Raw genomic sequence first — 127,348 nt, forward strand, 5'->3', positions numbered from 1 at the left:
GGGGAGGGAACTTTCTTTCTCAGGGCCTCCAGAGAGAGCCACACCTGATTTCCAACTCCTGGCCCCCTGAACTCTGAAGAGAATGTCCTTCTGTTTAGGGAAGGCAGCCATCCTGCCGTCCTGTGTGACAACCGCCCTAGAAAAGGCCGACCGGCTCCCACAGCGTGCCCACCAGCCATTTGGCTGCGTTCCTAGGAAGCTTTGAACTTTGCTCTGTCTTTGCCCGGGCTATTGCGTGTCTAAGCACATCTCTTTTAGGAAATAACTGGGACAACACAAGGATATATATGCGAGGGTGTCCCTGCGCAGTTTTGTCCAAAGTGGTGAAAAATTAGGAAAGAGCTAGATAGCCGTGAACGGAGCCCGGTCAAATAAATGACCGTCCTCCCTAGCTCCCAGGCAGCTACACGTGGTCCCATGTTCAACATCCAAAGAGGTCATGTAGTCATAGATGGGGGGAAATGTTTCGAAACAGTCTATCTGCACAAAACAGATTCAGTGTAGGAAAAGATCGCTATATTGGACTTCATTAAAATTAAGAAGTGCTGGTCATCAAAATACAACATTAAGAGGCTTATTTCCAAGGCTGGGTGTCCCACGGACGGCTAGGAGACCTTGGACGAACTGGTTCCACCTTCCTTGCCCGAGTTTCTCATGTGTAGAATGAGGAGACTGTCTTCATGAGGTTCGTTCCAGGGAACTCTTAGTGTGGAACCAGCCCCTCCAAAACGTCGCGGTATAAAACAACAAGATTTGTCACTGGCTCACATGTGTGCAATTAGAACACAGCTTGCAGGCGGCGTCTCAGCTCTGCTCAACAGGGGGCGAGAGGATCTGCTTCCAAGATGGTGGGCTCACATGGCTGGCATGTTGGCGCACTTGGGGAGGATCTTTGAATCAGCTTCCCCAGAGGCTGCAAATCCAGTAACTGAAGGGCCCCCAGCCCGGAAGCTGATCCGATGAGAGCCGTGGATTTGTCGCAAGAAGCCAGAGATCTTCTGTTGGCAATTAATTCAAATGATGCCAAAACCCAGAACAGATTCTTCCATGGGCTGGATGCCATCCTTGGCCAGCAGTTTGCAACCTTTGTTCCATCAAGATTCTGTCTAGATTCTAGAGGATCCCGTATTTTATAGGTGAGGAAACAGGCCCAGAGAAGGGAGTGATTTGCCCAGGGTCACATGGCAAGAGCCAGATTTTGAAAATCTCTTGTCTAAAGGAAGCAGTATTCTAGGGGGATCGACCCACAGTTCTCCCCACCCCGGATTCACTCCCTGCCCTTCACTGCAAGGCAACCTGGGCCAACAAGGAAGAGGAAAAAACAGATGCCTGATTCCTGGCCCAGGCGGTCATGGGGAGAGCTGAGTTTCAGAAGCAAATAGCCCCAGGTTCAAACTCCAACCCAAACCCCCATCAGCTGTGTGGCAGGTGATCTCTGACAAAGTTCTTCCCTCTCTGAGCCACACCGCGCCCCCCCCCCCCATTTAAGATGGGGTATGCCCGGGTAAGGGATGACTTGCTCTCAAGCTTGGGTGGCCCCTTGGTCCACCCACTCCACTGGCTGCGTGGGTTTGGGGCTCCCCAGGCCAGGACTGTCCTTGAATACTCCTCACAGGCTTACCACACAGAGGACCGACCACACCAGCTCCTGTGTCATCATCCTTCCCGTTCCCTACGTGAAGATTGTGCCAAAACCGGCTGCTTGGCTTCTAGAACAGGCCTGGTGACCCTGGAGCTGACCTCCTGTTGCCGCAACCCCCTCTACTCTGCCCCTCCCCCCGCCCTGCCATCGAAGCACTGGAGCAGGTGCCTAGATTCCACCAGTAACGCTTCTGGCCGGGAAGTCGCCCCAGTCCCTGCTGCTTCTCCCACTGCTCCAGAACCCCATAAGCTCTCTCTCCATCTCCACATTGCAGATGCCCCAGGAGAGGAATACATGAGCTCCCAACAGATCATTTCAGGGCCTCTCCAGACACTCAGCTAGGGGTGGGGGGAGGCAGGTGATCTGGCAGCTTTGGACTCCCCCAGACCCTTTCCAGGGCCCTGCAGTCCAGCTAGCCCCTCCAAGGCAGGAATGAACTGGGGGACCTAATGTGGGCGGTGATGCCTCCCAGGCACTGCTGTGCAGCCCCCCAGCGCGCCCTAGACCTGTGTCCCTCCTTCCCTGTCCCAGGGCCACACTCTCCTCCTTGGGCCTGGCCCCTGCTGAACTACAGGTGCCCAACCCCATTGCCTCTCAGGCCTTCCCTGCCCCCTCCCACAGTGCCCCAAACTTACCCTCCCCCATGCCAGTCCAGAAGCCTCCCGCCACCTTCCTGAGCTGCTGGGCCTCAGGCCCCATAGGTCCTGCCTCCTGAATGTTCTTTTCATCCCCTGACCATTGGCCCGAACCTCCTGACATGTCACTGGCCACCGCAACTGTCCCCGGATGGGTCCTTGACCTTTAGCCTTGCTCACCTCTGCCTAAGCTCCTGCTGCCCCATAGCCAGAGGGAGCTTTTTCTTTCTTTCTTTCTTTTTTTTTTTTTCAATCTTTAAGTAAGCTCTACGCCCAACATAGGGCTTGAACTCACGACCATGAGGTCAAGAATTGCATGCTCTACCAGCTGAGCCAGCCAGGCGCCCCCAGAGGGAGATTTCTAGAACTGTTTGGCCTTGACTCTCCAAACTTAAGCCCCTCCCCCAGGGCTGTCAAATACTTTCAGAAGGACAACGCCTCCCCGGCCTGCAGGCCCCAACTTCACCGGCCTCACTTCTTGCATTGGATAACATCTGCCGCACGTGTTTTAATTCCCTACCTCTGAGTCTGAAAATTATTGTTTCCCTGAAAACAATTAAAATTAAAATTGAACTGGGTGTCATGCTTTTTTTTTTTTACGATTTATTTAGTTATTTATTTGACAGGCAGAGAGGCAGGCAGAGAGAGAGGAAGGGAAGCAGGCTCCCTGCTGAGCAGAGAGCCTGATTCAGGGCTCAATCCCAGGACCCCAGGATCATGACCTGAGCCGAAGGCAGAGACAACCCACTGAGCCACCCAGGTGCCCCAGGTGTCATGTATCTTAATTGGCAGACTTTGAGTCAGTTCAAACATCCCAGACATCATGAGGGTTTAGTATTATTTTTAGTGTGTGTTTTAAGTGCTTTATTTGGGACATTCTTATACTCAAATCATTATTCATGGTTTAGCTGAAATTCACATTTAATCAGGCATCCTGTATTTTTATTTGCTAAATCTGGCAACCTAGGTCCTGCACAGGTCACAGGGACCAGGGTACTGTCGGGGGTCAGAGAGCCCCAACCTGGACCCTGAAATTCTGCCCCGCAGTCAACCTGAAAGCCTCATTTCCAAACTCCTACCCTGGTCTGTGGAAGGCGCTGAAAACTGCTGCCCACTTCTCTCCTCATTGTGGGCCTCAGTTTCCTCTTCTATAAAATGAAACTAAAGGTTTCTCCACCCTGTCTCTCAGCCCCTCCCCAGGATCAAACACCTGAGTGGGGTAGGGAATCCTCAGGGACAGCGGACAGTGTGTGCCCAGAAGGCAAACCGGGCTGTGAGGAGTTTCTGTTCTTCGGCTCCTTGGATCTTAAAGAATGATTAGGACAAAGGTCTTTTTTTTTTCCCTTTCTTTCCGAGGCAACTAGGAAACCAGTTAAACCGCCATGATGATCCTTGATTCAGGCAAGGAGCTTCGGCAGATGAGAAAACCAAGGTGGAGAATGAGGACCTTGAGATCGCACGGAAGTTGCGGGATTGTCGGCGGACCCCGCAGCGCACACCAAGCGAACAGTCTGTCCCCTGCCCTCTGACCCAAAGGAGACTAAGAGATCTGCCGAGTAAACGCCACCGTGAACCTGGGATTAGAGCCTGAGCCAGAAAAAATAATAGCTGGAAAGGACATTATAGGGGCAGCTGGGGCAGTTGGACTGGGGACTGGGGATGACGAGGTCACAGTGTCGGGTCCGTGTTCAGTTTCCTGAATTGGATCATGTCACCGTGGTCTGTAAAAGAATGGCGTTGTTCTCAGGAGAAATGCGGTCAAGTGTTCAGAGGTGGAAGGTCACCGATCAGTGACTATAACTCTCCAAGGTGCGGCAAAAGAAACAGCTGGGAGGGGCGCCTGGGTGGCTCAGTGGGTTAAAGCCGCTGCCTTCAGCTCAGGTTCATGATCTCAGGGGCCTGGGATCGAGCCCTGTATCAGGCGCTCTGCTCATCAGGGATCTTGCTTCCTCCTCTCTCTCTGCCTACTTGTGATCTCTCTGTCAAATAAATAAATAAAATCTTAAAAAAAAAAAAAAAAAGAAAACAGCTGGGAAGGAAGGAGGGAGAAAGAGAGGGACAGAGAGGTCAAATGATGACAGTTGGTGACTCTGCTAGTTCATCCCACTGTTCTTTTTTTTGGTAAAGATTTTATTTATTTATTTATTTGTGTGTGTGTGTGTGTGTGTGTGTGTGTGTTTATTTAGAGAGCATGAGCAGGGGCTGGGCCAGAGGGAGGAGAGAGAGAAAACCTCAGGCAGACTCCCTGAAGAGCAGAGAGCCTGACGCAGGGCTCGATCTCATGACCCCATCAGAACCTGAGCCGAAATCAAGAGTAAGCCACCCAGGCGTTCCCTCGTGGTACTATTCTTGCAATTTCTCTGAACACTGGGTATTTTTCCAAGTCTGAGGGCCCCCGAAAAAACAAATCAGAAGTAGAAGTGGTTTTGAAGGCACTGTGCCCTCCCCGACACCCGCAGCCCAAGGTTTCTCAGAGGAGGACCCTGAAAGGGGAAGGCCTGAGCCTGTCACACCGTGAATGGCAGTTAAACCTACCATCTCGGTTTGAGTCTCAAGGGCAGGAGGGGGCCACCTAGTCAATGTCAACCCTGCTCTTTTCTGTGTGCCCCACATTCTCCCCAACACTATGGTCCCCCTTTAGACCTGCAGAGGTGAGCAGCTCCCACAGAGTCTATCCCTCTCTCTCCAAAGGAACAGAGCCACAGCTCCCTCAAACCGCATTGTCTACCACCCCTGAACGGACATCCCATCTCCCAAGATGCACGCAGGATCAGACAGGAGGGAGACGAGGGGAGCCCAGAGAAAAGGGGACAAGAGTCATAATGGTGGTCCCCTGGAAAGCAACAGGCTCTCAGCCATTGTAAGCAGATCTAAAGGAAGGAACTCTTGGGAGTCGAGGCCCAGATTAATAACTGGGCAAGACAGGTGCACCCGGACAGGTGCACCCAGTCCCTTTTCTGGGCTGGGGCAGCCGGAGGACAGGATTGCTAGGCCTGGGGCCCAAGCCAGCTGGATGGTGTGGCTGCAAGAGGTCTCTGGGGATATTGGAGTTGGCACTACCTAGGGCTCAAACAAGTGTCCAGATCATATGGGTGTCCCAAGCAGACAAAATCTGCCCCTAGTTTTGGCTACAGCTTCAATTTTTGTCCACTCATGTACCAGGTCTGGCCTCTCCAAACTCATGTGTAGCCACGGACTGTGGTCTCACTGGCAAGCTGGAGCCAACACCCATGTGAGGCTGGGCCTGGCAGGTGAGTCGCTTTCCAGAGACACTTACAGATGTAACTAGGAGTGGAATCTCTTTTTGTGCTTTACATACTGACGTGTGTTATTGAGTTGAGGTGTAAACACAGACAGGATTTATTACAGTGAAAGCAAAACGCTTCAACGATTTGTGTTGATTATGAACACTGTTAATTTTATATACAGAAAAAATGAAGAGGTTCCGAGAGATAAATAAAGAGAAGTGGAGAGTTAATAAAATCTTACGAAAGGCGGTAATAACATGACGACTTCAGGAGGAAGGCTATTTCCTTCTTGAGTCTACAAAGACATCTAATAATTTAAATAATACTACAAGACAGAAAAATAGATTGTCTTAATTCTGATTTTGTGGGACTGTTTGCTGGACTAGCATTTATAGCCTTAGTCTAAATGGTACTTAAGTTTTGTTTGTGTATTGAATGCCATTTAAGGGATGGATCTTTCGAGGAAAATCCCTGTGTGGGAATTCTTCCTAGCTTGTGAGGATGGCTGACCGAAAGGAGAAAGCCAAGTCAGTCACCTCCAGATTTCACAAGGAGAGCGACCTCCAACATCACATGTCCACATCTGTGATAATCATCGTCATTAAGGGATACGAAGAAAACCAGAAGTGACTGGGGAAAACAAGGAGGTCCGGGGTCATCTGCTCCCGGGCCTCAGTGGAAGGCGTCTGTGGACAAGGGCGCTTATCCTAAGAAGGACCTACCCGTGGGAAGTTACTGGCTGCACACTCTGAAGGCAAGCTTTCTGATTTGATTACTTCCTTCATAATATTAAAATTGTGTTCAGTAAGGGGGCACCGGCCTGGCTCAGTCAGGGGAGTATGCAACTTTTGATCTCAGGGTCCTGAGTTTGAGCACCATGCTGGGCATAGATTACTAAAAAAAAAAAAGAAGAAGAAGAAGAAGAAAATTGAGATCAATAAGACTGAAATTATACCTGACTGATCTGCTGTGACATTCACCCTTAGATCTGTTTCTCTGTCCCTCCCTCCATGCTGTCCCGTTGCCTTTCAAAACCAGCCTTTCCCTCCCCCACATGCCTAAGTCCTCCCCGCATTTCCCCCCATCGCTGTGCCCTCCACCCAGGTCCCCACACTGCCTCATCCTGGCTTTACATAATCTCATTGTGCCCCCTGGTCCAGCTCCGGGCACAGTGAGCCTCTGGTGTTTGCGACCCGGTGTCTGTCCACCTTGCTTCTACCTCCAGGTTCTGTCCAGCTCCTTCTGCCTGGACAGCATCACATTGCAGGGACATGGGGCCGGCAGCCTGAGCAGTCAGACTAACAGAAGCTCACATCCCACAGAAGCTCACTTCTGAGTCCAAGGCCGTTCCAGGAGGCCAAGGCCAGAGAGCCTCCCTGGAGCCAGCATGGGCTGTTCAGCTCACTCTTCCAACAAGTATTTACTGAGCAACCACTATACCCCTGGGGACTCCTGATTTTGGCTCAGTCGTGATGGCAGGATTCTGGGATTGAGCCCCATCAGGCTGTGCGCTCAGCGTGGGGCGGGGCAGGCCAGAGGATCCCGCTTGAGAATTCTCTCCCTCTCCCTTTCTAATAAATAAATCTTAAAATAATAATAATAATAAGTCTTGCCCTCAGGGAGCCCACAGTCCCCTGGGATGCAGTGGGCCTGGGGACAGGCCACCAAGGAGGGAACACAGTGGGATGACTTCAGCGGCAGGAAGAGCTATTTGGCCTGCGGCCAAACAGTGAGCCGGGGCGGCCCTGAGGCAGCTGGGGACAGTGTCCCGTTGAGAGGGAACAGCGGGTTCAAAGGCCGGGAGGGGGACGCAGCTAAGCAGTGTCAGGACCGGGAAGGCCCGTGAGGCCCAGCGCCGCGCTAGGTGCCCCCGTCCGACTTTAGGCCAGGCGTGGCCTGGCCGCTTCCGGATTTTCTGTTCCGGATCCCGTCGAGGAGGGGCGCCACCTTCCCTCTTTCTGGTGACAAAAGGGACCCAGAGAAGGCCGACGTGCGACCCCAGCCCGCCCCGCGGGCCGGAGCCCTGCTGCACGCTCGCAAGAAGACCCCAACGCCGCCGCCGGCCGCCGGCCACCTGCAGCGCGCGGGCGACTCCCCCGTCGCCCCTTCCCTGCGGCGGCGTGCGGGGCGGGGCCGCCTGGGTCCGCGCGGCCCCGCCCCTCCGCCGAGGTGACGCGACCGGGGGGCGGGGCCTGGGCGCGGCGGCCCGACTGTCTCGGCAGCGGCGGAGGAGCACCGTGCGGCGCCACGATGGGGGCCCAGCTGAGCACGGTAGGCGGGGAGGGGCGCGGGGCCCCGCGGGGACGGGGGCGCGGGGGGCCGCGGGGACGGGGGGCACGGGGACCCCACCCGGCCCACCCCGCCCCGCGCGTGTCCCGCGGGAGCCGCGACTCACGCCCCGGCCCTCCGTCCCCGGGACCCAGCTCTCCTGACCGGGGTGGGGGGCGTGCGGGCGGCGGGCTCCGGGGGCGGGCACCCGGCTGACGGACACTGGGCGCCCCGCCCGCTCGCCCGCATCCCACCCCCCCTCCATCCCTCCTGGTCCCGCCCGGTCCCGCCCTGTGGAGGGAGGAGCGGGCTGCGCCCGAGCCCTGCGAGTGCGGGTGGGAGAGGGTGTGGCAGGGAAAGTTGGAGTGTGACCGAGTGTGCCGGTGAGCGAGTGTGAGTGTGAATGGGAATGAGTTTGAGAGCGCACGTGTGTGGCTGAGTGTGAATAAATGACACGACGGGGTGACGTGTGGGTGTGCACGAGAGTGCGTGGCAGTGTGAACGCACACGCGTTTGTGCGTGCAAACAGGCGGCTGGTTGAATATATGAAGTGACTGGGTGTGAAGTGTGAGTGTGCACGAGAGTGAGCGTGAATGGGCATGCGTTCGAGAGTGCAGATGTGTGGCTGAGCGTGAATCCATGGGCCGGGCGTGGTGGCCAGTGTGCGTGTGGAGGTGTGCGGCCGAGCAGCCTGTGTGGCCGAGTGAGCAGGCGGGAGTGAATGTGTGTGAGAGCGTCTGAGAGCACGTGGGCGTGGGAGTGCCGTTGGTGTGCACTCTCTCCCGGTGGCAGGGTCTGTGGCTTCTTGGGGCCTCAGTGACTCCGCGGCACCCTAGTCTGGCTGGAAGGGGCCCTGCGGGCTTGCCCGGCTGGGCTCGCCTCCGGCTCTCCGGGGAAGGCTAGAAGCTGACTTGTGAGCGGCATTTCACAGATGAAGAAATGCAGCTCACACTTGGTCACCTGCTGATGCCTGGCAGGGCCTGGATTTGTGGGCTCCAAAGTCCACCATCCTGCTGTCCCTTTTGGACTGGCGCAGGGCCTCCCCACCCCCCCACGCCTCTGCTCTTGGATTTCTCAAAACCCCCACAGTGGGGCTGGGGCCGTGTGCTCCTTGAGAAGGCTGTAGCCAGAGGGCAGCTGCCCAGATCCCTGCACACACTGTGGTCTCCGGTGCTGGCTGGACACGGGGAGCAGGCCACAGGGCTGGCACTAAGGACGAGGCCCAGGGCCGCTTGCCTCCACCGCCGTCCCCACCCCAGGCGCCCAGGGTTTGGAGGGTGCCTGCCTCCTCCCTCTGGCTCTGTGAGGCTCCTCCTCACGAGGCCAAAAGGCCTGTTGGCCTGGGTACTTGCTCATGAAGTTGTGGCCCAGCCCAGGACTCTGGGGGACATTCAGACCGTGCAGCAGCCTTGCCCAGTGCGAACCCATGGGCATTACTCAGCTGCAGAGGAACGTGCTCCTCGACCCCTGACCCCCACCCCGGCTGTTTACCTGCTATGCTTCTCACCTTCTGGCTGCTGGTGGTAGGATTTGTCACTGCGTCCCCAGCGTGTGGCTGCTCCATCCATTTTTGCTGAAGAGCCAAGGCTCCCTGGCAACCGCCTTGTGAGGGGCAGAGCCCTGTCTGGGGATCAGGAGACTCAGTAACTCCTCGGGCTCCTCTGCCCAAGGAGCCCGCTGAGCACTCAGCTGTGCTGGGGACAGGGAGCCACCATCCCGGATGGCAGGCCAGTCCCCCTACATGCCCCGCCCCCCCCCCCCCGTGGCTGGGCAGGAATGGCCCCTTCCTTGTTTGCCCTGCTGGGATTCCCGCTTAGCCCGAAATACCCACAGCAGACCCTAGCTAGGCCTCCTGGGCTCAGGCTCTACAGGGTCTGCAGGGGCTGGCTCCAGCTCTGCCCAGCAGACTGCTCTGGGGCGCCTTATCTGGGACATGCAGGCTCTGCAGGGGGCCTCCTCCCTTGTTTCAGGGCACCCCCCCCATCAGGGGTTGGCTCCAGAGTCTGTCAGCCACCTGGGGGGAACCCTGGGGGACTGGCCAGCCATCTAGGACTGTGGCTCCCTTGTCCCCAGCTCAGCCATTGAGTGCTCAGGGGGCCCTGACAGGCTGCCAGGCTGCCATCACAGGTAGAGTCCCCGGCTTTCCACTGCTCCCCGGCCCTCCCCCAGCTCTCTGCCTAGTCTGTGGCCTTCATCCCTGGCCCCAGGAGAGCAGGGCTGTGTCTTCTCTGCTGAGAGCCCCCTTGCTGTCCCCGTGCCCCTCCTCCCGAGTTCCCTTCCCCCACAGTTGCGAGCCAGGAGCCCCCCCTGCAGAACTTCCTCCACTCCCTCCCACTTCCTTCCACTTCCTGAGAAGGGGGCCAGGAGGGAGGTGGACACCCAGATCCCTGCAGGACAGCTGGTGGGCGACAAGGCAGGTAAGCCTCTAAGCCTCGGCACAGGGAGCTGGCGCCTGGGGAGGGCTCACCCTGCTCCCTCAGACCTAACCCGGGTAGAGTGGATGGCACGTCTGGTCCCAGTAGGGAATTCCAGGGGCTGAGCAGCAGGGTGGGCTGCCCTGGGGAGGGTGGCGGAGTGGGGGGCTGCCCAGCCCCTCAGCAGTGGTGGGTGTGCTGGGCGCTCCCTGGAGACATCCTGGGACTTTGGCTGCTCCTTCCCCCCTCCCCCTCCTGTGTCTGCAGAGGTGAGGAGAGGCAGGTGGAGGATTCCCTGAGGGGCAGAGCATTGCCTGGAGGGGCATCAGGTCAAGGTCTGGGAGGCAGGCACCTGTCTCCCAGACCCCCCCGCCCCCCAGGGGCTGCGGTGACCTGGTTGTACGTGTGGGTACATGTGTGTGTCTGTGTATGAGTCGCTCGGCTGAGCGGGAGCTGGGGTGGGGCCTTGGGCTCAGCCATCTGCCTTCTGTTTCCTCTGGCCACTGCGTGCAGGGGTGGGAGTGCCCTGGGCTGGGTGTGGGGGTGCCGTGCAGAGCTCATTTCACTCCCAAGTTGCGGGAACAGAGCATCCCTACCCCTTGTGAATCTGGCAAAGCCTTCCATTTTGGGGAGCTGAAGTCTTTACCTTTCCACTGTACCCTTTCCCCTGCCTGTGTCTGTCTTCCCGCTGGCTTGAGTTCCTCAGGGGCAGGGTCCCGTGGCTTGTGTCCCCCGAATCCGGCACGATCCTGGTGTGAGGTGTGCTTCCTGGGGTTTATGGCCTGAAGGACTGACAGCCCACAGCTGCCTCCCCGGATAGGAAGGTGTAGGCTCGCAAACCCACCTCTGCTCTCTCGGGGCCACACGGGGCCCGCGGGCACAGAGACTGTTGTACAGTGACTCAGGGCGTGGACTTGAGTCAGATGCTGGGTTCAGATGCTGGCCCTCGGGCCGGGTCTGTCGTCCGGGCCTCTGCTTCCTTGCCTGGTTGGGATGGTAATAGCTCCGGTCTCTGGGCTTACAGGGTTATGAGAGATAATTAGGTGCTCTGTGTAGCCCCGTCCCGGGGAGTAGGGACTAGAAGGAAGGCGGATGACATCTGTCTACTGCCCGTGGGAGCAGCTCCTTCCGGGCCCAGGGACTGATCCTTCCGGACCTCTGGAAGGCGGCTGTGCCCAGCAGGGCGGGAGCAAGGGTCCTAGCCACCTTGGCCTGTGCTCTGTGAAGGGCTGTGGGTTTTTCAAAGGGACGGGGTAAGCGGGTGCCCCGAGCTTGCCCGGGAGGGACCTGGCCTCTTGCCCTGGTTCCTGAAACTTCCAGACAAAATAAAGGGAGTCAGAGAACAGCCTGGGGTGGGGGTGGGGCCTGGATTTTTTTCCACAAATATTTACCAAGTGTCTGGGGTGGGGGGGGGTGTGCCGTGGTGAGGAGACACCCAGATGTCTACCTCCTGGGGTTCCTGCTCTGGGGTCTGCTGTGGCACGTCAGCTGTGACCACACACGGGCCGTTTGAGCGCAGGCTGGCATCCGCGGTCCCCGAGGCTGGTACCTGGCCTCTGGAAGGGCTCTGCGGGGGCTGCAGCCTGTGTTCAGGACTTGCCTTCGGAGCTGTGAATCTTTGTCACAGCCAGTGTTTGTGGGCTTGGGGCAGGTGAGTGATAAGTGACAGAGAATTGGGGACCCAAGCCCAGACTCCACCCGGGCCTCGAGGCCTCCGTTTCCTCATTTGTCACATGAACGCGGTGGGCCCGACTCTCAGGGACTGCTGTGGGTCAGTGAGGAAATGCAAGGGGAGCCCTTTTGTCAATTGCAGAGCGAGCTGCAGGCCCAGGGGGTCTTATGTTATCAAACTTGGCCAAGGTCTGGGGAGAATAAACCTCCAGGGAGCCCCAGACCCAGCTCCAGCTGGCCCTTACGGTCATTTCAGGCCATCTGCAGGGCTCCTTCCTAGGGTGATTTCCTGCAAACGTAAGTTCACTCCACTCTCTCCCTAAACAGTGCTCCCAAAAGATAGGGCTTCTCTGATTGACTGGGAGGGGCTTGCGAATTCTCCCCACCCCCACCGAGTTTGCAGAGGGGAGCAGGGGCTGTGGAAGTCCACTGAGGGCCAGCTTAGCTAGGGAGGGCCAGTCAAGGAAGATTTGATCTTTGACCTGGGCTCGGAAGGATCAGTAGGAGTTTCCTGTCTGGATGAGGGAAGAAGAAGGGTGATTGGGGCAGAAGGAAGACTGTGCAAAGGCCCGAGGCAAGAAGGGCTTTTGGCCAGAGCTGTAGCCATACAGTAGGAATGTAGGCGGGGGAGCCATCGCGGGTGTTTGAGGAGGGACTGGAGGCCCCATCGTTGGCTTGGCAGTTGGGGCCTCATTGTGGGAGGCAGGATGTGGGACAGTGGTGGGTGGGATTCGGGCCTCGGGCTCTGTGGCCAGGGCACCGAGAGGGCACCTTCCAGGGAGGTGGCCTGGGAAGAGCTAGACGGGCCTGGTGCTGAGTCCTGGCTTCTCCCCTGACTTGCTGTAGGACCGACCACAGGCAAGTCGCTTGAGGAACAGGGACAGTAATATCCCTTGTGAGTGTGGTTCTGAGAATTGGCTTTGGTGCAGTTGGGGCGAGATACGGCCCTTCTCTGGGTCTGTTTCCTTATCTGTGACCTGGTGATGAACGAGGTGCCTGCGGCCTGAGGCCGAAAGGAGGAGTACCGCAGGTTGCTCCTGGGTCGTTCACTGGGCAGTCCCAGCTTGGGATGGGTTGCCCCACCAGCCCTGGCCCTGCCCCACCAGCCCTGCCCCACCAGCCCTGCCCCACCAGCCCTGCGGGAGGCCTTTTCCGTCATTCCCCGCCCAGTCCCCACTACCTCCCACCCTCCAATCCCCCCCCCCGCCCCCCCCAGATAGGACGTCCTCCTGTACTTGAGGAGGGCGGGGCCTAGAAAGGCTGAGGTTCTCCCCCTGAGGTCCTGAGCTGGGGTTTCAGACCTCGGCCTCCTGACCCCCCAGTCCAGGGCTGCCAGCCAGGCCCCTTCATGAGTCCCAGGATGGGCGAAACACTGTGTGCTGTCTGGGATATGGTGGGGGCTGGGTAACTGGGCAGTGGCCAGAGACCCCCGGACGGGTGGCCCCAGCCCCTGCTGTGATGGGCGGGGTTGGAGAAGGGAGCCCTGGCTGGCTCTAGAGAGCCTTTTCTTCAGACCCATTAGTCACAGACCAGGGGCTCTGTGGGGTGGGGCCTAGGCTGTACCCAGCCTGGAGGCCCTGCCTGGGAGAGAGGCCCATTGTTCTAAGCCCAAACAAAGGGCCTGAAACCTTAGCAGCCACAAGGTAACTTGAAGCTGCTGGGCCGGTTTGGGGAACAGGGGCCATGGTGCTTCGGCCCTTCCTTCACCCGGGTATTCCATCTCCCCGCTGGCAGAGGCCCACTGAGGGCGGCAGGACAAAGTTCCTGTGTGTGCATCCACATTCCTCTGTGACCTGGACACCCCCATCTCAGCTCATATCCCGGCTCCCCCAGAAGGTGAACAGAGCAGTCAGTCAGTCTTCTACAGATGAGAACACTGAGTCTCGGAGAGGCCTCAGGTACTCAGCCAGAGCACCCTCCCTGGGTCGATAGAAAGTGGAGAATCCTGGATAGAAAGTGGAGAATCCTGGCAAGGCGTCTAGGAAGCCAGGGAGCAGTGGGGTGGGCCTTGAGAGGCGAGGGTCCTTCCTCTCTCACCAGCCACTTCCAGGTCTACGCTCTGCAGAATAGGCTACCTCAAAAAGCTGTGTAATTGAAGATCTTGGCTCTGAGCTTCCTGGCAGTCAAGGCAAAAAGGGGAACTTGTATGGTGATGATAAGGAGAACACATGATCATTTGCTGAGAGAACTAAAGTTAGGGAGGTGTGTCCATGATGGCTAGAGAACAAAAATGTGAGCCAGCTTTCTGGAGAAGCAGTGTGGACTTTTGGATCTCAGCCTCACTGTTGGTACCACCAGTGTGGGCTCCTCCCCACCCCACACCCACTTTTTATTTTGAAATAATTTCAAACTTACAGTAAAGTTGCGATAATGTGTGAAGAATTCCTGTATACTTTTTGCTCAGACGGACCTTGTCCCTAATGTAGTTAGCGTTTGCTGTATTTGCGTTATTGTGGGTGTGTGTATATTTCATTATTATTTAACTATTTAAGAGTAAGGTATAGGTACAAAGCCCCTTTGCCCCTAAATACTTGAGTGTGTATCTCCTAAGGACAAAGGCCATTCTGTTGCCTTATTACAGGACAGTGGTCGATTCAGGAAAGTGACATTGATGCAGTGTTCTTCTACCTTTTTTTTTTTCAGATTTCAGATTTTATTTATTTATTTGACAGAAGAGAGAGAGAACACGAGCACAAGCAGGGGGAGTGGCAGGCAGAGGGAGAGGGAGAAGCAGGCTCCCCACCTAGACCCCATCATAGGACTGGATCCCAGGACTCTGGGATCATGACCTGAGCTGAAGGCAGATGCTTAACCGACTGAACCACTTAGGCACCCCTGCAATGCCCTTATCTAATCCATGGGCCTTAATTCAGATTTCACCAGTTGTCTCAATATTGCCCTTTGTTAGGGGCGCCTGGGTGGTTCCGTGGTCGAGCATCCTGATTCTTGATTTCAGCTCAGGTCATGGTCACGGAATGGGTCATGTCGGGCTCTGTGCTCTACGGGGAGCCTGCTTGAGATTCTCTCCCTCCCTCTCAGCCTCTCCCCTGCTTGTGCGCGCGTGCTCTCTCTGTCTCTCTTTGCTTCAGATAATAAATAAATCTTAGAAAAATATTGCCCTTTATAGCTGTTTTATTTCTGGCCCAAGATTATAATCCAAAGCCACGCATCACGTTCCAGTGCTCTGTCTCTTTGGCCTCTCTCTCGGCTTCCTAGAACTGTAAGAGTCACCGAAAACTGGCATAAGACAGCAGACATGATTCTCTCACACTTCCGGAGGCCAGAAGTCTGACATCAGTGTGCCGGCAGGGCCCCTCTCTGCAGGTCTAGGGGAGGGTCCTTCTTGGCTCCCTACTTCCGGTGGTTGTCAACAACGTTTAGCTTCCTTGGCTGTTGGCCACCTCCCTCCAGTCTTTGTCTCTGTCTTCAGGCTCACTCTGAGTCTTCTTTCTCTTATATGGACACTTGTCATGGGGCTGGGGACCCACCGGGATAATCCCAGATACTTAGCCCCACATCCTTAGCTGGGTTGCATCAACAAAGGTCCATTATTGGTCAGGTCGCGTTCCCAGGATCCGGGTGGGTATGTCTTTGGGGGCCTCTGTTTAACCCACAAGAGCTTCCTTTAATGAGGACCAGTTCTCTGACCTTCCTTTGTTTTTTTTGTGCCATTTTTGAGTTATCCTGGGGAATGGCCCTTACTGTTTCCCTCTTGGTTAGAGGCAGATGAAATGATCCTATTTCACAGTTGGAGAAACAGCTCTGAGAGGCCAAGTGATTTGCCCTGGGACAAAACCAGCTAGAGAGGATGGGTGACCAGTTGTTAGCTTCTGTAAGGCTCTTCTCCCCAAGTAAACCGAAGGGCAGTGAGCTATCTGGCCAGGGAATTTGGGTTTTGTGTTTTTTAACCGGCGCTAGGTGGCACAGTCAGTTGAGTGTCCGACTCTTGGTTTTGGCTTCGGTCGTGATCTCGGGTTGTGGGATCGAGCCCCGTGTCAGGCTCTGTGCTCAGCATAGAGTCTGCTTGGACCTTACTCTCCCTCAACCTCTACTGCTCCACCGTGTGCTCAAGTCTCTCCCCATCATAAATAAATAAATCTTAAAAGTAAGTCTACTTAAAAGATAGATAAAAATCTAAGCCATCTTTTAGGGTGTTTGTGAGGTTGAGTTGTGAGGGGTGGGGGGCTGGCAAGGGGGAGCCTCTCAAGGTCACGTAGGAGAGGGAGCATGGGCCAGATGTTTAAGAGTGTAACTGGGGAAGCCAGTGGACTCAGGTTCACATTGCAGCTCCCCACCCGCCTGCTGTGTGACTCTGGGCAAGTTGGTTCACCTCTCTGAGCTGCTTGCTCATCTGTAAAGTGGTGCTGAACGACCATGTAGGGCTCATCACGGTTCTGGGCAGTAGACTCTCTGAGTTTCAGGGGTCCTTGCAAATCATCTGGTCCAATTCATTTCAGAGAGGGCAAGGGAATTAGCCAGGATCACACAGCCAACAAGGAGCAGAGCTCTCCATGCCCAGTTCAGTGCCTCAGCTGTCCCTCAAACCTGAAGGCAGAACTTCCGGGCTCAGGACGAGGGAGCAGAGAAGTTGACTAAAGGAAGGGAAAGAGGGAGGGAGCACAGATACTCAGTGCCCAAGATTAAGCACAATTACTTGAGAACTTTACTCTGAGCTTCCTGGCAGCCAACGTGAAAAGGGACACATGGTCTGTTATGTAGCTTTCTTTGTCCTGGTTCCTCTGGGAAATGGAGCTTTGCCAGTGACTTAGAAATATAGCGATAGGTTTCATGTGCCTGGGTTTTGTAACTTCTCCCAGCCGGCACCGAAGTGGATGCCGGGGTTCCCTGGATGAGGGTGGTGGGGAGAGGGTGCTCCTGGCAGAAGGGACAGCATGAGCAGAGGCCTGGAGGTGTGAACCAACTGTTGTGTTTGCGGGAAGGGCAGGTGGCAGGCCAGCTGACCTCGTGGCTCTCTCCCTGTCATTTCAGTTGGGCCACGTGGTCCTGTCCCCAGTCTGGTTCCTCTACAACCTGCTCATGAAGCTGTTCCAGCGCTCAGCCCCGGCCATCACCCTTGAGAGCCCGGACATCAAGTACCCGCTGCGGCTCATCGACAAGGAGGTGAGGGCCTGACACCCCGGGCTTGCAGCATCCGGGCCCACGGAGGCTCCTTGCCCTCCCTCTGGCCCCGCAGAGCTTCTTGGCGCCTGCCCTGTGCTCAGGGAACAAGTTCCTCTCCCCCCGAAATAGATCCTGTTGTCTGCCCATCTTTCAGATGGGGAAATTGAAGTGATGTCCCCTTCTAGGGCTACTACCAGTAAGCAGGCGGAGGGACTCGAACTCAGGTCTCTGACCACAGAGCCTGCTCTGCAAACCACACTCTTTCCCACAGAAGTCCAGAGCAAGCGGACCCCTCAGGACTTTGGGATCTAAGCGCCCATTTAACAGATGGGAAAACAGAGGGCAAGAGAGGAGCGGGGGGCATTGGAGGTCACACTGTGAGTTAGGGGTAGAATGAGGACTCAGGCCTGCCCCTGCCTTGGTCCCAGGTGCTTCTCATCCCAGTGCTCCTTTCCTTAAAGCAAACGACTACCCCCTGCCTCCAGGGTTGCCTTCTCTGAGCCCTGCTTGTGGGACCCTGGTACCTTCTGCCTCTGTGCAGATTCGTGATCTTGTGGTCATCTGCCCCCTCTGGAAGGCTCACTCTTGCCCTCCTGTGTGACCCTTTCCCTTTTCAGAGATCTGATCATGATTTAAAACCATCGTCTCCTGCCTTTGCTCCGCCTGCCTACAGCAGCTGCTTTTCTCTCGCCTCTCCCTCACCAGGGCCCCTCCCTGCTGCTATTTCTGGCCACCGCAGCTGCCTCCAAAGGGTGTGACAGGGAGAACTGAGTCATGGAGCGGAGAAAGTCACCTGCCAGGCCCTGGGCCCTGCCCCGTCTCCACCCTGAGCTCCACACCAGTCTGAGGCCCCATGAGGCTCAGAACCGGGAGGTCACAGACAAGTCAAAAGCCAAAGAGAGGAAAAAGAAAAAAAAAAATCACCACTTCCCAGAAACTTGTATGATGCTTTATCTTTTCAATATGTTTTATATATATTTTAACCATTTTAATTCCAGAAGGAACGTGTGGCTTATATGTGCCCACTATAAACATTCTTTGTTGAGTATTAACATCCCCTCCATGCCGCCTCCATACGGAGGGTCCCCTTCGCTGGCCGTGCGAGCCTTTTCCTGGGCATCCCGTTCATACACGTGTGATGTGTGCAGTTTTAGGCGTGTGTATACTTACTGTCACTTTTTTAAGAATCTAATTTTTTTCACCCAGCCGTACAACACGGACACCTTACCACGTCTCATCCAAATTATTTTTGACCACTGTCTAGCATTTCCCCATAGGGCAGTCACACAGTCGACCCGCCAGTCCCTTTTGATTGTCCGAAGCGTTAAATCTGCTCCTTCCCCCACTAGAGCCTAGTGGTGGCTTTTGGGGGTCAGCGGCCGGGTCCGCCTTTTTTTTTTTTTTTTTTTTAAAGATTTTATTTATTTATTTGACAGAGAGAAATCACAAGTAGACGGAGAGGCAGGCAGAGAGAGAGAGAGGGAAGCAGGCTCCCTGCTGAGCAGAGAGCCCGATGCGGGACTCGATCCCAGGACCCTGAGATCATGACCTGAGCCGAAGGCAGCGGCTTAACCCACTGAGCCACCCAGGTGCCCCCGGGTCCGCTTTTTGATATGTTCGCTAAGCTCCCCCAGTGGTGCAGGGAGGCCCCCTCCCCCCACTGCTTGCCCTTCCTGAACCTGCTGACCGTCAAGGTCTCCCTGGAGCTCTGGGGGGTGGACGGGTTGGCTCACCCTGGCCAGCAGCCCCATGCTGAGCCCTGCACAGACGTTAGCCTCATGACTTTGCTGGGCCCCGCCTCTGTCATCCAGCCCAGGAATTATCAGTGTTTTTCCCTGTTCCTCTTCTTCCCAAAGTTGCCTGGCGTGTGGGCTTCTGACCTTGAGCCCAGGACCAGTTGATAATCCTGGACTCTGTTCCCAGGAGGCCTGGGGACTCAGTTTGCATGGAGCGCAAGGTTCACGGGGGAGGCCGCCTGGGGCTTGGGCTGGGGGTGCAGAGACCGCTGGGGCTGTCCTAGGGGGTGGCCGGGCTCTGGCTTTCTGCGATCCGGGCCTCCTGCCCCTGCTTGTCGGCTTCAGGGCCGCTCAGAATGGCGCTCTGCTCCTTTGGAGAGTCTGCTGTCCTCCCTCCAAGTGATGACCTGTCCATCAGTGGACCTTGCCACGTCGCCTAGCCTCGTGTGGGCGCAGACCCGTGCTGGATAGTGGCCGGGTGCAGGAGAGACCCCGCAGCGGCCTCAGGGGGCTGGGGCTCTGGGCTTATTCCCAGCTCTGACCACAGCTTACTGTGGGAGACTTGCCTCCCCGGCCTTGGTTTAAGTCTGCTTAATGGGGAGTGGGGGGCTTTGGTTCTGGTTCCTTCCTTGGCCGAGCCTGGCTCTTAACCAGCCTCTGCCCCACTCTGGGGAGAAATGGCCATCGCCTGCCCACCCTGCGCAGGGTGGAGGCCTGGCTTAGCTGTGGCCGTGACCTCGTGGGCAGTGGGGCTGGTGCACTTCTGCCCTGTGCAGCCCGCTGCCGTCATGGCCGTCCCACTTCTCAGGGGACTTTTAGCATCATCTGGAGCTCCTCTCTTGTGTCCCCGGCCCTAGCACACGGGCCTTGTCTCAGCCCTGCCCTTAGTTTGCCAGCCCAGGGCCCGAGGTCTTCCTGCTTCCCCAGGACCCTCCCCAAGCTGATGGCAGGGTTGGATCCTCCCTCTTGCCCTCAGAATTTTCTGGGCCATCTGCAGCCTCCCGTTGGGATCCTGAGTTCATTCCATACCCTAATCCCCTTGCTGGGGTCCTGGGTGGGTCCCTGCCCTTCTCTGGGCCAGTGAGAGCAGAGGCACACGTGGTGCGTGTTTGACTCCTTGCCTGTGCACACGTGCGTGCACACGTTGTACGTCCACATGTGACATCAGCGTCCCTTCTGGATGACGCGGGATGCGTCCAGAATGAGGGCTGGGGGCCGCTCTGCCCCAGGTGCTGACAGCTCATGCCTCTTCACAGGTGATCAGCCACGACACCCGGCGGTTCCGCTTCGCCCTGCCGTCGCCCCAGCACATCTTGGGCCTCCCCGTCGGTGAGTGGAGCTGGGGCCTAGGTCAGAGAACTGGGAGCTTTGCCCTTGAACTAGGGAGAGTGGGAAAGTCTTCAAGGACCAAGGACAGCCACACAGGCCCTTCAACGAGTGTGCGAATGAGAGGGGACATCCATGGTGTCCCTGACAGCGTCTCTGGCCGGAGCAGAGCTGTGACAGCAGGAAGCTGGGACATGATGGGAAGCCCTGTGAGGGCGGGAAGGGGGCCTGGAGCTGAGGCCAGGCTGGCCTCTTGAGGACAGGGCAGGGCGCAGGGCGATGACTGACTAGACCCAGCACACCCTGCAGAGGTAGTCCGCGGACCCTCCGGAACCAGAACCCCCCCATCTCGTCCTGCAGGCCAGCACATCTACCTCTCAGCTCGGATCGATGGCAACCTGGTCATTCGGCCCTACACGCCCGTCTCCAGCGATGACGACAAGGGCTTTGTGGACCTGGTCATCAAGGTGAGGTCGGGGCCGGGGCCTTGTGGGGGCCGGGGGGACCGCATCCCCTATAACCCGGTCTCTGAGGGCCCGGTGCTCCCTCGCGCCGGGTTCTAAATGAAAGTGAACTGGAGTTTCCCAGCACAGGCAGGGGCAGCGGGCAGGGCCTGGAGTCCGGGAGGAGCAGCTTCAGGGAGGGTCATCTGCAGAAGAGAAACCGGGAAGGTTGACCAGCTTGTGCAGAGCTCACTTGCCTGCCCTTAGACCGCCAAGGCCTGCACCGGGTGTCCGGTTGTGGCCGCAGGGTCCTGCTCTGATACGCTCAGTCACATGGTGTCGGTGACCAGCCGGTCCCTTCCCGAGCATGTTTTCCTAAGAGACATCCCAAAGACCCCTCGGGAGTGGTGTGAGGAGCTCGGTCGTTGTCTGGGGAGCTTGGCTCCCTCACGGGCAGGGGTAGGTGCACGCTGTAGGGGAGAGGCAGCTCTGAGACCAGAGACACAGCCAGCGAGGATCTGAAGAATCACCACACTGAGGGGCATCTGGGGGGCTCGGTCGGTCAAGCATCCGACTGTGGATTTCAGCTCAGGTCATGATCTCAGGATTGTGCGATCGAGCCCTGAGTCGGGCTCCACGCGGAACGTGGGGTCTGCTTGGGATTCTCTCTCCCACTGCCCCTTCCCCACACTTGCACGTATGTGCTGTCTCTCACGTGCTCTCTTAAAAAAAAAAATCACATTTGAGTGGAAAGAGAAATGACAATCGTAGCGCAGTATACTTCTGTGAAATTAGAAGCAGAAGCTTTGCGGAACGATCCATGTTCCCAGACCGCCCGTCTGACACATGCGCCCAGCCCAGGCCAGTGGGGGTGTGGAGTTGGAGACCCTGCCCGGAGAGGCCCAAACCCCCATGGCCCACCCTGACCCCACAGTCCCGGGGGCCGGGCTTACTCCTAACTGCACTGTGCAGGCCCCTCACTGGGCCCATCATGGGGGAACGGACAGAGCCGAGGCCCCTCCCGCTGGGCCCCAGCTGAGGCCCCGGGTCTGTGAAGGCAGGAGGGCAGCTGGGCCTGGGCCCTCCATAGCTTGGTGTCATTTAGATGATACTGGAGGCCCAGGCCCAGGCTCGGGAGCCTGTCTTTGCCTGGAGAGAGGACACCCTTGCTCCTCTCACACAGGAGACCGGGCCCCGGGCACGGCAGAGTGGGTCAGGTGGGGTGAAGGGAGCTGCTCCCCTGGGCTGAGACGTGGAGGCCAAGGCCAGAGAGGAGGGAGGAGGACCTTCCCGGTGCCAAGGCCCTGAGGTCGGAAGGAGATGAAGATGCTTCATAGGACAAGAGGGGATGGCAGGGCGGTGGGGGGAGGGCAGTAGGGTTTGGGGGTTTGTCCAGAAGGAAGGGAAGCTGTTGAGGGTTCAAGCATCTGTTCTTGTTGGAATCATTCTAGCCGGATGTGGAGAAGGTATTTGGGAGTTGGGGGGTGGCATCCAGGTAGAGGACGGGAAACTCAGGAAGACCGGGCCCCTCTGGCTCAGAGACCTTGCTCCCTGCTCCCCACTGGCCCTGGACAAAAGCCAGAGGGCTGGCCCGCACGTGGCTCTGCCTCTCCCTCCCTGTCCCTGCGCTTCCCCATGCTGACACCCCCTGTGCCCCGGGGGCCCAGGCCTTTTGGGCTGCCAGTCCCTCCCCAGCCGCCCCCTCGAGGCCCAGCACCCCAGCCCTGGGCGGGGCGAGCTGTGCGCCATCTCCCCATCTCTTTCTTGTAGAACTTCCTTTCTTTCAAAGGGGAAGTCCCACAGAGCATAGGGAGGGAAGTTGTTCCAGAAACACTGTTTTTATGACAGCACAGAATGGAACGAACAGAACACACCAGGGAGGGGTGGGGCTAAGCCCGCTTCCCGGAGCCTTGTCTGTGCTAAACTCCCAGCGTGGGAATCTCCCATCGGGAGGGGGCACGGAGACCGTTCTTGGCAGGACGTTAATACATCGAGCCCTCGGGTTGGGGGCCTTGTTCCCCAGGCGGATGCTTGGTGTTCAGGGCGGGTGTTAGGGAAAGGCAGATTCTGGGAGCGTGGGCCTGCAGATGGGTGAGTTGAGATTGGTGGATGGCTCTCACGTGAGAGAGCCACACGCGGGCCACAGAGATCCCTAGAAGCCTCCTTCCCCCTGCAGCCCAGAGCCCAGCCCGGTGACCCTGAGAACAGGGTCCGAGGACTGTGGGTGTGTCTTGTAGGTTTACTTCAAAGACACCCATCCCAAGTTCCCTGCTGGAGGGAAGATGTCCCAGTACCTGGAAAACATGAAGATTGGCGACACCATTGAGTTCCGGGGCCCGAACGGGCTGCTGGTCTACCAGGGCAAAGGTGATTTGGGTTGGAGTGCCCAGCCCCGGTGGGCTTGCTGAATGCCGGGTCTGCTGCTGTCTGGGTGGGGGACCCCTGTTGGGGGACCGGTTTCCTCGGCCATCTCGGAGGGGAATTGGTCACCCCGGGGGTTGCAGACTGGCAGCCCATAGACCGGCTTTGTTTGCCTGAAACCCAGTAAGTGGAAGCATCGAGGCAGAGCACTTCTGGGTCCCCAGGTCCACCTCCTACCCCTGCACCGTCTGCGGTGGGAGCGAAAGGCTCGTCCTCCTGCTTCTCTCGGCTGGCTTTGCCCCCATCCTGTCCGGCCCCAGGCATGGCATGTTTGAGAGCTGGGGTCTCCCCTTCTCCCTTCTCTCCGCAGGGAAGTTTGCCATCCGTCCAGACAAGAAGTCCAGCCCCGTCATCAAGACAGTGAAGTCGGTCGGCATGATCGCTGGCGGGACGGGTCTGTGTTCCCAGAGCCCCTTGCTGAGCCCCTGGCAGGCGATGTCATGGGTGGGAGTCAGGGTCAGGGTCAGACCATGGGATGAGGCACGGATTATAAGCAGTTGTGAGCTCCCCGAGGGCAGGCCCCCAGGCCCGGTTGTCCTGGCACTTCCCCTCCATGCCGCCCCCTGCCTGTCTGGCACTGGGCATTGGCACTGGGCCTGGGGGTTCGTATACAGCAGGTGCTCACTCAGTGCGTGGGGGGTGCTGCTGTTTTGTAGGCATCACCCCGATGCTGCAGGTGATCCGCGCCATCATGAAAGACCCACATGACCCCACCGTGTGCCACCTCCTGTTTGCCAACCAGGTCAGTGGGTGAGCCCGAGACGCGCAAGCCAGGCTCCCGTGGGGAGGGGCTGCTGCTCAGGGTGTCTGGGCAGCTCCGGGGCTGGACTGTGAGGGTGCTCTGAGCACCCGGTGCATGGGCAGCCTTCCCGCGGCCGGTGGGGGCCGGAATTTTCAGTCCGGGGCCCAGTGTTTGACCTCAGTGGGGCTGCTTCAGGGGCCAAAGGCGCGAGGCACCTGGAGCCCTTCCCAACCCGGGATTAGCCCCCTGGCTGCTCCCTCCGGACCTCAGCACTCGCTCCACAGGCAGAGTCAGGGGCCGGCAGTAGAGTGGAAGAACGCGGGCCGGGATGGGGGTCGGCCTGGAGCCCAGGGGGCCCAGAGCACAGCCACAGGCAAGGCCCTGGGCTGGGGGTTTGGGGCTGAGTTTGGACCTGGTCTGTCTGACTCCCGAGCGCATGTCCTCCCCACGCCTGCCGGCTCTCTGCCCTGGCCTCTTGTGTGGCCTTGGATGGACCACTTGCCATTTCTGAGCTCCGCTCCCTCACCGTAGAATTAGCTGATGAAGCAGGGTCACCCCGGGAGTCTTCGTAGATTCAGTGTTTTATGACTGAATATGTGGGTTTTGCAAAGTGGTCCCTGTTGGAGGAATGCCAAGGTGAGACACCTGTCCGCCAACAGTGTGGGGGCCATACCCAGGCCCGCGGTGCCTCTCAGATATGGTTCACGTCAGCTTATCCCAGGGCACCTCGGGTCCAGGCTCTGTCCCGTCCATCTGTAAGGTCCTTGGACTCCCGCAGCTGCAGTAAACCGCCCTGAGGCCAACCAAGGTGGCTTTGATCGAGGTGGGTGGTGCATGGGAAGGGCCATTAATTCCAAACTGGTGGGTGTGGGAGGACTGTGGTTCCACTTAGTGCTGCTGGACTAGTCTCCGGGGCCGTCAGCCCTGTGTTGCCCATACAGGGCATCCTGGGGCCCACTGGCCCACTAGCCAGGGTCTTGAAATTGCTCACTTTCTAGCTTGGATACCCAGAGAGGGACTTGACTGACCCGTCTCCCAGGAGGTAGTAGGACCAGGACTTGAGCCAGAGCACATTTTATGAAAAATCACTGTATTTTAGAAAATTCTGTCCCATTTTACATGTTTGCAAACCTTTCTAATGTTTGGCATAATAGAAGCTGCTGGATTCCATACCTGTGTTTGCACTGGGTTGGGGTGATGTGGGAAGTCACATAGCCTTTGGAAGTTGCAGTGTGTGTCCGTGATGGCAGGAGAGTACCAAAAAGCAAAGAAGTTGTTAGTATTATGTGAGGACAGAGTGTCTGTGCACAGCAGAGAAAGTTTTGAGAAGAAAGAAGGAAGAATCCAGCTCACTGGATGGGGCTTAGTAAAGCATCAATACCGGGAACCATGGTTCCTGACCCCCACGTGACAGCCAGGCTTACTGGACCTAAAGCATTTCTGGTAACATATGGAGAGTCTGGACCGTGCTGGAACATGCTAGAACATGTAGGTATTTACATTTAAGTTAATGAGGATTAACTAAAATTTACAACTCGCTTTCCTGATCTTCATAGCCACGTTTCATGGGTTCTGTGGCTTGTGGTTACTGTGTGGGATAACAGATCTAGAACATTCCCATCCCCGTCACTGCAGGAAGTTCCACTGAACAGCACTGGCCTAGAAACAGGCCTCGGTACATGCAAGACTTCACAGGTGGCGCGAGTGGCATTTCAGACCTGAGGGGAGAGGTGAAAGGAATTTGGGGTTAGTTGCTATGAATTTGGGAAATGCGGAATAGATCCCTGCTTTAAGGTTTAGGTTAAGGAATGTACACGTAGAAAAGTGAAGTTTCAGGGGTGCTGGGTGAGCATTTTTATGGGTATTGAGGGAATGAATGGGGACAGGCCATCTAAGTGGGACGCGAAGGGAGAGCCCAGCTGCTTACAAGTGAGAAAAGCCCATTATGAGTAAGATCGGTGAACAGCTGGGGAAAGTCCACACTGCATCACCAGTACGGAGTCTTTTCAGACTAATAAGATACAACTAAGCCAGTGACAATCTTTTAAATTTTTTAAAATTTAATTATTTATTTATTTTAAGGATTTTACTTATTCATTTGACAAGGAGAGACACAGTGACAGAGGGAGACAAGCAGGAGGAGTGAGAGAGGGAGAAGCAGGCTAACCGCTGAGCAGGGAGCCCGATGCGGGACTGGATCCCAGGACCCTGGGATCATGACCTGAGCCGAAGGCAGAGTCGTAACGACTGAGGCACCCAGGCACCCCTTATCTTTTTTTTAAATAATAGAAAATACAGGTGCCTGGCTGGCTCCTTTGGAGAGCACGGGACTCTTGATGTTGGGGTCATGGGTTCGAGTTCCACATTGGGCATGCAGATTACTTAAAAAAATGAATGAATGAATAAACTTTAAAATAAATGTGTAGTGGGGCGCCTGGGTGGCTCAGTGGGTTAAAGCCTCTTTCTTCGGCTCCGGTCGTGATCCTGGGGTCCTGGGATCAGGCCCCACATCGGGCTCTCTGCTCAGCCGGAAGCCTGCTTCCCTTCCTGTCTCTCTGCCTGCCTCTCTGCCTACTTGTGATCTCTCTCTGTCAAATAAATAAATAAAATCTTTAAAAAAAATCTTTTTAAAAATAAATAAATAAAATAAATGTGTAGATAAATAAAACGTGAGGGCTACTTCCCATCCATCCGGCTGGCCAATATTAAATGGTTATTACCCGGAGCCGGCGAAGGTGTGGGAGGAGGGTCAGGCCTGGGCACCCTGCTGCTGTGTGCGTTGCTGAAGCCTGCGTGTTCCAGTGCCTTACCCACGTGGAGTTTTCTGCCCAAACTCCACTTTCCAAGATGTATCTAAGGAATGGGTAGGGCAGGGAGGATGGGCAGAGAGACGTTGTTTATGAAGGAGGGTGTTCCAGATGATTAAATGCCCTTCGGTGGGGAACCGGCAGTCCCTTTGTCCAGTGGGGGCTGGGCCGCCGGGAAAGGAGGCGCGGGCGCTCAGAGGCCGATGCCACGTGGTGGGTCTGCAGAGTGTTCTGACCTTAGAAGAGCAGGCGGCAAGGCAGCATGCATGCTCTGATCCTATTTTTGTTAAAAAGAAAATATAGGTACTTATTAGAAAGCGAAGTCTAAAAGATACACAGAAGATCCTAACACTCGTTATCTCTGAAGGCCATCCCGGGATTTTTCTTTACCTCCATATATTGGCATTTTTTACGCAGAGCTTGTCCAGCCTGAGCCCTGGCCCTGTCCTCACTCGATCACGGCAGGAGGGCCCCACTGTCCCCCTGAGAAATGTGGGAAATGAGGGGCACCTGGGTGGTTCAGTCGATGAAGAGTCTGACTCTTGATTTCAGCTCAGGTCTTGATCTTGGGATTGTGAGTTCAAGCCCGGCATTGGGCTTCATACTGGCCATAGAAAAATTTAAATTAAATTAAATTAAATATAAATAAATAAATAAAAAGGAAAAAAATAAGAAGAGAAAAGAATGGAAAAAACAGTCGCTGTCCTCCTCCCTGAGGAGCCCCGTCTGTCTGGGAGTGACCTTGAGATGCACGAGGCAGAGAGGCCTGTGGTCAGAGGGGCTGTGTGAGGAGTAGGTCGCTGATGCCTCTGGGGAGTCTAGGAAGGCTTCCTGGAGGAGGTGACACCAGGCTGAAGGACAGGGCCACGTGGCGCCAACTGGACGAAGCCAGTGGGAGCAGAGAGTGGGGTGCTGTAGGCCACAGTGTGGGCGAGGCTGTGGAAGGAGCAGGTGTGATTTGGGGAATAGTCTGCATTTCCCGATTTAAGGCTGTGCAGCCTGAGACACCAGAACATAAGGAGGCTTATCCGAAGGATGAGGGACCTGTCACCGCTATTTTAAGTGGGACAGTCTGGTGTAGGTTTTGGCTTGTTTGCTCCCGGCCCGTCCCTGTTCTGTATCTGACCGCGCCTGCGTTCCGCTGTCCGCTTCCTCCACTCCCCGTTTTGTCGGCACATGTCCCCACAGCGGTAGGAAACATCTGGAATGAACATTGTCTGCAGCGTCGAGGTGGTCGGGCGAGATGGGGAGAACGGGGCGCGCGTTTCGGGGAGTCTGGGTCGGCTCCGCCAGCCTGCCGTCCTGCAAGCTTTCCCAAGCGTGTGGCCCACGGTGGGCGGGATGGTGAGCCATCCGGGTGACAAGTGTCTCAGAGGCAGTCCTCCCTAACCTCCGGGCCCCGTTCCCCCCACCCCCAGACTGAGAAGGACATCCTGCTGCGGCCGGAGCTAGAGGAACTGAGGAACGAACATTCTGCTCGCTTCAAGCTCTGGTACACTGTGGACAAAGCCCCTGAAGGTGAGCGACGGAAGCCCCGGGTGGGCTGGGCTGGGTGGGGGGTGCCGGGCCTTCGATTCACCTGGTCTCTGGTGGTGCTCAGGGTGGCTTGGTGAGAGGGAGGTGGTGTGACCGCATCTCACAGATGAGGGACGGATCAGAGAGGGCAAGTAAGTGTCCCACGGCACCCAGCTAGAAAACACCGGCAGTGGGGCTTGAACTCACATCCTCCTCCAGAGCCTGAGGCCTCTGCCCTTGGTGGGGGGCTTATTCTGGGGCAGGTCAGCAGGGTTACTGCAGCGGGTAGGGGCAAGTGCTCCTGCTGTGACGTTTGTACCCTGTAAGGCATGCCACCATTTTCTCCCCAGGCCCTGGGGCGGAGGGTGGTCTGGGCTGGGCTGGTGTACCGTGACCCTCTTTCTGCCCCTCCGGTATGCCAAAGTCACGTAGGAGGCAGCAAGGGAGGGCTGCCTGCAAAACCCAAAACAAGGCTGCCCCTGGAAGTGAAGTTCTGCTTCATTCTCTGGCTGTGGGTAGAGATATGGGTACAGGAAATACCTCAATTTCATTGCTGGGAAAAGAGTAGTATCTCAGGCTTCTTGGTCTGTGACGCTGGTGGTATTTGGCTCCAGGGTTGGGACACTGTAGGGAGTACTGTGACTGCAGCCCTGTAGGTCACGTCCTTCTACTTTTCAAGAGAAGCAAGGACCTGCATCTTCACTGGAAACTTCTAGATGTTGGAAACTGGACATTTTTGTAGCCTCCTCATGGGCCCCAGTGTGGGATCGGCCACCCTGCCCTTGCTTTGCCTCCTCCTTCCCCTGGGGCCCACGGTTCGCCGGGCTCAACCGTGGTGTGGGGACTCTCCCACCTCCGCTTCACCCAGAACCAAGCAGATGGGCTCTAGGGGCAGGTGCCCATCTCTTGAGCTGGGTCATCTGGGTCCATCTTGGAGAGAAGAGCCCTCCTGGGGTAATCAAGCCGGGTCCCGGGCCTCCTGGCCAAGAGCTAGGCGTAGGCGTGGATGGATTGATGACCTGGCAGCAGTGCCCCCAGATCGGTTGCTGGCCGGCCAGCCTGGACCCGCCCGTCGGAACCAGGCTCCTTGTCCGCTCTGTTCCTGAAGCGGGCTTGGCCTGTGAGCTGATGTTCTAGCAGGGGAGGGGTAGGCAGCCAGGAAACAGATTTATTAGCAAAGTTACAGAGCCAAGTAGCAGCTGGTTAGTGAGACCGACAAAGTACTGTTGCCCTTGGGCAACACCAGAATTCGGGGCACTGACCCCCACGTGCCGTCGAAATTCCACACGGAACTTTGACTCCGCAAAAATGTAACCACCCATAGCAGCCTTACAAATCGCCGGTTAACGCCGATCTTGTTAGGTACGCGTGTTCTTACGGTACACTGGCATAGAGAGAAGCAAATGTTAACAAGAAAATCATAAGGAAAATCTATCGATGGTACCGCACTACTGGCCAAAAGTGCACATGTGTGTGGACCTGTGTAGGGGTGTGTGTGTGTGTGTGTGTGTGTGTGTGTGTCTGTGTCTGTTTCCCGCCCCTGCTGTTCACCGGTCAGCTGTAGGGTCAGGCAGGGACGTCTGGCCGGGGCACCTGGTCTTGGAGTTGCTTCTTTTCCTAAAAAAGGAACGTGTTTCTTTCCTATCAAGGGTGAGATGTTTCCTCCCTGCTCCTCCTGGGGTAGGCTAGGCTTAGCGCTCCTGGTCACGGAGGAAGGGGCCAGTGCTGACCCCTGGTGGTGACGCATGGCAGTGCCACCCCCGGAGTGCCCCCTGCTGGGGACCATTGGAACAGTAACCCGTTAGCAGGTGGGGAGTCGCATTAACGTTTATTATTACCGTGACCCACCGCTCAAGAGGAGCTGAGGTATGGCTACCGCGTTAGGTATCCCAGTTCTGGGTGCTGAGAGAGGGCACAGTGGCCGGCGGGCTGCGCTGGCGTGGACGTGAAGGAACAGGGAGTGGGGCGAGCTCACGTGGCAAATACAGCTGACCTGTGTTTCCCCACGGAGCCACCTTCAGCATGCGTATAAAGAAAAATATACTATTAAAAAAATCGTGGTAAAATTGAGCTAGCTTCTATACCTGCACATTTTATAGACTAGCAAGTAGAACTTCATCCCATGCAAGTTCTTAAAAACAGACTTAAACCTCCTCCACCTGATTCTTTCTTGCCCTACCCCTGCCTCTGGCAACCAGCAAAATCTGTTCTCTATATCTGTGAGCTTGGGGTTTCTTGCTTTTGGTGTTTTTTTCTTTGTCTTTGTTTTTATTTTTTTAGATTTTTGTTTTTGACAAAGGGAGACGCACCAAGAGAGGGAACAGAAGCAGGGGGAGTGGGAGAGGGGGAAACAGGCTTCCTTCTGAGCAGGGAGCCCCATCCGGAGCTCGATCTCAGGACCCTGGGATCATGACCTGAGCCAAAGGCAGATGATTAAAGACTGAGTCACCTAGGCTCCCCTTTATTTTTGTTTTTATTAATTATTTTTATTTTGTTTTTGTTTTTTAAAGAGTTCTCATAGAAGTGAGATCATACAGTATTTTGTCTTTCTGTGGGACTCATTTCTCTTAGCATAATGCCCCCGAAATCATCAGTGTCACCACAAACAGCAAGTCGTTATTCTTTTCTATGGTTGAGTAATATTCCATTGTATGGCAGGGCTTCAGGACAACCTCTCCCCCAGCCCCCAAATGTGCCACTTAGGCATGTGGATTATTTTGAGCCGAAGGCACTTGAGACCCTGCTGGGCTCGAGAGAAACTTTTATCCTTTCCGTAACTGTACAGAAGAATCTAAATTGGGGCGCCTGGGTGGCTCAGTGGATTAAGCTGCTGCCTTCGGCTCAGGTCATGATCTCAGGGTCCTGGGATCGAGTCCCACATCGGGCTCTCTGCTCGGCAGGAAGCCTGCTTCCTCCTCTCTCTCTCTCTGCCTGCCTCTCTGCCTACTTGTGATCTCTCTCTGTCAAATAAATAAATAAAATCTTTAAAAAAAAAAAAAAAGAATCTAAATTGGGGGTCCTTCCCAGAATAAGGGCTGTTAATGGAGGTAGATTTTATCTGAGTGACCCGCCTGGTACCACAGACATCGGATCACTGGACATCTGCTCTTCTCACCCTGTGAAATGCATTCCTTCCCTCCGAAATCCCAGACCCTTACCCCATCTCCTTCGCTCACGATGACACGTGTACCTCATTGTGCCTGCCTTTGGACTGTCCGTGTCTGTGTGGATTCCCTGTGTATATGCTGTTAAATTCGATTTTCTCCTGTTCATCTCTCTCCTGTCCACTTGGTTCTTAGCCCAGCTCGAAGGCCCTTTGCAGGGACAGGATTTCCTGCCCCTGACAGTGTGTATTTATTTAGTTATTTATAGATTTTATTTATTCATTTGACAGACAGAGATCACAAGTAGGCAGAGAGGCAGGCAGAGAGAGAGGAGGAAGCAGGCTCCCTGCTGAGCAGAGAGCCCGACGCGGGGCTCCATCCCGGGACCCTGGGATCATGACCCAAGCCGAAGATAGAGGCTTTAACCCACTGAGCCACCCAGGCACCCCGCTGACAGTATTTATAACACACTTTCTTTACCCTTGTATCCATTGATGGACATTTCGGTGCCTCCGTATCTTGGGTGCCATAAAGCGTGCCGCAGGGAAGCTGGGGTGCAGATGTCTTTCCGAGTTAGTTTTCATTTTCTTCAGATAAATATCCAGAAGTGGAACTGCTGGATCCTATGGTGATTTTAGTTTTAATTTTTTTTTTAAGATTTTATTTATTTATTTCACAGACAGAGATCACAGTAGACAGAGAGGCAGGCAGAGAGAGAGGAGGAAGCAGGCTCCCCGCTGAGCAGAGAGCCCGATGCGGGACTTGATCCCAGGACCCTGAGATCATGACCTGAGCCGAAGGCAGCGGCCCAACCCACTGAGCCACCCAGGCACCCCTTTAGTTTTAATTTTTTGAGGGACCCTCTGCAGTGCTTTCTGCAGCAGCTGCACGGGTTTGCCTTCCCAAACCCACAGTGCGTGAGGGTTCCTTCTCCACATCCTCGTTGACACTTGTTTCCTGTCTCCTTGCTGACGGCTTCTGACTGCTGCGAGGTGCGCACACAAGCAGGATATATGTGTGCTTTTGGATGGAATGTCCTATAAGTGTCTTAGGTCCATCTGGTCTGACATGTTCTTTAAGGCCAGTGTTTCCTTATTGATTTTCTGTCTGGGTGATCTATCCATTGATAAAAGCGGGGTATTAAAATCCCTTGCTATTGGGGTGCCTGGGTGGCTCAGTCAGTTAAGCGTCCAACTCTAGATTTCGGCTCAGGTCATGATCTTGTGGTCTCTTGCAGTTGTGGGATCGAGCCCCACATCAGGCTCTGTGCTCAGGGCAGAGTCTGCTTCAGATTCTCTCTCCCTCTCCCTCCTGCTCACTCACTCTCTCTCTCAGATATATAAGTAAATAAATAATATTTTTAAAAAATCCCTTATTATTGGGGCGCCTGGGTGGCTCAGTGGGTTAAAGCCTCTGCCTTCAGCTCAGGTCATGATGCCAGGGTCCTGGGATCGAGCCCCACGTCGGGCTCTCTGCTCCGCGGGGAGCCTGCTTCCTCCTCTCTCTCTGCCTGCCTCTCTGCCTACTTGTGATCTCTGTCAAATAAATAAATAAAATCTTTTTTAAAAAATCCCTTACTGGGCACCTGGGTGGCTCAGTGGGTTAAAGCCTCTGCCTTCTGCTCAGCTCATGATCCCAGGGTCCTGGGATCAAGCCCTGCATCGGGCTCTCTGCTCAGCAGGGAGCCTGCTTCCTCCTCTCTCTCTGCCTGCCTCTCTGCCTACTTGTGATCTCTGTCTGTCAAAAAAATAAATAAAAATCTAAAAAAAAAAAAAAAATCCCTTACTATTATTGTGTTGCTGTTTCTCCCTTTAGACCCATTAGCGTTCGCCTCACGTAATCGCGTCCTTCTGCGTGTGCACCGACGCTGACCGGTGGCCTGTCCTTGTCGGCGCGCCGCCTCGGTCTCTTACTCCAGCATTCTTCGCGTTTCCGTGCGCACAGAATGTTTTTCCGGCCCTTCACTCTCCGTCTGTGTGTGGCCTTACAAACACCTGAAGTGCGAGTCCGGGAGGCCGTGTGCGGATGGGTCTGGTTTTCCTCGCATTGCAGGGCCGCTCCCTCACCGTGTCACGTTGCAGGTGTGCAGGGAAGTGACTCAGCAGTTCCGGAGGGAACTTCTGCTCCTCGGATCGTCCTCTGCTCGCCGCACCTGCTGCTGGCCCATCCCCCACCCACTCCCTCTGATAAACGCCTCTTCATTCTCTTCAGTCCGTTTTCTGGTCTGTTGTTGGTTTTTTTGTTTTTTTTTCTGTTTGTTTTGTTTCTGGAGTTCCATGTATGAGCCACATCATCCACCATTGGTCTTTCTCTCACTGACTTCACTTAGCAAATTCTCTAGATCCTTCCACGTCGCAAGATCTCATTCATCTTACGGCCCATATTCCATTGTATGTACGTACCACGTCGTCTTGACTCATTCAGTGGATGGACACTTGGGCTGCTTCCAGAATTTGGCTTTGTAAATAATGTGGCTATAAACACCAGGCTGCGTGTCTCCCTTTGAATGAGGGTTTTTGTATTCTCTGAGTAAATAACCAGTTGCGTGATTCTTGGCTCATTTTTTAATTTTTTGAGGCACCTCCATACTGTTTCCCACAGTGGCCGCCCCCGTGTGCCTTCCCACGTGCAGCGGCGAGGGTCCCTTTTTCTCCGCGTCCTCCCGATGTCTCGTTTCCTCGTTTTTGATTTTAGCGTTTGTGACAGGTGTGAGGTCGTATCTCATTGTAGTTTTGATTTGCATGTCCCCGATGATGAGTGATGTGGGGCATCTTTTCATGTGTCTGTTGGCCGTCTGGATGTCTCTGGAGATACGTCTGTTCATGTCTCCTGCCTATTTTTTAATTGGATTGTTTGGTTTTGGATGTTGAGTTGTATCAGTTCTTTATATATTTTGGATACTAACCCTCTATCGGATAGGTCATTTGCAAGTATCTGCTCCCATTCTGTAGGCTGTCTTTTCATTTTGTTGGCTGTTTCCTTTGCTGCGCAGGAGACTTCCATTTTGATGTAGTCCCAATAGTTTATTTTTGCTTTAATTTCCCGTGCCTCAGGTCCCCTGTCTAGAAAAGTGTTGCTGTGGCTGATGTCAGAGAAATTACTGCCTATGTTCTCTTTTAGGGTTTTTATGGTTTCAGGTCTTACATTTAGATCCTTAACCCATTTTAAGGGTTTGTGTGTGTGTGTGTGTGTGTGTGTGTGTTGAACAGAAATGGTCTGGCTTCATCCTTTTGCATGTAGCTGTCTGGTTTTCCCAAAACCATTGGTGGAAGAGACTGTCCTTTTCCCCATTGGATATTCTTGCCACCTTTGGTGAAGGTTCATTGACTATATAACCTTGTGTCTATTTCTGGGCTTTCTGTTGTGTTCCATTGATTTATGTGTCTGTCTTTGTGTCTGTATAGACAGGTCTTGTTTCTTCTGCACTCAGCCACTTTTGATTGGAGAATTTAGCCCATTTACAGTTCAAGTAGATAGTGACAGACATGCACTTGTTGCCATTTTGTTCATTGTTCACTGGCTGTTTTGTTCTGGGGGAGCAGACTGGGGTGGGGGGCCCAGCACGAGCATTCACTCTGGATCAGCCTCTTCACTCTTCAGTGTTTGTTGAAAGAAGGGAGAAATTCACAGCACACGAGAGTGACGGTCACAGGGAGGGGACTTGGGGCAGGTGGGCAGTCATGGGTCAGTCACGTGGCCACACTGGGACTCACCTGGTCTTCTGCCCGCAGCCTGGGACTACAGCCAGGGCTTCGTAAATGAAGAGATGATCCGGGACCACCTTCCTCCCCCGGAGGAGGAGCCGCTGATACTGATGTGCGGCCCCCCGCCCATGATCCAGTATGCCTGCCTGCCCAACCTGGACCGCGTGGGCCACCCCAAGGAGCGCTGCTTCGCCTTCTGAGGGCCGGGCGCTGGCTGCTTGCACGCCCGCCCCGCGTACTCACTGTGCCCTGTCCACACTCACTCCTCCTGCCACTGTTCTGTAACATCACTTCCTTCTCCCACATCTCATGCCGTGGCCCCGGGCTCAGCCTGGCCTGCCTGTGCTGGGCTGGGTATCCCGCTGAGCTCCCCCAGGGACCCCTTTGGGAGCAGGGTTCTCCTACACGTGCGCCGCCGCTGGCCACCTTCTGGGGCAGGCTCGGGTCTGGCCCTCCTCGGTTCTCACCCGGGATGCTGGGCGGGGCCGGCCCTCCCCTCCCTCCACCTCACCCACCCACACGCTACTAGGCCGAGGCCCCCAGCGCCATGCTCCGCCCACCCCTCCCAGGGCAGACCACAGTCTGCAAATAAACGCAAACGTACAGGCAGCCCAGAGCGGCAGGTGCCAGGGATGCCCCAGCCACTGCCTCGGGACCCTCACCAGCCACCCCTCACTGCCTGCTCAGGGCCGTGGCCAGGCCTCAGCACCTGACGCTACATGACAGGTAACACCCAAAAGTCCTCTGGGCAGGGGCCGTGCGTGGGGTTGGGAGTCTGCACCTCTACCCCAGGACCCAGGCAGGCCCCAGCCAGCAGGGAGCTGGTCCCCCTACCACCCCCACCCCCCCACCCCCCGCAGGATGGAGTAGGAGGCGGGGCCTGACCGAGGGCTCCTCTGGTGGGCACGCGGGCCCTCTGGAAGCCTCCGCATCTTCCCCAAAGCACCGGAGCGAGCGTTCAGGCAGCTCTGGGCGTTCCCAGCTGTCAGTCTGGTGGCCTGCCTCGGGCTCTGGGCCGCCAGCGCTGATGGTGGAGCTAAGACAAGTGTATTTATTCCTCTGTCCCAGAGCCACGCCTCCTGCTGCCTGCACCCCGGCAGAGGGGAGGTCTCGAGGTCTCGTCTGAGCAGCATTCTCAGTGACCTTGATGTTGCCTTTAGACAGGGTGGGTTTGCCTCTTGCATATGGGCTTTTTCAGAATCATTTATGAGCAGAAAAAAACGTTAAAATAAAACTTTGCTACTACTAACCCTTCTGCAGTTCCCTGAGGCTCTGTGATTTGTGTCATTGTTGGGGGGGCAGCGGGAGAGGAGACAGGAAGGGGCCCGGCGCTTATTTCTAATGTGTGTTGGTGTTTGTCCTGTATGGTTTGGACTGTACAGAAAACTATGCACAGGAAGAAAATACTGGACATCCAGAGGCCGACGCCGGTTGCTCTGATGAAATCACATGGCCCATCGCAGCCTGCTGCTTCCCCCCTCATCAGATGGGCTTTTCCCTGGGTTCACGCATTCTCCATAAGCCCGGGTGGATCATGATTTATTTTTAGCAAATCCCCTACCCTTGGACATTAGGCTGTTTCCAGCGTGTGGACCCTGGGAGTCCAAGCTTGAGACCCTCCCTTTGTGCCCAGCGCCCTCAGGCCCAGCCTCATGTGCATCATCTCAGCAGTGTGAAAAGCTCCCTCCAGCCCTGGGTGGTACAACTCTGTATGGCCTCCATTGCTGTCCCCTCTGGCCAGCCCAGAAAAGTAGGGAGAAATCACTGGCCTCCGTTTCTGCTGGAGAGAACGGCCTTCAGGTTGGAGGTGGGTCCCCAGGTAAGGCAGGTATTGGTCTCTCTGTGGGAGGCTGCAAGGGGTCGCTAGCTTCCTTGTTCCTTCATGCACTGTTCCAAAGGCCAGAGACTCGGCTGCAGCTGCCCCCGCACGCCCTCTCCTACTCCTGGGGTGCCCGTGAGAAAGGTTTAAGACAGATGCTGGACGGTGTTGTGAGATGGTAAATGCCAAGACAGAAATCAGGCCACAGGGCAGCGTGGGAGTGAGGACTGCTCTCTTTTTAAAGAGACAAGGAAGCTGGCCCTGCGGGGGTAGGTGTTCAAAGTGGGGGGAACAGCAAGTGCAGACGCCTTGTGTTTGGAACAAGCTTATGGCATTACCTTCCCCAGGGCTTGCTGCTCACTCCCCAGAAAGCAGGTCGCTGAGGGGACAGTGGAAATGAGGCTGGAACTGAAGCACACTAGATGTGCTCTAGAGGGAGGGACCAGCAAGTGCAAAGGCCCTGTGGCAGAGACCTGCTGGGCATCTCCAGGAACATCGTGAAGGCCAGCGTGGCTGGACTGGGGAAGAGAAGAGGAAGGGGAAGTGTGCAAAAAGCTGAGCCTCAGACCAGGGAGTCCCTTTCTCCTCTCCTCTTACCTTCCATTCTGGCCTGGGCCCCCAGAGCAGGGCTGGGACTCCTCACTGGGCAGGAAAGGGCTTGGCCTGGGAATCCCTTCACACCTACTGTGTGCTGGGGACTGCAGAATACTGGGCTCACATTAGATCTCCTCATCTGGGTCCCCTCCTAGAGGATGACAAAACAGGCTTGTGTGTCTGGCTTTGAATGCACACCTGTCCAAGCGCACAAGGAGCTGTCCCTGAGCTTAGAAGGGCAGGGATTGGACCTGGTCCCTACCCTCTCTCCTAGTCTCATGACCTTCCACCCTTTCAGACCTGACATCCTTTTAAAATAATATTTATAACCGCCTCTTTAGTATCCTGAAGTGGATTCACAGGTAACATCGCCAGCCTACACAGAGAATTTTTAAAAATCAGGGCGCCTGAGTGGCACAGTTGGTTAAGCCCCTGATTCTTGGTTTTGGTTCAGGTCTGATCTCAGGGTTGTGAGATCGAGCCCGGAGTCTGGCTTCGTGTTCAGGGCAGTCTGCTTGGGTTCCTCTCCCTCGGCCCCGCCCCCTGCTCTCTCTCTCTCAAATAAATAAATCTTTAAACAAAAAGTCAACACAAAACTCCAACTATATTATAAAAGAGCAAGAAAGGAAAGGAATTTATAAAATGATGCCCATTGCAGGGTGTAAATACTGCCCCAAATCCCCCAGAAGGGGGGCGGGTGGCTACAGATTTGCCCAGATGCCTAGTCCCTGGACCCTCAGCCCCAAATGCAGCCAGACGCCCAGTCTCTGGTGAAAGGCAGGTGGTTTTCCCAAGTGGGGCACGATTCTTGGTCTATTTCCAAAGAAAGCAGGCCCAGACCCTTCAGCTAGGGCGCAGCCGTGCTCCTGGCCATTCCATGTATGTTCACGCCCGGCAAAACGGCCCACGTGTCCATCTGAGAAACGAAGCCCCGCCTGGGAGAACTGTAACGGGTCTCTTTCCTCCCGGATCGTCCCAGGCCTGGAATGTCCCAGGCGCAGGCATTGGGAGGGCCCCTGCCCCAGTCCCCCAACCTCCACCTGACCAGATTCCGGATCCCTGTCCTTGGGATAACCAGACACCGCCCTGCAAAACTTTACACCCTCCGACATGCCTCCAGGGGAGGGCCATTCGGCTGGCCGCTGCCGTCTGCTAACGACCTTATTGAACTGGCTTTAAAAATAACCTTTCAGTCACTTAATTACAGTTCACTTAAGGCGCGACAGGAACGTAAATCGCGCGGTCCTCCGCCCCCTCCCTTGTTCCTCTGCACCTGCACCTCCTGCACCGGGAGGGTTGCGGAGGCCGAGCCGCGGCCTCCCTTCCTCGGGCCTCGTCCCCGCGTCCCTCCCATTCACTTCCAGGGAGAAAGTGAGGGCGGAGGGAGGGATTAGCGGTCCCCTCGAACAGCTGGGAAGAGGAGGGCCAGCCAGCACCCGATCCCCGCGCAGGTGGGACCTGGCTTCCCTTCCTCCGTCTGGTGCCCAACCCCAACCCGCTGGCTTGACCAGCTCTTGCCCACAGAGCGCCCGATGCGAGGTTTGGTTTTTTTTTTTTTTTTTAAGATTTTATTTATTTATTTGACAGAGAGAGATCACAAGTAGGCAGAGAGGCAGGCAGAGAGAGAGACAGAGGGGAAGCAGGCTCCCTGCTGAGCAGAGAGCCCGATGTGGGGCTCGATCCCAGGACCCTGGGATCATGACCTGAGCCGAAAGCAGAGGCCTCAACCCACTGAGCCACCCAGGCGCCCCCCGATGCGAGTTTTATGTGTGTTCTGACAACAGCACAGGAACGCCCCTGGCATCGGTGCACTTAGAAATTAATAATAACAACTCGACAGAGGACAGTGTATGCTCTTTGTTGTTCTAAAGACGTTGCGTGTATTTTTTTTTTTTTTTAACCGATTGATGCAACAAACGTGTGGAACACCCACCTCGTGCCCTGCTTGGCGCTGGGGTCCTGGCGCTGCATCGTGGAAAAGGCTTCTGCGTCTGGAAGGTTTTAACGATCCGCCCGTTTAACCCTCGCAGCCACCTGTCCCTTGCCCCACTCTGTAGCTCGGGAAGACTGAAGCGCAGAGGGATGAGACGATTCGCTCGGGAAAGTGCTGCCGCCGAGGAGGGCCGCTCGTGGGACGGGACGTCTCAGCTCATGAGCCACGAAGTGAGCACCTACTGGGTGCCGCGGGCCCCCGCAAATAAGCAGCTGGCCAGACACCAGGCAGAAGTTTCAGAGAACTGCGGGAAATGGCCAATCTAAGGTTCATGAGCCCGGCGTGAAAACGGATTTTGTCTGATCAAAAATAAAATGCACTTGGGTGGCTCAGTGGGTGAAGCCGCTGCCTTCGGCTGGGGTCATGATCTCAGGGTCCCGGTATCGAATCCCGCATGGGGGGGGGGGCGCTCCTCTGCTCAGCAGGGGGTCTGCTTCCTTTCCTCTTTCTCTGCCTACTTGTGATTTCTCCCCCTCAAATAAAACCTTTAAAATAAATAAGAAAAATAAAAAAGACGGGCCGATAAGTTGAAAAGATCAAGAGTGCTGGGTGTTGGGGCAGGTCAGCACTGGGCCCCGTTTTGCGCCGCTAAAAACCCCACAAAAATACAAGTTATTCGCCTCAATCTCTCTGCTTTTTTCCATATCAAAAAAGGGACGGGCAGATCGCGACACCCAGGCATCCCGCAAAGTAGGCGGGTCACCTTAGGGGCAACCTTTACCCGCTCAAAAATTCGTCTCACATTAGCAGTGAGGATTCGGGCGTCACCCCGAATCGTTATTTTCCTTACTCATAAGTTTAAGGCATAAAGCCACACACGTGTTCCTCGCTGGGTAACGAATTCCATTCTCATTAGCCTTACGGTGAGCTTCAGAGTGGCCCGTTGAACGAAGAGCCCAGCTCCTTTCCAGTTGATCTTATTCATTTAGTTCATTGTTTCTGTCCCTTTTCATTTTATTTGTTCGCCGGGGAGAACCACCAGCGGTAGGGTCTCCGACTACGGTATGCAGATAATCAGCTGGCGTCGCAAAGGCTCACGGAAGTTCTCCGCCCCTTCCGGTTTTTGCCCGGTGTGAGCTGTCGCGAGAGTTCATCCGCCGTACGCCGGAAGCAGCTCTTTGCTCCGTAGCAGCCGAAGGGGCGGGCTCGAGGGCCGAAGGAGTCTAAGCAGCTCGCGGGTCGCTCGGCGGTGCAAGATGGCGGACATCTCCCTGGACGAGCTCATCCGGAAGCGCGGGGCTGCGACGAAGGGGCGGTGAGTGGCCTTTTCTCCCTCCGGTGCTCAGGGCCAGTAGCCTAGCGGGGCTCGGGGCGGGGAGGGAGCGGCCCGGGAGCGACGCGGAGCGCCGTCTGCGCCCGCCCCCTGCCGCAGCCGCGCTCCTCATTGGCCCTGCCCGGCCGCCGCCGCGGGCCCGGCCGCTCGGCGGTCCACACTGGTTGGAAGCGCCGTCGCTCGGGGGAGAACGGCGAGGCCGCTGGCGGCGGCGGCGGCAAGGCCGGGGCTCCGCATTCGTGGGAGCGGCCCGGGCGGGGGGAGGGGCTGGCCCCGGGGGGAGGGCTCCAGCCCCCTCCCCGGCGAAGACTGAGGCGCTCGGGTCCCGCTGCTCCCCGATCTCCGCCGGACTTCGAGTTAGGACGAGTGAAGTTTAGCCGGGAAGTGACTTGCTCAGACTCTGTTACCGCCGAAGCTGAGACCCAGACCTTCACTTCAGACCCTGCGTGCGCTTCCCCGCCCCGCCGCCGCCTCTCAACACTCGCCTCTGCGCGGCGTTTCAAGTTCTCCAGGCGCTTTCAGGTAGCGCCTGTTCCATCTGCTCTTTTCCTAACCCTACCGGCCAGATACTGGTATCTTCCCCATTTTGCAGACGGAGAGCTTGAGGCCAGGAAAAGTAGAGTGAGTGACTTGCCCGAGGCCACCAAGTGCTGAGCGTGGGGGCTGAGTGCCGGTTTGGAGCTGGCTGAGTTGGCCTCAGGCTGGGGCAGAACAAAACAAAACCAAAACAAAACGGGCGGGGGTGGAGGTTAGAGGTCAGTGATGGTTGTAGCTCCCCGTGGTCGGAGAAGACTCTTCTGGATCTGAGTGAGGAGATGATTTGCGGTGATGTGCCCCAGATTTCCTCTGGACCTTTAAATATTATTTGTCATTTGCAGCCTTTATGAGCTCTGGTTCACGTGCATGCAGAAGTGGGAAGGCGGCCAGTAGTTCTCCAGCGCGCGTTGCACTAGTTCAGGTGTCTCTGTAAGCAGGCTGTAGAGATGTTAGACAGTGTTTTCTCAGACCTCATTCACTTAGCAGATGTTGACTAATACATCCCCAGTGCGGGGGGGCTAGAAAATAGATAATATCTGTTGCTAACTGATATCCACATATCCACTGCACTTGACCGCTGGCGCATACTTCACCAGCCCACGCTTCACCTGGTTTCTGGTTCATAACAGGCACACGGGAAAGCATTAATTTGCTTAGCCATTCTCCGTGAGGGGTTCTTTTCCTAGGTTTTCCCTCTAATAACTGGTGCTGCGTCTTCTGGCCACTTCTGAGTCTGTCTGGGTTTCATAGGTTTGCTGCACGGGGGCTGAATGAACCAGCTTCCCAGGACATGCTCTTTCTGCCGTCACTCCCCTGGGTTCCCAACTGCAGGCTGGCTGTACTGTCTGTTGGGTCTGTAGTTTCTTGGGTCCCGTGTGTCCAGAGTCTGGTGTTGGGCGTTGGGTGGGGATCTGTGGGATGAATGGGGACTCTGCAGCCAGGCAGACGTGGTGCCCTGGTGGGCCTGTTGGGTTCTGTGCCTCCCTGGCAATATGCCTTTTGAGCTGGGCCATTTCCTCATTTGCAGTAGTGGTTCCTGGCAGGTAGTTGAGGAGATGAAGTATGAGAATATAAAAATGTGTGTTTTATTTATTATTTTTAATCTTAATTTTAAGATTTTACTTATTTGACAGAGCACAGGTAGGCAGAGCGGCAGGCAGAGGGAGGGAGAAGCAGGCTCCCCGCTGAGCAGGGACCTCCCCTCCCCCACCTCTCAATGAGGGCCTCCATCCCAGGACCCTGGGGTCATGACCTGAGCCAAAGGCAGCTGCTTAACTGACTGAGCCACCCAGGTGCCCCAAAAATACATATTTTAAAGTTTGTACCAGGTAGTAAGTGTTAAGGAAATGATGGCAGTTATCGTGGATCTTTCCTTTAAAGGGGTAGAAGCCTAAGCCCCTCCCCTGATGGGGGCCAGTAGGTACCTAGCCCTAGAGAGTGAAACTATGAAGTTTTGATTTCCTTCTCTCGCTTTCCACGGGTTTTTTTTTTTTTTTTTTTTAAGATTTATTTGAGAGACCGTGAAATTTGTTTGAGAGACACACAAGAGCGGGGAGGGTCAGAAGGCGACAGGCAGACACCCTGCTAAACTGGGAGCCCAATGTGCCCAGCTTGATCCCAGGACCCTGAGATCATGACCTGAGCGAAAGGCAAACGCTTAACCCACTGAGCCACCCAGGCGCTCCTCCACATGATCTTATGCAAATTATTTAACTATTCCCTACCACTCTCATTTATAAAATGTAGACAGTGTTTATTTTGTTAGCTGATTGTTAGGACTAAGTGAGTTAATATATCTAAAGAATTTCAGAAGTATCTGATGGTTCTAAGTGTCCAATAGTTGTTAGCTCTCATCATCATTATTGAAGGATTGTAAATAAGTGACATTTGAATTTTCTGTGAGAGTATGTGAGAATACTGCCTTGCTGTTACCTGGAGACCAGATTGGAGGAATGTGCGGAGACTCTGCGTGCTAGTTTGGCCTGTGTGCTATGTTTGGATTAAACCTGGTGGAAACTTCATTTTTATTTTACTTGCACAGCCAGTGAGAACTACATCCAAGTCAAGAGCTGAAAGGTTGGGATGCCTAGGTGGCTCTGTTGTGAAGCGTCTGCCTCTGGCTCAGGTCATGATCCAGAGTCCTGGGATCAAGATCTGCATTGGGCTCCCTGCTCAGCAGGAAGCCTGCTTTTCCCTCCCCCCACTCCCCCCTGCTTGTGTTCCTTCTCTTGCTGTCTCCATCTCTTTCTGTCAAATGAATAAATATTCTTTTTTTTTTTTTAAGATTTTATTTATTTGACAGAGATCTCAAGTAGGCAGAGAGAGAAAGGAGGAAACAGGCTCCCCACTGAGCAGAGGACTCTGGGATCATGACCCAGAAGGCAGAGGCTTTAACCCCCTGAGCCACCCAGCCCCCCATAAGTAAATAATCTTAAAAAACAAAACAGAACAAACAACTGAAAGGTCTAAGCTGATTTCAGTGAACAGCTTTCCTTTCCTACAATAAGCCTGTTTCATCTTACATGCTTCCTGGAAGAACTTGCCCCTTCCTGGGAGCTGTGGAATGGCATGGCGTAGAGGTCCCATGAAGAACGTTGTGCTTGGTCATTTAAGTAGAACCAGCGATGATCTCCAAAAACTCTTCCTGTTCGGGAAAATAGCAGAAGAACCTGTAGCAGTGTGAATAGCGCGTCACGGAATTGCTTGTTCTCTAGGCAGCCGTTCTGTGTTCATCGCACCTTGTAAGTCAAGAAAGGGGCCGTTGTCATTATGATTACCTGGGGCCCCAGTTAATCGTCGGAAGATTTCTGTGATTAATATGAAGACAGAGAAGCGGAGAGTTTTGAGTGATGCATCACTCAGCAGGTGAGACGCTGTCCTTCCTGGGGCCTAGCGTGGCTCTGGTGACTCTGTTTCTGCCCAGGACCCATGGATGAGTCTCCCCAGGACAGCACGGGGTACCAGCTGCGGTGAGGGCCTGTTTTTTGTTTTGTTTTAAGATTTTTATTTATTCATTTATTTGAGAGAGAGCGCATGAGAGGGGAGAAGGTCAGAGGGAGAAGCAGACTCCGCATGGAGCTGGGAGCCCGATGTGGGACTCGATCCTGGGACTCCAGGATCATGACCTGAGCGGAAGGCAGTTGCTCAACCAACTCAGCCACCTAGGTGCCCTGTGGGCCTGCTCTTGTCGGGTTTTTTTTTCCTGAAGCTGCAAGTGTACTGCTGGTCAGGTTTGCAGTCGCCCAGTCTGGTTTGATTTGTTGAGCTCTCAGAAGATTGCTGTCTGTCCGTCCACTGCCGCCGCCTAGTTAGAGAAGGCTCATCTGAGGTGGCAGGCAGCCTTGATGGGAAGGTCGGATGTTGACTGTGGTGGGGTTGAGCACCTCCGGCCCCGCCGCCCTGTCTGGGGAGTCCTTGGAGCCGTGCGGAAGGGGGTTGGTCAGCTTTTCAGTTAAGGCCAGAGCTCTGGTCCTGGTACTCATTGCTTGTTTCCTTGTTGAAATAAAATAAAGGAAATGTAGACCCAAACTAAAAAGAAGGAAGATTAGTTGTTATGTAACTTGGAGGGGAAGAAATAGAAATAGGATTTAAAACAAAACACCTGCACAAGACTCTCTTGGAGGGTTAGGGGATGGTGTCTTATTTCTCTGTGTCTGTGAAGCACCTAATCCAGGATCAACTCTCCATAATAGAATTAAACCGTTTTCTCCTTGTGAAGGTGACCTCAGCACACATAACTAACTCAGAGACCCCATGGATTAAAATCCACTTTATAATAATAATCCGGGGTCCCCCCCCCACCACCAAGGCCCTGACTCCTTCGGAGTACACAGCTGTCCAGGGCCGGCTCTGGGTGGAGTCTGGAGGAGAGGGCAGGTTCTGGTGGGGGCCCTGGCCCTCTCACCCACAGCGCTCTTCCCAGCACCCCAGGAACCTCTAGTGGGGCCCTGGAAGCGGGGCGGAGGTGCATCGTGTCCGTGTGGGGCAGTGCAGAACCTCACTCCAAATCTCCCCCACTCCTCTCCCGGACATTGACTGAGGCCCCAAGCACAGAATGTGTTCGGGAACGTCAGATAGTGTGTGCAGTGGGAGGTGAGGCTGCAGGCAGAAGCTGGGGCCAGACCAGAGGCTTCGCTGAGGGGCTGGGCTTTGTTAGGGAGCCCTCAGCAGTTCTTGGAGCAGGAGGGGAACACCACGAACTCTGTGTTTTGGAGACCCACTCCTAGCAGGAGTGTTTATTTGAAACATTCCTGATGACTAATGCCTGCCTTGTACCCAGCGCTGCTGCCCGCTGGGATGAATAGGCGTCTTTTCATGCAAGAGGAGGAGCAGTGATGATGAGAAGCCTGAGCACTGAAGCCCCTGAAGCTGGTCATGAAAGGAGCTGAAAGGGTTGGCGGAGCCAGCGAGCTGAATGGCTCACATTGCCGGGAAGTAGCTTCCTCGCGCTCCGGCGTCCCCAGCCACGTCCCCTCCCTGCCCCAGATGGCCCTCTTGTGCCTCTCACAGAGAGAAAACAGACCAGCACAAGCCATCTGGGCCATCCTGGGTGTGTGCGCGCTCCCCCTCTGGTCCCTAGAGCTGTGCGGAGGCCCAGGAGTCCTAAGCTGTTCTTAGCCTGGGGACAGCTGACCCCCTCTTTAACCCTTTAAGTTCTGGTCGTCACTTTTGCCCCATACTGCATTTATTGGTGCTCTGACTGGGTGCGGGCAAGCCTGGTTGGACCTCTGTCTGTCGAAGGTGTGCATCAGCCTCATTCTCACAGCTGGGGAAGAAAGGAGGTGGGCGGGGCGGGGCGGGCACTGTAGGATCCCTACACTTAGCGGGCGCTCAGGACCCGAAAGCTCTTTGAGCTTTTTTTCATCTGCCTGGCACAGGGTTGCCCCAGGCAAGGAGATGCAGGGTGCCGCCACCCCCAAGAGGCTCCTCATCCTGCAGGAGATGTGGCCTTGGACACACATCCTTTAATTCCGCACAGCAAGAGCCTCTGTGGCAGTTGTGTCTTGGGTTCAACTGCCGAGGGAGGGCGCCCTGGACTGTGGAAGTGCCAAGGGAGAAGGTGGGGAACACTCTTGAGGGCAGGGGGCCCAGGGCCGGGGCGCCCACCAGGGCTGCGAGAGCCAGGAGACTGCACGCCGTGGCCTGCGGGGGGCATCGTTCGCATGGTCTGTGGCATCATGCTTGGCTCTTCCCCGCCCTCTCACAGCCGCCTGGTGCCTGGTTGTGTGGTGTCCCTGGAGACTTCGTTCCTTCCTCTCCTGGAGTAGGTGTCTTCCTGCCTCGCTCTTTTTGGTGACTTGATTTCCCAGCCGAAGGCCTCTGGCTTCAGAATGGGAAGTGAAACAGTTTTATCCGGAGTACTTTACACTAACCCTGATTTTGTCGGGATCTGGATAGTAAATGTTGATTAAAATCCTTTTCCCCATTTTATGAGTAGGCTTTCAGTAGTAGCTCCTGGTGTGAACTGAGAGCCTGTTGCATTTCTTCGATGGGCATCATCAACGGTCGTAGGGAGCTGAAAGCATTTAAAAAAAAAAAAACCTGTGGGTTTAATTTATTTTTTTTATTTTATTAGTAAGTTCGCGTGCCCTCCGCAAATTCCAGCGGCCCCTCAATAGCTGTAGGTTTCAGCGACGCTGCGAAGCGTAGCCCCACTATTGTCAAGGCCTTGCAGACCATGAAACCGAGGCTGGGCCACTCCAGGGGCCGATGGGTGCTGTCTGCACAAGCGCCGATTTTTTTCTCCCTATTTGTGCTTAGTGAACTCCCTAAACACCCCGTTCCTTTTGGCCTTTTTTTTTTTTTTTTTTAAGATTTTATTTATTTATTTGACAGAGATCACAAGTAGGCAGAGAGAGAGGAGGAAGCAGGCTCCCCCGCTGAGCAGAATTCCCGATGCAGGGCTCGATCCCAGGACCCTGAGATCATGACCTGAGCCGAAGGCAGCGGCTTAACCCACTGAGCCACCCAGGCGCCCCCATGGCCTTTTTTTTTTTTTTAACCCACTCCTTTGCAGGAGAAAGGACAGGGACCAGCAAGTAGGGCGGCCCCAGCCCCACCTTAAACCTAATCTGACCAATTCGGTGGATGACTCTTCCCTCCCTCTTCCGTCTGGTTCTCGTGTAGACGCCCTGGGAAGTATTTAAATCCTCAAGTAATGTTCCATTTCTGAAAGAGAAATGGAATGTGCATCACTGCCTTAGGTGATCTGGCGTACTGGAGGCAGCAGGTGTTTCCGCTGGTCAAAGGATAACAAGGTGAAGGGCCGGATTGCCTTCCCTGGTACCGTGAGTGTGCTCCTGCGGTTGGCCCGGGAGCTGGAGGACAGTCTCCCTCCGGTGGGGGAGGGGGGACGGTGAGGTACTTGGAGCGCCCTCTGGGGGGCCCCCGGACACAGATGTGGGAAACCGTATAGGAACTTGTTTGTTCAGTCGAGCTTTGCCTTCTGACACCAGGTCAGAGATTCTGAACGCTTCTGTCATCCATGATCACCTGTGGAGTCCAAATGCAGATGCCCACGCCTCAGCCCAGACTTGAGATTCAGCTGCAGGTGGGGTGCGGGCAGCCATGTTTTTAAGCAGTTCCACGGGAGTTTCCAATGCCCAGCCAGCGTTCAGCACCACTTACAAAGCACTGTGCCCGTTCTCCAAGTCCAGTGGAGGAGCAAACAAGCAGATGTAGTGATAGGCACAAAGGAGGCTTGTGCCTCCTTAGGGAGGGAGGGTTTCCCTAAGAGGAGGTGTTGCCTTGGGAGCAGGAGTCCCCCAGGCAGGGCCCCCGCTATGTGAGCAGTGGCGAGGCTGGGGTGGCGCTGGGGTGGTGCAGTGGCCAGGTGGGGTGAGGGAGCAGCCTGCGGACCCCAGGAGGGGCTCTCAGGATTTACCTGGAATGGTCTTTGCTTTCCTCGCAAGCTACTAAAGGACCAGCAGAGGAGCCCCACAAGCGAATGGGGCCTATTTAATGGAGTGGGTTTTTTTTCTATTAAGGTTTTATTTATTTATTTGACAGATATCGCAAGTAGGCAGAGAGAGAGAGGAGAAAGCCGGCAGGCTCCCTGCTGAGCAGAGAACCGAGGACTCAGATCCTGAGAGTCCTGACCGGAGTTGAAGGCAGAGGTTTTAACCCACTGAGCCACCCAGGCACTTCTGTTTAATGGAGTTTAGTTCATTTCCAGTCTTAACAGTTTCTGAATTTGACATTCTTCTTGTTGGTAGTGTGCTAAATACAAAGGTGGTTTTATCCCTGATTCCTGGCACACTGTTCCTAAAACTCGTGGGAGTTTCCCGAGCGAGTGCACATGTAGTAGGAGCATCTTATGTTCTAATGAGGTGACGCCTGATGGGCCCCCGGGGATAGCCTCGGATGGGGGCTTGGTTGCCAGAAAGACCTTGGCATCATTAGCTGGAACTTGGAGCCCTACCCCACTCCCCAGCCCCCAACCACCGGGGAGGGGAGAGGGGCTGGAAATTGAGTCAGTCATCATTGGCCAGTGATTCAGTCAACCTTGCCTACATAAACCGCCCCCCCGCATGGAATTCTGGGGAGCTTCTGGGTTGGTGAGCACAGCTGTGTGCTGGAGGGTGGTGCAGCCAGAGAGGATGCGGAAGCTCCACCCCCCACCCCCACCCCCGCTCTCCCTGTGCCTTATGCCTCTCTTCCGTTTGACTCTGAACTGTAGCCTTTATAATAAACCGATAATAGTAAGTATCCTGTTTCAGCTGTATTCTGTTAGCCATTCTAGCAAATTCTTGAACTTGAGGAGGGGGTGTGTGTCCCCTCGATTTTAGCTAGTCTGTCAAAAGTATGGGAAGCCCAGGACTTGGAACTGGCACCTGAAGTGCGGGGACTCCCGCGGGGTAGCCTGTAGCCTGTGGGGTGTGTTCGGACTCTGGGTGGGTAGTGTCAGAACTGAATGGTAGGACACCCGGTTGGTGTCCAGAGAGTTCGAGAACAGTTGATGTGGGGGAAATACCTACATGTTTGGTGTTTGGGAACAATTGAGACAGTGACTGGTTTTCTTTGCTACCAAGTCCTTGTGTCTTCAGTCTGCCCGTGGGCTTGCTCCTGCTCCCAGCCCCTGGGCAGGGGGCGTCCGCTGGCACTGGAGGCCTGGGCTGCCGGGGGAGGCTGGGGAATCTGTCATTAATCAGTTCATCCCACCTCACAGGGCACTGATTGAGAGCACGGCTGGGGAAGAGCTTTGGAAACGGACGTTGCTCTTCAGGGGCATGGGGTTAGGATATTTGGGGGATGTGCTTTTTTTCCTTTTCTTTTCTTTCTTTCTTTCTTTTTTTTTTTTTTTTTTTTTTTGACTAGCATGATTTGTAGGTTATTGTCCCTAATGGTGTCTCAGAATACTTGGTCTGGGGAGCAAAACCGTCTTTTTTTTTTTTTCATAATTTTACTTTTTTTTTTTTTTTTAAAGATTTTATTTATTTATTTGACAGAGAGATCACAAGTAGGCAGAGAAGCAGTCTGAGAGGAGGAAGTGGGCTCCCTGATGAGCAGAGAGCCCAGTGCGGGCCTCGATCCCAGGACCCTGGGACCATGACCTGAGCCGAAGGCAGAGGCTTTAACTCACTGAGCCACCTAGGTGCCCAAAACCAGTTTTTGTTTGTTTGTTTGTTTGTTTGTTTGTTGTAATTTATTTGACAGACAGAGATCACAAGTAGGCAGAGAAGCAGGCAGAGAGAGAGGAGGAAGCAGGCTCCCCGCTGAGCAGAGAGCCCGATGCAGGCTCAATGCAGGCTCGATCCCAGGACGCTGGGATCATGACCTGAGCCGAAGGCAGAGGCTTTAACCCACTAAGCCACCCAGGAGGCCCAGAACCGTCTTATCTAAGTGATAGAAACCACCAGGCCCTTCTTCCTAGTTTTCTTTGCAAGGCAAAGTCAAAGGCAATAAACCAGGAAAGAAGTTTCAGTGTAGGTTTAATTGTTTCCTGAGACAGCGAGCAGATGTCTGGGTTCTCCAGGAACTGCCCCCTGCTCCCAGGATGACGACAGCCCTGCTTCCAGGGGCTCCTGGTGAGGACCGAGATCCGCTTCATACCCCCTCTGTTGCTTGCAGTCTGCATGCCAGGCCGGGAGTCGGAGGTGTCCGATCGCGTGTGGGGGTCCAGCAGAGCCTCCTCAGCCCGCCCGCCCGCTCCACCACCTTCCAGCAGAGGTTTGACGCCCGGCAGAAGATTGGCCTCTCAGACGCCAGGCTCAAGCTGGGAGTCAAGGATGCCCGGGAAAAGCTTTTACAGAAAGACGCTCGGTTCCGGATCAAAGGGAAAGTACAGGATGCCAGAGAGATGCTGAACTCGCGCAAGCAGCAGAGCACGGCGCCCCCGAAGCCCCGCCAGGTGGCCGATGCTCGGGAGAAGATCAGCTTGAAGCGCAGCTCCCCAGCCACCTTCCTGAGCCCACCCATCGGGACGGTGACCCCCGCCCTGAAGCTCACCAAAACCATCCAGGTGGGTGCGGCTCTTGCCAGACATTCCTGGGGAGCCAGGAACAACTGTGGGTTCAGGCAGGGGGTGGGGGCCGAGTATTGGGGCCGAATGACAGTTCTCCCAGTGTTTGTACAGTAACTGTATGAGGGAGGCAAGGATTTAATCTCGTTTTGCAGTCACTGACTTTCTGCAGTGAGCTAGTGATGCAGGGAAGGGGGCGAAAGGACAGACGCTCGTGGGGCGTGTGCTGTGTGGCGGGCATTTCACACAGAGGACCGAATTTCTCTCTCACCATGACTCTGGGACCATTCCCGCAGTTTTATAAACGGCTCTCCTTCTCAGGATGTGGGTCTTTGTGCCCAGAGTTAACACAGCTGTCAGTGGGGGCCCAAGGGAGGAGCCTAGGCAGACCCAGCCCCTGGTCCGGCGCACCGGCCGCTTGCACAGCTGCGGACGGAATGGAAACAGTATTTAACGTTCACAGTGACTTTGGGAACAGGAGCAGCAGCAGCTACGAACATTCACTGAGCCAGGCTCATGGAGCAAGACGACGCGGTGCCCTGCTTTGGCCACGAGGCTTGCTAGAGGTTACTGCGGGCCACAGCTGAGTGGCACCGTATTTCAAGTGCAGTGATTCCTTTCTCATGGAGACCGGGGATGAATCACGGTCTCTCTGTGTTTCTAGGTTCCCCAGCAGAAGGCCATGGCACCCCTCCACGCCCATCCTGCTGGAATGAGGATCAACGTTGTCAATAACCACCCGGCCAAACAGGTGGGAGAGCGAGAGCGTGTGTGCGTGGCCGTGAGCGTGCGTGTGCCGCGTGCGTGCGTGGGTGTGCTTTGAGGAGCTCCGCTGGGTGGATTCACTGCGGCCTGGCCCGAGGCTCCCAGTGCGAAGAATTGGAGGGATTGCGTTTGGCTTTTGACAGTTTGAGTTTTACTTACTCTTATTTTTATTTTTTCAAAGATTTATTTATTACAGAGCATGTGTGCAAGGGACGGGGAGGGGCAGAAGGAGAGGGAGGAGAGAACCCAAGCAGCGGCCCTGCCAGGCAGGGAGCCCATGACCCTGAGATCACAACCTGAGCCGAAACCATGCGTCGGACGCTCAGCTGACCGCACCCCCCGGAGGCCCTGCAGTTCATGAGTCGTTGCAGTTGTTTTTAAACTTCTTACAGTGGTGAGGCAGGTGGATATATAATGGGCAGAGAGGAAATCGAAAGTCTTCTATTTTTATTATTAAAGTAGCATGTGCAAAAAAATTAGTATGTACTTAATACATACTTAATATAGAACATTTGCAAAATAGAGAAAGATTACACAGGAAGAAAGAGTTCTGGTGCTCCTGCTCTGCAGAGCCAACAGCTGTTGAAATTCTGCCCCGGCTCCTTCCTGTTTCTTAGGTTTTTTATTTTTAGGTGTCATTGCTGTCTAGTTACTGCCTCGCTGTGGTTGTGTGTTTGCTGTTACATTATTACCCAGCTTTGTGTACTCCTGTTTTCACTTTACAACACAAGTACGTCTGTGATTCACAGCACTCGAAACATTTTTAATTATTGCATAATCCATTGAGTTGGTCTTCCGGTTTACTTAAGCCGTCTTTCTCTAATTCTCACGGTTAGAAATCCTTCTGTGAGCATCTTTGTGGCTAAAGCTCTTTCTGGGGTTTGGATTTCTATCTGTAGGCCAGACTGCCAAGGATGGACTTTCTAGGTAATACTATCTATTATCTATTATCTAGGTAATAATATCTATTTCTAGATAATAAACACATGTTCTAGGTGGCTCTAGGTGTTGCCTGTTGTGGAAAGGTAATTCTCACATACCTGGAGGTTGCAGCACTTTTGCTGGGCCCCGGTGGGTGGAGAGCCACCGTGAGGATTGGTGTGAGGATTGGTGTGAGGATTGGCCGCCCGGGCCGGTCTCCCCCGGGCCCCCTGCGCCTGCTGCTCCCTTCAGCCGGCTCCACATCTCTTCCTGGTCTTGCTCCGGATGTCATTGCAGGACCTGCAGGCCCCAGTAGCTTTTCTTTCTTTCTTCTCAGAATTTATATGATTTGGAAGAAGATGATGACTCTGTAGCTCCCATTCCTAGTAAACAGATGAAATTTGCAGCCTCCGGCAGCTTTCTCCACCACGTGGTAAGGCATATCCGTTTTTCCTGTGCTGTCCGCGTGTTTGATCAGTGGATAGGAGTGGCGGTGGAGGATGTGGCCTTTCAGTTCAGAAATGTTGCTCCCTGCGGGTCTTGAGGTTTTCAGAGCTGATGCAGTCCCTGGTTTACAGATGCAGAGAGCAGGGTGTCCAGTGCTGTGCTGGCGGCCCCACGGCTGGTGGGGTGCAGAGCTGCAGCTTCCGCTTGCTGTTTCCCTGCAGGGGAAATGGGAGATCCCTGAGGATGGCATCGTGTTTTCCTGTGTGGCAGGACATTCTGCATGTTCCTCTTCCCTCTGTGGTCAGCGCCTCTGGCCATGTTTTTTTTAGTTTGTTCTACAATTTTGATTGTTTGACAGAGCCACAGAGCATAAGTGGAGGGAGTGGCAGAGGGAGAAGCAGGCTCTGCACTGAGCAGGGAGCCAACAGGGGCTTGATCTCAGGACCCTGGGATCATGACCTGAGCTGAAGGCAGAGGCTTAACCATCTGGGCCCCCCAGGCGCCCCTTTAGCCGAATTCTTTTTTTTTTTTTTTTTTTTTAAGATTTTATTTATTTATTTGACAGAGAGAGATCACAAGTAGGCAGAGAGGCAGGCAGAGGGGTGGGGGAAGCAGGCTCCCTGCTGAGCAGAGAGTCCGATGTGGGACTTGATCCCAGGACCCTGGGATCATGACCCGAGCTGAAGGCAGAGGCTTAACCCACAAGCAACCAAGTGCCTGTTCAGCCTCATTCTTGATACCAGGTTCCCTCAGTTGGTGTTGTTAGCAGGAATAAGCTGTACTTGGCCTGTGCACTCCACCGGGTGCAGCCTGCACTCGGGCGAGCTTGCTAGACTAGGCTGCTAGGCGGATCCCACGTAGAGAAGGAATGAGAGCAGCATCTGGGACCATTAGGGTGGCCAGCAGCAGTGGGTATAGCCCATGTCAGGGACAGAAGCCTGGGGGCACCCAAGCCAAGCTTGGCCTTTGGCCTTCAGAGACCCGAAGACTCCATTTTTGCTGCTGCATTGAGAGTGTGGACCAATTTTGTGGTTGCCGCTGAAGTTCTTCGAGTGCTGTGCGAAGCTGAACTGTGCTGACTTGTTACTAGGGGCTGGGCCTTTGCACTGGTTGAACTGCTAAGGTCCGCTGCCCAGGGAGTGGTCAGCAGGCTTAGGTCCTGGCTCACCCTGCTTGGAAGAATTCAGTGTCTATGTTAACTAGGATTCCCCTTCCCTCCTGCCCAGTAAGGTGGGTTCTGTTACTAGTTCCATTTTACAGGCACAGATCAGGGGCCAGAGAGATGAAAATATGTTCAGTATCATCCAGCGTATAAATAGTGGATCTAGGAGTCAAGCTTCTGCAGTTGGCCTCGCAGGTCGGGTGTGTCGTACTGTATTGGCCGTCGGTAATCAGAAAGCAGCTTGAGGGGGCACCTGGGTGGCTCAGTGGGTTAAGCCTCTGCCTTCGGCTCAGGTCATGATCCCAGGGTCCTGGGATCGAGCCCCGCGTCGGGCTCTCCGCTCAGCGGGAAGCCTGCTTCCTCCTCTCTCTGCCTGCCTCTCTGCCTACTGCCTACTTGTGATCTCTCTCTCTGTCAAATAAATAAATAAAATCTTAAAAAAAAAAAAAAAGAAAGAAAGAAAGCAGCTTGAGAAGTGTGGGGTCCAGCACAAGGAGGACATTTTGTTTGATTCGGAGAAGCCAGTGAATCACCCCGGCCCCGGGCTCTGCCTCTGGCGGCTGCGTCCAGCCCTTCTTCCTGAGCCTGTAGCTGGCGGCGTGGGCTTAAAGCAGCAGGGCCACCTGCCACTTCTGCCTCATACATCTTTTTCCTCAGACTCATTCCTAGCAAGGAGTTTCCTAGTTTATGTTTTCAAGGGACCACGTCCCCGGTTAGGGGGAGCAGGGGAGGGAGGGAACAGTATCTGCTGGTCTGCACGACTGACTGCCAGCGCGTCCCTCACGGTCTGGAAGCCGATCGGGCCGGGGCTGCCAATGGGGCCTCTGCGTATAGAAACAGGGACCAAGAAGTTGGGAGTCTGGACCTTCTGAAGAGTGGGTTCCTCTGCCAGGCCAGTTCAGAGCTGATGGTCGGCCAGTTTTGATAGGAGCGTATCTGGGAGCAAACTTGACTCTAAGCTTTTGGCCTTGTCATTCGCTCCAAATTGCAGAATTTCATAAAATTTCCATGGTCTGGGTAGGCCTGTGGCTGCATGGAAGGGTCTCACCAGGGGCTTCCTGCACCGGAGGGAGGCTTCTGTAAGCACGTGGGCAGACTGCGTTTCTCCCCTCCCGCCCCTTCCCTGGGGGAAGTCACTGGCAGCCTTTCTTGGCTCCAGATCTCTGATGGGGTTGGGGAGCTGGGAGCCCCTTGGGGGTGAGGGTTGTCAGCTCCGTAGTGCTTCTCTCTTGTCTCCTTCTCTAGCTTCTCAGATTCCTGTCTGCCCGTTTGTCTAGGCCGGACTGAGCAGTTCCAAGTTCTCCGTGTCCAAGGCCCTCCCTCTCACCAAAGTGGTCCAGAATGACGCGTACACAGCTCCGGCCCTCCCCTCCTCTGTTCGAACAAAAGCCTTGACCAGCATGTCCCGGACACTCGTGAACAAGGAGGAGCCCCCGAAGGAGCTGCCGCCCACCGAGGTGAGGGAAAGGCGAGGAGAGGGAGCGAGTGCACCCGTTGGGAGGCAGCCTGTGCTGGGGGCGCCGCGTGGCATGCGCACCTGTCAAGCCCGCACAGCACCTCCGTGAGGTGGGCATTGCCACCTCCATTTTACAAAAGAGCAAAGCAAGCCTCAGTGAGCCCTCCCCTCGGCGTGCTTGCGGGCAGCTGGGGGAAACGGAGCTGCACACGGAGCAGCCTTTGTGTTAGAACAGAGGCCTGCCCGGAGGAGAGCTGCTGGGAGCACTGGGGAGAGAGCATCTGACTATGCAGGGCTGGTCAGAAAGGCTCTGAGGAGGAAGGGTCACCTGAGCTGGGTGGGTCGTGACACATGACTAGCGCGTCCTGAGTGTCGTGGTGGGGACGTGACTGTGACAGGCTCTGGGGGGCTTTCCTCTGGGCCTTCCTGGTCACTTGCTGGGCGGATGTGCCGCTGCTGAGCACACAGCTGTTGTCTGATTCTGGTCACTGTCTTGTCTGGCAGCCTGTCCTCAGCCCCTTGGAAGGCACCAAGATGACCGTCAACAATCTGCACCCTCGAGTCACTGAGGAAGACATTGTGGTGAGTACTGCGTCCCGCCGAGGCTCTAGCTCTCAAACCACGTCTGTGTCCAGGGCCCCCAAGACCACCGCCAGTTCACTAATGCCCCGAGACTCACAGGACTTCTCAGAGAGTGCTGTCAGGGCTAAGGTTTATTCCAGGATACAGAGCAAATTCAGCAAAGGGGAAGGTTCACGGTGCAGAGGCCGGGGGAATCCAGGTGCAAGTTTCTGGATTCCTCCCCGAGTGGAGTCAAACAGAATGCACTTTATTTCCCCAGCAACGAACTGTGATGCGTGAAACCAGGGAACTCAGTACAAACTCAGCGCCCAGGGTCTTTACCCGCAGCTAGTCGTGTAGGCTCGCTCTGCCCCTGCGCGCCAGCATTCCGGACTCCCAGGGCGAAAGCAGGTGTTCAGCGTAAACCATATTGTTTGCATAGATTAAGCTCCGTGAGTCACTCTTATCAGTTAGGGTGGTGGGAACCCTCCGCAATTCCAAGTTGCCCGACACCAACCAAGATTCAGCCTTGGAAGCAGGGCTTTCAAAAGCGAGCAGCTGGGCTGCCCTTGGGAACTCTGCGCTTCACAGCGTCGGCACCAGGGCCGGCGCAGGGTGCTGGGTGGGGCCTGAATGGGATCCTCTAATCCTCTAGTTGACAGCCTTCTGATTATTTTTCTGTGAGTCTTTGGAACTCGTGCCTCCTCTAGGGGTTTACATGATGATTCCAGAGTAAAAGGGATGAGGTAGATTGGGGTTATGTGGTGGTTGGCCCCCCTGGATTGCCCTGATCTGTCCTGTCCTGTCCCGCCCTTAGTCATGGGCAGAGCCTAAACCTGGCAAGGAGAGGGCCTGATGCAGCCAGGACTTCTCTTCCCGCTTCTTTTCTTTTAGGCACCAAAAAAAACCCCACTATTAATTCGAAAGTCCAGTTGCCCTTTGAACTCTGAATTGTCAGGTCCTAGGAGGAAGCACGCGGACTCCGGGCTCTCTGCAGCGGAGTTTCAAGTGCTGTAACAGCCCGTAATGGCCACCACGTTTGACAGGGGTTTTGAGTGTGAAACACGAGTGCCGTGTGATAGCTTTGAGAAGTGAGCGGGCTCACCAGCAAATGACAAGTTAACAGAGTTGAAACAGATCTTCTTCCTGGTTTTAAAAGTAGTGATAGCTGCTGTTTATTGAGCATATGTTATGTGGCAGGTACTTTGTGGGCAGGATCTTTGAAAATACGGAGTAGTGGGACCTGCCGGCGTGTGGGGGTCGCCGCCCCGCGTGAATGGCAGCAACAGCCGCCCTCCCTTCTTTGCCCACACGGGTGATGTTTGGAGAACAACAGTAGGGGAATTGGGATCTCACTTAGTATTCGGTTTTCTTCTCTTAGTTTTGGTATTTGACATTTTCCACTTTATCGTGAAAAAACAGATCATTTCAGCTACTCCTTCAGAAAGCTTTTCTGCCCTCATGACAGCATTGAGAAGGGAGTCGCAGGCGAAGCCGTGGCCTGGGTGCCGGCTGGCCTCCGCGGTCTGTCTCCACGTTGTCTTCCTTCTCTGCCCCCCCACGCCCCCTGTAAGAGGAGGCGGAGGCGTCAGGGGACATGATGGCGGTAGTGACACCTGCTTACAGAGCACTACCCTAAACGTTCCTGCATTTGGGCTTTCAGCAGCCCTGGGGAGAGGGCGAGCCCATTCCTTTTCTTTTTTTTCCGAAGAGAAGATGTCAGTGAAGTTAGATCACTTGCAGGTTCCGTGGTGACCTGTTTACCACGGCTTCTGATGAGCCTGCACGTTCCTTTTCAGGACGGGGCCCTCAGAGAAATTCTGTAACTCCTGTCTCTGTTGAGAATGTAGGTGCTGCAGCAGGAAGAAATTGGGGTGCCTTCCTGAAGGACACAGGGATTCTAGGGCTTGTAAGCCCAGACCTGTTTGTGGTTGCCCGCTCGGCTCATCCTCTCATCTGGTCCTGCGTCGGGAGGCCTGCTGATGTCCCAGGGACACCACCTGAAAGGTGCCTCCCGACGTCCTGGGCGCTGGGCGGATTCGGCTGGAGCGCGGCCGGCCGCCGTCTCCCCCAGAGCTCTGGAGCGGTGACTGACAGGCAGGACGGCCCCGGATTCTCTGCAACCCTGACCCTCCTGTTGTTTGCAGGAGCTTTTCTGTGTATGTGGAGCCCTCAAAAGGGCTCGCCTGGTCCATCCTGGGGTAGCAGAGGTGGTCTTTGTGAAGAAGGACGACGCCATCACCGCGTACAAGAAGTACAACAACAGGTGTTTGGACGGTAAGTCGGGGGGGGCAGCCACCTCACCTTCCTGCCGCTCACTGCTCCCTCTCGGGCAGCAGCCTTCAGAGCAAGCCTTCCTCTGGGATGGCTGGGAGGACTCCGGCGCGCTCAGCCCTCTGGACAGAAGGTTTCCTGGGCACCAAGAACACACAGGGCCCTGGGTTTGCACGCAACCCTAGGACTTCGGTCCAGTGAGCATAGGAACGCCATTTCTCCGTGGATGCTTCTCTTACGAGGTCTTGCTGGGGAAGCCAGAAGTCCGAGCCTCCTCTTCCAGATGTTGGTCTGATGACTGCTAGGACACAGCTTTGTCAGACACCGGCAGCCTTGTGTCAGCGGTTAACTCCTGGGTGGGCGCCGCTCCTAGGGGCAGGCTCCTGGTTTTCCTGAGCCCACAGTCCCGTTGTTTATCTCAGGACGGCCTGTGGAGCGAAACTGCCTGCCATGGCCCTGTTGTCCGCTGACTACTTCTTTCTGTGTTTACCAAGTACCCTTGTGGACCAGGGACATGTGCTCAAGAGGCACACGCTGGTGGGCTACGGCGGTTGTATTTCCCTGTTGGTGAATGATGTTGGGTGTCTCTGCTTGTGCGGAGTCGCCATTTTATCTCTTGGAGAAGTGTCTTTTCGGACTCTTTAGTGGAGTTTAAATGAATTCTTTAAAAAAAAAAAAAGGATTCTTTATATATGACTTCTTCTCCTACCAGATAACTGATTTGCCAGTATTTTCTCCCATCCTGTAGGTTGTCTCCCCCTCTTCTTGCTCTGTGCATTTACAGCTGTGTACTTTGTCTAAGCAGTGCCTTAGCTGTGTCCCATAAATTTTGGTGTACTGTGTCTTTATTTTCATTCATCTCAAAGTATTGTCTGAATTCCCTTGTGATTCTTCTTTGACCCATTCGTTACTTAGAATTGTTTTAATTTCCATGTATTTGTGACTTTGCCGGATTTCCTTCTGTCCCATGAGTGTTAAAGGAGAATCTGCATGTATTTTGCTGCTGGTAGATGTCTGGTAGGTCTAGTCAGTTTGTAATGTCACTGGAATCTTCTCTCTCCTTCTTGGTCTTCTGCCTGGTTCTGGCCGTTCCTGAAAGTGAAGGGTCACCGGCTATGATCGTCTGCTTCTTCCAGTTGTGTTTTGCTTTGTGTACTTGAGGGTCTGATGTTAGCCATATACATGTTTGTGTATGTTAGTTGTAGATAAGTTTGTCGGTGCTTTCTTTCCTGGTGCATTGACCCTTTGATCATTTCAGAATGACCTTTTTTGTCTCAGGGCACTGGGGTGGCTCAGTCAGTTAAGCCTCCGACTTTTGTTTTCGGCTCAAGTCATGATCTCAGGCCCTGGGATCAAGCTCGCTGAGCTCCGGGCTCTGTGTGGAGTCTGCTTTTGATTCTTACTCCCTCTCCCTCCTGCGCCTTTCTGCTCACTTGTGTGAATATTTCTAATGTGACCATTTAGGTCCTTTAAAGACTTTTTCACCGTATATATGTGTGTATGTATATATATTTTTAAAGATTTTATGTACTTGAAAGAGGGAGAGAGTATGAGAGACAGAGCACGAGGTGGGGGAGGGTCAGAAGGAGCCGCAGGCCCCCCACTGAGCAGGGAGCCTGATGAGGGGCTCAGTCCCAGGACTCTGGCATCATGACCTGAGCCAGAAGCAGACGCTTAACTGATTGAGCCACCCACACCCCCCGTTTTTCACTATATTTTTTAGTTGCCACTTTAAACACTTGCTCAAGAATTCACAGTATATGTTGTAGCTTACCAGAATCTATTTCAGATAAATATTAATTCCAGTGAGATGTCGGAAATGTTACCCTATATGGCTCTGTTCCCTCTCCCCAATTCGTGGCGCTGGGATGGCCACACGTCTCTCATAGTGTGTAGCGGAGCCGCACCGGCAGAGCCTGGAGCCGTCAGCCCTTCACGGACCAGGGAGAAGCCCGCATGGTCGCTTTGCGGTTCTTCTTCCACTCAGTTTCATTGCATAAACCTTCTCCTCCACTACCTCACGGACAAGCTTCGACAGAGTCACCTGCGTTCGGGCTCTCCCGTCCCGCAGCTCTCCTCTGCTGCTCGAGGGGAGAAGGGAGGTCTGTTTCCACTTTGCTGTTCGGTGCGTCCTTGCTGAGGTTTCGTGGACCTCACACCTGGGCTTCCCCGTCGCCCATCGTGGAGCCAGAGCTGCCAGCGGCGGGGGCCCCGGTGAGGGAGGGGGAGCCCTTGTCCTTTTGTCCGGAGCCGAAGTCTCATCACAGAGCCTTTTCCTTTCTGGTTTTTCAGGGCAACCCATGAAGTGCAACCTTCACATGAATGGGAACGTCATCACCTCAGACCAGCCCATCCTGCTGTAAGTCCCACGGGCAGCCGGGCTGGGGCGGGTGGAGCTTTTCTCCTGGTTTACTCTGTGCGAGTCTCCTCCTGCTGCGGAGTGAACCTGCCCGCGTCCGTGCTTTGTCTCTCCTCCGCGTGCTCTGCGCCGACGGCAGCTGGGCCGTCGGGGTGCGGGACGGTGGAAGAGTGACCGTACCGCAGGGCTGCTGCGCGGGCCTGCCCCTCGGGGGCTGGTGTTCTCAGCTTTAGAATTTAGAAAGGCCTGAGAAGAGAGGGGAGAGCGGGCCAGTGGCGTCTTTGTCCCACGGTGAGTTCCATCCAAGTGACTGGAAAATGCCGCCACCTCGCCCCGGACTCTGATGGAGACAGAACCCACTGGTGGCCCTTGTTTTGTGCCTTTTTTGGAGCCTGACACGCATGAAATGTAGATTGGCAGGACATCTTTTATAGATGAGAGGACAAAACCTCAGGAAGATACCAGATTTGCCAAGGTCGGTGGTGCAGACAGACTTAGAAATTTAGAAAGACCAGAATTTGAACTTCAGATAATGACTTGTGTGACTTGGACAAGTGTTTTAAGCTGCATTCCAGGAATAAGTTGTATTCTGGAAAATGTGGGTTTTATGACCTAGTAAGTTTGGGAGCCATTAGGCTAATAAACAAGAGTGAAGCCGATTTCTTGACTTCCAGACTTCTCCAAATATGTACTAAGCTGGTGCGGGTGTCCGTCTCTGGAGGGCATACAGCATTTCCTGAAGTTAAAGCCTCAGATCCCCAGGGGCTGCAGTTCAGTTTTGTCATCTGTAAATTTAAAAATGATAGATTTGCTATAAAATGTCGTGAGATCAGGGGGTACAGAAAGCAGTGTGTTCAGCACCTAGCTTTCCTACCAGACTTAGTAAATGGCGGGTTCCCTCCCCATCTGAGGGAAAACTGACAAGGGTTTTGACTCTGCTCTCCGCAGACGGCTGAGCGATAGCCCCTCGGCGAAGAAGGAGAGCGAGCTGCCTCGCAGGGTGAATCCTGCCGCCGCCTCTAACCCTCCAGCCGAAGTGGACCCGGACACCATCCTGAAAGCGCTCTTCAAGTCTTCGGGGGCCTCTGTGACTACACAGCCCACAGAATTCAAAATCAAACTTTGAGCGAGGGCGTGGGGGGGTAGGGGGGTGGGGGCGGGCAGCCAGAAGCAGGGCAGAGGAGAGTGGCTGTTTCCTAAAGCAAAGCCTGTGACCAATGGGCCGTCGGACTGGAGGCCCCTGAGCGTGGGACGGGTCGCCGGGGTAGAGCGCTTCCTCACCGGACGGGCCCCACTTCTCTGTGTTGTGTTCTCCCCCGCGCCCTTCTGTACGTTAACGTTTGCCGTAGTCGGTTTCTTCTCCCTCCGCCGCCTCACCGAGGTAGGCCCGTGCTGCCCGGCGTCCCTGTCCCTCGTCTCCGCCCCACACTGATGGATCTGAAAATGGTACCGTGAGCTGTCTGGAAGGCTTTCTGGTGGTCCCGTGGAGGGCAGGGCCAGGGCCTCTCTGAAGGACACATTTTTCTCCAGGAGGCGACGAGTTGCCTCCCCTTTCTCTTTTTTATGCTTTCAAAGTGGAGAGTGGGAGCCCCTGCCCCCCGCAGGGCAGCCAGGTCCGCTTGAGAGCTGTGAGCTGTGCCACTCGCCTGCCTGGTCATTGTGTGTGGCCTGGGCGGGGATCAGGCCGTAGCCCTCTGGTTCTCTCTCCACGATTGGCCTGGAGAGGGCCTTGTGTCGGGGCGGGTGAGCCTGCTGCTCTGCCGGGAAGAGCATCGCCGGCCCTTGCTGTGCTGTCTCCGGTGCCTCCAGTGGCTCAGGGGCCCCTCTCCCTGCCTCCTGCCTTGTGCCTCATCCCCACTCTCCTGGGGTGTCATGGCCAGGAGGAGAGGGCATCGTCGGCCCTCCCAGTTCTCACCTGACATGGTGCTCGTGGCACCTGGTTTGGATGCAGATGTCAGCTCTCTGCTAGTTGGTTTTTCTCTCTCTCTTTTTTTTTTTTTTAAAGATCCACCTCTTGTTCTTTGACACTGAGGGTCTGAGGGATTGTTTGAATGGGAGATATTGCCTTGCTCCTGGCCTCGCTTCTGGCCTCAGATTCCCACAGGACGGTAGGGATGCTGAGAGAGGCACACATCCAGCTGCACGTAGGGGCACCGTTCCCAGTGTTGTGACCGGCCCATCCTTCATGACCAGAGGGGTCTTTCCCTGCGTTCCAGTGAAGGGCAGGGGGAATGCTGGGTGGTCGGGAGGGTGTAGGGAGACCAGAGCAGCCCCTCCAGGTGTGTGCACCTGGACAGCGGGGCTCCACGGGCCGCCTCCATCTCCTGATGCTTTGTGGGGACCACAGGGAATGGGGCGGCAGAGCCGGAGCGAGTTGGGCAGCAGCTGCAGAATCCGTAGCAAGCAAGTGTTGCGAAAGGCACGCGCCTAGGAAGCAGAGGGGACCTGAGACACTAAAAGCTCTCCGTGGCCTGCTTGGGAACAGCCCAGTGAAGAAAAATCTGGAAACTCCTGTTTCCAGAGTTCTGTCTGTAAGCGGGAAGGAGGACCTAGGCTCTGAACAGCCCTCGGTCCTCCCGCTCTAAGGCTGCTCAGGCTTTGGGAGTCCATGGAAAGTACCTGATGGTGCTTCACCCTCTGGTCCAGAGAGAATGCTACTTTTGTTCCCATGTTCCCTTTTCCCCTTTTGAACGGGTGCAAACTTCGTTCTCAGCAGCTGGAAGACATTCCTCCACTTTCCCCTTCCTGATCCTTGAGAGCGCCTACAAGGCAGTGGGACCAGGTTTCTCAGGTCCTGGGGACAGTTGGATCACTGCTTGGACTCAGCTTCAAGTAGGGATGGTAAATATCCTGCCTGCATAGCATTACCCCCCTCCCCTTCTCCCCCACCCCCCAGTCCCGTGCCAGGCTGCCCTGGCTGTCACAGAGTTGATGGCGTCCAGCTGCAGCGTCCTGGCCCTCTGGACCCTGTCCTGGGTAGCTGTGTGGTTCACTGCCGGGTGGCGCTCGCTTGCCTCCCCTGCTCTACGGGGTGTCGTCATGGGAAATGGAAGAGACGGTGGTGGGCCAGTCCTTGTGTCCCTCTCCACCTGCCCCCCCTCCACATTCCTTGTGTGTATCTCTTGTTCAAAAGGAGAGGAAGAGACATTAAGGGATGGAGGAGACTCTATGTTACTTACCCATTTCTGAATAAATATTTGTTATTCCTACCTTTGAGCTGTTCTTTCTTTAAGGATTCTAAGTGGCCTTGGGGGACTTGGCACTAGAAAACAGGAGTTTACCTCTGCTTTCCTACTCACCAGCTATGATCCTAGGGCAGTTCCTCCCAGGACTTGCTGAACCCGTCTCCATCATGGAGGGTGTGAGTATTAGCAACTGTGAAGCATGGTCAGCTCCGACACAATTAGGTTTCTTCATAGGGAACAGGAGAGCCTGACTTTTGCCTTGGTTTGAAGACCTCAGATGCATGGGTGAAATTTCTCTTAGATCAATTAAGCATTAGAAAAAAATAATTTTTTTTTAAAGAGTTCATTTATTCATTTGACAGAGATCACAAGTAGAGAGGCAGGTAGAGAGAGAGGAGGAAGCAGGCTCCCCGCAGAGCAGAGAGTCCGATGTGGGGCTCCATCCCAGGACCCCGAGAACATGACTTGAGCCAAAGGCAGAGGCTTTAACCCGCTGAGCCACCCAGGCACCCCTAGAAAAAAATTTGTTGATTGGTTTTGTGTGTGTGGTAAAACACACATGAAATTTACCATCTTTGTACATTCCGGTGGCATTACATACAGTCCTGGCGTGCAGCCCACCACCAGCCATCCCTAGAACCCTTCATCTTGTAGAACTGAAACACTGTTTCCGTTCAACAGGAACTGCCATTTTACCCTCCTCCAGACCCTGGCAACCAGCATTATATGTTCTAAGATTTTGGTGACTCATTCAAGATTTGTGCAGCATTTGTGTTTCTTTGGCTTACTTCATTCAGCATCATGTCCTCAGGCTTTTTCCATGTAGCATATATGAGAATTTTTATTTTTTTATTATGTTTTTAAAGATTTTACTTATTTATTTGACAGGGAGAGCACAAGCAGGAAGAGTGGCAGGCAGAGGGAGAGGGAGAAGCAGGCTCCCCGCAGAGCAAGGAACCTGATGCAGGACTTGATCCTGGCACCCTGGGATCATGACCTGAGCCAAAGGCTTCATGACTAAGCCACCCAGGCATCCCATGAGAATTTTTAAAGTTGAACACTATGTTGTATGTGTCTGTATACCATATTTTGCTTATTTATCTGTGGCAGTTGGATCGTTTCCATGTTTTAGCTGTTGTGAATAATGCTGATGTGAACACGGCTGTACAGATCTCTCTCTAAGATCCTGCTTTCAGGGGCGCCTGAAATTGAGCCCTGGAGACTTTATAGAAAACAAACATAAGCCTGAAAGGTGGAGAGAAAGACTAACTGAGGACCTTGGGACCCTGGGACCCAAGGAATCAACTGGCACTGTTTTTTCCTTCACATCTCAAAACAGTTCTGAAAAAGCAGACACCCCCCCCCCCCAAAATAAGCTTCACAAGACTACAGCCTCACCCCAGAAGAAACCACCCTGACGCTACCAACAGAAGCCAACTTGGGATCTTAAGCTTCCAGCCTCACTAGGCTGTACTGGGGGCACCTCCAAATTCCCATTGGGGCGGTACAGAGAAGGCCCAGCGGGGCTCTGGAACTTGAAATTGGTGTTGGTGGAGGCCCTATGAGGAGAAATGAGGCCCCTTGACCCCTCCCAACCAGGGTGTTCTAAGTAGAAGTGGAACAGGGTGATGGAACTGACCCCCGCAAGGCAGGAACTAGGAGGCACTCCCCACCCCTGGGTGTCAGACGTTAGTCAAGGACCCTGAGCTCCAGCCACACCTGGCAGTGATTAAGTGGTGCCTTTCCATCCGCATCAGAGGAGGTGTGCGTGCTGTAACAGAAAATCTAAAGATAACAGTGTTTGTGACGACCCCAAATGTCCATGTTTCAGTCAAAAATAGACTGAAGAGGCCAGGGAAACAGAAAAGGGGGTAGGGAGACAACACTGAGATAAAAGATGTTAGAATTACCTGCCAAGGATTTAAAAGCAGCCATCATAAAAGTGTAACAAAAAATTAACACACTTGCAACAAGTGAAAAAAATACAAAGTCTCAGCAAAGAATATAAAGAATCATTTAGAGCTGAAAAACACAATTACCAAAAAAGCAACGAAGAATCCTTGAAGTTGAAGGTAAAGCAATAGAAATTAACAAATTGAACAGAAAGGAAATTAAAAAAAAAAAAAAAAAAAAGGACCTCGGGGACCTATGACAAAAAAACTAAAATTAAAAAATCATCAGAGTACTAGAAGGAGAGAAGAAAAATTGAGACTGAAATAGTTGAAGTAATAGCCATATACTTCCCAGAAATGGTGAAAGATCTAAACCTATAGATTCAAGAGGCTCTAAGAATCCCAAACAAATACGAAGAAACTACCACCAAGACACGTCACAGCCAAACTTAAGAAAACTAGACAAACACTTTAAAAGCAAAAGAAGGGCACCTGGGTGGCTCAGTGGGTTAAAGCCTCTGCCTTCGGCTCAGGTCATGATCCCAGGATCATGGGATGGAGCCCCACATGGGGCTCTCTGCTCAGCAGGGAGCCTGCCTCTGCCTACTTGTGATCGCTGTCTGCCAAATAAAATAAAATAAAATTGTTAAAAAAAAAAATAAAAGCAAAAGAAAAAGTGGTATCTTTTAAGGGAAAAACAATATGACAGGTTCCTCATCAGAAACCAAAAGGCCAAAAGGAAGTGGCACACATTTAACATAAGGTTGGGTGAGAATTCTACATCCAGCAAAAAATATCTTTCAGGGATCAAGATTATTTCAGACAAGGGCGCCTGGGTGGGTCAGTGGGTTAAGGCCTCTGCCTTCGGCTCTGGTCATGATCCCAGGGTCCTGGGATCGAGCCCCACATCGGGCTCTCTGTTTGGCAGGGGGCCTGCTTCCTCTTCGCTCTCTCTCTGCCTGTCACTCTGCCTACTTGTGATCTCTGTCTGTCAAATAAATAAAATCTTAAATAAAAGATTTTTTAAAAAGATTATTTCAGACATTCTCAGATAAAAGAAAATTAGAAATGCGTTGCCTGAAATAATGGCTAAAAAAGCTCCCTAACCCTGAAGGAAAAAATAAAAGAAGGAAACTTTGTGTATCAGAAAGGAAGGTAAGACAGTAGAAATAGGGGTGCCTGGGTGGCTCAGTGAGTTAAAGCCTCTGCCTTTGGCTCAGGTCATGATCCTGAGGTCCTAAGATTGGGCCCCGTGTCTGGCTCTCTGCTCGGTGGGGGACCTGCTGTCCCCTCTCTGCCTGCCTCTCTGCCTACTTGTGATCTCTGTCAAATAAATAAATAAAATTTTTTAAAAAAGTAAAACTATAGGTAAAATACTTCTCTTGAATTTTTAAATTGTTAATGGTTGAAACCAAAATTATAACACTGATGTGGTTCTCAATGTACATAGAAGAAATATTTAAAACAATTACTTTAAAAAAAATAAAAATAAAACAATTACTTTATAAATAGGAGAGGACAAAGGGAAATAGAGGGAAGTTTTCTACTTTTCACCCAAACTGGTAGATGTCAGCAGGGCTATACGGTAGTAACAAGTATATATGATGAGACTCTTAGAGCAATCACTAAAAAAGATAACACAACCCAAAACACTACAGAAAAATAAAAATGAATCAGAAAAAAAAATGTTCAGGTAACTCACAGGATGGCAGAAAAAAAACTTTTTTTAAAAAGATTCATTTATTTGACAGAGATCACAAGTAGGCAGAGCCAGGGAAGCAGGCTCCCCGCTGAGCAGAGAGCCCGATGCGGGGCTGGATCCCAGGACCCTGGGATCATGACCTGAGCCAAAGGCAGAGGCTTAACCCACTGAGCCACCCAGGCACCCCGGAAAAAACAAAATTAAGAAAATGTGAGATTAAACTATATCACTAAGATCACTGTATCAAATATAAATGGTCTCTATATACATCCACTGAAAGATTGGCAAAGTAAGTGAAAAAACATGCCCTTACATGCTCTCTGCAAGAGACACATCAAATATGACAATATAAGGCTGAAAGCAAAATGATTGAAAAAAATATATATCATGCCAACAATCCCCCCAAAGTAGCTATGTTAGTATCGGATATATTAGACTTCAGAGCAAAGAAAGTTACCAGAGATAGAGGAACATTGTATAATGGAAAAAAAAAAAGGTTGATCCACCAAGAAGATAGAATCCTAAATATGTATTGCCAAGTAACAGCTACAAATCATGTGATGCAAAACCTGATAGAATTGGAATAGCAAATCCACACTTAACGCTCAAAGACTTCAACATCCCTTGCAACAATAGGTAGAACTAGACAGAACATCAAGGATGTAGAGCTTACCACCACCAACCAACAGGATGCAATCAACAAAAAATTCCACCCAACAACAGAAGACACATTCTTTTCAAATACCATGGGACATATACCCATATCCTGCCCAAAAAACCAAATCTCAACAAGTGCAAAAGAATTAAGTTCATAGCGTGTGTTCTTGGTCACAGTGAAATCAGTAATCCCTGGGTTAAATATCGAAAGCTTTCCTCTAAGATCTGAGACAAGACAAGGATGTCTGCTTTTACCACTTGTGTTCAACAGTGAATTGGAGGCTCTAGCCAAGGGGTTTTGGTTTGGGAAGGAGTCGGGGAGTTGCAGAGAAAAGCATGCAGATTGGAAAGAAAAAAGTAAAATTATTTCTATTTGTAGATGACATGGTCTTTATACAGAAAATGCTAAGGAATCCACTGAAAGACTACCAGAACTAAGGTACACAGCATAATGGCAGAATGCAAGGTCAATCGATACAATGAGTAATCTAAAAGTCATATTAGAAAACAATTCTGAAACTCAGCATAGAGTCAAACAATAAAATAGGATAAAATTAATACTTAAGAGTACTTAAAATAAGCGTAAAACTTATATCCTGAAAACTACAAAACATTGTTGAAAGAATTTAAAGGGGTCCTGCGTAGCCAAAACCATCTTGAAAAAGAAGAGAGTTGAAGAACTCACACTTCCAGATTTCAAAACTTAAGTAAAACGCTACAGTAATCAAGACAGTGTGATACTGGCATAAGGACAGACATACAGACCAGTGGAATAGAAGGGAGAGTCCAAAACTAAAGCCTCGTGTATCTGGTCCATTAATTTTCAGCAAAGGTACCAAGACAATTAATTCAGTGGGGGAAAGAATAGTCTAACAAATGGTGCAGACAACTAGATACCCTCAAAAAGTAAATTTAACTTCAAAAATTTAAAAACTTTTGGGACGCCTGGGTGGCTCAGTTGGTTGGACGACTGCCTTCGGCTCAGGTCGTGATCCCGGAGTCCCGGGATCGAGTCCCGCATCGGGCTCCCAGCTCCATGGGGAGTCTGCTTCTCCCTCTGACCTTCTCCTCGCTCATGCTCTCTCTCACTGTCTCTCTCTCTCAAATAAATAAATAAAATCTTTTAAAAATTTTAAAAAAAAAATTTAAAAACTTTTGTACCTTTAAGAAAGTGAAAGGACATGGGGTGCCTGGGTGGCTCAGTGGGTTAAAGCCTCTGCCTTCGGCTCAGGTCATGATCCCAGGGTCCTGGGATCGAGCCCCGCATCGGGCTCTCTGCTCGGCGGGGAGCCTGCTTTCTCCTCTCTCTGCCTGCCTGCCTCTCTGCCTACTTGTGATCTCTGTCAAATAAATAAATAAAATCTTTAAAAAAAAAAAAGAAAGAAAGAAAGTGAAAGGACAATCCACAGATTAGGAGAGAGTATTTGCAAATCACGTATTTGATGAGGGAATGGCACCCAGGAAAGATGAAGAACTCTTACAGCGCAACAATAAAAGTAAAAATAACCCAACAGAAAATGAGCAGACTCTGAGTCAACATTTCTCAAAAAACAAAAGCCCACACGAATGGCCAATGAGCACATGAAAAGATGCTCAGCCTCACTCATGATCAGGGAAATGCAAATCAAAACCCAAGCAAGGAGCTATCACTATATGATCATTAGGATGGCTATAGCCAAAATATTAGATATAAATAATGGTGAGGATGTGGAGAATTTTAGACCCTCAAACTTTGCTGGTGAGACATTAAAATGATGCAGCCACTTTGGAAAACAGGAAGTTCTCAAAAAGTGAAACACAGTTACTATAATGATCAAGAAATTCTCCTAGAGGGGCACCTGGGTGGCTCAGTGGGTTAAAGCCTCTGCCTTTGGCTCAGGTTATGATCTCAGGGTCCTGGGATGGAGTCCCACCTGGGCTCTCTGCTCAGCAGTGAGCCTGCTTCCTCCTCTCTCTCTGCCTGCCTCTCTGCCTACTTGTGATTTCTGTCTGTCAAATAAATACATAAAATCTTTAAAAAAAAAATTCTCCTAGATATGTATCCAAGAGAGATCAAAACATGTCTGCCCAAAAGTTGTAGAGAATATTTATAGCAACGTTATTCACAATAGCCAAAAGTGGAAACAACCCAAATGTCCACAGACATATGGATAAGCAAAATGTGATCTGTGCCTAAGTGAAATATTACTCAGCTCTAAAAAGGAAGGAAATTCTGAGACCTGCTGCTACGTGGATTAACATGAACACACGCAAAGTGGAATAAGCCAGACACAGAAGGACACATATTGTATGATTGCATTGTATGCGGTATCTAGAGGAGTCAGATTCACAGGAACGAAGTAAAATGGTGGTTACCAGGGGCTGGGGGAAGGGGAAACAAGTACAGAGTTTCAGCTCCGGAGGATGAAACATTCTGGAGATGGGCAAGGAGGTTGGTCGCAGAATACTGAGAAAACACTTAATGCCACTGAATTGTGCACTTAGAAATGGCTGGAATGGTCAGCTTCAATGAGGTCTTCGCTGCTATTTGCGCACTGGAAGACTGGAAGGCTGAGTTCGCTCCACGCCGACATGTACCCACACATCCACCGGCTGACGACTCAGAGCCAACGAAGGCTGTGCGGTGAAGGTACCCGGGCGCGGAGGCGGGCCTGGAACCGAGAAGGCGGGCCCCACGCCGCCCCGCCGTCGTCATGGAAACGCGCACGCTCCCAGCGCCGACGGCAACTCCCAGCGGCCCCCGCGGCTTCCGGCTGGCAAGATGGTGGCGCGCAGGAGGAAACGTGGGTCGCGGGACCCGGAGCAGGGGATTCCGAGCCCGCCGGGTTACTCAGGTGAGGCGCCGCGGGGTCGGGCGGTCAGGCTTCCCCGGGAGGCGGCTCGGGCGGCGGCGCTGGCTCGGGGACCCCCGCGCGATTGGGTATGAGGCCTGGTGGCCCGGAAGCCCCCAAGACGCCCTGCTCGCGTCTGGCGGTACTTTTCCGGGACGAGCCCATTTTGGCCACCGCTTCCCTTGGGGAAACCCGTCTCTGTCCACACTCTAACCCCGGACGAGGGAGCCCACCCGCTTCTTATCACCTCTGGCACTCCTAGTCTGGCCCCTATCGCCCCTAACCTGGCTGTGCCTTCCCAACTGGCTCTCCTGCCCCTGCTTTCTGTTCGCCCAGGTGCCGGAATGTGCTTTCCAAAGTCAGATTTAAATCAGATTTTGCCTCACAGCCTGCCTGTATAGCCCCATACCCACTGAATTCCCTCCCGAGGCTTGACAAGTTAGCACCTAAAACGAAAGCCAAACTTACTGACTTGTGTGGCCCCACATGTTCTGCCTCAGCCGCCCTGGAGCGCTCTCTGTTCCTCTGGAGCAACAAGCTCTTTAAACCCTCAGGGTTTTTGCACTTGAGGTGCCCTTTTCACACAGCTGTGCCTTATGACTTTGATACTGCTTCCTCAAAGAGGCCGTTCAGATACTGATCTAAAGACCCCCGCCATGCAACCACCCCCAGTTTCCCCCTTTCTTTCATATTTGATAGGATCTTGTTATGTGCTGCCTTGTTCATTGTCTTGTGCTACTCTTGTGGGAACTTCCTGAGCACAGGTGCTGCAGAGGTATCCCCACGGTGCTCTGAAGGAGGCCGGGAGAAACAGAAAAGAGCCCCTAGCATTACGGGAATGTCAGACATTATCCCCAAATGATTACGCAGATAGAGACTTAGAGACATGGAGAGACATTGTCAAGGCACAGAGCAGGTGGCTCTGACTTGGCATGTAAGGCTCTCAGAGGAAGTAGAGTTAAACCTGAAGAGTGGGTGGAGGGAAGGTTGGTGTTTCAGGTAAAGGAAACATGTGAGCTTGAGTGAGGCCTGGACTTACTGGAGGGATAGAGAGAAGGCAGAGTGGCAGGCCCGCACAGTGGTGGGGGACGGACTCTGCAAAAGGATGTGAAAGGTGGGCAGGGTCTGGCAAGGCCTCCAGCCAATGTCAGGATTTTGGTGTTGACCCCAAGAGCAGTGGGGTTTGGGCTGCCGTCTCACTGTGCTCCCACCTGTCGTAATTGCCCGTTTACCTTCTCTCCCCCACCTGCTTGGGCGAACCTCCTAGGCAGGTTCTCTGTTCCTTCAGTCTCGCAGCCTGCACAGTACTCTGCACAGGCCTTGCCTAGGGGAAGGGCTCAGTGATGGAACGGACAGACAGATGGCCAGAAAGGGACAGCCTGAGCTTGATGTTCACGCTGTCCCTCCCTGCCCCCATTTCCTGTCCAGCCATCCCGATCAAGTTCTCGGAAAAGCAGCAGGCTTCTCACTACCTCTATGTGAGAGAGCACAGAGTTCGAGAAGGCACCAAGTCTTCCTGGCCTCAGAAGCGGACCCTTTTTGTCCTCAATGTGCCCCCATACTGCACAGAGGTGAGCGGGTGTCCGGAAGGGAACCTCTAGGGCGGGCCAGGAGCTACGGGTAGGGTTGGGTTTCCGCTGGCCTCCTTCCGCTGGTCCTTGCTGGTTAGGTGGAAGCATCCAACTGAAGCCCCAAGGGAGGGCATCTAGAAGGCTGCTGCGTCTGTCTCTTGTGAGAGGAAATAGCTTATTATTATTATTTTTTTAAAGTAATCTCTACATCCTTTATCGACTGAACCAGCTAGGGGTCCTGGAAATGTCTTTTTTTTTTTTTTTTAAGATTTTATTTATTGATTTGACAGACAAGAGATCACAAGTAGGCAGAGAGGCAGGCAGAGAGAGAGACAGAGGGGAAGCAGGCTCCCTGCTGAGCAGAGAGCCCGATGCGGGGCTTGATCCCAGGACCCTGAGATCATGACCTGAACCGAAGGCAGAGGCTTTAACACAGTGAGCCACCCAGGTGTCCCGGAAATGTCTTTTTAAAGATAGATTTATTTTTTTATTTAAGAGAGAGAGAGAAATAGCATGAGCACGCACAAGGTCGGGGGCAGAGGCTGAGAGAGAGAATCTCAAGCAGGCTCCACACCCAGCACAGAGCCAGACACAGGGTTTGATCCCAGACCCTGAGATCACGACCTGAGCCGAAAGCAAGCATCAGACACTTAACCGATTAAGCCACCCAGGCACCTTGGAAATGATTACTTATTTATTTACTTATTTTAAATTTTAATTTAATATTATTTTTTTGGAATTTTTTTTTTTTTTTTTAAGATTTTTTATTTATTTACTTGAGAGAGAGACAGGGAGAGAGAGCATGAGCGAAGAGAAGGTCAGAGAGAGAAGCAGACTCCCCATGGAGCTGGGAGTCCGATGCGGGACTCGATCCCGGGACTCCAGGATCATGACCTGAGCCGAAGGCAGTCGTCCAACCAACTGAGCCACCCAGGCGTCCCTGGAAATGTTTTTTTAAAGCTGTGCTTTGAAAAGTAAAGTTCTGGGGCCCCTGGGTGGCTCAGTCGGTTAAGATCTGCCTCTGGGACTGGTTCCCACATCAGGCTCCCTGCTCAGTAGGGGGCCCTCTTCTCCCTTCCCTCTCCCTCTGCCTGCCACTGCCCCTCTTTGTGCTCTCTCTTTCTCAAATAAAATCTTTAAAAAATAAAAAAATATAAAGTGCAGTTCTAAGAAGCTCAAAGCTTTTTATTATTTCCCAGAATTATTTGAATTACATGTTTTCTCTGATTATAAAAGTGATACATCTCCATAGGTAAAAATAGAAGATACAGGGTGCCTGGGTGGCTCAGTCATTAAGCGTCTGCCTTCAGCTCAGGTCATGATCCCAGGGTTTTGGGATCGAGCCCCACATCAAGCTCCCTGCTCGGCCTATTTCTCCCTCTCCTTCTCCCCCTGCTTTGTTTCCTCTCTCGCTGTCGAATAAATAAGTATTATTATTATTAATTTTTTAAATAGAAGATAAGCTTATCCTCTAAATCTGTCCAGGCAGTAATGTATTTTCACAAAAATGGTTGTTTTGCTGGGGCGCCTAGGTGCTCAGTGGGTTAAGCCGCTGCCTTCGGCTCAGGTCATGATCCCCAGGGTCCTGGGATCAAGTCCCACATCGGGCTCTCTGCTCGGCAGGGAGCCTGCTTCTTCCTCTCTGTCTTTCAGCCTGCCTCTCTGCCTACTTGTGATCTCTGTCAAATAAATAAATAAAATCTTAAAAAAAAAAAAAAAGTTTAAAAAAAATGGTTGTTTTGCATTACATAAAGTCACGGAACAGAAACTAAGGGTGTTGCTGGGTTTTAGATGAGTTGTTTTTCAAAAAAGGAGTATTAATTTCTAAAGGTATGTTTATTTTAGGGAGAGTGAGTGGGGGCAGGACAGAGGCAGAGGGAGAGAATCCTCAAGATAGGAGCTAATTTCAAAAAACACTTTTCTGCAGTCAGAGAAAAGCAGAAGAGAGGCTGTCATGGTTTACGTTTCCTGAAGCGTGGTGTGTGTGCAGAGAAAGGCCTGGCCACAGGGTATAGCTCGCTGCGTTTCACAGACTGAACAGGCCTGCGTACTCAGCCCCCAGAACCAGAACGTGACCCGAGCCCAAGAAATGCTTCCACGGCCCTCCCCTCCCAAGGATCACCGCCAGCCTGAGTCCCCAAAACAGAGTTGACTCCAGGTTTAAATGGCTGCCGCAGGGAGGAAAACTGAGTTGTTTGGCTCCTGAAATCCAGAATCCTCTGCATAACCCCGGAAACATCCACGCCTAGTCTCCTGATAGAACCTAATCCTCCTCCGGGGATCGTTCCCCCAGAGAAAGGGGCAGCGACAGACGACTGACCTTTCAAAGCGAGAAATCCCTTTTCAGGGACCAAGCAAATAACCTGGGCACATGTTTCAAGCAGTTTCCTGTCATAAAGTCAAAAAGTTTATACCTGAATTCTGTCTCACGCCGTGTCTGCTCCCTCCCATGTCCCATGGCCAGTGGAGGTGTGGGTTTTTTTACTCAACAGTTTTGAACTTGGAAATTCACAGGCTCGTGGGCTCGGGCTGTGGGAGGGCAGGACGGTGACGGTACAGAGGAGGATATGGCTGGCTCTCGGCCCGTGTGTGTGCCCTGCGGGTGGGCAGTCACGGGCTCCGAGACCTTTGGGGGCCCTGGTCCCCTGGCGATGCCACCCTGGGCGGAGGGAGGCTCCCCGAGGCCCCGCAGCCCCTCACGCTGTGCTTTCTGTGGCAGGAGTGCCTGTCCCGCCTCTTCTCCCCCTGCGGCCCCGTCCAGTCCGTGCAGTTACAGGAGAAGCCAGACCTCGCTGACAGCACAGAGGAGCCAAAGTCCAAGTTTTTTCACCCCACGCCCGTTCCGGTAAGCGTCCAAGTGCTGCCATCTGCTCACCTGGGGGCGCAGGGGGCGGCCAGGGTGGCACTGGTAGGCCAGTCCCTGCCACATGTGGCCGAGGACGCCGGCCAGTAAGCAGCGCCTCTGCTCCTTTCCCTGGATCTGCCACGTCCTTTAGCTTCTTGTCCGGCTCTCTCCATTGTCCTGGGTGGGAGCTCAGAGACCATCTTGCTCGCTGCCCCGAAGGGCCTCCCGGAGCTCTCCTGCTCCCCAGCCGAAGTCTCTTCTTCCTCAGGCCCCCCGGCCTGGCCTCCTCTCCCCGTCCTGAGCCCACACCTCCCCCTGGCGTCGCGCGGTCTGACCTAGTGCGTGCTCTGTCCGCTCCCAGGACGCGCAGCGTATGACGCTGGTTTGTCACTGCGTCCCTCCCATGACCGGAAGGGAAGTCCCGAGTGTCTCACCTCACCTGGGTCGCTTCTGGCAGGAGTTGGAAAACCAGGAGCGTGGCTGTCCCTTCCCAGGATAGCAGAGAACTTTCTGGTTATCTTCCTGGTTCAGGAACATACGAGCACGTGTCCCCTAGCCCAGCGAGGAGTCTGGGAGCCCTGGGAGCCAGTTGCTGGGACGGTGGGACGGGTGCTGGCCTTCTGACACCTCTCCTTCCCCCAGGGCTTCCAGGTGGCCTACGTCGTGTTCCAGAAGGCAGGCGGGGTGTCTGCTGCCTTAGTGCTCAAGGGCCCTTTACTGGCCTCGACAGAGAGTCACCCTGTGAAGAGCGGCATCCACAGTCCGTACCACGGCAGCGTCGCGCCCCCACCCCCCTTCCTGGGCCCTGGGTTGGCGGGGGGAGCACTGTGGGCAGTGCCTGCTGTGTCCACGCACCCCCAGAGCGGCAGTCAGGGCGGGCGGAGGGGAGGGCCCAGCTTGCCGCCCCTAGAACCTTCCTTGGGCCGCAAGTCTCCATCCTGGTGGCCTGCGTGAAAAGATCCTGCCCGGCTGGGCACTCAGGGCCCTGAGGATTAGGCCCGAGGAGGTCCCGTTTCCCTGCCCCCTTTCTCCTCAGAGTGGATCAGCAGCTACGCAGACTCGGTGCCAGACCCTGAGGCCTTGAGGGCCGAAGTGGACACGTTCATGGAGGCGTATGACAAGAGGATAGCCGAGGTGGGGCTTCCGTGCGGACGGGATCACCGGTGTTGGGTCGCTCTGGAGGGGGGTGAGGGTTGGCTCCCTGTCCTGGTCACTGTGTAGAGTTCGGGCTCCCTTTTTCCCTGTGAGTCCTGTGTCCCCTACCTGGGTGACTCCTGGTCTGGTCTCTAAGTGGCCTGTGGGACAGTCTGAGGGACGAGGAGGCAGTGTCAGTACCTCTGTGCCCCCTGCTCCCCCAATACTTAGGCTCCTGGGATGGAGAGGGCGCAGCAGGTGGCGGTGGGTGCAGGGAGGTGGCAAGAAGGTTCTGGGCGCCGGAGAGAGCTTCGAAGGTGGGGGGGGGCACCCCAGGCTGCAGGGCGGGTCCCGGGGTCCGCCGGGCACAGCGTTCTCTCCTTGCAGGAGGAGGCCAAGGCCAAGGAGGAGGAAGGGGTTCCGGACGAGGAGGGCTGGGTGAAGGTGACCCGTCGGGGCCGGCGGCCCGTGCTGCCGCGGACGGAGGCGGCCAGCCTGCGGGTGCTGGACAGGGAGAGGCGGAAGCGCGCCCGCAAGGAGCTGCTCAACTTTTACGCCTGGCAGCACCGAGAGACCAAGATGGAGCGTAAGGGAGGCGCCCAGAGTGTCGCGCTTCAGCCCCGTCCGGAGCGCAGGGCTCCCACGGGCGGCACTGGGACGTGGGTGTGGAGTGGCGGCCGGGGGGGGGGGTTCCCTGGACACAGACGTCCCACGGGCTCTGGAATCAGGGTCCCAACCTGCAGCATCCCCTGCGGCGGTGCCCCTGTTGCTCCCTGCGACAGCTGTGGGGGCCCTGGGTTGTTGAGACGCTTGGGACACACCCGGGACGTCAGACCACCCTGAGCAGTTGGTGCTGGAACCTGTCCGGCTGCAGCAGGGGCGGCCGGACCACAGAGGGTGGATCTCAGGGAGCCGCCGCTGCTGTGTGAGTGTGTGTGCGTGTGACGGTGTGTGTGACAGTGTGTGTGAGTGACTACAGGGCGGGTGCCCTCGCACGGAGCGTGTCGACACGAGCGCCCGCTCGCCCCTGGCTCACTCCTGCTCCTGATGGCGCGGAGCATGTGCCGCAGGCCATTCCTTGTTTGCGGCGTGGCTTCCCCGTGGGCAGAGGGTGCTGGCCCTGGCCTTGGCAGGGGGACAGGCTCAGCAGTGGATGGTGACCTGCCACCCAGGCCCGTCACCCTCTTGCCTGTCTTGCTGCTGCTTCCCACTCTGGCGTCTCTCTTTGGACACCGTAGCTCCTGCTCGTCTCTCTAGAAGCGCTGACAGCACGTCTACGTCGGCTCTCCCTCTGGGCCTACCCCTCTGTATTCCTGACTTGGTCACTTGGCCAGAGCCGCCGTCCGAATTCTGCGGCGCTCCGAGGCCCGCGTCCCTTTACTCCCTGACGTCCTCCCCAGTCTGGCTGCTGGCTGCTGCAGTGGGAAGGGGAGGACAGGTGCCCCGGGGGGCTCCCCATACCCCAGAGCCGCCTGCCTTCACCCCGCATGTGTGGGGGGGGTGGTAAGGGAGCGGGCATCCTGCTTTCCCTGCGCTCGCTCTTCTGCCGAGTCTTCCCGGAAAGCTCAGGCGTGTGGCCACCCTGGCTCCCGCACCCTGCCCTCGGGGCCTGCAGGCTCGTCTCTCCCTGCAGCGTCTGGACAGTATCAGAGAGGAGGGCGGAGGGGGGCACAGTCCCCACAGGGTACACTGACCCTTCTCCCATCCCCTTCCCCAGATCTAGCCCAGCTGCGGAAGAAGTTCGAGGAGGACAAGCAGAGGATCGAGCTGATGCGGGCACAGCGCAAGTTCCGACCCTACTGAGCTGAGCTGGTCCCGGGGCCCCACGGAGGGGGCAGTGAGCGGTGGCGGTGTGTGGCCAGGGAGGACGTGAAGGCCTGGAACACTCGTCCCAGACTGCGCAGGCCCAGGGGCTGCCACATCACACCACCCCCCTCCCCGCCCCCGCCAGATCTGAGCGCACAGGGACAGGACCCTCCCCCTGGTTCTGAGTCCCTAGCAGGGGGTGGGGGGGTGGGGGGGGCAGTGCTGGTGAGGCCTGCCTGCCAGGCCAGCCCAGGCCATGGCTGCTTCCTTCTCCTGGTTTGTCTGTTCCCAGTCTGCCCCGGGCCTTTGGTCTCCGAGTGTCCACTGTATTCTCCCTTCCCCTCCGTGGAAGAGCCCCCGCGCAGACAGGACAGCCTCAGAAGCACACAAGAACGTTTTATTTTTCGTCTGGCTGGGCGGCTACCTGGCTGCTCCTTCCCCTCCCCCGCTCCCCGCAGACCGCCAGCCACAAACAGCACCCCCAGATCCAAACAGGGTCTCCCCCTTGAAGTCACAGATGTTGAAAGAATCTTGCCCCGTGTCCCCCCAAACTCCCCAAGATTCTCCACCTCGTTCAAAACCAGTGAGGCCAGTCCCCACCACACCGCCCTGGCTGGAGGGCCTGGAACTAGGAATCCGGGTGGTGAGTGGTGGGCATCGGGTCTCCAAAGGCCTGGGCCCAGGCTACATATGGTGTGGTATCGTCTCCTCGCTCTGCAGAAAGGCACTGATGATACCAGACACGGTCTCGGGTTGGTTCAAGTGGACGTAGTGGGAGCCCGGGACTTCGATGTACTGGTACCGCTGGAGGGGGCGGGAATGGTTGGTGAGTGTGGCCCCTCTGTTGTGCTGGGGCCTTCCCAGGGTCTGCTACCTCCCAGGGGTTCCAAAGGGTCCCCCGGTGAACCACGGGGCAGGGACTGACCCACAGCTCCCCAGTCACATGCTGGTTAAGTCAGAGCCTGACTCAGTGAGAAAGGCCTGATTTGGAAATGGGGGGATGGGGGGGGATGTCCGGATTTCTGGGTCATTCTGGCCTGTGAGGTTGTAGAGCTAGGCTAGGGAGGACCCAGTAGTCAAGGGTGACCCTCCCTGGGAGATGGGAGGGCACTGCGGGCGGGCCACACAGGCTCGCCTTCGGTGGTGGTGCTGAGGTCACCCGAGCTGAGCTCATGCCCCCACCTCCTTTAGGATCGATTTCAGCGTGTCTGTCACAAAAGTTATGATGCTCTTGTCGGTGTCATCCTCCCTCCTCACGTTAAAATATCCTTGCATTGCTCTGGAAAGTGAGAGGAAAATCAAGATTCACCCTGGGGACACCTTGTGGTGCCTCCCCCCAGCCTGCTTCCAGGCTGAGCAGAGACCAGCCTAGGCTTGCCTCTGATTTTCCTGCAGTTCAGGGCTCACTGTGGCCAAGGTGCTGCGGGGTTCACCTCGGCAGGGTCATGGGACCCGCCCGCGGCCAGGGCCTCTGCATGGCGCAGCCGGGAGGGGACGGGCCGAGTCCGTGCTCGCTCTCCGCGTCTTTCCCGAGATTTTGCGCATTTCACCTGTATACTTAAGAGTTCTGCACCTGTGACTACAGTCGATTGGAGGACACTGTCATCGTCTCAAAAAACCCCAAACCGGAGCCTCTGGTTCTCAACCAGCTCCTGGGTTTACACCAACACTGACCGCAGAGACTCTGCGCTCCGCACTGGTGTGTGGGTCAAACCACAGAACGCGTGGACTTGGGACTGGCTTCTTTCACTTTCTGTCCTGTTCTCCTGAGTCACCTGTGTAGCCTGCACCAGTTTGTTCCCTTCTGGCTGAAATGTAGCCCCCCGCGTGGACATGCCGCATTCGGCCTGTCTGCTGGCGGTCACCTGGGTGGCCTCCGCTTCTGGGCTGTTGTGACGAGCACCGCTCTGGATGGTCCTGCACGAGCTGCCGTGTGGACCTAGGTCGGGCCTGTAGATCCCTGGGAGGGTGACTGTGGGGCCCTGTGGTAACTTAGTGGCTCCAGAAACTGCCAGACTGTTCCAAGTGACTGTGCCGCTTTACAGCCCCACAGTGGGAGGCTCTGGTTTCTCCACGTCCTTGCCAGTGCCTGTCCCCTGCCATGTAGGGTCCGCCGTCCCCAGGTGTGGGGGGTTGCAGCGTATCTCACTGGGGTTTGGATCTGCAACTCCAGTCCGTGCTTCCTAGACCCCTGTGCTCAGCACCAGAGACACACATGTCCCTAGAAGTCACAGCTGTGGCCACAGGCAGTGGCTTGGGGACTGCGGCTGGCAGGTGGGGGCGGTTGGAAGGCTGGGGAGCAGCAAAGGGCCAGGGGACCTGGCAGGGGACAGTCGGCCGGTGTCTGCCCGGCCTTGCAAGAGGGGCAGCTGGCTCAGCTCCCGGCCCTGCTGCCTGTGCCCTCCATGCCCTGGTGCCAGGGGCAGCCCGGCCTCAAGCAGAAGAACCCAGAACCTCACACGAGGGAGACCTGGGGGTTCCTGGCAGCCGAGGGTCTTTGGAGGCACGAGGCTCGCGCTTACTTGATGAGCAGGACGCGGGCCTGCAGCTGCTTGGTGAAGTTCACAAACTGCTCCCTGCTGACGAAATCCACACAATGCTCCGGCTGCAAAGGGACAGGCCACAGTGAGTTTGCTATAAAAGGCAGTAGGTGTTGCTGCCGGTGTGAGGCCTCTGTCCTGGGGTGGGGTGGGGCTTGTGGGGCCACTGTGGCCACTGACCCCGGGACCAGGTCCAGCTCCCAACCACATCACCCCCAGAGGCCTCTAACCTGCAGGCCAGAGGCTTGATTCCTCCCTTAATCCGTTCTCCCTCTCCTGGGCTCATGGCTGTCCCTCCAGACACTGTGCAGGTCCCTTTACATCCTGGTGTGGTTGTATAGCTAGATGCTAAGAAGTGACCTGGGTGGCTTCTGGATCTAGATTAAGGACGAGACATGACCCCTAGTCCTGAACTTCCTTCCCCCACCTGCAGGCCGCCCTGCAGCACGGCCCAGGTGGCCCAGGCTCCGGACTCCACCACGAGCAGCCTTCCAACCTGCACCGACCGTCCTGGTCTGCTTAAGCCACTGTGCAGAGTGAGGATGCCTTGACACTCCCACAGCCCCGCTGGCCTCCATCAGGGCCAGGGCCACCCTGTTTTAGGACCACGTGGCCACCACACGTGGCTACCAAGTGCTTGATATGGGGCTAGTCCAAGTGGTGCTGTGGGGGAAACTGCACAGTGGATGTCGAAGACTTAACAGAAAGAATGCCAGATGCCTCACATTTTTATACTGGTTACATCTTGAATATATGGAGTTAAAAATACTAAATTTGGGGTGCTTGGGTGGCTCAATCATTAAACATCTGCCTTTGGCTTGGGGGGGGTCCCTACTCAGTGGGGAGCCTGCTTCTCCCAACCCTGCCCCTGCTTGTGTTCCCTCTCTTGCTCGCTCACTGTCAAATAAATGAAATCTTAAAAAAAAATTTTTTTTTTAAAGTATTAAGTTTGGGGGCATCTGGGTGGCTCAATGGGGTAAGCCTCTGCCTTCAGCTCAGGTCATGATCTCAGGGTCCTGGGATGGAGCCCCGGCGTTGGCATTGGCGTTGGCATTGGCATCGGGCTCTCTGCTCAGCAGGGGGCCTGCTTCCTCCTCTCTGCCTACTTGTGATCTCTAGTCAAATAAAATCTTAAAAAAAAAAAAAAAAGAATACTGTCATCTTTAAAAAAAAAAATACTAAGTTTGATTTCCTCTATTTCTTTTTACTCTAGTAACATGGCTACTACAGGGGCGCCTGGGTGGCTCAGTGGGTTAAAGCCTCTGCCTTCAGCTCAGGTCATGATCCCAGGGTCCTGGGATGGAGCCCCACATCCGGCTCTCTGCTCTTTGGGGAGCCTGCTTCCTCCAATCTCTCTCTCTCTGCCTGCTTCTCTGCCTACTTGTGATCTCTGTCAAATAAATAAATAAAATCTTTAAAAAAAAAAAAAAAAAACATGGCTGCTATAAGATGTAGATCTGCACGTGACTTACGTTCTACCAGACGGGGCTGGAGCCCCAGAACTCCAGGTGGGTTGGGAGAAGCTTGATAAATGTGTGTGGAGTGGATTAATTCAAGGAAGCTCCCATGAGGACTGACTTGTGCTCAACACTCCTCCACCATTGTGATAAATCTAAAATTCTTATGAAACACACGTGTATACACACACACCTGGTCACAGACTCCAGAACACACTGCCCTTGATCTGCCCTGACCTCCTCCCGGCCATTTCCTGCTCCTTGGGCGAAAATGATCGTGGGTGCTTTTCCAGAAATAGACCTTTCCAGATCACCCACGAGGCCCAATGAATGAAGATCTACCGAGAACCCAGACACACTTGCACGTTAGCTCCTGCTGGCAGGGTGCCCAGCTTAAGGAAGAGCGGGGAGCTGGTTTGTGCCTGCACAGGGGCTCCCCGACCGGTGTCAACGCGCACACTGAAACAGGCCTCTACGGAGGATCACAAAGGCGCAAGTCGCACAAGGGTGAACAGGAGATGGCGCCAGGACTGGGCTCACGAGTCTGCCTCCTCCCCCAGCCTGTGCTCCCCTGGCCAGGGCGGCGGTGGGGGGGTTGTTTCAGGTTTGGGGGCCCCATTAGGGGCCCAAGGCAGAGACTGAGGGATGTGACCCCTACTCTGGTCTCCAGATATGAAAATGTAAGTCGGGTTTTGCAGCACTTTCCTCTCAGGCCACACAGTTTCAGGACATCTCTCCAAGAAAGCCGTTAAGAACAAAGGCTGCTGGGTATGCGCTGCCTCTTTTTTCTTTGCTTCTACCCGTCCCCCCCCCCCCCCCCACCTGCTTTCCCTAGCCCACTTTCAGTCCCTGGTCTATGTTCTTCTTCTGCACGTCTAGTGTAACTTACAGTAAAGTCCCTGGATCTGCGTGGCAGCTCGTGATGGCCTTTCACCAATACATGCTCCGTGCCACCCAGCTCGAAGCCTTGATCACCAGCAGCCGCAGGCTCCCTCCCAGGGTAATCTCCGAGGACACCACTATTCAGACGGCTAGCCCCATAGATCAATTTGCCTCTTTTTGAACTTCAGGTTAAGTGGAATCATGCAGAGTGCTCTCTGTTTCTGGTTTCTTTTGGTCTGTAAGTATGTTTGTTTTTTTCCCCTGTGCGGTACTCCAGTGTATGAATACATAATGATGTACGCATTCTGTCATTGGAGCACATGTGGGGGACTTTCCGGTTTGGGACTATTATGAACGAAGCTGCTACAAATGTCCTCGTACACGTCTTCTGTGCACACGGCACACATATTTGCTAGGTACACAACTAGGAGTGGAAGGACTGGCTCACAGGATCTGACTGTGTTTTGCTTAAGCAGTTTCTGCCAAAACATTTTCTTTCTTTTTTTTTTTTTTTTTTTTTAAAGATTTTATTTATTTGGGGCGTCTGGGTGGCTCAGTGGGTTAAGCCGCTGCCTTCGGCTCAGGTCATGATCTCAGGGTCCTGGGATCGAGTCCCGCATCGGGCTCTCTGCTCAGCAGGGAGCCTGCTTCCTCCTCTCTCTCTCTGCCTCTCTGCCTACTTGTAATCTCTCTCTGTCAAATAAATAAATAAAATCTTTAAAAAAAAAAAAAAAAAAAAAGATTTTATTTATTTATTTATTTGGCAGAGAGAGATCACAAGTAGGCAGAGAGGCAGGCAGAGAGAGAGAGAGGAGGAAGCAGGCTCCCCGCTGAGCAGAGAGCCCGATGCGGGACTCGATCCCAGGACCCTGAGATCATGACCTGAGTCGAAGGCAGCGACTGCCAAACCATTTTCCAAAGTGTTTGTGTCAATTATGCTTCCTCCTGCAGGACATCAGAGTTCTGGTCTATGTCCCCATTAAGACTTGGTGTTGTGAGGTCTTTCAATTCTGACAGCAATTTCTACCCGTCTGGTGGAGGTGGGAGGTGTATTTCATTGACTGCCCTAATTACTGATGATAAGGATCACCTTTCATGGGCTGACTGGGCACTTGGATAGCCTCTTTCATGAAGTGCCTGTTAAAATCTTTTGCCTGTTTTTAGAAATGAGAGTGTTAGATTTTATCTTATTGATTTGTAGGAGCTCTTTACATATGCTGGATAGGACTCCTTTAGCAGGCCTACGCCTTTAAGTATCTTCTTTTAGTCTGTGGCTGGACTCTTCTCTCTCTTAATTTGTCTTTTGATGAACAGAAATTCTAAATTTTAATTAAACTCTATTTATCAATATTTTCACTGATTCATGTGTGTGTTCTATTTTAAAATATATTGTCAGGTGCCTGGGTGGCTCAGTGGGTTAAGCCTCTGCCTTCGGCTCAGGTCATGATCTCAGGGTCTTGGGATGGAGTTCCGCATCGGGCTCTCTGCTCGGCAGTGAGCCTGCTTCCTCCTCTCTCTCTCTGTGCCTGCCTCTCTGCCTACTTGTGATCTCTGTCAAATAAATAAAATCTTAAAAAATATACATATTGTCTACTTCAAGGTCATAAGGCTATTCCCTGTTTTCATTAGAAACTTTCCTGTTTTACCTTTCATATTTTTTTTTTTAAAGATTTTATTTATTTATTTGACAGAGAGAGAAATCACAAGTAGGCGGAGAGTCAGGCAGAGAGAGAGAGAGAAGCAGGCTCCCGCCGAGCAAAGAGCCCGATGCGGGGCTCGATCCCAGGACACTGAGATCATGACCTGAGCCGAAGGCAGCGGCTTAATCCACTGAGCCACCCAGGCGCCCCTACCTTTCATATTTTGATCTATGATCCATCTTGAATTAATTTTTGTGTATTGGGTGAGGCAAGGGTCTAGGATCATACTTTTCCCTAAACCCATTACCTGGCTCGACTTTATTGTAAAGCAGGTGGTACCCATTCATAATGTTAACAGTTACTAAATTCCCCAAGTATTCTGCAAATTCAATGTCCTCTCAATATATATATATTTTTTTAAGTAAGCTCTGCCCCATGTGGGGTTTGAACTCAACAACCCCAAGGTCAAGAGTTGCATACTCTACCAAGGAAGCCAGTCAGGTTCCCCAACCCAATGTAATTTTTTTAAAAAGCTCCCAGCCTGAGGACCAGCACACAGAAGACAGACCACGGTGAGTGAGCCTTGGTGGCTAGGAGCCCCCCCCCCCTCCAATAACTGGCAATGGACCAAACTGGCTGTTCATCTGGGGAAAAAGTGAAAATGGATCCCTACCTCACACCATCCTTGAGAACAGATCCCAGCTGGATCAAAATCAAAACTCAAACATTCCCATCCCCTTGGCCGATGCCCCGGTCTGGGCCTCATGTCCACACCTGGGCCTGGGCAACAGCTCTCGGTGGCGTCCCTGAGGCCAGAGCTTCCCACCTCTAACTACAGCATCTCACATGTGCGAAGCATCTTACCCTCTTGAACCAGCTCATTAAGAGCACCCCCTGAGAGCCCCTAACCTGAGGGCAGCTTGCTACGGCACTCGACCCATGGACCTTCGCTAGTCTTCGCAGCAACCCCACAAAGACGGGCATGGGGGCTGGTACCTCCTGGCTGCTCATTAGCCAACTGCAGGGATGAACAAACAAAGGAACGTACTTCCTTTCTGCACGTAAGACAACCTGAGGCACAGAGCGGGTAAGCAGCTTGCCTGAGGTCACACAGCCTCTGGGGCTGAGTTTCTGCAAGAGCTCACACAGCTCCACACTTCTGGTCACTCTCTCCCCTCTGGTCTTCAGACCCTCCATCAGGAACCCCAACTCAGCACCTGCACTGAGCCGACGCCAAGCCTCTGTGCAGCCGCACGGACCTGGAAGGTCTTTCTCTTCTCCACCCACATCGACCCCAGCACCGGGCTCCTCCCACCTCCTCCAGGCAAGTCCGCTGGCCACAGCCATCCCTCCCGCCTGCCGCTGGCCTGCCTTCCTGGCACTCCCCTGCAGGTAACCCAGGTAAGGTAAACAAGTACAGTCATTTCCTTGAGAACCTAAACAAACACCAAAACCCAAGAGCCCTAAAATACGCTGGTGTCTTCCTACCCCGTTGTGCAAACACACAGATGGGCCTGCAAGTCTGCCCTTGGCAGTGGGCAGCTGTGTGTCGGTAATGGTTTGTGTGCTCGGTTGTTTGTGGGTGGGAAGCCCCCACCGATGGTGCTGCTTGACTGTGGGTGGGTCGCTCGACTGACTTAGTTTCCCAGCCTGGGAAGTGTGGGTGGCAGCAGTTCCCTCCTCCAGGCCTGCAGTGACAATGACTCCCACACCCACAGGTGAGGCACGGGGAAGAATGAGAAGCAGAATGAGCGCCCCCTGCTGGCAGTAACCTCCCCCAACCAGGTGCAGGGCAGACCCAAGCAAACCCCTCAGGCCTGCCAGCCCTGCAGGGGAGACATCTTCCCCTCAGGACTCCGTGGGGCCGGGGACCCTCTCCCTTGCCCTCAGCCCTTGCCCTGCAGAGACCCATGACTGGAAAGCAGCTGCGCACCACCTCACACCCACGAGGGTGGCTAAAATTTCAAAAACTAGAAAACACAAGTGTTGCTGAGATGCAGAAACTGGAACCCTGTGCATTGCCGGGAGTGACAGCGATGCTGCGGCTGTGCGGAAACAGTCTGGCCGTTTCTTGAGAGGTTCAGCGTAGGATCCTCACGCGATCCAGCAATTCCGCTCCTAGGTGTGTGTCCAGAAACACTGAAAGCCAGGACTTGAACTGATATTCATCACTCATGTTCACAGCAGGATTCACAATAACCAAAAGGCGGAAACAACCCAAGGGTCTTTCTATGGACGGATGGACAGACCCACGCAAACGGAATATTATTCAGTCGTAAAAGGAGGGAAGTTCGGGCACCCGCTGAGACATGGATGAGCCTTGAAAACCTTCTCTAAGTGATATGAAGTCCCTGGAGCAGCCAAGCTCACAGACAGAAGACAGAACGGTGGCCACCAGGGGCTGCGGGAGGATGGGGACCTGGTGCTCAGTGGGTACGCGGTTTTTATCGAGGACGGAAAACGTGGGGGCAGCGACGGTTGCACAACACCACGAATGGACTGAGTCACTGAAGTGGACACTTAACAAATGATTTTAAAATGGTAACTATTATGCTATGTATAAGGTCCCACAACAACAAAAGCAGCAGCAGCACTCACCAAAGCTATCCTCCGGTCTCTGTTCAGCGTTAGGCCTGGAACGGAAGCACAAAGATGGGGCCTCAGAGCTGCCTGTCAGGATAAGGGACCCCACAGGGCTTCCCTGAGGACCCGGGGCCCTTCTGGCCAGAGTGCCCTTCTTCAGCCTGGACAGGCCTCTTCTTGGGGCCGAGCTGGAGCAGCAGAGCTCGGCCACTGCCACCTGGCCACGGACTGGTGTGGCCCACACAGGTGCCTCCCGCCACCCGAGAGAACAGTGCAGGAGGACGGCGGTTTCCCTGTCTGGCAGAGCAGCTGTCATGTCTGAGAACCTTCACGTGGTCACGTACTCTTCAGGCCCCAGGAAGCATCCCATGGCTCAACCGTGGGAAACACCTGCTCTGCAGGAGAGCAGAGAAACACCTTCCCCCTTATGGGCACCAAGGCGTTTTCTGTGCCCAGAGCCCCTGCTTTGGTTTCCCACTCCTGACTCCAGCCCCACCTGGCCTCCTGCCCCCTTCCAGAACCTTTGCAACCTTCGCCTTCACCACCTGCTGCTCAGCGTGCCCATGGGGTCATTCCCCCCAGGCCCCCTCACAGCTCCCACTCGGGCTGCCACCACCCTGTCACCCTCCTGTCTCGGGCCTCGGAGCCATGTTGGGTCCAGAATGACCTTCTCCACCCTGTAACCGCCCCACCCCAGCCTCCACCTTCCCGCACGGCCCCAGGCTGGGCGCTCACCAACGGGTGTGCTTGCGATGCCAATGCTGCAGAATGATCACACAGGAGACAATTACCTGCTTTCTAGAAATTAGCCCTCCCTCTTTTTACAATGGGGATATTTGCCCCTCAGGCTAAGAACCCTCAGGAAGAAGATGAGGACGCCCCTGGGACTTAAGGAGCCGCCAGACAGTGCCCTCTCTGCTCCCAGTGGGGGAAAAACCAAATGCCAAACACTGTTGGCATTTTCCCAAAGGAACACGCACTTTTCGGGCCTCCCCGGCTGCAGTCCTGTCCTACCAAGTCCTGGTGGTCCCTTCAAAACCTTCGGCCAATAGCAGCAAGAGAGCAAAAAGCCAAACAGCACGTGCCCTTGGCCCCCTGACCCTGGCCTGGACCCGGGACCCACACTGCAGCCAGTGCCACCTTAGAGATGCAGATTCCAGAAGTTCGGAACCCCTCCTTCCTCTCCAGGTAAACCCTGCAAGAGCTTCCCTTTGGTTGAAAAGAAAACAATGATGAAGGAACTTTTCAACTTTGAATGTTCATCCACATCCCCCACCCCCACCCTGGGTTCCCAGGGAAGCTCTACTTCCTTCCACCAAGGTCAAAATGACTTTACCACCAAGGTCAAAATGACTTCAAAGCATGGGCTCTCTTTCCACCCTGAGCATGCACTGTACACCTGCTTTCTTAGCAAATGACCTCAAAGAAAAAGTCTATGTTTGTTCATTTTGTGTCAACAGTTCTTGGCAGTGTAGGCGGGATCTCAGAACCACTAGTGCAGAACAGCTGGGGGTCACCTCTGTGGTCGGTACCAGCTCGGGTCCTCCAAGCCCCACCGTCTGTCTGGTGAATTCTCCTGATGATGTCCAGACCTCCTCAATTTGGGTTGGCCGCCCTGACTTTTATTTACGAGCTGTTAAAAGTTACTGGTTATGTTCTCAAGGTGGGAATTGAGAAGCTTAGGGAATAAAATTATGACCCTTATACACCTAACTGCTATTTCTGCTTCTGTACCTTCGCTTGCTAACCCATGAGGAGATGGAAAAATACCAGCAGACTACATCCCCCGCCCAAAATTGAACCTGACAGAATGGCCGCTCCCAGACCCCGCACCCAGCTCTGGGTGCAAGAGATAATAGCCATCTGGCGCCCCGCGGCTTGACAGGGAGACCCCGGCCAATCCTGAGGTGACACACATCCTAGCGGCGCCAACTAAGCAGTTTGAAGAATGACAGCCCTTTGACCTAACCAATAATCTGTTCCCAGCCTTTTCCCGCTCTGTAGAGCACCAGTCATATTATAGAGTTGCTTTTTGATTTTCCCGTGCTACGTGGCGATTTGTTACAAGATACTATGATGTATGCTAAGTCCCTGCCTCCCCAAAAATAGTGTATAAAAGATGTTGTGATCCTGAGCACAGGACCTCTTAGTGTCACCAGTAAAGAGTGCGCGGAGGTCCGGGTTTGAACTCGTAATAAACAACCCTTGCTGTATGGCTTTGACTCCGGACTCCGGTGGTCATCTTTGGGGGGTCTCGGAATTTGGGCATTTCAGAATCACCTAGAGGAGGGGACGGATGGGCTGGTGGTCTTAATTTGGCATTATGCTAACCCATGTTATTAATATAAGGCTTGAGTCAGTTTTCTGGCTAGAAATACGGGACTGAATTGCTCGGCTCCGAAGAGAAGGAGCACTGGCTCCTTCTGGCCAAACATCACTTTCAGGTGACCGAAAGGCCAGTGGAAGCGGCTGAGGCTCTTTCTCAAGACCTGTAGTGTTCCTGTTGGCATTGCCATGTCCTAAGGTCATGAGTGATCGGCTTGTCTGGGGCTGCACACCGGGAAGGCACACGGAAGGACCAACCGCCGGCGCTCCGAGCTCCCTCGGTGGTTTCAGACCTCGCTGGGAGAAACCGAGATGCATAAGAGGGTGTCCCATGGCTGTTTCTGGAAGGGATCCTTTGTAAGTAGCATCCTCCTGGTCCGCCACACTTACTGTCCTTAGATCTTATCTAAGCCTTAGTCTAAAACCGAAGCTGAAACTAAAAGGACTGGGGACCCGGGCTTCAAAGGAGGGCACGGTCCCCCCAAACCAGTAAGCACCGAGAGAAAGCTCTGGGAGATCATTTGTAAGGGACACGTGCGAGGCCTTACCTAACGGGGGAAACCTAAGGATAGCCAGAGTCTCAGGTGGCCGAATGGGGGCTCCTAACAGGTCTGAATTAGTTTCTCGTGTGCACAGTTAGGGGAAGTGGGCTAGGAGACCAAGCAACCAGAAACCAGGGAGCACTCCCACCCCTGCCCCCGCCTCTGGGAGGAACCAGCGCCACCTAGAGGTACTCTGGGCCTCTCGCAGTTTCTTCGTTGTAGCGTTTGGTATCTGCACAAAACTGGCCCTGCCCTAACCGGAACTCACTCACTCAAGGAATCATAATAAATTACGAGGCTGTGTTACAATTAGATTCGTTTCAATAAAAGGGGGTATCTGGAAGTTGGGTCTTTAATGTCTTCTGCATAAATATTGGTGAAACAAAGACTAAATCCCGTCGGCACCCTGTTCCTGTACACGCATCCACCTGTGACATACAGGTGAGAGCTTCTCTCTCCCGCCGGGTGGTACTGCTAAAACTAATTTGTAGGGAAGCTCTGTTTAACTGGTTTAGAGGCAAGCGCTTATAGAAACTGGGCATTCTAGGGGCGCCAGGGTGGCTCAGTCGGTTAAGCCTCTGCCTTCGGCTCAGGTCATGGTTTCAGGGTCCTGGGATCGAGTCCCTCATCAGGCTCTCTGCTCAGCAGGAAGCCTGCTTCCTCCTCTCTCTCTGCCTGCTGCCCTGCCTCCTTGTGATCTCTCTCTCCATCAAATAAATAAATAAAATCTTTTTTAAAAAGGGGGGCTGGAGGCGCCTGGGTGGCTCAGTGGGTTAAACCCTCTGCCTTCAGCTCAGGTCATGATCCCAGGGTCCTGGGGATCGAGCCCCACGTCGGTCTCTCTGCTCAGCAGGGAGCCTGCTTCCCCCTCTCTGCCTACCTGTGATCTATCTCTCTCTCTCTGTCAAATAAATAAAATCTTAAAAAAAAAAAAAAAAAGGAAATGGGGCATTCTAAAGCTCAAAAAGTGAAAAACAAACTCAACTATTGTTTCAAGTTCATTTGATGGGCGGTGACCGTCCCTACCTTCCGACTTCCGTGTTACTCCCTAACGAAGACGCCTCACAGGAAGGGACGCAGTGGATGGTCCAAAGAGATGAAGATGAACACAAATTTAAGACACCTGACCCCCCTCCCTAACAGAATAATGAGACAAAGGAGGAGGAAGACAGGCAGACACCAGCCATCCTGCAGTTCCCGCAGGTCTCCAAGCCCAGCCCCGGTGCCCAGCCTATTCCCCACTTCTCCGCATCCTCCAGAAGGCTGGAAAGCACCCAGAGAAAATGCCTGATTTGCAAGAGGAAAAGCCAGGAGACAGAAAAAAAAGTTAGCCCGCAACTTCCAATCTGCCTTTGGCCTTGCCCGCCGTACCTCTGCGGCCTGAGCCGCCGGCGCCTGCTCCTCCCACCCTCACTATCAAGGGGCCCAGAAGCGCCCCAGGCTGTGGGGCAAACTGCTTATGAGGGTCACGCGGAAGCACGTCTCACATCAGTGTGCAGGGGCCCACGGGCTCCCTGGACTCAAACCGCCTGCTTCAGATGTCCCCCCGGGAGCCCCACATACAGCTGACAGTGGGGGACAAACTGATTAGCTTTCAGTGGACACAGGTGCAACATACAGTGAAGCTAATTCAAAGTTGTTGGTTTAATTCAAATAAGCACTTCTTTGGAGATATCGATATTAAACAGAAATCTTTTACTCTACCAACATGTACCAGGGGTCAAAGGAGCTGTTATCTCTGCCGCAATATCTCAGCAAAGAGGACTTGATGGGTGCTTCTGTCTGCCTCATGACGTATTCATGGGTAATTATTCTTTTTTCAAAGACTGATTGGTTGATTGATTTTAGAGACCTTGACAGTGCACCAGGGATTGATTGTTTGATTGATTGATTTTAGAGACAGAGAGCGAGCGAGCACCTGCCAGAGGGAACGGAGGAGGGGCAGAGGGAGTGGGAGAGAAGCAGACTCCCTGCCAAGCCCGGGCCGCATGACCCAAGGCTTGGCTCAGTCTCATGACCCTGAGATCATGACCTGAGCCAAACTCAAGAGCTGGAAGCTCAACGGACTGAACCATCCAGGTGCTCCCTCGTGGGTAATTATTCCGAACAAGCTGGCTAAGGCGCGCCTGGGAGGCTCAGTGGGTTAAAGCCTCTGCCTTTGGCTCAGGTCATGATTCCAGGGTCCTGGGATCGAGCCCCACACTGGGTTCCCTGCTCAGCGGGGAGCCTGCTTCTCCCTCTCCCTCTGCCTGCTGCTCCCCCTGCTTGGACACTCTCTCTCTGTCGAATAAATACATATATAAAATCTTTTAAAAAAATCTTCTCACTGGCAGCACCAGGGACTCAAAATTTGCTCTGACCATTGACCTGTGTTTTCTTTCATTTCTGTAGAAATGTCTCTCACTGATTCCCTGACAGCTTGCTAACTAAGGCAGAGTCTATGATGGCCGACATCACTTACGACACCTGTATTAACTCCTCCTCGGAAATATGACCCCGTATCGATAAAATCAGGCAGAAAGCCACTGGGCTCCAAGAAGCCCTTGACCTCCACATCCCCCTTTCCAAGGTGGCTGGGACTGACTGACTGACCTATTCTCTTGGATACCCATCGATGTCAGATCAGCTTTAGAGGGAATGACGGGTTTGACTAGATACTGTTACTTTTCCATAGAGTATACTTGGGGTGAAGATTCATGATAGCATGTGGTCCCAACATATGTCGGAAAATATCCAAGTTCTCAGAGAAGGAACCATGTGACGGTTCCCCTCCATCAGCACAAGGGACCAAAAGTTGTTTCTTGGACCGAGTCAAATCCTTCCATTCCAAAGCTCCCCTACTGCCCCCCGCCCCCATTCAGTTACAGAAGAGGCACCTCCCGCCATGTTCCATAGAAATGGAATGTCAAGACTGACAACGGGAAATTAAGGCAGGAAAAATCTCAGCACGTCTGACTCCACGTTACTTCTACCTCCCTTGCTGCAGTGACCTGTAAAGTGAAACCTTCTGCTTAGTCTCGCCCCTAGACACCACGCGGCAGAGATTTGCAAAAACTGCTCTTTACCCAAAACCTACCTCGCCCAAGGAGATAAAGAAGTAGCCAGAGGGGTCACCGTTTCAATTCTTCGAGATTGAAGAATGACTGTGACTCCAGGGGTGGGGTGGGGGCTGGGGGCCTGAAACCGGGCCCTAAAACTAGCAAAAAGCTTAAAATGTGTTTTTCAGGCAATGGTTACCCCCAATCAGCGATTGCGTCTTTTCTGACCCCATTAACAAACGCACTAGGAGTCTCTGCAGAAGCCTGGACTCCAGATCCGCTGCTAGGGTTCAAGCCTTCCTTGCTGGAGACCAGGAGCCTAAGACCCCATGTTGGAGCACGCCCACAGCCCCTCCCCTAACCTCCTGGTGTCACGGACTGAATTTCGCCTCCTTCCCAGGTGACGTCTCCGCCCCACACCCCCACGGGACACACGTTTTATGTATATGTTTGCTCAATGTACAGGTTCCTTCTTTCCTGGTAAATCATCAATTTCCCTACCCTTTTATCAAGACCCTTTTATCCCTAACCTTTTATCAAGTGAAGGATTCACTGGATTTTTTTTCTTCGGAGTCTAGCCCAGCATCAATTGGTTCCTCGGAACTGTACTTCCTGGAATTCTCTAGCTGTCCTTGTGTCTTTAGGATAAATGTGGCGTCAGATGGAAAACCAGACAATCTAAGCCAAGCACATGTACCATGTTTGCTCATCAACTGAACTTAATAGAGAATATATATCACTTTTAAGTTTCCCACCATTTGCACTACAGCAAGTTCCCCCAATGAGGAACTCTAGGTACACACACCCACACCCACACACACATACACCCACACACACACACATACAGGGGACTTGGACCCAGAGGAGACAAGCCAGTCACCCTAGCACTGAGGGACATAAAATCAGGGTTGAACATCAAGGCTGAGGGAAGATTGGTGATCCAAAGGCAGAAACGATAAAGGAACTTTCCAGCTCTGAATGTTCGTGAGCCCTGCTCCTGGGCTCTCAGGGAAACTATAACTTTAATTTTTACCAAGCTCAGAGTGACCTTATCAAACTCCAAAGCGTGGGTTCTATTTCTGCCCTGATCACGCACTGTCCATCAGCTTCGTTAGCAAATAGCCCAAGAGAAACATTTTGAGTAAAAATAAGAGTAAAAATCTAAGTCTGTCTCCATACCTCTGAAGCCTGCAACCTTGTGCTCCTCTTTTTTTGTTCTTTTTAAAGAAATCCTAAAGAGTTTGTTTGTTTTGTGTTGACAGTGACAAGCCCAAGATGGAGTCACTTCTGTTAAGGGCGCCCATCCGCCAACCAAGACTTAACACCTGACAGGGCAGTTTCAGCCCTGGTTGGGGAGGTAGCCTCTGACCAGGAAACATGGGACCTCCTGGTCATCACCAGCAAGTTTACTGACCGATCCTTTCTGCACCCTTTATGAGGGCGACCTCATCCGAAAGAATGCATTCTTTACAAGTAATTTCCTTCCTCCACTCTCCCTCTGCCTTTAAAAACCTTTTCTTTTCTACAGCTTAAGGAGTGCATTAAGCTTTCTCTTTGGGCTGCTGCCCAATCCATGAGTCATTTATTTTATTTTAAAGATTTTATTTATTGGGGCACCTGGGTGGCTCAGTTGTTGAGCGTCTGCCTTCAGCTCAGGTCATGATCCCTGGGTCCTGGGATCGAGCCCCACATCAGGCTCCCTGCTAAGCAGGAAGCCTGCTTCTCCCTCTCCCACTCCCCCGCCTGTGTTCCCTCTCTCACTGTGTCTCTGTCAAATAAACAAGCAAAATCTTAAAAAAAAAAAAAAAAAAGTTTTATTTATTTATTTGACAAAGATCACAAGTAGGCAGAGGCAGGCAGAAAGAGAGGGGGAAGCAAGCTCCCTGCTGAGCAGAGAGCCCCATGCGGGGCTCGATCCCAGGACCCTGGGATCATGACCCGAGCCGAAGGCAGAGGCTTAACCCACTGGGCCACCCAGGCGCCCCTCCATGAGTCATTTAATAAAACCAATTAGATCTTCAGATTTCCTCAACTTAATTTTTGTGATTTAACACTGTGTTCTTGGAATAAACACCACTGCCAGCCGTCAACCAGTAGTTAGCATCCTGGAGCCATCCTATCCCCTCCAGTAGCCAATTCCCCCATCCTCCATGGCAGCCGTTCTGCCCCTCTTTCAACGCTCTTGGCATTCTGACGGGGTCCCAGAACCTGGAGGCACTCCCTCCTGCCGTGGGCAAGGCTTCTGCTCATGGTACCCCCAGCTCTGGAATGTTCACTGCCTCATCGTTTTCACCTTTCTGGGCACTATTCTCAGTCTTCATGACCCTTAAGTCTCCTGGGCAGGAGTCCTATAGGTGCAGCTCCCCTTCCCTGCCTGCATGGGTAACCTCCGTGGGGAGTGACATCTGTCCCCTGACCCCTGCTCTCTACTCTAGGACTACAGGGCAGGGCTTCTGCTTGTATCCCCAGCTGAGTACACACCCGGTTGACATATTGAAGTGCTGAGTGATCTGAAATGGTGGATCGTATCAGCCCTGGGATGGGCATAGGAAATGGGGCGAATGCCCTGAGTCCTCCCTCTCCGGCCTTAGTTTCCTCATCTGCAAACAAAGGGGCCCTGAACCCTGAGAGTCCTAACTGCAACCCTTGGGACAACAGAGCCAGGTGGATAGGGTAGGGGGGAGGGTGCAGGGGGAGGGTGCGCGGGACCTCGGCCCAGCTGGCTGGGGGGCCTGAGCCCGGGGCTTTCCCAGGACCACAGAGGAAGCCGATGCCCAGCACCCAATATACAAAGGTTAAGAGTCAGCTCACAAACACTTTCAACCCACTCCCTCCCCCTTCCTGTGCTGGGACCCACCAGCAGAGGCCGGGCTGAGTGTGGACAGGGCCCGTGGACACGGCAGCCCTGGGAGCCTGTTCTGACAGTGGTCATTGCTTGTGGGGCACGGAATGTGCTTCCAGCTCTTCCTGCTTGGCTTTCCTTCCTTCCTTCCTTTCTTTCTTTCTTTCTTTCCTTTTTTTTTTTTTTAAGATTTTGTTTAGCTGAGAGGGGGGTGTGTAAGAGCCTGCTGGCTCCAGAGCAGGGGGAGAGGCAGAGAGGGAGAATCTGAAGCAGACTCTGGGCGGAGCATGAACTGAGCCACTCAGGCGCCCCTCCTCCCACTTTTCCAAAAGAAACGGGAAATTTTCAGGGCCTCTGGGTGTCTCAGCGGTTAAGCGTCTGCTTTTGGCTCAGGTCATGATCCCACGGTTCTGGGATCAGGTCTGGCATCGGGTTCCCTGCTCAGTGGGGAGTCTGTTTCTCCCTCTGCCAGCTGCTCCCCCTGCTTGTGTGCTCTCTCTCTGACAAATAAATACATAAAATCTTAAAAAAAAAAAAAAAAGGAACTGGAAATCTTCATTTTTACATAAAAGCTTCTATTTGAAATATGAGCACATATTCAAAATCCCCCTCATGAGATATTTCTGTCATCGACTGTACAAATCAAAAAAATCAGGCCAAGTGGCCCCGATAGCAGGCCGGATGTGGGGGCCAGACAGTGACAGAGGACTGTGCTTTGTCATTAGGGAACCCCAACCAGTGCTGGGCTCACCCTCCCTCATGCCAACACCTCGAGCTTGTCTCACGACCTAAGCCGGTATTATGACAGGAACACAGTGAAGACGGTCCATGAGGACCTGGCCCTCTCCCAGCCCTGGCTTACTGCTTCCTGCTTTCTCCCATGAGCCAGGCTGAGCTCGTACATGCCACCCCAAAATGTATCTCCGGCATATTTTAGGCTGATATATATATATTTTTTAAGATTTACTTATTTGACAGAGAGAGGGAGATCACAAGTAGGCAGAGAGGCAGGCAGAGAGAGAGGGGGAAGCAGGCTCCCCGCTGAGCAGAGAGCCCGATGTGGGGATTGATCCCAGGACCCTGAGATCATGACCTGAGCCAAAGGCAGAGGCTTAACCCACTGAGCCACCCAGGCGCCCCTGGGCTGATTATCTGATTATTTTTAAGAACCAGAAGATTCAAGAAGTTTTTCTTTTTGACCTTCCCTGTAACTGCCTAAAAGGATTCAGATACAGTTCCTGCTCCAGGAAGAAGCACTCACCATAGATCACTATGTCATACTCCAAACTGGGTGCGGTAGAGAGGGAGGAACTTAGGAATTTGAAAATTCCTCTTTATGTCTCATTGTTCCCGATGGCCCAGCAAACACTTGCTTGCCGAACATTTACTCTTTCCACTCCTTCTGTGAATTGCCTTCCTTCCCTTTGAAGCCTAAGACCCCTTACCCCCTTCTCCTTAGTCCAGAGTGGCCTGTATACCTCATTTTACCTGTCTTTGGAATCTCTCATGTTTGTGTGGACTCCCTGCATGTACGGAATTAGATGTTATTTTCTCCTGTTAACTTACCAATTTAATTCTTAGACCAGCTGGAAGAAACTTGAAGGATGGGGTAAAATTTTTTCTCCCCAACACCTCAAAGCCTTTCCTGGCAGCTCCCCTGCCCGGATCATCTTCTTCCGGGATTATCTGTGTGACGAGCTCCCTCACCTGTGTCGCTTTTGCTCAAAAGTCACTTCTCCATGAGGCCAACCCAGACTATTCTATTTTTTTTTTAAATTTTATTTATTTATTTGACAGAGGGAGAGATCACAAGTAGGCAGAGAGGCAGGCAGAGAGAGAGAGAGGAGGAAGCAGGCTCCCTGCTGAGCAGAGAGCCCGATGCGGAGCTCGATCCCAGGACCCTGAGATCATGACCTGAGCTGAAGGCAGCGGCTTAACCCACTGAGCCACCCAGGCGCCCCAGACTATTCTGTTTAGAAGAGCAAACTGCAAGTTCTGCTGCACGTCCTGATCCCATCACACTACTCTGCCTCTCCCCGCACACTCTCCCCAACACACACGGTGAAGGGCAGGGAGAATGCCACACGCAAACCAAGGGATGCCTGAGGCTACCAGACCTAGGAGCGACACATACAGAGGCTGCCGATACTCTGCGTTTCTAGCTCCAAACTGTGAGACAGTAAATAAATATTTATCCAGCCATCCACTCTGGGGAAACTTTGTAATGGCAACTCCAGGAAATGAATACAGATTTTGGAGGGTATTTTTGAGGACCTCCAGAAGAGAGGAATTCACCCAAATCTATCGGTATTGACGTGAATCTGACTGCAATTATTTGGCCTGGCTTCTTAGCCTCAAGAGGCTTCTAAAAGTTCAATATAAATTATTATTATTATTATTATTTTTAAAGATTTTATTTATTTGTCAGACAGAGATAACAAGTAGACAGAGAGAGAAGGGGAAGCAGGCTCCCTGCCGAGCAGAGAGCCCGATGCGGGGCTCAATCCTAGGACCCCGAGATCACGACCCGAGCCAAAGGCAGAGAGGTTCAACCCACTGAGCCACCCAGGCGCCCCTCAATCTGAAATTATATGAAAAGTTCCAGCAAAGCACATTTTTTAAGAAACCTATAGGGACATCACTCTTTTCTCTGCACTTGAGTATACAATCAGGCCAAGCTAGTTAAAACTGGACTCATTTTACAAATGAGTTAATCTCAACTTGGCTATCTTTGAGGCAAATAAGGGTGATTTTTGTGAGAAAGATTATGTTTCAATAACACACCTTTGTGGATGTTAGATTCTAGTTCTTATGAATTATCTCTGAGTATCTGTTGTTGGCCTAAAAAACTGGGCTCAATCCTGAATTTTTCTGGTTTCTTCAAATACCTGGTTCTGACTCTCAGAGCTAAAGTTCCCCATTTCCTCCCATACGTCAACGTGAAACCACTGAGAGTTAAAACCATCTTTTTAATTTTTTAAATTTAATTTTAATTTAATTTTTTTCATGAAGCCTTGAAGACCGAAGCTAGATGGCTTAAGGGAAGTAAACTTCCAAGAAATTGCCCTAAGAGCTCATTTTTTTTTAAGATTTTATTTATTTATTTGACAGAGATCACAAGCAGGCAGAGAGAAAGAGAGAGGAGGAAGCAGGCTCCCCGCTGAGCAGAGACCCCAATGTGGGGCTTGATCCCAGAATCCTGGGATCACGACCCAAGCCGAAGGCAGAGGCTTTAACCCACTGAGCCACCCAGGCGCCCCTCAACAGCTCATGTTTAAACAATCTTCATGTCTGTTGCTGTGGGGCCTGCTCAGGAAGATAACAGAGACACGCAAACTGTAGGCCAGGGTGAGGTGTCAGCCCTCACTCTATCTGAACATGCCTCAAGCCCAACAGCTAGAAATCTCGCCAACGACACTCAGGACTCAAGACACTGGGTTTACAACTTGAGCTAACATTAACCTGTTTTTGTTTCCACAAAATCCCTCTCATTGATTACTTGATGGCTTTGCACAATACAGATGTAACTTTGAGAGCCTGCAGTGCCTCCTGACATGAGAGGACTGATGAACCCAAGTAACCTATTTTCAAGACTAAGACTGGTTCACCGAATCTGGAGCAAAAGGAAACAACGTTGATCTGTGATGTTTTTCTAAGGAAAAAAAAAGACAAACACAAAGGCGGAAAATATTAATTCATCACCACACCTCGGGACTTTCCCTACGGTGTGGTAACCCATTAACAAATCTTCCCAGTACTTGCTCATGAGGCTGCTTGGAAGGCAAGGAGGCTCTGACCTTGGAGGAAGGAAGACCAAAACCAAAGAAAACAAAACAAAACAAAACAAAAATACCATCACCACCACCAACAACAAAAATAACACAAAAAACCCACAAGAGCCAGGATCCCCCAAAGCTTGGAAGATGGCACACCCCCAGAGCACAGACTTCACCCCACTGCTTTTGGAGAAGGAATCTGCTAACTGTTCTTGTGAGCCCGTGACGGACCTCAAGGTATTACTCAGGAGACAGACACACGAGCGGAGGAGTAGGACTCCTTGGGGTTGTTGGTTTCGCTCCATATCCCCACCTCTTTTTCTTGGAAAGATAATCCCATGGTCAGAATTTCATAAACTTCAGCGTCTTCAGGTGACATGTCTGACTGCTGAATATGGTAACTGAAGCCCTTCCCCATACATGACCACGCCGACCCCACAGCTATGCCCACAACCTTTCTCTAATGAGCCCAACTTCATGGTAACTTATGGAAAAGCAACTATAGTTGCAACATACTAGACCAAAATTACTTATCAGAAAGTATTCTACTCACTGGAGGACTCTATGTACCCTGCTTCTTTTTAACACCCTCAACAGTGTCCCCTGTAATGACCTCTGGAAGCTCTTGAAGGACGCGAGAACATAAGGTCATAAAAACCAAATACTCTCTAACAGAAAGACTGTGACTACTTGTTTCACGTAACCCATGTTCTGGGCCACCATCTCCTCGTTTTAGTTCAGCAAAGCTGGATTAATCAGTCTTCAGGTTACACTACCTCCTGCTACGTACAAATCGGAGGTCACAAAATAGTGCGTACCTTAAGGGAATCTCTTCCCCTTTCTAGGCACGTAATATGAATTTCAGTGGAGGGACACTTGGGTGGCTCAGTGGGTTAAGCCTCTGCCTTCGGCTCAGGTCATGATCTCAGGGTCCTGGGATCGAGCCCCGCATCAGGCTCTCTGCTCAGTGGGGAGCCTGCTTCCCCCTCTCTCTCTGCCTGCCTCTCTGCCTACTTGTGATCTCTGTCAAATAAATAAATAAAATCTTTATTTTTTAAAAAGATTTTATTTATTTGACACAGAGAGACAGACAGCAAGAGAGGGAATGCAAGCAGGGGGAGTGGGAGAGGAAAAAGCACTAAAGCTAAACTAAGCACTGCTCTGGGATATACCTCAGTGAACAAGGATGCGTCTGTACAGTACATTCATCAGGCTGCACACATATTCATACTTCCTCAGAAGCGGACCTTCCTCGCTGCACACACATTAACGCTCCCTCTGAAACGGATGTTCCCCTTGACAAAATAAAGACAATAAGCTACTTGGTTGCAACAAATCTCTAAAGTCCCAGACTCCGATTTGGACGGTTTTCCCAGATTATTTTCTTGGATTTCCCAAGGATTTAGGTCCATTTGACTCAGAACATTTCCTCAAATGTGGAATTTTCTGTATTCCTAATTCTTCTGTGCTCCTTAATCACAACACGTGGTACAAAACATTGTACAGAAACTATTAACCGAAGTACAAAAATTCTAGTCATGCAGAGTGTAGGGTTTTAAGCCGGAACGGAGGACTGTCTATGATTAAGCACAAAACGGATCCCTTCCTCTTCCGCCTCCCCCCATCTCTGCCCCACTGCAGCCAGGAAGTAGCCAGAGCAATCATCAGCCCCTTGCACTCAAGAATGAGGGATGATCAAAGGCCCAGGGGACCAAAGCCAGTAACCAGCAAGTAACAGGGCCACTGAGGCTGCTGTAGGGTCCTTACCCAAACCTGCTTGGTCTGGGAACGCCGCCTGCCGCCCTGTTTCTGCGAGACAATACTCAAGCCCAGTGCCAGGATAACCAAGTGTTAATTCGTTTTGCAGAGACACGAGGAGTCAGCCAGAACTGCTCAGACCACTGACCTCCCCGCAGACCCTCCCCTACTTTACTAACCTCCTTTATCTGGTTTTAAGTCACAGAGCTCTTCTCCCCTTTACCCAGACCCCTTCCCGTTTGCCTTTAAAAAAAAAAAAAACCAAACACCAAAAAACAAAACCCCTTGCGTTCCCCCACAGGGAGGTCTTCCCCGTTCTCCTGAGTGTCTGGCTCTGCTGTGCATCGGGCAGATGAACTTGGGTTCAGTTATAGGATCGGGCTGGGCTCGTGGAGCGGTCCCTGCTCTCTGCTGCCCCAGAGTGGACTGGGGACCGTCAGAGGCTCTGGGACCTGAGGACAAGGGCTCCCGAACAGCCTGGAACACCGGCTCTCCCCGTGTCACAACCCCCGATGGGGGCTCAGAGCCTGCTTGGTCTTGTTTTGGGTTAAGCTCCGGCCCCAAAAGGCCATGGCTGCTGCACAGGGGCTGGGCCTGACAAAGCGAGCCGCTCCTTACCCAGCCCCTCCCTTCTCTCCTCACCCTCCCTGACGACTGCTTCAGTGTCCGCCCTCACCCCTTCATGGGACCCGGGCTTGGCCTAATCAGCTTCCCCTGCCTGGCTGGGAACATGTCTTATTCCAGATTAGCCCACTTCTGTGCTGGGCCATCTGTGTGGGCCCGCTGGGAAGCCCGGGCCCATGGGCCTCTGCCTTGACCTCCCCTCTCCATGGCAGATTTGCCAAGGTTCAGAGATGATAACAGACATTCCTTCACAACAAGTCACAGACCAGAAACCCAAGGCCACAACATCCCTTAAGCATATTCTACCTGACCTCATGGTGTGTTGGCAACTTCTGGCAACTTCTGCAACTTCTGGCCACACAGCAGATCTCTGGCTTCTTGGGAGCAACTAGAAATTCCAGCCACACAAGGCCCAGAGTTCCCAGTGATAACCACTGGCCAGGACCACAGTCCCCACCACTCTCTGCTGACTCCCAGTGGCCCAGTTAATGCCACAACTTGGTCAAATCTGGCAAGCCCTTGGGGTTTTGACCCCTGCCTCCTTTGCTACTTTATAAGCTGAAGCCACATTCACCTCCCTGCTTGATCCTCTCAGACCATTAGCACGAAGATCCTAGATCCTAACACATTATCTATCACCCAAGAAAAAGAGGGGGGAAATGTCTAAATGGGGAAAGGGAACTTGCCCAAGATCTCTGAGCTGGCAGAGCCAGGAATCAGCCCAAGGCTTTGGACCGAATTTAATGCCTGGTCCATTTTACCACACTGTCTCCCCTAGGCTTCACCTCTGGGAGCCGCCTCCAGGACCCCCTCTGTGGGGTTTCTTCCAGAACACTCTCCGTTTCTTTTACTACACTTATAAGAAAATGTCTCTTGCTTGTCTGTTCTCCTCCTAGAATGGACTTCCCTGACCTGGCCTCATCCCGGCTCAACCCCCTGGCAGAGTCAGTTCCAGGCAGGGCCCTTGTGAAGGGCACCGTCGGGTCGTGCCAGCTGGTGGGACCAGCCCGCCCGGAAAGGGGCAGTGTCTGCTGCTACTCACCGCAGCTCCGTGGCCACACGTGGGGCTGGCACTGATCGGGACCTTGGTAAAGTTTTCCCGAATGGACATAGCAGAAAACAAAGTGCAGAAAACACGGGCCCAAGGCTGCCCTGAAACCAAGGTGCCTCCTGTGCTATGTCTCCCATTTCAAAAAACCCCCTTCAAGTCACCCTGCCCCATCGGACGGCCTCAAACCCTAGCCTGGGACACCGGCACCCACCGCACAGGGTCAGCAGATCACGGCTGGGACGCTCCCCAACATTCACCCCCGACACACCTGACGGGGCTCTCCACAGGCCTTTCTGGGAGGCGCAGCAGCTGTCTGACCTGGTATGCGTCCCTTGGTCTAGCAGAGCCTCAGTTTCCCCTGCTGTGCACGGAGTGAGAATAGGGCAGCGGGAGGAGGATGACACGAGACACTGTTTGCTGAGCACTCGGTGCTATGCTGGTCCGGAGAGCAATGAGCCGCGAGACTTCGCGGGTAGCGCTCCTCAGTAAGAGCAGGGCCGGTCAGCCACGGCCAGAGCCGGCGAGTCCCTACCTGTGGCCACCTTGGTGGTTCCTCTCTGCAGGAGGAGTCGCGCGTTCTCCTCACTCACGTGACTGTTGTTCTTCATGAACCTGGGGAGGAGGGACGGACGCTGGATGACTGAGGGCAGGGGAGGCCCGAGGGAAAGAAGAGGCGGCCCCACAAGGGACACAGGCATGTGGCAGTGGGGACATTCACATCGGCAGTGTGTGTGTGCGCGCGTGTGTGTGTGTGCACGTGTGCCCACTTACAGGGAGAGGAAGAGGGGTAGAGAGTAGGTGGAAAGGCGTCTTGGGAGACGAAGGGCGTGGCTACAGAGCCGGGAGGACCCGAGGCAGGGGAGTCGCAGCTGCGGTGTCTGGAGAGAGCCAGGAAGCCTGACACCTGCGGTGAGCGCAGAGAGAAACAGGCTCCGTGTGATCTGTGTGTAGGAGCCTGAGGCTTCCTCGGTGCCCCAGAGACGTCCTCCCTTGGTATCCCACTGCTTGCCCAGGTCTTGCACCAGCCGGCCCCTCCCGCCGCCCCCACCCCCAGCACTCACCTCTGCAGCATCTCCTCTGGGCTGACCACCTGCCGAGGCTTCTGGGAGGCCTCCACCTGCAGCACGTACTCGATGGCTCCCCGCCGGTAGGTCGGCACGCACTCTATTCCCTGGGACAGGAGGGCTCTGCTGGGTGGCGGGAGTCTGGCTGCAGACAGAAGGGCTCAGCCCCGGCCCCCACCCTCGGGCCTCCCCAGCCCCTCAGCCTGGATCCCTTCTGACCCAGCGAAGGGCAGCACCAGATCAGCCCCTGAAGGTTAGCCCCGTGATCTGTCAGCCCAGTCAGCCCCGCCTGGGGTCCGGACGGCTGGAGGGGTCAGGACGGATGATGGAGGGGAAAGGAAATCTCTGCCAACAATGGCCAGCGCTTTGCAAGGGTTCAGTATTCCGTCCTCAAGACCCGGGCCACCCAGGCTTGGAGTTTCAGCTTAGCAAATGCCGGACTCCGGCTGGTAGAGAGGAGATGGCAGAAGGCATACAGCCCAGGTGCCCCCCACCCCTTGTATGCCTGTTTCCATGCTCCCTCCCACAGCCCAGCCCTGGCCACAGGCTGCTGCCTAGAGAAGCAGCAGCTGGAAGAGACACGACCATCCAGGCCCCCCCACCCGCCCCGAGAGTACGCGACAGGGACCACCAAACATGGAGATTCTCTGTGGGGAGAGGCTGGGGCACTGCGCTGGGTAACTCAGTGGCTGAGACAGATCAAGGGAGAGTAGCCCAGAGTCTCACTGGAGCCTCACAGTCACCCACAGAGCTCTCCATTCATGAGACCAGCACTTACTGGGCGCTTACTGTGTGCTGGGGACTGGGCAGGTGGTGGGAAAAAGACAGCCTGCTTTGCGCCCTTTTGGCATCTGTGGCCATTTTACAGAGAAGAAACCCAAACTGGGGATGAAGCGGTGTCATAATTGAGAGGCTGAGCTCCTGGGAACCAAGTGACAGAATGTGGCAGCGGGCAGGCAACTCCAAGGTCACCTAGTCCAACCTCCTGGTTTTACAGGTGAGGAAACTGAGGCCCAGGTAGGCCAAGTGACTGGCCCAGGGTCACCCAGCAGATCAGTGGCAGAAGCCAGGACTCCTGCAGGGACAGCACTGTCTGTTGTTACTGGTGGTGGTGGCGGTGGCAGGAGAGATCCACACGTTCCCATCTGTCCACCCTCAGGGCTGCTGTGTGCTGTTGTGCGATGTGCACACAGCACAAAGGCACACAAATGAACGTGGGGGGGGGGGGCTCCTCATGCAGTGTGCTCCCAGAGCTTCCTCAATCCCCTGTCCTGACCCTCTCTCACCCCTGCCCCTTCGTGATACACTTGGCATCAGGCCACATACAGCGTTTCCAAGGATGACAAAGGCTTCTGCACCCCTTTTCTCTGCTCACTCCTAGGGGTACAGGCTGCATACCCTGTCCTCTCTGGGGGCCCCTCGATCCCCCTTTGTCTACCTTCTGCCACCTCCTCCCACCTCCCTGCCAAAAAAGGCAGGGCTGAGGACACCACCCGGGGCCTGGGTCTCCCCCATGATAGCATGCATGAAAGGCCCCATTCTTACTTTAGGGTCCAGGGGAAATGGCCATGTGTCCAGCAAGATAAGTTTATTCACCATCTCGGGGAAGATACTGGAAAACTACGATGTGATCCAAAAAGGGAAGAATGAGTACGAGAGGAAGAAGGCAAAGGGACTCCAACTTTTCCCTGGGGATGCTGACGTTTCCAAGGGGCTGGGACAAGAGTCTGTATTCCCTTCAGGGCAGCCTCCCCTCTCCCCCACCTGGAGATCCACACCCAGGCCAAAGTTCACACCCTGGTGGATGGCTGGATTCCAGGGTTGGAAACTCTGAACTCTGCCAGGAATCTCCAGTTTCACCAACCTCCCTGTAGTAAGGATTATTACTGCCATCTATAAAGCGGACTGGCACTAGGCCATCAAATACTGGGTTCAAATTCGTGAAATGAGGAGGGGCTTCCTTTCCCAGAAACTTCTCCCAACGCCCTCCCCCCACCTCCTGCCCCATCTGCAGGAATGCCCCACGTGGCCAGAGGTAGTCACTGCAAAGCCACCTACTCACCATTGCGCCCACCGCGCCACCTGGGGGGGAAAAAGAGTCCTGGGCTGGTATTCCCCCAATCCTACTAAAACTTCCTCCCAGGGGCTGCCCCACCCCAGGCTAAGGGGCCTCGCCCTCTCCCACCAGGGACCAGGGCTCTTTATTCCCTATCAAACTTGGGGTTCCCTCCCCGGGGGGCCACATGACCCCTTCATCAGACCTAGCCACTCGAAAAGGCACATTTCCCTTGTCACATGGGAAGACAGCCGCCTCTGGGGCCCTATGTCCCTTGGGGAGGTGCCTCAGGCCAAAGGTACCCAGTGCCCACAGACTCCCTCATCTCTCTTACGTCTCTCTGCAATGCCCAGAAGTGCAGGGTCCCTGTGTATCACTTCCTCCCACTCCCTCGCAGCCCCTCAGCCTAGTCAGCCCCCTGCTCACCCAGGTGTAAACTGTACTCACCAAAACTATGGCCCAAGATGGAGAAATGCTTCCACTTCAAGGCTGAAACACAGAGGGCAAGGTTTTAGTGGGCCCAGCCTCCCCCAACCCTCTGTTCTGCAGTCCTTGTGCTCAGGACATCTTTCCCCAGCATCTGGGGTTGCCCATTCAGGAAACTAGCTTAGAGGGATTGCAGCTTCTTTACAGGGGTGGAATCCCTGAAGGAAGAGCTCTTTTGGGCAGCCCTCTCCAACTTTCCCAAAGTCACCCATGAATTTCTGGGTGACCCCAGATCACTCCCAGTCCAACATTGTTTCCTGGCTACCACACCCCACTCAACGAACAGAAGCGATGTCCCAATGCACCCTTACACATACACACACACTCTCTCTCTCTCTCTCTCTCTCTCTCGTTCTGCCTCTTACCTGCTACAACTCTCCGGATCTCACTCACAAAGTTTTCCTGGTAATACGGGAAACCAGGGCTATAATGGGACGAGAGCCCGTGTCCCCCGAAATCCATGGCAACATAACAAAAGTCTGAGACGAGATGGAAAGGGAGAAGGCATCTAGGTCAGCGGCGTCTCCCACCCCTCATTCCCCCGCAGTCTGTGTCGCCTTGCCCCTTGGCTTCCCTTCAGTCCCACCTTTTGGAAGAAGAGGGATGAGTCTGTCAAAAGAGCTGGCATTGTCCAGCCAGCCGTGCAGGCAAAGAACTGGGGGGGCCTGCTGGGAGCCCCAGACTTTGGCAGCGATGTGGCCCCAGGGCACAGCCAGCTTCAGCTCTGAGAGCAAACCTGGAACACAGCCACACACTCACTCAAGAAGGTACTTTTTGAGCCCCTCATCCGTTACCCCAGTGTGTTCAGGGCAAAAGCCCAGGGGGCTCAGGTTCCCACATTGCCCCCAGGGATTACAGGGAGAGAGCCTGACGTGGGTTTGGGGATACCCAGAGGAAGGAAATTTAAACTGGGTCCGCAGAGTGAGGAAAACCAGGAAAAGCAGGGGAGGGTTTCATGGCAGAACTTTGTGGAATTGGCTAGACCTGGGCTCGGACACTTGCTGGGTGTGCAACCTTGGGCCGCTTGGTAAAACCTCCTGAGCTCCAGTTTCCTTTTCTATAAAACGGGGATTAAACAGTCCTGGCAATAACCAACACAGTCTAAACTTTCGGAGGGCAGATGGGGTGGTCCCTCTCACTTCCTCACAGCAAGTCAGATCACTATCACTTTCCCTTCGCAGACCAGCACCCCGAGGCATGGGGAGGTGCAGTCTGAGCCCAGAGATCCCCAGGGAGAATTAAGAGATCGAGGATTTGGTGCCGGACCCCCGACCGGACCACCCAGCACCATGCTGTCTCCGGCCTAATCGGATCAGGGCTGCCTTCTCCGGGGTCCGGCACTGACCTGTTCTGCTGGCCCACCCGGGCCGGCTGGAAACCTTGCCGCCCCAGAGCCCCCCGCTTGCTCCTCTAACTTGGAGCTCCCGGAACCCTTAGAAGCCACGTGCAGCCCTCTCCCGGGGTCCCCACCCTCCCGGGGGTCCAATCAACCCGCTCCCACTTCCGCTCCGGGGGTGTGGGGGCGGCAAGGAGGTGGGGGGGCGGCGGGAAGAGGGTGGCGTCCCCCGCCCCACTCCGTTCTAAGCGTCCTGCGGCGCAGCGTCTTCACCCTTTGCAGCCATTCCGCCGTCGCGCAGCGGTCCTGACGCCGACGTGAGGTCGCGGCCGGGGGAATAAATGTCACAGCTTCAGGCCCCGCCCCCGCCGGCCGGCCCGCCCACCCCTCCGGCCCGGCCCCGCCCCTCCGCCCAGACCCGAGCCCTCCAGTCCCTCCCGTCCGCCCGCCCCGGCAGTCGGCGCGAGACTTCCCGCTGACAAGGGTCCTTGACTTGGCTCTCAACTCCGTCCCTGAAGTCCCTGAGCGCCCAGAGACGCCCACCTGGCGGCTACAGAGCCCTGGGCGGTGGCCAAACCATCTCCAAAATTTTGGGCCACACGTGGGATGGTATTCGGGTGAGTGAAGTCCTCGTTTGACACGTGGGTGACGGGACCCAGGCCCTGGGCAGTCTCCAGGGCTGGCCTCGTTCCCGCGCTGGACCAGGAGCCGGTGAAGGCGCAGGGAGCAGCCACAGCCAACGGGCCACCACCTGGGTCCTCAGTGGCTGGCACCATTGGAATAAAGTAGGGATGACTCCGTAATGGTTAAATGTTCGCCCGGAAGGCCGGGCTGTGTCCGCCTTGTTCTGGTTGTGTCCTGGGCCATCAGTAGTGCCTGCCACGAACCGGCCTTAATATTTGTTGCACGAGTGAATGAATGTGTAAACTGGGGACATGGAGGAACCCCCCCGCCCCCAGGTGAGGAAGGATTATGGACAATAACATTGAGCCTGGAAAGGAAATGTTTGGGGTACTAAATCTTACAACAAAGGCACTACAGCGCATCCTCGAGCCAGTGGCAAGTCTAGGACCAATAAGGCAAAGGGCTTCTCGTTCATTGACCACCATTTGCTAATTAGAAGGCCTGGGAGTGACCCCTCAGAGGTCCCAGTCCAACAGAGCCCCTAAATGGTGAAGCGGAATCCAGCAGGTCCGGGACTGGAGAGAGAGCTGCGCGGTGAATTCTCCCTGGCGGGTGACAGGAGACCCAGGCCCTGAAGGGGGGGCAGGCAGAGATGTGCCACAATGAGGGCAAGTTGGTGGTGGTTGGAAAATGTGGGGAAGGGGGAGCATGGGGACTGAGTGTGGGGATAAGGAATCTGGACCTCAGGTAGGGGTCTTGGGGGGCTTGGAGCTAGAAGTGATCAGACCATTTCTGTGATCGTACATGCACAGTGGTGTCCTTTAGTTCCAGAAATGCTTTGGCTTCCTTGACAAATTAGGCAGGGGTGACGGACCGTGGGGTGACAGACACAATGGGACATGACCCCTTCGAAGGGGCTCTTTCCTCCTCTGCCTTGGGGACCCACTGCCACCTCTTCATGGGTGATGCCGCATTTATACCTGGCACCAGGCTCCAGTCTGACCTCTAGGTGCGGGCCTCTAGCACATCAGATCTCAGTTTCCCTCGGCCCAATCGGCCAGCATCTCCTCCCTCGTCCCTGTCCTCAGGCTCACCTCAGTCACCCCCACCCCCTTTCTCATTCCTCTGAGGCGTTCCCTGCTGTTCCAGCGACCTTCTGTTCCGGTGACCCTCGGGCTGGACGTTCATCAGCCCCGGAAGACAAGAGAAATCGCTTGTCCTGCCCCACAACCCCTCCAACCACCACCCACTCCCCCTACAGCCCGCTGGCAGCTCTGATCTTACTTCCCTGCAGGGATCGGAGAGGTCGCTACTCTACACAGACAGCACACCAGGTCTCAGGGGCCCTGACAAAGTGTGACCTGCACTGGCCCCACCTCAGGGCAGTCGCCCTCGCATCCCCAGACCAGACTGGGCTCGGAGCAATGTCCTGCACGGCGGGCGTGAGTGAGCGAGCGGGCGTGCCCTCCAGAGGCCTCCGGACGGCGCAGACTGTCTTTTGTTTGGGCACAGATTCGAGAATGCTGCAGGTGAGTTGGGGGACAGGGTGCACAGTGACCAGTGATGGCCCAGCCTGCATGACGGAGGGGCTGGTGAGCTGGGCACCTCAGCAGCCCAAGGTTCCAGAGGCAACATGAATGCGGGCAGCCTGGGATGCACAGAAATGCTGGGTCATGATGACAAGCGGAGTCCTGGCGCTGGTGATTTTGGAGCGAGCCACATACTCCAGGGCGTCTTGGCTAACTCTGGAGCTATTAAAAATTCTCTGCTACCACATGGTCCCTGGGGCTGGTGACCCGGTCTTGGGCAGTTGACCACAGTCACAAGAGCTCTCATGCTGAGCTGACTGCCAGCCGGACACCCTGCCCTGTCCCACTGCCCTGCGGCACAGTGGCGTAAGTACTCTTTGCCAGGTCGACGTGTTTCCCCGCTCCCCTCTCCTTTGTGCCCCAAGATACGGCCTGATGTGTCCCCTGAGAGCCTGAAGGGGACTGATAACAGTGGAGGGAGATGACTCTCTTGTTTCTTTTAAACAAAAGCCAAACCAGCAGCAACAACACAGAGACAGGAAGCCCTTCTTGAGAATACCCACAGCGCCTCCCTTTCACTCGTTTGTCCAGAGACAATGGGATGTCCTCTGATTTCACTTAGAGCTTAAAAGTCACAAAATAGGATGCCTGGGTGGCTCAGTTGGTTGGGCAGCTGCCTTCGGCTCGGGTCATGATCCCAGCATCCTGGGATCGAGTCCCACATCGGGCTCCTTGCTCGGCAGGGAGCCTGCTTCTCCCTCTGCCTCTGCCTGCCATTCTGTCTGCCTGTGCGCGCTCTCTCTGACAAATAAATAAAAAATCTTAAAAAAAAAAAAAAGACATCTTAACTCAGACATGTCACATTTGAAAGCTTGAGAGCCACACTGGACACCAGTCTGTGGTCCACAGATCACAGTATCTGTCTCCCCGGGAAGCTTGCTTGCAATGCAGATTTTCAGACCCACTCGATCAGAATCTGTCTTTTAACAAGATGTTGAAGTGATTCGAGTGCGTGTTGAAGTTTGAGAAGCACTGGGGGCCGTTGTGGGCTTTGTTCCTGGAAGTACACTTGCATTTTTTAGACTGACACGTCTTCGTTTCTGGCTCTGAAAGCGAGACCCCTCTCCTGTGATGGCATCCTTGTCCACACTTACAGGAAGGGGCGTTCTTTGATCTCACCAGTGTAGACGCATTCTTTCAGTTCTTGACACGCCTTGATCTCCTGCCTCTTCTGAGACTCTGGACCATCTTTCCCCCCTTCTTTCCATCTTCGGAGCACCTAGATCTTCAGCAAACAAACCCATCTCCTTTGGCCCACTTTTCTCTCAAGCCGTTACATGCTCTTTCCCCGTCTCTTTGATCCCCATTATTTTTTACAGTTATGCAAACGTGGTTGATTTTTCTGCTTCTTCACCGTCCATTCATTGCTCAGGCCACTGAGCTGCTTCACCTCGACCACTAAAATGACTCGCGCTGGGAACGCGTGGGCGGCGCAGTCAGTTCATCGTCTGCCTTCAGCTCAGCTCGTGATCCCGGGGTCCTGGGATTGGGTCCCGCATTGGGCTCCCTGCTGAGCAGGGAGCCTGCTTCTCCCTCTGCCCCTGCCCTTTGGCACCCCCCTCGTGCTCCCACTCCCCCTCTCCCTCTTAAATAAGTAAATAAAATCTTAAAAAAAAAAAAAAAAAAAGAAAGTAAAACGACACATGCTAAGGTGACCAAGGACCTCGTGCAAGGCTTCCTTCTTTCAATCGCTTCTTCCCCAATGAACTGGGAGTGGTAGTGGCCCTGGACATCATTCATCACCTGCTGACCCTTCCCGGTGGCCCCATGATGCCTCTCCTGGCTCCCCTCCGTTCTTCCTACTTTTGCGTCCCCAGCTGTTTCTTTTAAACCTGTTGCTAGCTCCTCCCCCCCCTTCCTTCTTCCTGCTCCTCTGTAGTCCTTACAAGTAAATATTTGCTGCACTTTAGTCTTTGGTCTTGCTTTCTTGCTGTGTGATCCGCCTGGGTGAACTTGGCCTTAAGACTCTAGCTCCAAGGGGAACGGCTCAACTTCACATAACCATCACCAGCCCTGACCTCTCCCTGAGTTCCAGACTCTTTTATTGCCTGCTGTGTGTGTGTGTGTGTGTGTGTGTGTGTGTGTGTGTGTGTGAAAATGTACATAGCATAGGGTGCCTGGGTGGCTCAGTGGGTTAAAGTCTCTGCCTTCGGCTCAGGTCATGATCTCAGGGTCCTGGGATGGAGCCCCGCATCGGGCTCTCTGCTCAGCTGGGAGCCTGCTTCTTCTTTTTTTTTTTTTAATAGGTTTTTTTTTTTTTTTTTAAAGATTTTATTTATTTATTTGACAGAGAGGGATGACAAGCAGGCAGAGAGGCAGGCGGAGAGAGAGGAGGAAGCAGGCTCCCTGCCGAGCAGAGAGCCCGATGCGGGACTCGATCCCAGGACCCTGAGATCATGACCTGAACCGAAGGCAGCGGCTTAACCCACTGAGCCACCCAGACGCCCCTGGGAGCCTGCTTCTCCTCTCTCTCTGCTGCCTCTCTGCCTACTTGTGATCTCCTTCTGTCTGTCAAATAAATTAAAAAAAATCTTTTAAGAAATAAAATATACATAGCACATTTATCACTTTAACCATTTGTAAATGTACAACTGAGAGGTATTAAGCACATTTAGAATGCTCTACGGCCATCATCACTATCAACATACAAAAGTTTTCATCATCCCCAACAAAAGCTCTATCCGTTAATTAATAACTCCCTAATCCTTTTCCCCCTCAGACCCACAGAACCTCAAATCTACTTTCTGTCTCTATGAATTTGCCGAGTCTAGGGACCTCCTCTCAGTGGAATCATATAATGGTTGACCTCCTGTAGCTGACTTATTTCACTAAGCATGTTTTCAAGGTCCCTTCACACTGTAGCATATATGAAGTCATTCCTTTTTATGCTGAATGACATACACGCATACACATTTGCATTTTGTTTATGTGTTCATTTGTTGATGGACACTTGGGTTCTTTTTTTTTTTTTAATTTTTTTTTTTAAAGATTTTATTTATTCATTTGACACAGAGAGATCACCAGTAGGCAGAGAGGCAGGCAGAGAGAGAGAGAGGAGGAAGCAGGCTCCCCGCAGAGCAGAGAACCCGATGCGGGACTCGATCCCAGGACCCTGAGATCATGACCTGAGCCGAAGGCAGCGGCTTAACCCACTGAGCCACCCAGGCGCCCCGACACTTGGGTTCTTTTCACCGTGTGATTGTTGTGAATAATGCTTCTGTGGACATGGGTGCACAAGTCCATCTGTTTAAGTTCTCCTTTTGGATATACACCGAGGAGTGGAATTGCTGTGTCACATGGTAGCTATGTGTTTAACCTTCTGAGAAAGGGCCAAACTGTTTCCCATGGTGACTACCACCATTTTACAGTTCACCAGCAAGGCACAAGGGCTCCAATTTCTCTACATACTTGACCATCTTTTCTGTATTTTCGGTTATAGCCATCCTAGGACATGGGAAATGGAATCTCATTGTGGTTTTGGTTTGTATTTCTTTTTTTTTTTTAATTTATTTATTTAACAGACAGAGATCACAAGTAGGCAGAGAGGCAGGCAGAGAGAGAGGAAGGGAAGCAGGCCCCCTGCTGAGCAGAGAGCCCGATGCGGGGCTCAATCCCAGGATCCTGGGATCATAACCTGAGCTGAAGGCAGAGGCTTCAACCCACTGAGCCACCCAGGCGCCCCATGGTTTGTATTTCTCTAAAGACTAATGTTGTTGAGGACCTTTTCATGGGCTTATTGGCCATTTGTATATATTCTTTGGAGAAATGTCCAAGTCCTTTGTCCATATTTGAATCGGGTTGTTTGGTGTTTTATTGTTAACTTTTAGGCGTTCTTTATATATTCTGGACACTAACCCCATAAATACGCAGTCTTTTCTTGTTCTTGATACCTATCCTTTGATGCCTAAAAGTCCTCAGTTGTAAGGAAGTTCGATTTTATTTTTTCTCTTGTTGCCTCTGCATGGGGCATCATGTCCATGCAGTCATCAAATGCAATGTCATGAAGACTTTTTTCCCCAGTGTTTTCTTCTGAGACTTTTAAAGTTTTAGTCCTGAAGTTTTTGTCTTTGACCCCTCCCAACCCACTTTACCAACTACCTCCTGGACAAATACTCTTGTATGATTTAGCAGGTACTTAAAGTGTGACATGCCCGTGATGAAATTTAATACCTCCCTCAATGGGTTTCTCCTTTATTTTCTGTCTCAAGTAACAGCGTCACCATCTTCCAGGTTCCCAAGCAAAGAGAAATTCAATCACCCTCAAACCCAAATTGCCAACAAGTCCCATTGATTCTAAGTTGAGACATCTCCCCAGCCCTGCCTCGCCCTCCCAGCGTCACCACCACATCATGAAGACTGCCATTGTCCTTGTATGGACTTACTTCTTCCCCGGCCAACCTACTTCGTACATAGACCAGTAAGCTCCAACACCAGTTCACATAAAGATGATGCAGAAAGATTTCAAAAGGCAAGTCAATTGCGTTTCCAGAAAGGTCATGCATCCTGTAACCATGACTACTTTTCCTTTCTGGCATAATAGCCTCACTTGCAAAATAACAAGTTGGCAGGGGCACGTGGGTGGCTCAGTCAGTTAAGTGTCTGCCTTTAGCTCAAGTCATGATCCTGGGTCCTGGGATTGAGCCCCACATCAGTGTTCCTGCTCAGTGGGGAGCCTACTTTTCCCTCTCCCTCTGCTACTCTGCCTGCTTGTGCTCTCTCTCTCTGTCAAATAAATAAATAAAATCTTAAAAAAAAAAAAAAACCAATCTGGCAATTCTAGGTGTAGGTGCAAACGTTTGTTTTGTTTTGTTTTCAGTAGCCTCCATGCCCTTGTGGAGCCCAACGTGAGACTTGAACTCATGACCCCAAGATCAAGACTTGAACTGAGATCAAGAGTCAGATGCTTTCTTCTTTTCTTTCTTTTTTAAATATTTATATTTATTTTAGGGGGCGGGGCACAGGGAGGGGGAGAGAGAGTCCCAAGTCGACTCTGTGCTGAACGTGGAGTCAATGTAGGACTCAATCTCATGACCCTGAGAACATGACCTGAGCTAAAATTAAGAGTTGGGTTCTCAACTGACCATGCTACCCAGGTGTCCCCGCAAAGTATTTTTAAGTTAATTTTTTGGAAGTAGAACATGATACAGAAAAGTCCACGTACTCCTCAATGTACAGCTCGGTGAATGTTCACAAACTCAACGCACCCTTGCATGATACATGGGTCACGAACTGGAAAAGTCCCAGCACCCCATGAAGCCTCTGATGTTTTCAGCCTCCAGGCTCCCCTCCCGAGTTACTGCTAACCCGACTCTAACAGCAGTTGACCTCTGTCAGGGTTGACCTCTGTCTCTACCTCATACAGATGGAGTCATACAGCAAGGACTCTGTAGTGTCTGGCTTCTTTTGTTCATCATTATGTTTGGTGAGTTTCTGTGATCTGAGATATCACAGTACGAATGTTGTATGACGTCCTTATCACTCTACCTCAGACGAACATAACTGGTTTCCCGTTTGGAGCTATCGTAGTCTACTGCTAAGAACATTCTTGCCGTGTCTTTTTTTTTTTTTTTTTTGACACAGGGCGAGATCACAAGTAGGCAGAGAGGCAGGCAGAGAGAGAGGGGGAAGCAGGCTCCCCGCTGAGCAGAGAGCCCGATGCGGGGCTCGATCCCAGGACCCTGAGACCATGACCTGAACCAAAGGCAGAGGCTTAACCCACTGAGCCACCCAGGCACTCCTCTTGTCATGTCTTATGGTGACTATATATATGGATTTCTGGAGGGTAGATACCAAGGGATGGAACTGATAAGCTATAGGATGTGTGTGTGTTTAGCTTTTAAAGAATTTTTGGTGTTCTCGTTGTTGCCATTTTATTGGTCTCTGCAGTCCTAAATCTGGGGACGATTACAGAGGAGTTTCTGTAAAACAATAATCTTGCGACATCATTCCCTGGCCCAGAGAAAGTCTTGGCCGCCCCCCGTGGGCATGGAGGAAACTTCACAGGCGGGACCTGACGTAGTGTGGGTGAGTCCGGAGTGGAAGGTCAGGAAGGAATTCTTGAGACATCTCCAGTGCAAAAAGGTGATTTTATTTTATTTTTTTAAAGATTTTATTTATTTATCAGAGAGAGATGGGGAGAGAGCGAGCACAGGCAGACAGAATGGCAGGCAGAGGCAGAGGGAGAAGCAGGCTCCCTGCCGAGCAAGGAGCCCGATGTGGGACTCGATCCCAGGACACTGGGATCATGTCCTGAGCCGAAGGCAGCTGCTTAACCAACTGAGCCACCCAGGCTTCCCAAAAAGGTGATTTTATTAAAGCTCAGAGATGGGACCCATGGGTGGGAAAGGGACGTTAAGATAGTTGGGAGTTTCCTTCTGGAAGTTAGGCTATTGAAAAGAATTTTTTTTTTTTCATGTCAATTGCTAAGACAATTTGTAGACTAGGGAAGACTCAAGTCTTGCTGGACGTGATCTCTATCAGTGAACCATTTGGCGTTTTTGGTTCTTTTCCTTCCCTTAGTTTTAAGGCAGCCGGGGGTGCCCGAGAAATGTCACACAGATCCCACCTGGGATTACAGGCCGGGGGACTGCTGCGTGTCAGCTTCTGCTCTGTCCTCCACTTGCCTTCTGCTCAGGGTCCATCCACCATATTTCTTTAGTCTCTTCTGCAACAACTCCCGGCCTGACGTAGGAAAGACATTGGAGTTCGGAGCCGACGGCCGAGAAAGGATTCCTGAGATGTCTTGGATGCAAAGACGCGGTTTTCTTAAAGCATGCGGACAGGACTGGTGGGCAGAAAGAGCGGCACGGGGGTTGTGAGGAGGGGCTGATGATCCGCTTTCAGGTTGGGAGGGGGTTAGCGATAGCCTAAGTCTCTAAGGAATTTGGAAGCAAGGTTTCCAGGACCTTGAGGGGTGAGCTGTTATTAGGAAAAGATCATTTACTGCTGTAAAACCCCAGTCCATGAGACCCTTCAGAAATATATCAGTGGGTCATATGCTCGGGGGATGATGGCCAACAGATATCTTGCGTGAGGGGAGCTAGAGATAAAGGAAGTTTCCAAAGGGAATTCTACCTGTTAAAGTAGACTCCTAGGATCCCGGAGGTTGGGAGGTTGAATCAAGGTCAAGCTGCCCTTGGCCCTTAGCAAAGTGTTAACATCGAGGTAGCTGAACTCCCAGAGGAAGGTCACTCTGCCTGTTTCAAGGACTTGTCAGTGGGCTGTAGGCAATAAGGAAACTTAAATTTTTTTCTTTTGCTTTTATTTCCCACTTCCCATCCTACCCTCCTATCCCACAGAAAGCGCAAGGGCTGCCCACAGCGCTCAAGGTCACGTGGGATCTGGCCCTGCCCCGTGGTGACCCCATTCCTCCCCTCCAGCCCCACTCCCAGTGTGGCGGGCGCTTCTGCCCCACCTCAGGCACACCAGGGCCACTCCCTGCCCCCCCGCTCCAGTGTTTGTTCAAAAGTGAAGGTGACACCTGTAGAAAGAGCAGCCACCATGCTCACCTGCCCTGGCCAGTGATCTCTTTCTGGCTTTGCGTATCTCTGTGGAACTTCTTTTTTTTTTTTTTAAAGATTTTATTTATTTATTTGACAGAGAGATCGTAAGTAGGCAGAGAGGCAGGCAGAGAGAGAGAGAGGGAAGCAGGTGCCCCGTGACCACCTTAGGCACCTGCATGTTTGTTCAGGGCCTGTCCTCTTCCCTCAGAATGTCAGCCCCATCATGGCAGGAGCTGTTTTCCTCACAGTTGTAACTAGCAGGTGCTTAGTCAATATTTATTGAATAAACAAGTGTGCGAATTTCCACGAATGTCACACTTTCGCCCTCCCAAGCCTGAACCTCTGTTATGACATCGGTGCAAAGGCTCTTACTCATTGTAGGAGCTCCTAATTTTAGGCCTGACATAGTAATTCTCCTTGGGGGGAATCCGTCCCTCTCCCCACCATGCAGTCACAAGGGTAGGCTGTCGGCAGCTATGTTTGTATTTTGGACTCTGTTCCCAGGCCAGAATCAATAACTGGTCTGGGCAATCTGACCCAAGGGGGGCCACGGTCTCTACTCCAGAAATTTGGAATTACATTTGACATTTTAGCCTTACTCTGGGCTCGTCTTTAGAATGCAACGTTCTTATTACTATTGTTGTCGTTTTAAATTAGGAGCGGTGGTATGACCATCACCCACCCCTGCAGCCTAGGTGGCGGGAGAAAGAGAAGAGGTACAGAGAGCAGGGGGAGTCCATCAGGCTGCTCTCAGGGAGGGTAGCGGGTGTTATGGTGTGCCACCCACAATCCCACGGGCGCAGAGGCACCAACCTCCACCTGCTCCAGTCCCGTGTTGGCTGTGATGGCTCAGCTAGCTGAGTTCTTCTCTGAGACTTGCCCTCCCTAGGGCAGTTCAGGGCCAGTGACTGGTCCACACAGGGTTACAAAAGGCACCCCCCACCCTTACCTTATTCAGGACCAGCTCTAAAGGACTATCTTGGCTCCTGAGTTCCCTACAGAATTGGGTAAGCCCCTCTCCCCTCCCACTGCAGAACAGCTCCCCTTCGGCCCAGGCCCAGGCCCTGCCCTGCCTCCTGGGAGCACTGCACCATAGGGCTTGCTGGATGCACATCTCAGACATGCAGATTCTGTTTCCCCAGGGAGCCTATAGTCCAAGACAAGAGGCGCACAGCAGAAAGGTGTTGGTGGTGTAACAGCCATGGTCGTTGTGGATGTGGTTTGAAGGGGTGGGGTTCACAACAAATGGTCAAGACGTCTTTGGTGCAAAAAAGTGGTTTTATTAAAGTACTGGGACAGGACCCATGGGCAGGAAAAGTGGCACTGGGGTCATGAGTAGTGGCCCATTATATACTTCCAAGTTGGCAGGGGGTTAGGGAGAGCGTAAGTCTCTAAGGAACTTTGGAAGCAAGGTTTCTAGGACCTTGAGGGACCTAGCTATTGTTAGGAAAAGGTCATTCATTATTGTCTTAAAAAACCTTAGGACACCCTTCAGATGTATATTGGTGGGACATCTGATTTCCAACATATATCTTGGGAGGTTTAGAGATAAATTTTTTAAAGGAATTTTTATATTTTCATTTTTTAAAAAAGATTTTGCTTATTTGACAGAGAGCAAGAGAGCACAAGCAGGGGGAGCTGCAGTGGGAGAGGGAGAAGTAGGCTCCCCGCTAAGCAGGGAACCTGATGTGGGGCTCAACCCCAGGATGCCGAGATCATGACCTGAGCTAAGGCAGACACTTAACCGACTGAGCCACCTAGCTGCCCTCCAAAGGAGTTTTTTTTTTTTTTAAAGATTTATTTATTTGACAGAGAGACAAATCACAAGTAGGCAGAGAGGCAGAGAGAGAGGGGGAAGCAGGCTCCCCGCCGAGCAGAGAGCCCCACACGGGACTTGATCTCAGGACCCCGGGATCACGACCTGAGCCAAAGGCAGAGGCTTTAACTCACTGAGCCACCTAGGTGCCCTCCAAAGGAGTTTTTATATGTTGAAGTGGACTCACAGGATCCTGGGGGCTGGGCTAAGGTTGCCTTTTGCCCTTAAACTTTATTATTACGGTCAGTTAGCCAAAGTATAGTACATCATAGGTCATTGTTGTAACGTCCACTGATTCATTAGTTGCGTATGAGACCCAGTGCTCATTCCAACATATGACCTCCTGAATACCCCTCAGCCAGTTACCCCAGCAACCCACCCACCTCCCTTCTGTAACTCTCTGTTTCCCTCCCTGATTTCTTCCCATTCACTTTTCCCTCCCTTGCCCTGGGGTCTTCCACGCTATTCCTTATGTTCCACACATGAGTGAAACCATATGAGAACTGTCTTTCTCTGCTTAACTTACTTCATTTAGCATAATCCCCTCTAGCTCTGTTCATGCCGATGCAAATGGGTGGGCATTCATCCTTTCTGATGGCTGAGTCATATTCCATTGTATATATTGATGATGTTCTAGAACCTAGGTGAGGTTCAGTGGGCTGAGGTCCAGAACCGATGACCAGGAAAGAATTCTTGAGACATCTTTGGTGCAAAATGGTGGTTTATTAAAGCACGGGGACAGGACCCATGGGCAGAAGAGCTGCTGCCCCGGGTTGTGAGGGATGGCAGGTTATGTACCCCGTGGTTAGGGAAGGTGAGAGGAAGGGAGGTTTCAACGGAGTTTTCTTATGTGAAGGAGGGCCTACAAGGTGCCAAGATACCGAAGATACCGAAGGCCTTCCCCGTGTGGCTTGATCAATATTGTCTTTAGACCAGCCATTAACATCAAGATAGTTGGGAGGTTTTTGGTGGGATGTCACAATCCTGCTATCAGTCGTCTTTATTAGTGAGATTTAGGTTTAGAAGAGATTTAACTTTATTTAGGGCTGAGGAACTGAGTTTATTTGCCTCTAGAAATTTGTGCTATTGATAAGGTCAGGCGTGCCTGAGGAATGCTACACATATTACTGAGGGGGAGCGGATGGAGAGGGGGTGCAAGGCGCCAGCTTTTGCTTTGTCCTCAGCCAGCCTCCTGCTCCCTCATCATTCCCCCCTGAACAATTTTGACCCTTAAATCTTTAAGGTGGTTGAAGGTGGAAGGTCTCATCTTCTGTAACTTCTTCCTGCTAAATAGGGGCGTAGAGCTGTCCCTACCTACTGGGGTCAACATTGATCAGTGGAGGAACATATAGGGGAGTTACAAAAGGTGGAGGCAGCTGAATCCAGTGCTTGACAGTGAAGAAGTGTCTCTGCGTGATCAGGATCATCTGTCGTGGTGAAAGTCATTGCCGCAATGGAGTCTTGGCACCAAGTAGAGAAACATTGAACAAAGCAACATATTAAGATTAATAAGGCGTTAAGAATGAGAATCCCGAAAAGGAGATTTTTAATTGTTGGCCATAGTCCTCCTCCAAACCAGGAGGCTAACCAATCACTGAGAAAGAGAAGGATCTTGTAGAGCCTTAATCTGGGTATTCGTATCTTTTATTAGTCCTGTGACATTTTTGTGAGAGTCTGGGATGTACACGCAACATTCTGTTTTGTTAATTGCGCATGTGCCAACCTGTGCTGCTGTCAGGACATCTAAGGCCATCCTAGAAGTCATGTGTTATTTGCCCAAGTATCATACGTTTGATTTCTTTGTTCCCAGCAAAAACTGCCTTTTGACTGAGCTGTCCAATATGTGGGTGTGAGCCACAAATATGTATCCCAGATTTGATATATACCATCCTTAGTATAGCGATAAAGAGGGTTTTGTAACTTAGGCTAATATTGGATTGGGGAGTTATGGCTTGACAGCAATCCCCTTTCCTTCCAAATAGCTCCATGGGCATGTAGTATCAGGAAGGCATATTTGGAGTCAGTGTTAATGTTTATTTTGGGGCTTTGGCAATTGCAAAGTGCTAGTGAGCACTATGGCACACCTAGCTTTTCTTATTCTTTTTATGAAAACTACTGTCATCAGTAAACCAACTGTCATTTGTATTTTTAACAGGGGCATCTTAAATCTGGCCATACAGAGTAAGCAAGATCAATAACCTCTGAACAGTTTTTGCTCTATAGAGAAAGAAGCACAGTGGTCAGGTTCAGGCATACAGGTAACTAGGTTTAAAGTTTGACAGGTTTTAAGTATTATTTCTGGCATATCTGTAAGTATGGCCCAATATTTAATTAGTCAGCCTCCATCATCCATTAATGGCCTTTGGCTTCTAAGACCAATGTGAAGTGATTACATCAGGGACTGTCCCATAGTGAGCTTTAAGGCTCTTTTTTTATTTTTTTTTAAGGCTCTTTTTATGAGGAGGGCTGTTCTATGCTTAGCTAAAGCATCTATTTGCAATTGTACTTCAACAGAGGTGGCTTCTAGCATAAATTTGACTAAGGGATGAAACCATTAAGTAGCCCTTTGAGTGGTACAGCCTTAACAATATCCTGATTACTGGCAAGTGGGAGAAACTTGTCAAGAGGCAAGGGGAGTCCCCCATGCATCATCCAATCCAATCATAAAGAAAGTGGGGTCATCCATTATCTCCACAAGTCCATAGTTAATCCTATAGAGTGCGGTATGCTGGCTGTTAGGCAATTTCATTATCCCAGCCACACAGGGTGTTAGTTAAGTTATACAATTGTTGGGGAATCAATCCCATTTTTCCAGTTGTTTAATCATGTGCCATGGGGTTCTAATATCCCCACAAAATAATAAGATCGACTAAAGAGGCTATTGTGGAACTTCTCTGAAATGTACCTCAAATTGTTTAGCTTAGGTAAACAAACATTTAAAGACTATCAAATCTAGAATTTAACATCCATAAAAGTGTGTTACTAAAACACAATTTTTCTCTCTAAAATAACCCCCATTTCCAGAGATAACCAAGTCAGGACTAATTCACTTGAGAAACAAGTCCAGTTTTAACAAACTTTGCCTATTATTTACATAAGCTCAGCAAGAACAGTGAGTGTGATCATATAGATCTTTTAGAATCTGCTTTGCTGGAACTTCTTAGAAGGAATTTCTAGGTTGAAGGCAGAGGGCCAACCCACTGAGCCACCCAGGCACTCCCAAGTTTGTTTGTTTTTTTTAAGACTTAAAAAATTTATTTGACACAGAGAGAGCACACAAGCAGGGGGAGCAGCAGAGGGAAGGAAGGAAGCAGGCTCTCCACTGAGCAGAGCAGAGCCCTGGGATCAGGACCTGAGCTGAAGGCAGTAGCTTAAGCAACTGACCGCCCCAGGTTTCCCTTGTTAGCTAAATATTAACATCCAGGCAGCTGAGTTCCTAGAGGAATGTCACTCTGCCTGTTTCAAGGATTTGTCAATGGGCTGTAGGGAGTAAAGAAATTTAATTCTTCTTCTGCCTCTGTTACCCACGTCACTGTGAGGGCGGCAGCAGGAACTACCAGGGCGCACATCTCAGCTTCCTGGACGGTCCTAGCCATGGGCCTCGCTAAACTGACATTTACTGAGTGAACAGTTGGGCTGAGGTCAGGGTGGTGATCACCTCCGCCTCCCAAAGCCGGTGAGGGGGCAGGAACCAGGAGAGGGAGGTAGTTCTTCCGGCCCTAGCACGCGGTCCTTTCTTGGACTCTCCCAAACGCTGAGGTCCGGCCTGCCCCCACTGTCCCGCAGCGGAGACGGGAGGGACCCCTGCCAGCCCACCAGGTGCAGGCTTGGTTTCCTCGTGGGTCTCCGGCCACACGGCTCTGAACTGGGGCCAACCCGGCCGCGTCACATACGTGCATTAACTACCACCGGCTGCATGTTCGCCACGGCCCTTCCACTTCTCTCCCTCCTGCTCCTCCTCTGACCATTATCTCCCCTGCGGAGACTGCGGCTCCGTCGCCACGCAGTCGGCCAAAGCCCCAGGCTCAAGGCGGTCTAGACACTTAGAAGCCCTCAGCTGGGCCCCAGGAAAAAACCGCCTCCAAGGCCCTCAGGTTGCAGCCGAGGAAGCAGGGGTGAGTATTTTAACCTCATCCCGCAGCCCCGGGGCGGGCTGGTGGGGGAAAGGCTTTCCCCTGGCAGAGGTCCGATTCAAGGCGGTTCAGTTCGATTTGATTTTCCCCGCCACCCACCACCACCCGCCTCCCGACCTTTGGTTGGTTTTGTGGCGCTGATTTGCTTTCAAGGGATCCGGGAAGGCATGGGGGGGGCGGGGGCGGGGCGAGGTTACCGCGGATGCGCGCGCGGGGAAGCGTGGCGAGAGCGCGCGGGCGGGCACGCGCCCCGGGGTCGGGGGGCGGCGACGGGGGAGGAGAGCGCGCGGGCGGGCGGGGGTGGGGGATCGTTGGAAGAGGCGAGCGGCGAGAGCGCGCGGGCAGACTGGGGGTGCGAGAGCTGGGGGTGCGGGGTCGGTGGTGCGCGCGCGCGCGCGTGTGTTGGCGCCCTCACTGCGCAGCCCCCGGGGTGTGTGTGCGTGTGTGTGTGTGGGCGTGTGTGTGTGTCTTTCTTGTTGGCGAAGGAGAACTTCTGAAAGTTGCCCTTGGCGGGTGGGTGGTAGGTAGAGGGAGACCCGCTCCTGAAGACCCCGATTCGGTCCTATTAAGCGGCTCGGGCAGGGCAGGCGGTTCAGGAGGGCAAGGACGGAAGCGGGCGCTGCGGAGTTTAGGGTGACCGGGAGCCAAAGGGGGAAGGACGCAGGTGCAAGGGGCCGCTGGATGGTCCGTAACGGCTTGGGGGCACCGCGCAGAGCTCGGGCGGCGGGGACCTAGGGCGCTGGGTTTGACCCCCGCCCCAGGCAGACCAACGCCTCCGCCGGGCCTCCCACCTTACTGCAGCCCCTGCGGGTCTTGGGATCGGGTCATTCTAGAACTATGACCAAGTGGGATAAATAGTTGCTAGATGAAACTTCATCAGGATAATGGAAGACAGAATGGGACCCTTTTAGCGGTAAAACCCACCTTACCTTACCTATGTGAGAACACAGTTGCTGGTTGATCCATAAAGGGCTGGAGAGAAATAGATTCCTATTTCCTTGGCCTCACGCATCCAGTCTGTTGTTATGCAAAGTGCCAGATAGAAAAGGAGAGTATATAGCTTCTCTTGCCCGTAGGACTTGATTATATGACATTTAATAGGAAAACTCTAAGAAACTGCTTTCGGCACATCTGAAGTTGTAACTCTAGTCCCTGGCTCAGCACCTTGTCACCTTGTTTTCTTCACTTACCCCAGTTTGCGTTACTTTGTATTGTCAGGTGTCTGTTATGTTAGCTCTTCAGGGCAGTTCCCAACCCCTCAGATCTCCAGCCGCCTGCCCTACTGTGCCTGCTGCAGGCTCTGAGCAAATAGGGAGGCACAAGCCCTCTTGGAGGCTGTGTGCAGGGTAGGGTCGGTGTTCATGGGTTTTCTGGCAGTCTCTGCACCCCGTGTCCCCCGTCCCCTATCACTTCCCAATTCCCAGAGGGAATGAGTTCTTCAGACCTCATGGGATCTGCATTGTGTCATGTGTCTGAACTAGACTTAAATGTATGTATTTTAAGGATATTTTATTGTCAGAGAGAGAAGGAAGATGCACAAGCAGGGCGAGCGGCAGGCAGACAGAGAAGCAGGCTCCCCACTAAGCAAGGAGCCTGATGTAGGACTTGGTCCCAGGACCCTGGGATCATGACCTGAGCCGAAGGCTGACGCTTAACCAACTGAGCCAGCCAGGTGTCCTGAAATGGACTTATATTTAATGCATACATTTTTTGATGCACCAGCGAGTGTAAGAACAGACAAACCTGACTTCTGCTGGGCTCTGCCATTGACCAGCTGGGTCAGTCTGGACACAGCACCAGGCCCTCCTTTGTGGTGGGGCATAATAATCCTTCCCTCATTAGGAATTAGTAGGCATGGGAAGACTGAGATCACAGCAGCCAACAGGTACCGAGCTCGCGCTAGGTCCAGCACGGTTCTTAGAACTTTTTATGTACTGAATTGTTAAATCAATGTAATAAGGTCAGTAGAGTGCCTGGCTCGGTGTCCAGCATAGAATAAATGATAGATACAAATTACTCAATGAGGGGCGCCTGGGTGGCTTAGTCAGTTAAACGTCTGACTTTGGCTCAAATCATGATCTCAGGGTCCTGGGATCGAGCCCCACATCTGGCTCCGGATTCAGTGGGAACTTGTTTCTCCCTTTCCCTCTGCTGCTCCCCCTGCTTGTGCTTTCTCTCTGTCAGATAAATGAAAAATCTTATTTTTTTAAGATTTTGTTTATGTATTTGACAGACAGCTAAGGAGGGAATGCAAACGGGGGGGAGGGGAAGAGGGGAGGCAGGCACCCCGCTGAGCAAGGAGCCCAACAGGTGCTTGATAAATCCCGGGATCATGACCTGAGCCCAAGGCAGACACTAACAACTGAACTACCCAGGTGCCCCATAAATGAAAAATCTTTTTTTTTTTTTTAATATTTTAAAGATTTTATTTATTTATTTGTCAGAGAGATAGAGAGAGTACAGGCAGGCAGAGAAGCAGGCAGAGAGAGGGGTGGGGGGAAGCAGGCTCCCCGCAGAGTAAGGATCCCAATGTGGGACTCGATCCCAGGACACTGGGATCATGACCTGAGCCGAAGGAAGGCAGCCTCTCAACCGACTGAGCCACCCAGGCATCCCTGAAAAATCTTTTTAAGAAGTTGTTTAGTGAGAAAGATTTCAGATAGAAAACTTCTTTATTGCACTTAAGCCTGTCGGCAGCACTACATCTATGCAGGGTCAAAACACTTTTGTTCTACTATGTAGATGAAAACTGGCATAAGTGTTCAAAATGCATTTTTAACTGCTTTTTGAGTGTCTTGGTGTGATGTATTTTAAGAATGTCAAGTTTTTAAGCTGTATACCTTTCATTTAAATATTTATATTTTGGTGTAATTGATTTAAATGCATAGGTATTTTCCTTTTTTTTTAAGGTTTTATTTATTTGTTTAAAAGATTTTATTTATTTATTTGACAGAGAGAGAGAGATCACAAGTAGACAGAGGCAAGCAAGGGGGAGGGGGAAGCAGGCTCCCTGCTGAGCAGAGAGCCTTATGTGGTGCTCGATCCCAGGACCCCCCCAGATCATGACCTGAGCCAAAGGCAGAGGCTTAACCCACTGAGCCACCCAGGCGCTCCTACAATACATAGGTATTTTCTAAATAAAGCTAAATACCAGGGCTGGTTGACTCGGTCAGTAGAGCATGTGATTTTTAAAATTTTTATTTTTTAAGATTTATTTATTTAACAGAGAGAGAGAGAGAGAGAGAGAGAGAGAACACAAGCAGGGGGAGCTGGAGAAGCAGGCTTCCCGCTGAGCAGAGAGCTTGGGGCTTGATCCCAGGACCCCAGGATCATGACTTGAGCTGAAGGCAGGCGCCTAAGGACTGAGCCACCCAGGCACCCAGCATGGGACTCTCCATCTCAGGGTTGGGCGTTTAAGCCCATGTTGGGTGTGGAGTCAACTCTAAAAAGATAATAATATGCTACCTACTTAAAACCTGTTGTGGGATTAAATAAAGTACGTACTTAATTTGTATTGATTTATTTTAATATGCAGTAATTTTCATATATATGTATATATTTATATACACAATATTTAGCAGTTTTGCTGTCCTATGTGCTATGTGGCAACTGTTATTAGTGATCAATTATTAGTTTGACTTCT

General features: G+C 53.2%; 4 protein-coding genes, 2 long non-coding RNA genes and 1 other non-coding gene across 19 annotated transcripts; 3 read left to right on the forward strand and 4 right to left on the reverse strand.

Moving 5' to 3' along the window:
* Positions 1 to 4,227: 4,227 nt before the first annotated feature.
* Positions 4,228 to 9,706, reverse strand: LOC116592680. Its single transcript, XR_004286578.1, has 3 exons — positions 9,625 to 9,706; positions 9,301 to 9,417; positions 4,228 to 4,256 (listed from the first exon to the last, which is right to left on the reverse strand). It is a non-coding gene; the product is annotated as an uncharacterized LOC116592680 (long non-coding RNA).
* LOC116592678 (NADH-cytochrome b5 reductase 3) lies at positions 7,712 to 36,047 on the forward strand. 3 transcript variants are annotated; one of them, XM_032346062.1, is made up of 9 exons: positions 7,712 to 7,796; positions 16,868 to 16,999; positions 19,992 to 20,064; positions 20,422 to 20,528; positions 22,742 to 22,871; positions 23,236 to 23,319; positions 23,582 to 23,667; positions 27,893 to 27,992; positions 34,825 to 36,047. In XM_032346062.1, exons 1-9 carry the CDS (start codon positions 7,776 to 7,778, stop codon positions 34,995 to 34,997), a joined length of 906 nt encoding a protein of 301 aa, XP_032201953.1. In that variant the 5' UTR covers positions 7,712 to 7,775; the 3' UTR covers positions 34,998 to 36,047. The 3 variants fall into 3 exon arrangements, with proteins under 3 accessions (XP_032201953.1, XP_032201955.1, XP_032201954.1); XM_032346063.1 differs by lacking the exon at positions 7,712 to 7,796 and adding an exon at positions 10,106 to 10,210; XM_032346064.1 differs by lacking the exon at positions 16,868 to 16,999 and having other exon boundaries at positions 7,730 to 7,796.
* On the reverse strand, positions 24,760 to 39,516 carry LOC116592681. The gene is made up of 3 exons (XR_004286579.1): positions 39,144 to 39,516; positions 37,214 to 37,361; positions 24,760 to 25,385 (listed from the first exon to the last, which is right to left on the reverse strand). It is a non-coding gene; the product is annotated as an uncharacterized LOC116592681 (long non-coding RNA).
* A 344-nt stretch (positions 39,517 to 39,860) lies between these two features.
* On the reverse strand, positions 39,861 to 40,010 carry LOC116594523. The gene has a single exon (XR_004287266.1). It is a non-coding gene; the product is annotated as a U12 minor spliceosomal RNA (small nuclear RNA).
* Positions 40,011 to 40,297: 287 nt separating this feature from the next.
* POLDIP3 (DNA polymerase delta interacting protein 3) lies at positions 40,298 to 63,627 on the forward strand. Of its 4 annotated transcripts, none has more exons than XM_032346049.1 (9): positions 40,299 to 40,458; positions 50,083 to 50,473; positions 51,138 to 51,224; positions 52,497 to 52,592; positions 55,046 to 55,225; positions 55,729 to 55,806; positions 57,933 to 58,062; positions 60,352 to 60,418; positions 61,367 to 63,627. In XM_032346049.1, the coding sequence occupies exons 1-9, from the start codon at positions 40,400 to 40,402 to the stop codon at positions 61,542 to 61,544; spliced, it is 1,266 nt and encodes a 421-aa protein (XP_032201940.1). In that variant the 5' UTR covers positions 40,299 to 40,399; the 3' UTR covers positions 61,545 to 63,627. The 4 variants fall into 4 exon arrangements, with proteins under 4 accessions (XP_032201942.1, XP_032201940.1, XP_032201943.1 ...); XM_032346052.1 differs by lacking the exon at positions 40,299 to 40,458 and adding an exon at positions 40,760 to 41,048; XM_032346050.1 differs by lacking the exon at positions 40,299 to 40,458 and adding an exon at positions 43,448 to 43,878.
* Positions 63,628 to 70,576: 6,949 nt separating this feature from the next.
* RRP7A (ribosomal RNA processing 7 homolog A) lies at positions 70,577 to 78,286 on the forward strand. The gene is made up of 7 exons (XM_032346065.1): positions 70,577 to 70,688; positions 72,114 to 72,256; positions 74,976 to 75,101; positions 75,744 to 75,861; positions 76,138 to 76,235; positions 76,623 to 76,821; positions 77,953 to 78,286. Exons 1-7 carry the CDS (start codon positions 70,616 to 70,618, stop codon positions 78,036 to 78,038), a joined length of 843 nt encoding a protein of 280 aa, XP_032201956.1. The 5' UTR covers positions 70,577 to 70,615; the 3' UTR covers positions 78,039 to 78,286.
* Positions 78,287 to 78,419: 133 nt separating this feature from the next.
* Positions 78,420 to 108,378, reverse strand: SERHL2 (serine hydrolase like 2). Of its 8 annotated transcripts, XM_032346054.1 has the most exons (12): positions 108,315 to 108,378; positions 107,292 to 107,441; positions 107,071 to 107,184; positions 106,667 to 106,708; positions 106,226 to 106,245; positions 105,709 to 105,783; positions 104,161 to 104,270; positions 103,632 to 103,711; positions 87,159 to 87,193; positions 80,564 to 80,646; positions 79,224 to 79,320; positions 78,420 to 78,845 (listed from the first exon to the last, which is right to left on the reverse strand). In XM_032346054.1, the coding sequence occupies exons 1-12, from the start codon at positions 108,325 to 108,327 to the stop codon at positions 78,726 to 78,728; spliced, it is 939 nt and encodes a 312-aa protein (XP_032201945.1). In that variant the 5' UTR covers positions 108,328 to 108,378; the 3' UTR covers positions 78,420 to 78,725. The 8 variants fall into 8 exon arrangements, with proteins under 8 accessions (XP_032201945.1, XP_032201952.1, XP_032201946.1 ...); XM_032346061.1 differs by lacking the exon at positions 79,224 to 79,320; XM_032346055.1 differs by lacking the exons at positions 79,224 to 79,320; positions 87,159 to 87,193.
* Positions 108,379 to 127,348: the final 18,970 nt, after the last annotated feature.

Source organism: Mustela erminea, chromosome 6, assembly GCF_009829155.1.
Source record: "Mustela erminea isolate mMusErm1 chromosome 6, mMusErm1.Pri, whole genome shotgun sequence".
Lineage (NCBI taxonomy): Eukaryota > Metazoa > Chordata > Mammalia > Carnivora > Mustelidae > Mustela > Mustela erminea.

What these genes read in the sequence shown, in the direction of transcription:
- POLDIP3 (XM_032346049.1), top strand. Translation starts at nt 40,400, where the DNA reads ATGGCGGACATCTCCCTGGACGAGCTCATCCGGAAGCGCGGGGCTGCG. An exon ending in GGGGCTGCGACGAAGGGGCG is followed by an intron (nt 40,459 to 50,082) that starts GTGAGTGGCCTT and finishes TGTTGCTTGCAG; the next exon opens with TCTGCATGCCAGGCCGGGAG. An exon ending in TCAGACCAGCCCATCCTGCT is followed by an intron (nt 60,419 to 61,366) that starts GTAAGTCCCACG and finishes TGCTCTCCGCAG; the next exon opens with ACGGCTGAGCGATAGCCCCT.
- LOC116592678 (XM_032346062.1), top strand. Translation starts at nt 7,776, where the DNA reads ATGGGGGCCCAGCTGAGCACG. An exon ending in CATCTTGGGCCTCCCCGTCG is followed by an intron (nt 20,065 to 20,421) that starts GTGAGTGGAGCT and finishes CTCGTCCTGCAG; the next exon opens with GCCAGCACATCTACCTCTCA. An exon ending in CATGATCGCTGGCGGGACGG is followed by an intron (nt 23,320 to 23,581) that starts GTCTGTGTTCCC and finishes GCTGTTTTGTAG; the next exon opens with GCATCACCCCGATGCTGCAG.
- RRP7A (XM_032346065.1), top strand. Translation starts at nt 70,616, where the DNA reads ATGGTGGCGCGCAGGAGGAAACGTGGGTCGCGGGACCCGGAGCAGGGG. An exon ending in TGTGAAGAGCGGCATCCACA is followed by an intron (nt 75,862 to 76,137) that starts GTCCGTACCACG and finishes CTTTCTCCTCAG; the next exon opens with AGTGGATCAGCAGCTACGCA. An exon ending in CCGAGAGACCAAGATGGAGC is followed by an intron (nt 76,822 to 77,952) that starts GTAAGGGAGGCG and finishes CCCCTTCCCCAG; the next exon opens with ATCTAGCCCAGCTGCGGAAG.
- SERHL2 (XM_032346053.1), bottom strand. An exon ending in CATCCCTCTTCTTCCAAAAG is followed by an intron (nt 107,185 to 107,291) that starts GTGGGACTGAAG and finishes ATCTCGTCTCAG; the next exon opens with ACTTTTGTTATGTTGCCATG. An exon ending in CATTTCCCCTGGACCCTAAA is followed by an intron (nt 104,271 to 105,708) that starts GTAAGAATGGGG and finishes CTCCTGTCCCAG; the next exon opens with GGAATAGAGTGCGTGCCGAC.